This window comes from Glycine soja, chromosome 18 (genome assembly GCF_004193775.1).
Source record: "Glycine soja cultivar W05 chromosome 18, ASM419377v2, whole genome shotgun sequence".
Classification (NCBI taxonomy): Eukaryota; Viridiplantae; Streptophyta; class Magnoliopsida; order Fabales; family Fabaceae; genus Glycine; species Glycine soja.
Window position 1 is genome coordinate 20,994,850 of NC_041019.1, and position 127,345 is coordinate 21,122,194.

At 41.1% G+C, this 127,345-nt stretch overlaps 3 protein-coding genes across 3 annotated transcripts; all 3 read left to right on the forward strand.

Annotated features, from left to right (window-relative positions):
- The first annotated feature begins 21,209 nt into the window (after window positions 1–21,209).
- LOC114397082 lies at window positions 21,210–93,237 on the forward strand. The gene is made up of 3 exons (XM_028359206.1): window positions 21,210–21,491; window positions 92,305–92,601; window positions 92,692–93,237. The coding sequence occupies exons 1-3, from the start codon at window positions 21,210–21,212 to the stop codon at window positions 93,235–93,237; spliced, it is 1,125 nt and encodes a 374-aa protein (XP_028215007.1).
- A 12,421-nt stretch (window positions 93,238–105,658) lies between these two features.
- Window positions 105,659–106,625, forward strand: LOC114397083 (pentatricopeptide repeat-containing protein At2g33760-like). The gene is made up of 2 exons (XM_028359207.1): window positions 105,659–105,935; window positions 106,066–106,625. The coding sequence occupies exons 1-2, from the start codon at window positions 105,659–105,661 to the stop codon at window positions 106,623–106,625; spliced, it is 837 nt and encodes a 278-aa protein (XP_028215008.1).
- Window positions 106,626–107,230: 605 nt separating this feature from the next.
- LOC114395706 (probable polygalacturonase At1g80170) lies at window positions 107,231–111,978 on the forward strand. Its single transcript, XM_028357542.1, has 9 exons — window positions 107,231–107,535; window positions 107,743–107,871; window positions 107,944–108,114; window positions 108,205–108,225; window positions 108,346–108,553; window positions 108,792–108,873; window positions 109,229–109,337; window positions 110,210–110,326; window positions 111,388–111,978. Exons 1-9 carry the CDS (start codon window positions 107,284–107,286, stop codon window positions 111,679–111,681), a joined length of 1,383 nt encoding a protein of 460 aa, XP_028213343.1. The 5' UTR covers window positions 107,231–107,283; the 3' UTR covers window positions 111,682–111,978.
- The last annotated feature ends 15,367 nt before the right edge of the window (window positions 111,979–127,345 follow it).

The following is a 127,345-nucleotide window of genomic DNA, read 5'->3' on the forward strand; positions in this document are numbered from 1 at the left end:
CTTGCCCTTCAGTGGCATACCCGAGCCAAGGCTCGAAGTCGGCTAGATTGTGATAAGGAATTTCATGTGTCTCCCCCACGGTTTAAGAGACATGTGCATGATCAGTTTGGGGTTGTTGGCTCTCAATGGGTATAGGAGTGGAGTTATTGACATTCTTATTAGGAGTGTACGCCACATTGGGTGGCGTATAGTTGAGAGCCAAACCATATGGCGGGAAGGCGTGCTCGTTTTGAATTTGCACATCATGGGGGCCGCCCGTACTTCCCAAATCTTTGCCTACCATATCTGAGGTTGGATGATTCATTTGGTTGATGCCGGATGGGGACATAAGGTTCACCTTAGCAACAACACTGGTAGCGGCAATTGCAACCGCATTGGCTTCCATTATCTTCTTCACGCTCATCATGGCCTCCATCATTGCGGCAATTTGCTCTTTCATGGCCTCCATGTCGGCCTCCATCTACTCTTGTACCTTCTCTGCTTTACCCATTACTCTAACTCTAGCACAGGTTCGGTGAGGGCACCGTAAAGCATGCTTTTTTTTTTCTTTTTTATAATAATGATTAGGTTTTCTTTTTCTTTTCAAGGAAAGAATGCAATGAGCAATGCAACCAATGAACAAAATGGATGTATGCGAATGATGCACAATTGAAGTATTGCGAATTTTACACAGGATATGGGGTTGAATCAATTTAGATTTTCAACATGGTCCATGACATCTCCGTCAAGGTGAAACTAGAAGTAACAGGGACATCAGCAGCCCTAAATGTGTTTGGCAGTAGACGAAGCAGCGATGTAACACGATCTTTCTTTTGCCCCAATTTTTTGCAAGATGGTTACTTCCATGCTTCAACTTGACTCGATGAACCTTTTCGTAAAAGCACGAGCTTGGTTCAACCCCATAACCTAGGGAATGGCAATTTTGATCGCCAATACTTCATCAACAATTCATAGGGATGCAAGACTCGGGAATATGCATGCTATGCATGGAAAATGTAATTATGAGATTTGAGATGCCCGATGAAACATCCTTTCTTAGTTAACCATGCATTAGGTACCATGTTCAATCATTTTGTTTTTAAGTCTGTGTTTTTTTTTTAATTTTAGAAATGGGTTTATGATCCCAACATGGTTGGTTCATGGTACCTAACACATGCAACTAAGAATGCATCATGAATTTTCATGCTTTCTTTTTTTTGTTTTTGTCAGTTGAAGGGGAAAACGCAAGGGTCACGCATGAGCAAACATGAAAACAATTAGTATGCAATTTGTAGATCAAAAAGTTTGTTGAACACATATGCATGATGATGCAATGACTCATGCAAAATGTGATGTGATAACGGACAAATGCAGGAACGATATGTTCATTATGATGCTGAAGAGATGTTTATGCGGTGCATGATATGAATGCATTTACGGACACGAGAGCCCGGAAAATTATCTCTCCTTATTGCGCATTTGGGGGGCGCAGTGCCCCATGTGTGCAGTTAAGAAGACGATATGGATCTTCCGGCTTCCCATGACAAAAGACGAGACCCACATACAACGCATGTGTGACGGTATGATGCAGATGCGCATGCATGAAACGGAAAGAAAACAACATAAAGGGGTAATTCACACATACGAGACTGCAGAGATCCAACTTTAATGCTACGTTTTGGGCATGATGGCGCCTCAACGTAGTATTAAAAAGGTTACGTATTACTCTAAAGAAAACAAACATCACTAGCAAAAACTATAAACCAAAAATGCATGAGAACGAATGGCACAGGAGCGTGTTTGCTCTTTGCCCCTATTTGGGAACCTATTGGACAATATCTAGGGATCTCAAATAACTACCCCCAACAATTCATAACTCACACGGCTGTTTTCTAGAGGTATCATCACTCAAGATAATATTATTGTGGCGGTATGGAATACCAGCGACAACACATTATAAAGAGAGAAAGCTCTAGACGAGGTTTCACTATTATCAAGCAAGTCGGAGACCTAGCATGATGATAGATTCACCTCCACTCCTTAAATTCCCATGGACCCGGGTGTGGGGCCCCTTTTTTACTTAAACCCGTGGGTGCTTAGAATGCAGTGTAAAGAATGCGAAATAGACAACAATTATTTACATTTTAAACAGTTTCAACTAATGCACACACGAAGTTTCACAAATCCACAATTCCTTAAAATAGGCCTAACTCACAAAAAATATCCCCAGTGGAGTCGCCAACTGTCGCAACGTGCCCTTCGCGGGCGAGCGAGGGCCAGACTCACGGGTGCGCTTTCCAAAGGAGGAAAGATGCGCGGAGTCGCCACCAACATTTATTTTTGGGAAACGTCGGAAAAACCGAAGGAAACCGGTCAAAATGAAAATTCTAAGTTCGGGTTTTGTATTTACGCTTGAGGAAGGTATTAGCACCTCTCACGTTTGTCTCAAAGGACAACAGCCTATTTTCAGAATTGTGGAAATTGCGTCATCTTAACTTTTAGTTCTTTTTATTTTTTTGAGGTCGACAAAAGCGGGGCTTTTGCTCCTACGTACCCTCTATCAAAGAGGAAATCAGACCTACGTAGTTCTTTCTTAAGCGTGAATCAAGCGATTCTTTTTACTTGAGAGGTGATCATTTTAAGGCGTTGGACCCTAAAAATGATCCATTTTACTTGGTAAGAAACTGAAATGATAAACTTTCAAAACCCTATTTTTGTGGACGAGCTTGACTAGGCGAGTTGATTTTAGCCTTAGTTTCACTTTAGTTATTTAGTCAATTCAATTAAGAATGAGAAATCCCAAAGAGAAAACGTCCGATTGATCTTTCGCTTTTATTTTACTAAAAGGTATTTTTTGATTATTATATTATTATTTTACCTCTTTTCTGATTTCCAACCTGGTTACGGCACGACCGAACGGTCGGAATTCATTTTAACCAAAATTAACGGATGATACAATTCAAACAATCGGTGGAAATTTATTTTATTTTTAGATTAAACGAGAAATGACTTAAATAAATGGCTTAAGCACGTCAAAAGGGGGTATAAAAAGCAAATGAAAACGAGAATAAAAATACATGAAACAAAATGTGGACCACCACGGGTACATAGAATGAATTGAAAAGCTTGGTTTGAGGTACTTACCCGTTGAAGACTGAAGAAAACGAAGAACGAACGATGAATCTTGAAGAACGATCGAGAATCTTTGCGTAATTAATCACGGAAACGTTACGGAAGCGCCTCGGCTTGGATTTTCTTCACGGAACTAATTTTCCTCAGCAATTTCGAGAGAGAGAGAAGTGCCTAAGGGGCTGAACCCTGTTCTTCTTCACTTCTCCCCCTATTTATAGCAAAATAGGGGAGAAGCTTGCCGCCCAGCTCGCCCAGGCGAGCTCAGCTAGCCGAGGCGAGCAAGGTTGCTTCCTCCAGAAGCAACAACCTTCTGGAGGAAGGATCTGGAAGGCGTAAGTGGGCCAGATTGCTATTTGCACCCCCCTTTTTACTAAGTGCACCCCCTTCTATTTTTTTGGTAATTCTTTTTCCGTAACGTTATGAAACTTTACGAATTTCGTAACGATACTTATTTTCCTTCCGCAAGGTTATGAATCCTTATGGATTATCTATTTACTCTTTTTTTAGCTTTCGAAGAAGTTACGGAAACTTACGGATTGCGCAGAAACACCTCTTTTCAATTTCTGAGATGTCTCGGGACTTCATTTATTGTGCAACAAGGGACGCCAAGTATCTCAAAGCGGCTAACCAAAGGGTGCATGTTATCAAGTAATAATCCCCGGATGAAATTAGGGTATGACACAAATAAATAATGAAATCCTAATCTAATATGTACAAAGATAAGTGGACCCAACCTTGGCCCATGGGCTCAAAAATCTACCCTGAGGTTCATGAGAACCCTCAGGTCTTCTTCAACAGCTCTAGCCCAATCCTCTTGGAGCATCTTGCTCATGGCTCTTGTAACTAGTCCCTTCTTAGGGAGGATTGCATCATTCCCTCTCCCTTGAAGAGGATTTGACCTCAAATCTGTCGATTCATCCTCCTCAATATCAGCTCCACCTACAAAAGGAATTAAATCAGAAATATTAAAAGTTGTACTAACTCCATACTCTTCTGGGAGGTCCAACCTATAGGCATTGTTATTGATCCTCTTCAAGACTTGAAAAGGTCCATCCCCTCTAGGGCTAAGTTTGGATTTCCTTTTAGTAGGGAATCTATCCTTCCTAAGATGGAGCCAAACCCAATCCCCCTCATTAAGAACTAGCTCCTTTCTTCCTCTATTGCCTTTAGTTGAATACACCGTTGTTTGGTTCTCTATTTGGTTCTTAACCCCTTCATGCAACTTCTTTACAAACTCTGACCTAGATTCCCCTTCTTTATGTATAAAAGAAGTGTCAAGTGGGAGGGGAATGAGGTCTAAGGGTGTTAGGGGATTGAACCCATAGACAAGCTCAAAAGGGGATTGCTTGGTGGTTCTATGAACCCCCCTGTTGTAGGCAAATTCTACATGAGGAAGATACTCATCCCAAGACTTATGGTTGCCCTTCAGAAGAGCCCTTAAAAGGGTGGATAAAGACTTATTTCACTACCTCTGTTTGCCTGTCAATTTGTGGATGACAAGTGATAGAGAAAAGAAGTTTGGTTCCTAGCTTAGCCCATAAGGTTTTTTAGAAGTGGCTAAAGAACTTATCATCTCTATCTGACACAATGGTCCTAGGTAAACCATGGAGTCTCACAACTTCCCTGAAAAAGAGTTTTGAGATGTGGGAAGCATCATCCACCTTGTGGCATGGTATAAAGTGTGCCATCTTGCTAAATCTATCCACTACCACAAAGATAGAGTCTACACCTCTTTGGGTTCTAGGAAGGCCAAGGACAAAGTCCATACTAATGTCTACCCAAGGTGTAGATGGGATGGGTAAGGGTGTGTATAGCCCATGAGGCATCACCCTAGACTTGGCTTGTAAACAAGCCACACACCTAGTGCAATGCTTATGGACATCTTTCTTTATATGGGGCCAATAAAACTTTTCTTTGAGTAAGACAAGGGTCTTGTCTATCCCAAAGTGGCCCATGAGCCCACCCTCATGGCTCTCTTTCACAAGTAATTTCCTAATGGATCCTTGGGGTATGCAAAGCTTTCCCTCTTTGAACAAATACCCCTCAGCCAAATAGAATCCATCTTGGGCCTTTTTCCCACAACTCTTGTAAATGGGAGAGAAATATTCATCTAAAGCATACAAGTCCCTAATGTTATCAAATCCTAAAATTTGAGCTCATAGGGAGCAAAACAATGTGTGTCTCCTAGAGAGGGCATCAACTACCACATTTGTTTTTCCCTTTTTGTATTTGATAACATATGGAAATTGCTCTAGGTACTCTACCCATTTTGCATGCCTTTTGTTTAACTTGTTTTTCCCTCTAATGTACTTAAGTGATTGATGATCACTATGAATGACAAATTCCTTGGAAAGAAGTGATCGAGGCTGTACCCGAATCAAATAAACATTAAAAATACAGTATCTAGGAAGTGATCCTAGGTCGTCTCCCAACGAGCAATGGTCAACCAAACGTTCATAACAGATAGTAATAAAACAGTAACAAATTGGGGGGGGGGGTTGTTTGTTTTTGTAAATTAAACAGCAAGCAAATTTGAATTAGAAAATAACAGAATTAAAACATGTTGCTTCCCCTTGATTCACAAGTAAATCTCTTATCCTAGGTTACAAAATTTATCCTTAATCAGTTCAACCACTTAATCCAACCCTAAATTAAATTACTAAGCGAAAATTAACATAAGGTTGCCATTATGTGATTAAGAAACACATACACCAATTAATCATGAACGAAACTGATCATTAAGCATGAACGTAAATTAAGCGCAAAGACAATTAATCAAGCACTAAGCATGCATGGATTAATAGCAACAAATACAGAGTAATTGGTGAAGAGGAAAAACTGATCAGAATTCAATAGTAATAACAAAACCTCAAAGAGAGCTGTGCTTGATCCTCAAGTGAAAACAACGCTGGAGACTTATTCTTCCATTAATCAGTAGAAAACAAAATTGTAGATTGAAGCAGAAATGAAATTGCAGAAAATGAATTTTATTCTACGTGAACAGTGCGCATGAATTGTAAAAACTAGAATTCTAAAACCCTGAAATTATTCTCCTCTCCCAAAAACCTAAACTAAAACCCTGGTGCTGTTATATAGGTCCTCAGCCCCAAAGCTTACTAATCTATTTTCAGTCCAAGCCCATAAACGAAATAAAATAAAATCTGGACAAGATAAGATAAGATTGGATGAAATAAAATCTGGACAAAATAAAATCTAGATGAAATAAAATCTGGATAAGATAAGATTTGATAAAATAAAATTGTCTGCTCTCTTCAAGTCCAAGCCCAATTCTGGATTCAAGCTCAATTGCTTATAATTCTCCTAAAATTAAATTAAAAACACAAAATTAGTCAAGTACGCCCAAATGATAAAACTGCATAATTAATTTGACAATTAAGGCTAATCAGTAATTAAAATGGTGACAAAAAGGGTTAAGAAATATGAGAAAATAATGACACATCAACAAGGTAATGTTCCTAAGTTTGGAGGGCACTTATTAAGGCATAAAGCTCTTTATCATAGGTAGGGTAGTTGAGGGTGGCACTATGAAGTTTTTCAATAAAATAAGCAATGGGGTGCCCACCTTGTAACAATACAGCTCGAACTCTCACTCCAGAGGCATCACATTCTAGCTCAAAAGTTTTAGAAAAGTCAGGAAGAGCTAGAACAGGTGCCTTAGTAAGCTTTTCTTTGAGAAAAGCAAAGGCTTGCTCTTGTTTTTCACCCCAGGTAAACGCCATATTCTTCTTCACCAGCTCATTGAGAGGAGATGCAATTGTAGAGAAATTAGGAACGAACCTTCTATAGAAGCTTGCTAACCCATGGAAGCTCCTAACATCTCCCACACTTTTTGGGGTGGACCATTCTTGGATGGCCTTGATTTTCTCAGGGTCCACTTGGACCCCATTTCTACCAACTACAAACCCTAAGAAAACTATATTATCTACACAAAAGGTAACTTCTCTATATTTGCATAGAAGGTGTTTTTCCTAAGGACTGAAAGAACTTGCCTGAGATGTCCTAAGTGATCATCTAGGCTCCTATTGTACACTAAATTATCATCAATATAAGCAACTACAAATCTACCTATGAAATCCCTTAAGATATGATGCATAAGCCTCATAAAGGTGCTTGGTGCATTAGTGAGCCCAAAAGGCATCACTAGCCATTCATACAAACCAAACTTGGTCTTGAAAGCGGTTTTCCACTCATCACCCTTTTTCATCCTGATTTGGTGATAACCACTTTTAAGATCAATTTTTGAAAAGATATTGGCACCATGCAACTCATCAAGAAAACCATCAAGTCTAGGAATGGGGTGCCTATACTTTACAATGATGTTGTTGATGACCCTACAATCTGTACACATTCTCCACGTACCATCCTTTTTGGGCACTAACAACACTGGCACAACACATGGGCTTAGGCTCTCTTGGACCCAGCCCTTCTCCAACAATTCTTTAACCTGAGACTCTATCTCCTTAGTCTCCTGAGGGTTAGTCCTATAGGCTGGCCTATTAGGAAGGCTTGCTCCTGGGACTAAATCTATTTGGTTTTCTATTCCCCTTAAAGGAGGTAGCCCAGGGGGTATCTCTTTGGGAAATATATCACAAAATTCATGTAAGAGTTCTTGGACCTTTGGGGGTAAGGTCTCAAATGTAGGAATTGTGGAAGTGCTAAGGGATGTTTCCCTTGATAGGAGAATGTAGAAAGATTGTTTAAGAAGGAGTACTATTTTAATATCACCTTTTGTTGCAAAATGATTTTCCTTCTTAACAATCTTCTTGGAGGAATCCTTTTCCTCTTTTTCCTTCCCCTTGGCCTTTGAAGACAAGGCCTTGCTATCTTTCTTTTTCTTTTGTTTTTCTAGTTTTTCTTCTTCATCCCTCCTATCTTTCATAGTTAGTTGATCTTTGGTCACCTGTGAAGGTGTTTAAGGATGCAACACAAATTTAGTGCCAAGATGGGTGAAGGTAATCTCATTAGTTAGGCCATTGTAAATGATCTTCCCATCAAATTGCCACGACCTTCCTAAAAGAATATGTCTTGCCTTTATGGGAACTATATCACAATTAACTTCATCCTTATATGTCCCAATGGAGAAAGGTACCTTCACTTGTTGGTTAACTATCATTTCACCTTGCTCATTGAGCCATTGAATTTTATAAGGTTTTGGGTGGGGAATGATAGTGAGGTTCAATTTGGAAACTAATCTTGTGATACAACAATTGCAACAAGATCCACTATCCACAATGAGAGAACAAGTTTTATCTAAAATTTTGCATCTTGTATGAAAGATGTTCTCTCTTTGGGATTGAGATAGATCACAAGATTAACCTCCAATGAGCCTTCTAACCATTAAGAGGTCACCTTCTTCATGGGGGTAGACTTCCTGACTAGACTCTTCACCCCTTAATTCATCTTCACTTCCACTAGAGGAAGGGAACGAAGTAGTCTCCTCTTGACTACTATAAATGTCTTGACCCCTCATGATCATGGTTTTCTTTGTCGGGCATTGAGAGGCAATGTGACCTCTCCCAAGACATTTGAAGCATTTAATGTTGCTAGTCCTATCTTGGGAACTAGTCTTAAGGGTGTATTTCTCTATGGTCTTACCTTTATCTCCCTTGGGTTTTGAAGGTGCAGCCCCCAAAATTCCATGGGCTTGGTCCTTCCTTGGATAAGAGTGAAAGCCATAAGATTTCGAAGAAGGCTTTCTTTTCTCCACTCTTATACAAAGTTGGACTAGCTCATCTAGGTCTCTATATGGAAGGAGTTCAACCTTGTCCCTCACTTCCATATTAAGCCCACTAAGGAACCTAGCTATGCTTGTTCTTTCCTCCTTCCTAAGTCCAGCTCTTAAAAAGAGTAGTTTCATTTGTTGTCTATATTCTTCAACACTCATACTCCCTTGTCTAAGCCTTTGGAGGTTGTCCATAAGCTCCCTTTCATAGTAGGAGGGAATATGCCTCTTCCTAAGGGCACTCTTAAGATCATTCCAATACGCTACTGGAGGATCCCCATGAATCCTTCGTTCCCTAATAAGGGAAGTCCACCAATAGAGGGCATACCCTTGAAAGTTAAGGGTAGCCAATGGAACTTTTCTCTCTTCGCTAATATGATGGCAAGAAAAGAGTTGTTCAACCTTCATTTCCCAATCTAAGTAGGCCACAACATTATCTTTTCCATGGAAATATGGGAGGCTAATGTTAACCTCTAGAGGCCTTCTATCCTTTTCTCTTCTTTGGGAGTGATGTTTAGTATGTGAACTATGGCGCCCTCTATAATAGTCGTTAAGTTCTTCACTTAAACTCTTGCAAGAGTCATGACTACTATAGGAGGCATGTTTTTCTCTTTTCATTTCTTTCATTATTTTTCTTCTTTCTTCCTCTCTTATTTTCTCTCTTTCATCTTGACTTATTTCTTCCACTCTTTTTTTACCTTTTTCTTTTCTCTCTTGTTTTTCTTTCCACAACCTAAGGGATCTCAACTCATCTAATATCTTATACAAGGGGTCCTTAGGCGTAGAACCCTCACCATCAACACTAGATGAAGAATGAAGACTCATGTTGGTTCCTAAGTTATGGTTCTTTCTTGTTGGGGGTTTGAAAACAAAAGGTAAAAGAAACTATGGTTGAAACTAGCCAAAATAAACACTTAAAGAGGTGTGAAAGATAAGGTAAAAACTAATTGGTAAAAGGCAAACTATCTAGGTGGCTTGACAATATACGGTAAACTAGGCGAATACTAAGAGTGTTTGGATGACCACATTTAAGGTTCCCAACAAAACACTCACAATCCTAAGGAAAAATTTCCTAAAATTATTACACACAAATGGAAGTAGGGTGACCTATTGGAGGCTTCCAACTTACTTCCAATGAAAGGCCTTTTTGTTACAAAATTTGAAAACAATGAAAGTAAGTTTCTCAATTTCGGTGGTTGTTCTCTCTTTGGTGATTCACTCAATTTGGAGTGCTTCTTAGTCCAATAGCTCTTAAGGTGGTTTCCCCTTGCTTCTTGACTCAAATTCTTCAAGGGATGGCACCAATCCTCCTTTCTAATTCCCTATATGACAACTCACAAACAAGGAAACAAAGAGACAAACAATAACCAAAGACCAAAAAAATGAAATGAAAGCTATACCAACAGAGTTTTAACAAGACAAATTTTCAAGGATTATTCAACAATTAAAGCAATGAAAAACACATAAAAGCAAGCTAGGACTCAAAGAGAAACTTAGAATGGCTCTAGAGTAGAGTAAAAAAACTAAAAAAAAAAACTCAAGAGACCTCTAATTTTGGAACTTGTTTTCATAGTAATTTTCAAATGAAATTTCATAACTAAGATTGGTATAAAATAGGCACCAATTATAGAACAAATTTCGAGCTAAAACAACAAGCACACTTACCTTTCACTTTTTTGTCTTGGACACTGATTTTCCTGCCAACTTGTGTGATTTTTCTTATTTTTTCCTTTTATCCAAATAGCTTGTTTCTTTTTTTATTATTTTGGTCTAGATGTCTAGAAAATTCAGTAAAACCTTCAGCTTAAAACTCGTAGTGATCAATTCTCAGAAATTTATACAAGTTCGTATGTTCAAGCTGCCAGAACCAGCAATTTCAACCTAGAAATCAAGAGTAGTATTTATGGTTCTTAAGGCTTGGATAGTTACAATTTGTGTTTGCTTATTGTTAGTCGGTGAATATGACTAACTTTTTTTGTATAAAACTTGTGTAAATTGTATCAAACTCTTCCAATTTTATGGTTATTTTGTAGTGTTATAAGTATTTTATGTTAAGTATAGGTAATAAATACTTAGTACTTCCATTTTGTGTGTTTAATAATAATTTTCTCTCAATTTCAGATTAATTAGGCAAGCTTTTAAAAGTTTTGTTTTTCACCTTCTCGCCAAGCCAATCTGCTAGCTTAGCGAGCGTCCGTTAAGTGCAACACTCATGGGCTAAGCGCGAGGAAGACACTGGAAGAAGATGAGTTGTACATGTTCACTAAGCACACCGCTTCATCTCAGTAAGTGCACCACTTCAGTTCATCCGCTAAGCGAGAAAGGCACGTGCTAAGCTAAAATTCACTAATGTGCACTAAGCGGTCCATAATTGCGCTAAGCGCACGAGCACGAACAAGGCCACCTATTTAAGCCTGAAATCAGATTTTAGAGAGGGAGTTTGGATTGGGATTCAAAGCTTTGCATGTCTAGAGATTCTAGGGAGAGAAAGGTCCAAGTTCCAGAGTGTTTTGAGAGATTTTGTAGTGTGAAGATCTGCAGAGACTAGAGCTTGAAGCAGGAGCCGGTTTGAGAGCTTGAGATGAGTTTATGAGTGATTGTGAGATCCTAGAGGTGAAGGAGACATCCTCACCACTTGTATTTTTGCAATCTTTCATCTTGTTCTTCTCTTTGTTGTAAAGAAGGCTTCTTGGTTATGGAAAGCTAAATCCTCTGTTAGATCTTCCCTGTAGGTACCTAATGTAAATATATTTCTATCTATTTAATGATGTTTTGTGTGTTCTCTGTGCTATCTACTTTTCACTCCAGTATGCCTTTACCTTGATCACGTAGATGCATGCTTTGTTAGGTTCATTCAATAGTTGAAACTGGTCTGATTCTAAAGTCCTTGATAGTACAAGGCTAAGTTATTGTACTATCATGAGGAATTGGGGTGCAATAATTTAGTTGTGTATGTGTGTCTTAATGCGGTCCTGGTTGAGTTTAGTCCAACAAGATGAATCTACGGACGATGCTTGATCAGGATTAGGCTAAACTATCATGAGGAATTAGGGTTTAGTATCTCAGGAGACACCATAGAAACACATGAGCATTGTTAGATAGAGAATATCTTTTTAGCATCAGGCACCCATTAGGAAGGGCAATGTGTTTTCTACTTGTTTTTACACATCATTTCTCTCGCGCGATTTTCTTTCTTTTTGCACATATAGTTTACACACCTGTTCATATTCACACTTATCTTTACACACCAGACACCTACTTGCTAAAATAGCTTACCAAATAACACAAGTTCCCCGAGAGTTCGATACTCGGTTCTTATCGTTTTATACTACTTGTGCGATCCGGTGCACTTGCCGGAAGCCAAACACTTATACTCAATTATCTTGAATAACACAATTCAAGAGAGCTTAAGACTTATTTTAATTCATAAATCCAGCCACAACTCAGCACCACAACTCAACTTCATCATAGGCATCATGTAGGAAACTTAGAAAACAAAAAAAAAAGTTCAACAACAAGACTACTTTTGGGAATTGATTTAGAACATGTTATGAATTAAATAACATGCATGAATTAGACTCAAAATTCAAAAGATAGGCTAAGAATGACAAGAATACATGAACAAATGTATCTAGAATTCAATCAACAAAATAAAAATTCAACACAAACTTAGAACATAATGTGACAATTATTATCACTAAACATGACTCTAAGACAACATGGATTAAGTGATTTACACTTAGATTTTTGTTTTTTTCTCTAATCAATATTTTGGAAGAAAATTTAGATCTAAAGGTTCAACACAAGAAAATTATGACTGAAAAATGATAGAACCTAAAATCAACACAAAAACATGATTCAAGAGTAGATCTATAGAATTTGAACCATAGAGATGCAAGAACAATTGTAGATCTAAGATTTAATCGATTTTTTTTAATCTACTCTAAAAAGCACCAAACCACAAGAAAATGGAGGATATACATGGAGAATAAGATGAATAACAAGGAATTAAAGTGAATTGACCGAACAAAAAGATAGAGGAAGTAGAAAAACATTACCCAAATGAAGAGGCTCTTGATACCACATGTTGTAGCTCCATGTGGAGCTTGTAGGCCTTGGATCTTCTTCATCAATGGATTCCTTTGCTTCTTGAGGTCTGATTGCAGCGGAATGGAGAAGGAGAAAGATGAATGAAGACACCACTTCAAGTAGAAGATGAGTATAAAGAAGCTCACCACCATAGGAAGCCACGGATAAGAGCTCGAAGATAGAAGAAGATGAATGAAGGGAGAGGAAGAGAAGAGCACGAAATTTAGTGCCTCTAAAGAAGTCTGAACTTTGAAGTTTAATTTCAAATGATCAAATTTGAAAAAATGCACACACATGACCTCTATTTATAACCTAAGTGTCACACAAAATTGGAGGGAAATTTGAATTTCAATTCAAATTTCACTTGAATTTGAAATTGAATTTGTGGAGCCAAATTTTGGAGCCAAAATTTCACTAATTATGATTAGTGAATTTCAATTATGGTTCAGCTCACTAATCCAAGATCAATTCCAAGATTCTCCACTATGTGTGTTTAGATGTCATGAGGCATGTAAAACATGAAGGACATGCACAAAGTGTGACTATATGATGTGGCAATGGGGTGTAGTAAGCAAATGCTCACCTCCCCCTCTAAAATTTAATTGGGTTGGGCTTCTACCAATTCAATTAAATTTATTTCCAAACACACACATCAAATATTCACTTAGTGCATGTGAAATTACAAAACTACCCCTGTCATACCCTAATTTCGTCCAGGGACTATTGCTTGATGGCATGCAACCTTTGATTGACCGCTTCGAGGTACTTGACACCCTTTGTTGCATAATATGTGAAGTCCCGAGACGTGCCGGAAATCAAAAGGAAGCGTTGTTATGCAATCCGTGAAATTCCGTAACGTGCCGGAAATCAAAAGGAAGTATTGTTACGCAATCCGTGAGTTTTCGAAACTCTTTGAAAGCTAAAAAAGGAGTAATTATATGATCTGTAAGGTTCCATAACCTTACGAAAAGAAAACAAGGATCGTTACGAAATTCGTAAAGTTTCATAACGTTACGGAAAAAGAATCACCAAAAAGAGCAAAGGGGTGTGTATTTAGTAAAAAAAAGGGGTGCAAACAGTAACCAAGCCCACTTGGGCCTTCCAGATTCTTCCTCCAGAAGGCGGTTGCTTCTGGAGGAAGCAACTTGGCTTGCCTGGGCGAACTGAGCTCGCCTGGGCGAGCTGGGTGGCAAGCTCCTCCCCTATTTTGCTATAAATAGGGGGAGGAGTGAAGAAGAAAAGGGTTCAGCCTTCTTGGCACTTCGTATTCACTTGAAATTGCTAAGGAAAATTGTTTCCGTGAAGAAAATCCAAGCCGAGGCGCTTCCGTAACGTTTCCGTGGGTGATTTCGTGAAGATTTTCAACCGTTCTTCGTCATTCATCGTTCGTTCTTCATTGTTCTTCGGTCTTTAACCGGTAAGTACCCCAAATCGAACTTTTCAATTCATTCTATGTACCTGTGGTGGTCCCCATTTGTTTCGTGTACTTTTATTCTCGTTTCATTTACTTTCCGTACCCCCTTTTGACGTGCTTCAGTCATTTACTTAAGTTATTTTCTCGCCTAATCAAAAAATAAAATAAATTTCCACCGATCATTTGATTTGTAATATCCGTTAACTTCTGTTAAAATGAAATCCGACCGTTCGGTCATGCCGTAACCACATTGGAAATCAAAAAGGGGTAAAATAATAATATAATAATAAAAAAATATCTTTTAGCAAAATAAAGCGAAAAAAATCAATCGGACGTTTCTTTTTGTGATTTCTCTTTCTTAATTGAATTGACTAAAAACTAAAGTGAAACTAAGGCTAAAATCAACTCGCAAAGTCAAGCTCGTCCGCAAAAAAATCACTAAAAAGGATTTAAAAGTTCAATATCTCAGTTTTTCTTACCAAGTAAATGGATTATTTTTAAGGTCCAACGGCTTAAAATGATCACCTTCCAAATAAAAAGAATCGCTTGATTCACCCTTAAGAAAGAACTACGTAGGTCTGATTTCCTCTTCGATGGAGGGTACGTAGGAGCAAGAGCCCCACTTTTGTCGACCTCAAAAAATAAAAAGAAATAAAAGTTTAGATACACAATTTCACACAATTCTAATTTAAGGCTGTTGTCCTTTGGGACAAACGTGAGAGGTGCTAATACCTTCCTCAAACGTAAATACAACTCCCGAATCTAGAATATTCTTTATGACCGGTTTCCTTTGGTTTTTCCGACGTTTTCCACAAATAAAAGTTGGTGGCGAATCCGCGCATTTTCCTCCTTTGGAAAATGCACCCGCGAGCCTCGCCTCGCTCGCCCGCAAAAGGGTAGGTTGCGACAATTGGCGACTCCACTGGGGACTGTTTTTGTGAGTTAGGCCTATTTTAGGAAATTGTGGAATTGTGAAACTTTGTGTGTGCATTTTTGAACTGTGTAAATATAATAAATGCTGTCCTTTCCACATTTTTACACTGCATTCTAAGCACCCACGGGTTTGAGTAAAAAAAAAGGGGCCCTATACCCGGGTTCATGGGAATCTAAGGAGTGGAGGTGAATCTATGATCATGTTAGGTCTCCGACTTGCTTGATAATAGTGAAACCTCGTCTAGAGCTTTCTCTCTTTATAATGTGTTGTCGCTGATATTCCATACCGCCACAATATTATTATCTTGAGTGATGATACCTCTAGAAAACAGCCATGTGAGTTATGAATCGATGGGAGTAGTTATTAGAGACCCTTAGATATTATCCTATAGGTTCCCAAATAGGGGCATAGAGCAAACACGCTCCGTGCCATTTGTTCTCATGCATTCTTCTGCGAATAGCACATAAATTATAGTTTTGCTAGTGATATTTTGTTTCTCTAGAGTAATACGTCACTTTTTAATACATACGTTGAGGCGCCATAATGCCTAGAACGTGGTATTAAAAAGATGGATCTTTTTGGTCTCGTATATGTAAATTACCCCTTTGTTTTGTTTTCTTTCTGTTTCATGCATGCACATTGCATCATTCATATCGGAGTCTTGATCCACCCCTTTTTTAGGTAAATGATGGGGACAAATCAAAACGGAAAAATATTTTATCAAGTCAAGATTAAAGGCCTAGATGTCACCAGCCTTAAGGAGTTGGGACGGTTGATGGGACCCCTCCAAAGGCAAGCCTTCCGCAAAGTGTACGGAAAGATTTTAGATTTGACCGCAGTGAAGGTATTTACGGAAGTTGTTGTATCCCTCGCCCAATATTATGACCAGCCGTTGAGATGCTTCACGTTTGGGGACTTCCAAATAGTACTGACTGTTGAAGAATTTGAGGAGATATTAGGATGCCCTCTTGGGGGAAGGAAACCGTATCTTTTCTCTGGGTTTCTTTCCTCCTTGAGCAAGATTGTAGCTGTGGTCGGAGATTCGGCGAGAGAGTTGGATCATATGAAGCAAACTCGAAATGACGTAGTGGGCCTACCGTGGAAATACTTGGAAGGCAAGGCAAGGGATATGGCAAGTCAAGAAGAGTGGGTCTCGTTTGCGGATATACTAGCTTTGCCAATCTTTGGGGTTGTCCTCTTTCCGAACGTGGATGGTTTGGTGGACCTAGCCGCAATTGATGCTTTCCTTGCATATCACCATAGCAAGGAGAGCCCAGTGGTGGCTATCTTGGCGTACTTATTTGATACATTTGACCGAAGGTGAGAGAAGAACAGCGCGCGGATCGTCTGCTGCTTACCCGCTCTTTGTGTGTGGTTGGTTTCGCACCTATTCCAACAAGACATAAGACACCCGTGTCCGCTTCTAAGTTATCGCTCGTGAGTCGAAAAGAGAAGAGTCGATTGAGACCAATACTTGGCTGGGATAGGAGGCAGCACAATCAACTGGTTTCCTCGATGGAAGGAAGGAAAGGAGGGAGTTCTTTTCTCATGTGGGGACTACCCAAACGTTCCGTTGATAGGGACGAGGGTTTGTATTAACTATAATCCCGCACTTGCCATAAGACAGCTAGGGTACCCCATGAAGGGAGCACCAACGGAAGAGAGCCTCTCGCCTTTCCTTGTGAGAGATTTCGGCACGCAAAAGTCTCAAGGTTGTACAAAGAGTCCACAAGGCGTGGAAAAGTCCGTTGAGGAAAGATAAAGAACTTAGGGGCATCCGTAATGGCATCATCGGTGGTTATCATGAATGGCTAAGAGTTCATACACGAGGTTTAGATTGGCTCTCCAAGTTGAAAGTTATCAACGAGGAGAATTTCAAAGCTCCGGAAGAGGATGAAGAAGTCCGAGCTCTAAAATTAGAGCTAGGAGAGGCAAGACTCGCCAAAGAAGAATTCAAGTCAGCCGCTACAAACATCCGAAAAGAGTGTACCGAGTTACGAGAAGAAAACGCGGCCACTGCAAGAGCCCTTGAACAAGAAACCAAAAGGGCCCGCAAGGAGGAACATGGCCGAGATAAATTCTGAGCAGCTTTGTGGGGCAGCAACAATGAGCTCAAGCTCCGGAGAGAGGAAAGAGACCAGTCACGGGTGCATGGCATGATCTTAAAGGAAGAGTTAGCTGCTTGCTCAAGATCCAAGAGGAGTTTGGCTCAACACTTGGAAGCCACGGAGCAAAGCATGCTAGCTATCATAGGGCAGTACAAGGAAGAGTTAAACCAGTCGTTGACCCATGAACAAAAACTAGTAGAGGACTTCGCACAAGCGTACGCCGAGAAGGAAGCAAGAGGGAGGGTGATTGATGCATTGCATCAAGAAGCGACCATGTGGATGGATAGGTTTGCCTTGACCTTAAATGGAAGTCAAGACCTCCCGTGACTACTAGCCAAAGCAAAGGCCATCGCTGAAGTGTGTTCAGCCCCCGAGGAAATTCATGGGCTAATCAATTACGGTCAACACATGATAGATTTGATGGCCCATATAATTAGAAACCGTTAGGTTCTGTTGTAACACTTTTGTATGATCTTGGCTAGATAAAAGCTTTGTTCCTTTTTATAAAAAGAGAAGTTCTGAAACTCATCACATTATCTAAAAAAGGCCTTGAGGTGGATCCAAGTGTTCTGATCATTCATTAGCATATTCATGTTTTGGTGGTATACTCAGCATTGTTTGTTTCTTTAGGGAACTCACCATAACTAAAATAGCGCAAAGGCACCCCTATAACACTCGATCCAGAAAGATGGATAATGAAGAGGGAGTGCAAGAACAGATGAAGGCCGACCTATCGGCCTTAAAAGATCAAATGACTTCTATCACGGAGGCCATGCTAAAGCTTCAGAAAACTATAGAAGATAATGCTACGACGACCGCTTCCAATACAGATAGGGAAGTGGAATCGGTGCTACAGCCCGCAATAAATTTGGGTCGAGACAGAAACACGACGGTTTTCGGTCGGAGGTATAGTCCTCAAGCCTACCCTTATGGTTTGCCTCCGGACATCACTCCCCGTACCGCTCCAGACGATTTAAGCCAAGCCCCTACCTTCGAGGGGCAACTCCCTCCTTATGCTGACTATCCTCTGCAAGAAGATGATAAAGGAGATGCCCATCTAGGCCCTCTACTTCCCCTCAAGGATCCGGCCCCCCATGAATTGCCCCAACCAAACATAGTCCACCGTGTCCCGTCTCCACCCGCACCCGTTAAAGAATTCATTCCCTTTGCAAAAGATAAGGGAAAGATTGATTTACTTGAAGAGAGGCTGAGAGCGGTAGAAGGCCTCGACAACTACCCGTTCTTGGATTTAGTGGATCTGTGTCTGGTACCTGACATCGTCATCCCTCCCAAGTTTAAAGTACCAGATTTTGATAAATACAAAGGGACGACATGTCCAAAAGGTCATCTTCGGATGTATTGCCGAAGGATGGGGGCATATTCTACGGACGAAAAGATATTGATGCATTTCTTTCAAGACAGCTTAGCCAGAGCAGCAGTGGCATGGTATACCAATCTGGAAGCTTCTCAAATTCGGTCATGGAAAGACTTGGCAACTGCCTTCATTAGGCAGTACCAATACAACACGGATATGGCTCCTGATCGGAACCAGCTTCAGAGCATGACCAAGCGAGAACATGAGTCCATTAAAGAATATGCTCAAAGGTGGAGAGACCTAGCAGCCCAAGTCATCCCGCCCATGACTGAGAGGGAGATGATCACAATTATGGTAGATATGTTGCCTACGTTCTACTATGAGAAGCTGATAAGATACATGCCAGCTAACTTTGCAGACCTCGTCTTCGCCGGAGAAAGAATCGAGTCTGGACTGAGAAAAGGCAAGTTTGAATATGCCTCCAACGTTGCCCCCAACAACAATAGAAGAGCCCCAGTGGTGATACCCACGCGGTCACCACCGCCCCAACATGGATGAAAGCGCCCCAAAAGGCCCAAAACTCATACCAGCACAACCATCCGAACTTTTTGATCCGAGCCGAAAGTTCTGTCCCAACTCAAGTGGAAGGGCCTCCCACAACAGAAAAAACGTCTGCCCAACACACAGCTCCAGCCACTCCCCGGCCAGCCAATAATACAACTCCTGGCGCGAGCTATAACAATGCACGGCGCCCCCCGAAAGACGATTTCTCTCCTATTCCCATGGCATACTCTGAGTTGTGGCCCTCATTATTGGAAAATCATTTGGTGGTGGCCATACCCGGGAAGGTCTTTCAGCCACCATACCCCAAGTGGTACAACTCGAATGCCAAGTGTGCATACCATAGTGGAGCCCCCGGACACAACATTGACTCCTGCCTGTCGTTTAAGTATAAGGTGCAACACCTAATAAATGTCGGCTGACTATCATTCCAAGAGGAGGGCCCCAATGTTAAAACCAATCCACTAGCCAGTCATGGAGGGGCTAGCGTAAACGCCATTGAAAAGGATGGGCCGTCAGGGGCAAAGATATTAGACGATGTGGCTACATCTAGACGGTTCATCTACCAGTCGCTGCAAGCGGCATGCATGGTCTCTCGTGGCGGAGACGAAAGGGACGCATGTTTGTTTTATCTCGGGGAATCACACTACATGGAAACTTGTCCCGCGGTGGAAGAGTTACTTCAATAGCTCATGGATTGGGGGCAGCTCGAAGTGTCCAAGGGAGGTAGGGAAGAACCACAGATTTGCATGCAGTCGGAAGAAAAGAAGGTTCCCCCAACCCCCAAAGCCCTAGTAATATGTTTCACTAGGAATGTGACCGACTCCAGGCCCATGTACCCCCCAACAGCGCCCAATAAGGTCGTTCCGTGGAAGTATACCCCTCCCGCTTTTGGAGAAAGAGTTGCAACCGAAGTTGACTCCTTGTTAGCCAAGGTGTCCAACATCACCGGTCTTAGTGGCGTAACCCGCAGTGGCCGGGTGTTCGCTCCTCCTCACTCGGTGGAATATCCCTCTAAGGGGAAAGCACCCATGATCCAAGAGCCCACAAACGTGGCCACCCCCTCAAAAGAAGTGGATCCTCCGGTGGTAAAAGGAGCTGAAAAGAAAGAAGGTCTTCAAGGAAAGGCGGTGACTTTGGAAGAGGCTCATGAGTTCCTTCGTCTCATCAAACAAAGCGAGTTTAAAGTAGTTGAGCAACTGAATAAAACTCCGGCAAGGATCTCTTTGCTCGAACTGCTCATAAACTTCGAGCCTCATCATCCACTATTGGTAAAGGTCCTCAACGAAGCCCACGTAGCACACGACATCTTAGTTGAGGGTTTTGAAGGCATTGTTAATCATATAACTACCAATAACTATATCGCGTTTGCGGAAGAAGAGATTCCCGTTGAGGGGAGAGGGCACAACAAGGCTCTACATGTGTCTGTCAGATGTGTGGACCATGTCGTCGCTAAGGTACTCATTGACAATGGTTCAAGTTTAAATGTGATGCCAAAGACCACCTTGGAGAAACTTCCTTTTAATGCGTCACGTCTAAAACCAAGTTCGATGGTGGTACGAGCCTTTGACGGTAGTCGACGGGAAGTGATGGGGGAAATCGACATCTCCATTCAGATAGGCCCCCACACTTGCGATGTGGTTTTTCAAGTGATGGACATAAATCCCGCCTACAACTGCCTCTTGGGGAGGCCCTGGATTCATGCGCTAGGAGTGGTCCCTTAGACGCTTCACCAGAAATTGAAATTCGCGGTTGGTGGACTTTTGGTGATAGTGTCAGGCGAAGAGGATATGTTGGTGAGCTGCCCCTCCTCCGCACCCTACGTAGAAGCAGCGGAAGAATCATTGGAAACAGCTTTCCAATCCTTCGAGGTGGTGAGTTGTGCCTCTATGGAAACGAGTCCATTGCTACCTTCTCTCTCTAATGCAGCCATAATGGTGGCACGGGTGATGCTCAAGCACGGTTATGAGCCCGGAATGGGTCTGGGCAAGGACGACCTCGGGAATGCTGATGTGGTCGACATTAGGGGAAACCCGTACAAATATGGGTTGGGGTATGAACCAGGGATGCCGGGAAGGAGGAATGCGCCGTCAAGACTCCGGGCAGATAGGGCATGGCCCGGCCATGTTAGCCAATGTTTCACCTGTGCCGGGATAATGTTCGAGGAAGAGGTGGCGGCAATAAGAGAGGAGTCTCCACAAGACCCGCCAAGTCTCGTGCGACCATGCCATCCCGATTCCCAAGTGGGGAATGGCGCGTGATAAGCCAATTAGAGGTCTATACCGCTGACTCAATGTAATTAGAGGCTATAGATTCTTTTCTCTTTTGTTTTGTGAAACCTACCTTATTAAATAACAAAGAGATCTTGTTTCATCTGTTCTTGCAGTTCCACCTTTTCTCATATCATTTTGCATGTTTTTGTTTCTTTTGTCTTGATTGGTATAGATATGAGGGTCGATTCTTTGAGGATCCTAACAACGAGGGTTTGATAATCGATTTTGACCGAGAAGTAAGCCAAACAATAAACGAAGAAGAGGAAGAGGACGTCCTTTCACCAGAGTTGGAGAGGTTGATCGCTCAGGAAGAGCGCAAAATGAAGCCTCACCAAGAGGAAACCGAACTGATAAACTTAGGGACCAGGGAGGGAAAGAAAGAAGTGAGAGTAGGAACCGGTATGACCGCACTTATCCGTCAAGGCTTGATAACCCTTCTTGAAGAATATCAAGATGTCTTTGCGTGGTCGTACCAAGACATGCCAGGTCTGGACCTCGACATTGTGCAGCATAAGTTGCCATTGAATCCTGGGTCTTCCCCGGTTAAGCAAAAGCTACGAAGGATGAGACCCAAAATGTCTTTAAAAATCAAAGAAGAAGTGAGAAAGCAGTTCGATGCGGGTTTCTTAGCTGTAGCTCGATACCCGGAGTGGGTAGCCAACATTGTCCCGGTCCCAAAAAAGGACGGCAAAGTGCGAATGTGCGTAGACTATTGGGACTTAAACTGAGCCAGTCCTAAAGACAATTTTCCCCTGCCACACATTGATATACTGGTAGATAATACAGCCAAGTTCGCCCTTTTCTCTTTTATGGATGGTTTCTCAGGGTATAATCAGATAAAGATGGCACCCAAAGATGTGGAGAAGACTACTTTCGTCACCCTATGGGGAACGTTCTGCTACAAAGTGACGGCCTTCGGGCTAAAAAATGCTGGGGAAACCTATCAGCATGCCATGGTAGCGTTGTTCCATGACATGATGCATAAAGAGATAGAGGTCTATGTAGATGACATGATTGCCAAATCTCGGACTGAGGATGACCACCTCGTCAATCTGCGTAAGCTGTTTGGAAGGCTGCGGAAATACCAACTGAAACTAAACCCAACCAAGTGCACCTTCGGGGTAAAATCGGGGAAGTTGCTGGGATTTATCGTAAGCCAGAAAGGGATAGAGATAGATCCCGAGAAAGTAAAGGCCATTCTTGAAATGCCAGAGCCACGCACGGAGAAGCAGGTTCGAGGTTTCTTGGGCAGGTTGAATTACATCGCGAGATTTATCTCGCAATTCACCCCTACATGTGAGCCCATCTTCAAGCTGTTGCGTAAGAACTAGGCAGTCCTGTGGAACAGCGACTACCAAGAGGCCTTCGAGAAGATCAAACAGAGCCTCGCAAACCCCCTGGTACTCATGCCACCTGTAACAGGAAGACCTCTTTTCCTGTATATGACTGTGTTAGATGAGTCTATGGGGTGCGTGTTGGGTCAGCACGATGACTCTGGGAAAAAGGAACAAGCTATTTACTATCTAAGTAAGAAGTTTACCGCATGTGAGATGAATTACTCAATGCTAGAAAGGAAGTGTTGCGACTTGGTATGGGCGTCACATCGTCTTAGGCAGTACATGCTCAGTCATACCACATGGCTTATTTCCAAAATGGATCCCGTGAAATACATCTTTGAGAAATCGGCCCTCACGGGATGAATCGCTAGGTGGCAGGTACTACTATCTGAATTCGATATTGTGTACGTCACCCAAAAGGCGATAAAGGGAAGCGCCTTGGTAGATTATTTGGCCCAACAACCCCTCCAAGATTATCGGTCGATGCACCCTGAGTTCCCGGATGAAGACATCATGGCCCTATTCGAAGAGAAGCGGACGCACGAGGACATAGACAAATGGATTGTTTTCTTCGATGGGGCATCTAATGCTTTGGGCCATGGAGTAGGGGCAGTCCTTGTATCCCTGGCTGATCAGTGTATTCCTTTCACGGACAGGCTAGATTTCGATTGTACCAACAATATGGCCGAATATGAAGTGTGCGCCCTTGGGATTCAAGCGACCATTGATTTTGACGTAAAGCTACTCAAAGTGTATGGAGACTCGGCTTTGGTAATACGCCAGTTGAGAGGAGAATGGGAAACTAGGGATCCAAAGTTGATACTCTATCAAACTCATATCTTGAAGTTAGCCAAATTCTTTGACGACATTTCTTTCCACCACATACCTCGGGAAGAGAACCAAATGGCCGATGAATTGGCCACCTTGGCATCCATGTTTCAACTTGCCCCACACGGGGATCTACCGTAAATTGAATTCAGATCTCGGGGCAAGCCGGCACATTGTTGTGCGATAGAGGAAGAGCGAGATGGGAAATCGTGGTATTTCGACATCAAACAATATGTTGAGAACAAAGAATATCCACCAGGGATTTCCGACAATGACAAAAGAACGTTAAAGAGATTGGCTACTGGTTTCTTTGTGAGTGGTACCATCCTGTACAAACAAAACCACGACATGACCCTCCTACGATGCGTAGATGACAAAGAGGCGAACTACATGATTGAGGAAATCCATGGGGGTTCATTTGGGACACATGCCAATAGGCATGCTATGGCCTGGAAGATCCTTAGAGCCGGTTATTACTGGCTCACTATGGAAAGCGATTTTTGTGCCCATGTAAGGAAATGTCATAAATGTCAAGCATGCGCGGACAATGTCAATATTCCGCCACATCCTCTGAATGTCATGTCCGCCCCTTGGCCTTTTTCCATGTGGGAGATAGATGTCATTGAGGCCATCGAACCCAAAGCTTCGAATGTTCATCGCTTCATTCTTGTGGCGATACATTACTTCATCAAATGGGTCAAAGCGGCTTCTTATACCAATGTCACGAGGAGTGTGGTGGTCAGATTCATAAAGAAGGAACTGATTTGTCGATACGGACTCCCTAGGAAGATCATTACTGACAATGGCACCAATCTGAACAACAAAATGATGCAGGAAATGTGCGGGGATTTCAAAATCCAGCATCATAACTCCACCCCTTGTCGGCCAAAGATGAATGGGGCTGTAGAGGCTGCAAATAAAAATATTAAGAAGATTATTCAGAAGATGACGGTGTCATACAAAGATTGGCATGAGATGCTGCCTTTCGCCCTGCACGGGTATAGAACCTCGGTACGAACTTCTACTGGGGCAACGCCGTATTCCTTGGTTTATGGGATGGAAGCGGTACTCCCATTTGAGGTAGAGGTCCCTTCCCAGAAGATACTAGCGGAATCAGGCCTAGAAGAGTCAGAATGGGCTCAAGCACGCTACGACCAACTCAACCTTATTGAAGGTAAGCGTTTGACGGCCATGAGCCATGGGCGCCTGTATCAACAAAGGATAAAGAACGCATTCGACAAGAAGGTATGCCTGCGCAAGTTCAACGAGGGGGACCTTGTGCTGAAAAAGATATCCCACGCTGTTAAGGATAATCGAGGGAAGTGGGCCCCGAATTATGAAGGACCTTTCGTTGTGAAAAAGGCTTTTTTTGGGGGGGCTCTGGTACTCACCAACATGGATGGCGAGGAACTACCCTCGCCCATGAACTCCGATGTCGTTAAGCGATATTACGCTTGAAGTCTGGGGCAATTGAGGGAACCGCTGCATGTTCTTTTTATTTTTTGAGTTTTTTTGTTCTTTTTGGTTTCCTCCAGGGATTCCCATCCGTTGTAATTGTCTCGTTTCTTTAAAAGAAGAGAACATGGGTTGAGGCTTCAATCCTCACTTTAGTTTTAAACCTTGTGTTAGTTTGTAATAACCTGAGCCCTTTTCGCTCAGTTCACGGGGTGCCCCAAACGCTTAATTAAAACTGAACCTAACCAGCTTTCACTAAGAAGGTCATTGCATTGAAAACATTCATGCATGCACATACACATGCATATTTTGTAATAACAGGGGCAGAATCGTCTTAGGCCATGGTCAGAAGACGAGACAAAGTTAACGGCAGAAATCAACCAAGGTAAGACGACGACGTAGTCACGATTTGCCACGCATTGTTGTTTCCTACTTTCAGGTACATAGGGACGGATGCAAATAGAGGATAGGGTCACGACCGACAGATCGACGTCCCTTCCCAGTGCTGGACAAGCGGAAAATGTTGCTGCAAGGCAGCCCGATATCCTTTAAATTCACAGAAATTATTATTATCCTTTGTTTAAAATAAATAATGGATGCCTGATCTAACTTAAGTGGGTTCGAGTAAGCGAACGCCAACCTGTAGAGGGCCATGGTTATGTTTCCCCTAAAAAAAAATTGGCAGGTTAGCTCGCCTGGGCGAGCAACCCCTGCACCAAAATATAAAAAACGAGGGAGGGGAACGTTTTCTACACCCAAAAACTTCCCCCCCTCATTCAAAAAGAGAGAGCTCACGGGATTCATGATTTTTGCTCCCCCAAGCCACCTTTGGTTGCATTTTGCTTTCATTTTTGGTACTCCTACTCACTCCAACAAGTAAGTATTTAATCCTTGAGTTTTTTAGCTTTCCATTGGTGCATCTTGTTCATCTTTGGGTGCTCTAAATTGTGAGAATGTGCTCGAATTTGTGGGGCAGTTTTGGATTGTTTTCATGCTTGATTGGTTTGAGTTGAGGGGTTGTAGGGGATGGCCTTAGGCCTATGTTGTATTCTGAAGCAATGGGGCATGCCACATTGCCCCCATTCTCTTGCTATTCATGCCTAAACATGCACCCACCAAGTGCTCGGTGAAATGCCTCAATGACATATGAATATGGTTTTGTAAGATTGGGATTGTGGGACTGTTTTATATACATAGGGACAGCATAGAGGATTCGAAATGGGTGCCCAAATGCAATTCTAAGCTTAGGAACCCAAGCTCTTAGCTTCAATGCAAGGAAACATGACTTATGTCTAAGAATCTAAATTTTGGTTTTGAAAGTGGAAAGGCATGAAAATTAGGACATGCTTGAGAGGGTTTTTACTAGAATTTGGCTGCCCCATGAGGGATACTTTGCATCTAGGTAGCATGGAAAATACTTTTCAATGGTATGTATATATGTGTGTGAATATAGGTAGCATGGAAAATACCTTTCAATGGTGTTGTCATACCCTAATTTCGTCCGGGGACCTTTGCTTGATGACATGCAACTTTTGTTTGGTCCTTGTGAGGTGCTTGGCACCCATCATTAGGCAATTTGTGAAATTCCGGGACATGCCGGAAAACCAAAGAAAATATTGATGCACAATCCGTAAGGTTCCGTGACACACCGGAAATCAAATGGAAGCATCGTTGCACAATTAGTGAGGTTCCGTAACATTCCGTAAGTCAAAAAAGGGGATGATTATGTAATCCGTAGTGAGGTTCCGTAACATTCCGCAACTGTTGATTGACCGCTTCGAGGTACTTGGCACCCTTTGTTGCACAATATGTGAAGTCCCGAGATGTGCCGAAAATCAAAAGGAAGCGTTGTTACGCAATCCGTGAAATTTCGTAACGTGTCGGAAATCCAAAGGAAGTATTGTTACGCAATCCGTATGTTTCCGTAACTCTTTGAAAGCTAAAAAAGGAGTAATTATATGATCCGTAAGGTTCCGTAACCTTACTGTCATACCCTAATTTCGTCCGGGGACCTTTGCTTGATGACATACGACTTTTCTTTGGTCCTTGTGAGGTGCATGGCGCCCATCATTAGGCAATTTGTGAAATTCCAGGACATGCCGGAAAACCAAAAAAAATATATATGCACAATCTGTAAGTTTCCGTGACACACCGGAAATCAAATGGAAGCATCGTTGCATAATTAAGTGAGGTTCCGTAACATTCCGTAAGTCAAAAAGGGGATGATTATGTAATCCGCAAGGTTCCGTAACATTACGGAAAGAAAACAAGTATCGTTACGAAATTCGTAAGTTTCCGTAACTTTACGAAAAAAGAATCACCAAAAAAAGCAGAGGGGGTGTACTTAGTAAAAATGGGGGTGCAAATAGCACCCAGGCCCACTTGGGCCCTCCAGAAGATTCCTCCAGAAGGCTGTTGCTTCTGGAGGAAGCAACCCTGCTCGTCTGGGCGAGCTGGGTGGCAAGCTTCTCCCCCAGTTTTCTATAAATAGGGGGAGAAGTGAAGTAGAAAAGGGGTTCAGCCCCTTAGGCACTTCTCTCTCTTTCGAATTTGCTTGGAAAAATTGTTTCCGTGAAGAAAATCCAAGCCGAGGCGCTTCCGTAACGTTTCCGTAAGTGATTTCGCGAAGGTTTTCGACCGTTCTTCGACGTTCTTCATTCGTTCTTCATCGTTCTTCAGTCTTCAACGGGTAAGTACCTCAAACCAAGCTTTTTAATTCATTCTATGTACCCGTGGTGGTCCACATTTGGTTTCATGTATTTTTATTCTCGTTTTCATTTACTTTTTATACCCCCTTTTGACGTGCTTAAGCCATTTATTTAAGTCATTTCTCGCTTAATCTAAAAATAAAATAAATTTCCACCGATCGTTTGAATTGTATCATCCGTTAATTTCGGTTAAAATGAATTCCGACCGTTCGGTCGTGCCGTAACCACGTTGGAAATCAAAAAAGAGGTAGAATAATAATATAATAATAATAAAAAATATCTTTTAGTAAAGTAAAAGCGAAAAAATCAATCGGACGTTTGGAATTTCTCATTCTTAATTGAATTGACTAATAACTAAAGTGAAACTAAGGCTAAAATCAACTCGCCTAGTCAAGCTCGTCCACAAAAATAGGTTTTTTTGAAAGTTTATCATTTCAGTTTCTTACTAAGTAAAATGGATCATTTTTAAGGTCCAACGCCTTAAAATGATCACCTTTCAAGTAAAAGAATCACTTGATTCACGCATAAGAAAGAACTACGTAGGTCTGATTTCCTCATCGCAATTGAGGAATACGTAGGAGCAAAGGGAAACACCCTTGTCGACCACAAAAAGAAAAAAATATAAAAAGGGTATAAAGGATATAAAGACATAAAAAGGGAACGTAAAAATCAAAGTCATGTTTGCACATTCGATTAAAGGTTGCCGTCCCTTGGGACGGACGTGTGGGGTGCTAATACCTTCCCCGTGCGTAAATACAACTCCCGAGCCCTTTCACTTAAAAGTTCGTAGATCGCGTCTTTTCCGGTTTTTCCGACGTTTTCCTCAAATAAACGTTGGTGGCGACTCCGCGCATATTCTTTTCGTGGAACACGCATCCCGCGAGTCACGCGTCGCCCTCCCGCCGAAGGGTAGGTTGCGACAGTTGGCGACTCCACTGGGGACCTGTTTTTTTAGAGTTAGGCCATTTAATCTTGTGCAAATGTTTTATCATGACTTTCTCCTTTGTTGGTTTCCCTTTATTTTTTATGTTCTTGTGTATATAAACTCTTTGTTGCTTTTAGTGCGTTTTAAAATGTATGCATGAGGTAAATACTTATTCATTTGATGCACACAAACACCAACACTATTTGCACATACTGTGAGTTGAAAAAAAAAGGGGCCCTATACCCGGGTTCATGGGAACATAAGGAGCGGAGGTGAATCTGTGATCATGCTAGGTCTCCGACTTGCTTGATTACAGTGAACCCTCATCTAGAGCTTTTCTCTTTGAAAACTTATTGTTGCTAGTAGTCCCTACTACTGCAATATGTTCTTCAAAGGGGATGATACCTCTAGAGACCATCAAGAGAGATATGACCACCTTGGGGGTTATCACTAAAAGCCTAGTTAGCTCTCTCCCTTATAGGTCCCTTAAATAGGGGCACGGAGCAAACACGCTCCGTGCCATCTTTCACACTGCCATGCATAAGTATCATATACCCTTTTGCTTATATTTTGTGAATATTGTCATACTATGTTGCGCCTTTCACATGTGCATCACACGCGGGTTCCGTCTTGATCCCCTATGTAAACAAACCAATGGAGGTTCCGTGTCACCTTCTTAAAAACATACGTTGGGGCACTTTGCTACCCCTAGACGTTGTATCTAAGAAGGAGACAATTCCTCGGGCCCCCGCATTCCTAAATTGCATCTGTGTCATATGCATTCCTTCATGCATTCATCCATTCCACCCATGAGATATCGGAGTTTTGATTTGCACCAGCTTTTTGTCTCACTTTAGTAAGCATAGGGACAAATCCAACCGGCAAGAGGTTTTACCAAGTCAAGGTTAAAGGCCTAGATACCACCAGCATCAAGGAATTAGGACGGTTGATGGAACCTCTCCAAATGCAAGCCTTCCGCAAGACTTACGGAAAGATCTTAGATTTGACCATAGCAGAGGTATCCACAGAGGCCATTGCGTCACTCACCCAATACTACGACCAGCCTTTGAGATGCTTCACGTTCGGAGACTTCCAATTGGTACCAACCATTGAAGAATTTGAGGAGATTCTAGGATGTCCTCTTGAGGGAAGAAAACCATATCTTTTCTCCGGGTGTCTCCCCTCTTTGAGCAGAATTGCAACTGTGGTCAAGGATTCAGCAAGAGGTTTGGACCGTGTAAAACAGACTCGAAACGGCATAGCGGGCCTACCACGGAAGTACCTAGAAGACAAGGCGAGGGGTATGGCCAGTCAAGGAGATTGGGTCCCGTTTATGGATGTGTTAGCATTGCTAATTTTTGGGGTCGTCCTCTTTCCAAACGTAGATGGTTTGGTGGACCTACCAGCAATCGACGCTTTCCTTGCATACCACCATAGCAAGGAAAGTCCGGTGGTAGCTGTCTTGGCAGATTTATTTGACACATTTGACCAAAGGTGCGAGAAGAGTAGCGCACGGATCATCTGTTGCTTGCCCGCTCTCTGTGTTTGGTTGGTTTCGCACCTGTTCCTGCAAGACACTAGGCATCCATGTCCGCTCCAAAACCATCGCTCGTGTGCTGAAAAGAGAAGAATAGATTGGGACCAACTTTTGGCTGGTGTAGGAGGTAGAACAATCAATTGGTTCCCCCGATGGAAGGAAGGAAAGGAGGGAGTCCTTTTCTCATGTAAAGGGTACCCAAACATTCCGCTAATAGGGACGAGGGGTTGTATTAACTACAATCCCGCGCTCGCTATAAGACAACTAGGGTACCCCATGAGGGGAGCACCGGTGGAAGAAAGCATGTCTCCTTTCCTTGTGAGGGATTTCGGCGCGCAAAATTTCAAGGCTATACAAAGAATCCATAAGGCATGGGAAACCCCGTTAAGGAAAGATCATGAACTTAGGGGCATTCGTAACGGCATCATTGGTGGTTATCATGAATGGCTGAAAGTTCATATACGAGGTTTAGATTGGCTCGCCAAGTTAAAAGTCGTCAGCGAAGACAGTTTCGAAGCACCGGAAGAAGACGAAGAAGTCCAAGCTCTCAAAAACGAGTTAGGAAAGGCGAAACTTGCCAAGGAGAAGTTCAAGTTAGCCGCTACACACATCCGGAAGGAATGTGCCGGATTACGGGAAGAGAATGCAACTACCGCAAAAGCCCTTGAACAAGAGACCAAGAGGGCTCGCAAGGAAGAGTATGGCCGTAACAAATTTCGCGGAGCTCTGTGGGGTAGCAACAGTGAACTCAAGCTGCGAAGGGAAGAGAGGGACCAGTCGCGAGCACATAGCATGGTTTTGAAAGAGGAGTTAGTTGCCTGTTCAAGGTCCAAAAGGAGCTTGTCTTAGCGTTTATGCGAGACGGAGACCAACATGCTAGCTATCATCGCCAAGTACCAAGAAGAGTTAGGTCTAGCCACGGCCCACGAGCATAGGGTCGCGGACGAGTATGCCCAAGTATACGCGGAAAAAGAGGCTAGAGGAAGGGTGATCGACTCTTTACACCAAGAGGCAACCATGTGGATGGATCGGTTTGCTCTTACCTTGAACGGGAGTCAAGAACTTCCCCGATTGTTAGCCAAGGCCAAGGCAATGGCGGACACCTACTCCGCCCCCGAAGAAATTCATGGGCTTCTCGACTATTGTCAGCATATGATAGACTTAATGGCCCATATAATTAGAAATCGCTAGAAAACTTGTATGGTCTCTCAGACCTTGACTAGATACAACTTTCTGAAATAAAATGAGTTGGTCCCATGTTTCTACTCCAAAAAGCTTGTGCGAATCAAATCACTCTTGCATTTTATCTCTAGCATGCATTCTTTCTTTCTTTACCCACTCATCACGTTTGGTTTTTTCGGGAAAAACACCATAACTAAACGCGCCACAAGGCATCCCTATCGCACCAGATTCAAATCTAGAACGATGGGTGATCAAGAGGAGACACAAGAACAGATGAAAGCCGACATGTCGGCTCTGAAAGAACAGATGGCTTCCATGATGGAGGCCATGTTAGGAATGAGGCAGCTCATGGAGAAAAACGTGGCCACCGCTGCCGCTGTCAGTTCGGCTGCCGAAGCAGACCCAACTCTCTTGGCAACCGCGTGCCATCCTCCCTCAAACATAGTAGGACGGGGAAGGAACACGTTGGGGCACGACGGCAACCCTCATCTGGGATACAACCGAGCGGCTTACCCTTATGGATTGCTGCCCAACTACTCACCACCCGTTCTGCAAGACGATGCGTGCCACATTGCTTCTCCCGTCCTTGAAAGAGAGCCTCCTCAACAGCCCGACGAGGTCCACGAAGACCCTCAAGACTATGCTCGAAGGGATGTCGAGTTTTATCCCCCGATCCCCGAAGGGCCGGAACCCAGCACGTTGCCTCAACCCAACATCACGACACAACCAATAGTTTTGTCCATGGAAGGACCGCCCCCGGCAACTGAAGAAAGGAGGAAGCTTGATCTCCTCGAGGAGAGATTGAGAGCCGTGGAAGGATTTGGGGACTATCCGTTCGCAGACATGACAGATCTTTGCTTAGTACCCGATGTTGTTATCCCTCCGAAGTTCAAAGTACCGGACTTCGAAAAGTATAAAGGGACGACTTGTCCCAAGAACCATCTCAAGATGTACTATCGCAAGATGGGCGCACACTCTAAAGATGAGAAGCTATTAATACACTTTTTTCAAGATAGCTTGGCCGGAGCCGCGGTAGTTTGGTACACTAACTTGGAAGCTTCCCGTATCCGTACTTGGAAGGATCTGATTACTGCCTTCCTAAGGCAATATCAGTATAATTCCGATATGGCTCCCGATCGCACTCAGCTGTAGAATATGTTCAAGAAAGAGGGCGAAACCTTTAAAGAATACGCACAGCGGTGGAGAGACCTGGCAGCACAAGTGGCTCCTCCCATGGTTGAGAGGGAGATGATCACCATGATGGTAGACACTCTGCCAGTGTTCTACTATGAGAAGCTAGTAGGTTACATGCCGTCCAGCTTCGCGGACCTAGTGTTCGCCGGGGAAAGAATCGAGGTAGGGTTGAAAAGAGGAAAGTTCGATTACGTTTCCTCCACGAGTGCGAATGCCAAAAGAATCGGGACAACGGGGGCAAAAAGGAAGGAAGGAGATGCCCATGCTGTCTCTTCAACGCCCGCGTGGGTCAAACCCCCTCAGACACCTCATGGTGCCCATCAGTATGCGCAACATCACCCGAGCTTCTTGGCTCATACCGGGAACGCCTCTAGCTCAGCACCTGTGCAGCCTAAGGCACCCACCCAGAGGGAAGCTCCCCAAGTTCCAACTCCGAACACAACTCGCCCGGCCGGTAATTCCAACGCAACAAGGAACTTCCCTCCGAGGCCATTTCAAGAATTCACCCCACTCCCAATGACGTACGAAGACCTCTTGCCGTCCCTCATCGCCAACCATTTGGCCGTGGTAACTCCCGGAAAGGTCCTCCAACCCCCTTTCCCAAAGTGGTATGACCCTAACGCAACTTGCAAGTACCATGGGGGTGTCCCGGGGCATTCCATTGAAAAATGCTTGGCCTTTAAATACAAGGTCCAACATTTGATAGATGCTGGATGGCTGACTTTCCAAGAGGATCGGCCCAATGTGAAAACCAACCCACTCGCCAATCATGGAGGGGGAGCGGTTAACGCCGTTGAGTCCGATAGGCCGCGCAGGTCTAAACCTTTAAGGGATGTGGCAACCCCTAGGAGGTTTATCTTTGAGACCCTACAAAAGGGAGGTGTGATTCCTCATAGTGGGCGTAAAGAGGATTCCTGTTTGCTGCATTCCGGCGAGCGGCATGACATGGAAACGTGTTTGGGAGTAGAGGAATTGTTACAGCGAATGATAGATCAAGGTCGACTAGAAGTTAGTAGTGAAGGAAGAGAGGAGCAGCATATATGCATGCAGTCCACGGATGGGAGCAGTGTTGCGAAACCTGTTCCTTTCCCATACCAAAATAGCCACACAGTCCCATGGAGATATACACCTCCGAGGGGGAAGGAAGAAGAAGCCACCGACGTCAGCTCGTTGTCGGCTAAGGTAACAAATATCACGGGACTGAGTGGTGTGACCCGTAGCGGTCGTGTGTTTGCGCCTCCGGACCTACCAGTCCAACCCGCGAACGTCAAGGGGAAAGGAAAAGTGGTGGAGGAACAAGATGGCGAAGCACCCCACGCTTCGAATAAAGATATTCCGGCGAAAGGTCTTCCGGAGAAAAAGGATGGTAAAAAGGAGGTGTCGCTAGAGGAAGCCAGCGAGTTCCTTCGTATAATTCAGCAGAGCAAATTCAAGGTTATCGAACAGCTCAACAAAACCCCGGCCAGGGTCTCGCTGTTGGAGTTACTCATGAGCTTCGAGCCTCATCGGGCTCTGCTAGTAAAAGTTCTGAACGAGGCCCACGTGGCCCAAGACATCTCGGTAGAAGGTTTCGGAGGGCTGGTCAATAATATCACTGCCAACAACTATCTCGCCTTCGCCGAAGAAGAAATCCCCGCCGAGGGGATAGGACATAATAAAGCTTTGCACGTGTCAGTCAAGTGTATGGACCATATCGTTGCCAAAGTGCTCATCGATAATGGTTCTAGTTTAAACGTGATGCCTAAGAGCACTTTGGAGAAATTACCATTCAATGCTTCCCACCTAAAGCCAAGTTCAATGGTGGTTCGTGCCTTCGACGGCACCCGTCGAGAGGTTAGGGGGGAGATCGATCTCCTGGTACAGATAGGCCCTCACACCTGTCAAGTTACCTTCCAAATAATGGATATTAACCCCCCCTACAGCTGTCTGTTGGGGCGGCTGTGGATCCACTCAGTGGGAGTTGTTCCCTCTACACTCCACCAAAAGTTGAAATTCGTAGTGGAAGGGCATCTGGTCATCGTATAAGGCGAGGAAGACCTCTTGGTGAGCTGCCCATCCTCTATGCCTTATGTGGAGGCTGCAGAGGAGTCATTAGAAACCGCTTTCCAATCTTTTGAGGTGGTAAGCATTTCCTCCGTGGACTCCTTCTCTGGGCAAGCTTTCCTATCCGATGCAGCAGTAATGATGACCCGAGTTATGTTGGGGAACGGTTACGAACCCGGAATGGGTTTAGGCAAAGACAACGGCGGCATAACTGGCCTGATAAATGCCAAAGGAAATCGTGGGAAGTATGGGTTAGACTATAAGCCCACTCAGGCAGATATAAAGAGAAGCATCGCGAGAAGGAAGAACGGTAGTCAAAGCTCGCGGTTGAGACAAGAAGGTGAAGGAAGCCCGCCCTGCCACATAAGTAAAAGCTTTAAAAGCGCGGGTCTGGGGGACGAAGGTCAAGTGGTCGCGATATACGAAGATGATGTTCCGAGTACATTGGATTTGGTACGACCATGCCCTCCTGATTTCCAGCTGGGAAATTGGCGAGTGGAGGAACGCCCCGACATTTACGCAACGAGCATAATGTAAACCTTTACGGTTTTGAAAGCTCTATAGTTGGGCCTAGGCTTTAGAGTTTTTCTTTTGTTAAGGCTTTGTGTCTTTTGTTTTTTGAATTTATAATACAAGGATCTTTCTTCATCTGTTCCTACGTCTCTACCCATTCTCATCCATTTGCATGTTTACTTCTTTTCTGAAACGGCAGATCCGATGACGAGTCCCCCGAAGGTACTAATACCTGGGACCCGCCTATCAACTTCGAGCAAGAAGTGAATCAAATGGAAGATGAAGGGAATGAGGATGTGAGACTTCCCCCAGAATTAGAAAGGATAGTTGCCCATGAGGACCGAGAAATGGGGCCTCATCAAGAAGAAACAGAACTAGTAGACTTGGGAGTTGGCAGTGGAAAAAGGGAAGTAAAGATAGGCACAGGTATTACCGCACCTATCCGTGAAGAATTAATAATCCTGCTAAGAGACTACCAAGACATCTTTGCTTGGTCATACCAAGATATGCCCGGTTTGAGTTCTGACATTGTACAGCACCGATTACCTCTAAATCCCGAGTGTTCCCCGGTAAAGCAGAAACTGAGAAGGATGAAGCCTGAAACATCCTTGAAGATAAAAGAAGAAGTGAAGAAGCAATTTGACGTTGGTTTTATGGCCGTCGCTCGGTACCCAGAATGGGTTGCCAACATTGTACCAGTCCCTAAGAAGGATGGGAAAGTACGAATGTGTGTGGATTATCGGGACCTGAATCGGGCCAGTCCCAAGGACAATTTTCCTTTGCCACACATCGATATCCTCGTAGATAATACGGCCAATTTCGCTTTATTTTCCTTCATGGACGGTTTCTCCGGTTACAATCAGATAAAGATGGCACCAGAGGATATGGAAAAGACTACCTTCGTCACCCTGTGGGGGACATTTTGTTACAAGGTGATGTCCTTTGGACTCAAGAATGCCGGGGCAACTTATCAACGGGCCATGGTAGCTTTGTTCCATGATATGATGCATCAAGAGATCGAGGTCTACGTGGACGACATAATTGCTAAATCTAAATCCAAGGAAGAACACCTTGTCAACTTGCGGAAGTTGTTCGAAAGGCTTAAGAAATATCAATTAAGGTTGAACCCCGCCAAGTGTACCTTTGGGGTCAAATCAGGGAAATTCATTGGTTTCATTGTAAGCCAGAAAGGGATAGAGGTAGACCCCGAAAAGGTGAAGGCCATCCTTGAGATGCCGGAACCCCGTACTGAGAGGCAAGTCCGAGGTTTCCTGGGATGCTTGAATTATATTGCTAGATTCATATCGCAGCTCACCGCCATTTGTGAGCCATTGTTCAAACTCTTACACAAAAACCAAACTGACCGCTGGAATGAGGGTTGCCAAGAGGCTTTCGGAAGGATCAAGAAGTGCCTCATGAATCCCCCTGTGCTTATGCCACCAGTACCTGGAAGGCCTCTCGTCTTGTACATAACAATCTTGGACGAGTCAATGGGGTGTATGCTGGGGCAACATGACGAATCCGGAAAGAAAGAGCGCGCTGTTTACTACCTAAGTAAAAAGTTCACGACCTGTGAAATGAATTACTCCTTGCTCGAAAGAACGTGTTGTGCTTTAGTATGGGCATCCCATCGCCTAAGGCAGTACATGCTGAGCCATACTACCTGGTTGATATCCAACATGGACCCGGTTAAGTACATCTTTGAGAAGCCAGCTCTCACGGGACGAATCGCCCGGTGGCAAGTCCTGCTATCCAAGTTTGATATAGTTTACGTGACCCAAAAGGCGATAAAAGGAAGCGCCTTAGCAGATTATTTGGCTCAGCAGCCTCTTAACGACTATCAACCCATGCATCCCGAATTCCCGGATGAGGACATCATGGCCTTGTTTGAGGAAAAATTGGACGAAGATCGGGACAAATGGACCGTAGGGTTTGACGAAGCGTCGAATGTTCTAGGCCATGGCGTTGGAGCAGTATTGGTCTCTCCGGACAATCAATGTGTGCCTTTCACAGCCAGGTTAGGATTCGACTGCACCAACAACATGGCCGAATATGAAGCATGTGCCCTGGCCGTCCAGGCAGCGATTGACTCCAATGTCAAACTACTCAAGGTATACGACGACTCAACGTTGGTAATCCATCAGCTGAGAGGGGAATGGGAAACTAGAGATCCCAAGCTAATACCCTACAAAGCCTATATCAAGGAATTGGCTAAAACCTTTGATGAGATCTCTTTCCATCATGTTCCCCGCGAGGAAAATCAAATGGCGGATGCGCTTGCTACTTTGGCATCTATGTTCCAGCTAACGTCGTATGGGGATCTACCATACATTGAATTTTGGTGTCGTGGCAAACCCGTGCATTGTTGCCAAGTAGAAGAGGAACAGGATGGTAAGCCTTGGTATTTCGACATCAAGCGATATGTCGTAAGCAAAGAATACCCGCCAGAGATTGCCGACAATGATAAGAGGACATTGAGAAGATTGGCGGTCGGCTTCTTCATGAGCGGAAGCATACTGTATAAGAGAAACCACGACATGACACTCTTGCGGTGCGTGGATGCCAAGGAGGCGAATCACATGATCGAGGAAGTCCATGAGGGCTCGTTTGGAACGCACGCCAACGGGCATGCTATGGCCAGAAAGATCCTAAGAGCAGGTTATTACTGGCTTACCATGGAAAGTGATTGTTGTGTCCATGTAAGGAAATGCCACAAATGTCAAGCATTCACAGACAATGTCAATGCTCCACCGCATCCTCTGAATGTCATGTCCGCCCCTTGGCCTTTCTCCATGTGGGGGATAGATGTCATTGGGGCCATTGAGCCGAAGGCCTCGAATGGTCATCGCTTCATCCTCGTAGCGATAGATTATTTTACCAAGTAGGTTGAGGCGGCCTCCTACACCAATGTCACGAGGGGTGTGGTGGTCAGGTTCATTAAGAAAGAGATCATCTGCCGATATGGTTTGCCAAGGAAGATTATCACGGACAACGACACCAACCTGAATAATAAGATGATGGGGGAAATGTGCGAGGAGTTTAAAATCCAGCATCACAATTCCACGCCCTACCGGCCAAAGATGAATGGAGCCGTGGAAGTGGCCAATAAAAATATCAAAAAGATTATCCAAAAGATGACCGTGTCGTACAGAGATTGGCACGAGATGCTCCCATTCGCGTTACACGGTTACCGAACTTCAGTACGAACGTCAACTGGGGCAACGCCGTTCTCATTGGTATATGGGATGAAGGCTGTATTACCGTTTGAGGTAGAAGTCCCGTCATTAAGGATCTTGGCAGAATCCAGATTAAAGGAATTAGAGTGGGCTCAAATGCGCTATGACCAGCTCAACCTCATTGAGGGTAAGCGCTTAACGGCCATGAGTCATGGGCGCTTGTACCAGCAAAGGATGAAGAGTGCGTTCGACAAGAAGGTACGCTTGCGCAAGTTCCATGAAGGAGACCTTGTGCTAAAGAAAATGTCCCATGCTGTCAAGGACAATCGAGGAAAATGGGCCCCAAACTACGAAGGGCCTTTTGTTGTGAAGAGGGCTTTTTCCGGAGGAGCCCTGGTGCTTACCAACATGGATGGCGAAGAGCTACCTTCACCCGTGAATTCTGATGTCGTCAAGCGATATTATGCTTAGAATCTGGGGCAATTAAGGATGTCGCTGCATGTTCTTTATCTTTATGTGTTTTCTGGATTTCCCCCAGGGATTCCCCGTCTACTGTATCTCTCGTTACAATCTTTTAAAGAAATGAATGTGGATTCGAGGTTTTAGTCCTCACGTTGGTTTCAAACCTTGCGTTAATTTGTGATCACCTGAGCCCTTCCGCTCAGTTCATGGGATGCCCCAAGCGCTTAATTTAAATTGAACCTAAACCAACTTTCACTAAAATTTGCTACGTGTGAAAACATTCATACATACGCATATGCATGCATATTGTTGTGGTAAAACAGGGGCAGGATCATCTTGAGCTACCTTCTGGGGTAGAGACAAAGCTAGAACAGCAGAAACCAATCAAGGTAAGACAACGACGCGGTCAAGATTTGCCACACCTTGTTGTTTCTTACTTGCAGGTACATAGGGACGGATGCAAGTGGGGATGGGGTCACGACCGACCGATCGTTGCCCCTTCTCTGCGCTAAACAAGCAGAGAACGTCGCGCAAGGCAGCCCAGTATCCTTTGAATTCGCAATATTTTACTACCATTGTTTGTTTTTTTTTTAAGTAATTAACGCCTAATTCTAACTTAAGTAGGCTCAAATAGGCAAAACGCTAACCCATAAGGAAGGAGGGGACATGGTTAATGTTCCTCTCAAAAAAAAAAAAGTGCAGGTTAGCTCGCCTGGGCGAGCAACCCCTGCACCAAAATATAAAAAACGAAGAAAGGGGGACGTTTTTGCATTCAAAAACTTCTTTTCCCCCCATTCAAAAGCCATACCCACGGAATTTAAGAGTTTGCAGCCCTAGGATCTCTACTTTTCGCATTTTTCGATTCCGTTTTGCGCTTTTATTCATCACCAACAAGTAAGTATTCCATCCCTAAGCTTTCTAGCTTTTCATTGGTGTAGTTTGATCTCCTTTTGGTGCTCTAAATTGTGGGAATGTGCTCAAATATGTGGGGCAATTTTGGTTTGTTTTCTTGCTTGATTGGGTTGAATTGGGGGTTTGTATGAGATGGCCCTAGGCCTATAATGCATTTTGAAGCAATGGGACATGCCACATTGTCCCCGTTCTCTTGCTATTGATGCCTAAACGCGCGCCCGCCAAGTGTTCGGTGAAATGCCTCAATGGCATTAGCGCGTGATTTTTGTAGGGAAACAACCTATGGGACAATTAGGTCTGCACATGTTTTCTATTTTTTGGGGGCATGTATTCGGTTTCGTAAGGGCTAGAGTAATTGCCCCCCCATATATACTAGGCCTAGGAACCAAAGTTTTTTATGCAAGAGAACACAAGAGTGGGTGCATATTGGGTAAAGTTACCCTTTTTGGCCAGCAATCAGCTATGAGCCACGCTACAATAATTTCCCTACGCCTAGATGTTTAGGAATTTTGTTCATCATAAATGTGTAGGTTTAGAATAGGTAGCAAAATACCATTGGCAATTTACACTTTGGGGCGTGGTAGCAAAATACTTGGATGTGTGTACATGTAATTTTTGGTAGTCAAAATGTCTCACAAAAAATATATATATGTTGCATTTTTATGTAAAGAAAATACCTTACAGAGATACTTTTTAATTTGAATGCCATTTTAGTCGACAAAAGAAAATATACTTGAATTTGCATGCGGCTTTAGGTAGCAAAAACACTTGAATAAAGCCTGAAATGTAGCACCTTATTGTGTAGGTAGCCAAGATTCATCATGAAGTTTGTGTATGTATAGGTATTAGAAATACCAGAATGTGCACGTATGCAATTTTTGATAGCCAAAGTGCTTTGAGTATGCATGTATGTAAATTTAGCAAAGGAAATGCATGTGATGTAGGTAGCAAATATGCCTTGGAAGTACATATAAGTGATCTAGGTAACGAAGGTGCCTTGATTGTGCATGGGTGCATTTTTCTTAGTCAGAAGAATATCTTGTGCAAGTGAATGTTCGTAAGGAAGTATGTGCATGAGTTTGCTCTAAATTTAGATTGATGTTTGTGTTTATTGGAGGAGGTTGTATGCCATTTTTGTTTTAAGAGTAGCATTTCTCGGTAAAACTAACTTTCCAAATGTTTTCCTTCGCAGGAAATGGCCCCGAGGAAGCTTGCCTCAAAGAGGTCCAGGAAGGATAAGGCGGCCGAAGGAACTAGTTCCGCTCCTGAGTATGACAGTCACCGCTTTAGGAGCGCTGTACACCAGCAGCGCTTCGAGGCCATCAAGGGATGGTCATTTCTCTGGGAGCGACGCGTCCAGCTCAGGGACGATGAGTATACCGATTTCCAGGAAGAAATAGGTCGCCGGCGGTGGGCATCACTGGTTACCCCCATGACCAAGTTCGATCCAGAAATAGTCCTCGAATTTTATGCCAATGCTTGGCCAACAGAGGAGGGCGTGCGTGACATGAGGTCCTGGGTGAGGGGTCAGTGGATTCTGTTTGATGCATATGCTATCGGCCAGCTCCTGGGATATCCGTTAGTGTTGGAAGAGGACCAGGAGTGCGAGTATGGCCAGAGGAGGAACCGGTCTGATGGGTTCGATGAGGAGGCCATCGCCCAGCTGCTATGTATACCGGGGCAAGATTTTGCCCGGACTGCTGCCGGAAGACAGGTGCCGATCATGCGCACCAACATGACCACCCTGACTCAGATATGGATGACTTTGCTGCTCAGCAACATCCTGCCCACCGATCGTAATTCCGACCTCCCCCTGCTGAAGTGTCAGCTGGTGTACGCCATCCTGACGCGGATGAGCATCCATGTGGCTCAGTTAATCGCTGATGCCATCTATATTTTTGCAGTGACCCATGAATTGATTGCCTAGCGTTGTTCATGTGTCCTCCACCATCAAGGCTGAAGCCCCGCGAATTGATTGCCTAACGCTGTTCGCCTATCCTTCATCCTCCAATCTTTTGGAGACCCATAAATTGATTGCCTAGCGTTGTTCATGTGTCCTCCACCATCAGGTCTGGAGCCTAGCGAATTGATTGCCTAGCGCTGTTCGCCTATCCTCCATTCTCCAATCTTATTCGGAGACCCATCAATTGATTGCCTAGCGCTGTTCATGTGTCCTCCACCATCAAGGCTGGAGCCCCGCGAATTCATTGCCCAGCGCTGTTCGCCTATCCTCCATCCCCCAATCTTATTTGGAGACCCATGAATTGATTGCCTAGCGCTGTTCATGTGTACTCCATCATCGAGGTTGGAACCCCGCCAATTGATTGCCTAGCGTTGTTCACCTATCCTCCATCCTCCAATCTTTCGGAGACCCATGAATTGATTGCCTAGTGCTGTTCATGTGTCATCCACCATCGAGGCTAGAGCCCCGCGAATTGATTGCCTCATGCTCTTTTCCTATCCTCCATCCACCAATCTTATTCGGAGACCCATGAATTGATTGCCTAGCGCTTTTCATGTGTCCTCCACCATCGAGGCTGGAGCCTCGCGAATTGATTGCCTAACGCTGTTCGCCTATCCTCCATCCTCCAATCTTTCGGAGACCCATGAATTGATTGCCTAGCGTTGTTCATGTGTCCTCCACCATCGAGTCTGAAGCCCCGGGAATTGATTGCCTAGCGCTGTTCCCCTATCCTCCACCTTTAAATCTTGTTCGGAGACCCATGAATTGATTGCTTAGCGCTATTCATGTGTCCTCCACCATCGAGTCTGGAGCCCCGCGAATTGATTGCCTAGCGCTGTTCCCCTATCCTCCACCTTTAAATCTTGTTCAGAGACCCATGAATTGATTGCCTAGCGCTGTTCATGTGTCCTCCACCATCGAGGCTAGAGCCCCGCGAATTGATTGCCTAACGCTGTTCGCCTATCCTCCATCCTCCAATCTATCGGAGACCCATGAATTGATTGCCTAGCGTTGTTCATGTGTCCTCCACCATCGAGTCTGGAGCCCCGGGAATTGATTGCCTAGAGCTGTTCCCCTATCCTCCACCTTTAAATCTTGTTCGGAGACCGATGAATTGATTGCTTAGCGCTATTCATGTGTCCTCCACCATCGAGTCTGGAGCCCCGCGAATTGATTGCCTAGCGCTGTTCGCCTATCCTCCATTCTCCAATCTTATTCGGAGACCCATGAATTGATTGCTTAGCGTTGTTCATGTGTCCTTCACCATCGAGTCTGGAGCCCCAGGAATTGATTGCCTAACGCTGTTCGCCTATCCTCCATCCTCCAATCTTATGGAGACCCATAAATTGATTGCCTAGCGTTGTTCATGTGTCCTCCACCATCGAGTCTGGAGCCTAGCGAATTGATTGCCTGGCGCTGTTCGCCTATCCTCCATTCTCTAATCTTATTCGGAGACCCATCAATTGATTGCCTAGCGCTGTTCATGTGTCCTCCACCATCAAGGCTGGAGCCCCGCGAATTCATTGCCCAGCGCTGTTCGCCTATCCTTCATCCCCTAATCTTATTTGGAGACCCATGAATTGATTGCCTAGCGCTGTTCATGTGTCCTCCATCATCGAGGTTGGAGCCCCGCCAATTGATTGCCTAGCGTTGTTCACCTATCCTCCATCCTCCAATCTTTCGGAGACCCATGAATTGATTGCCTAGCACTGTTCATGTGTCCTCCACCATCAAGGCTGGAGCCCCGCGAATTGATTGCCTAGCGCTGTTCATGTGTCCTCCACCATCGAGGTTGGAGCCCCGCCAATTGATTGCCTAGCGTTGTTCACCTATCCTCCATCCTCCAAAATTCGAAGACCCATGAATTGATTTCCTAGCGCTGTTCATGTGTCCTCCACCATCGAGGCTGGAGCCCCGCGAATTGATTGTCTCATGCTGTTCGCCTATCCTCCATCCTCCAATCTTATTCGGAGACCCATGAATTGATTGCCTAGCGTTGTTCATGTGTCCTCCACCATCAAGGCTGAAGCCCCGCGAATTGATTGCCTAACGCTATTCGCCTATCCTCCATCCTCCAATCTTTTGGAGACCCATAAATTGATTGCCTAGTATTGTTCATGTGTCCTCCACCATCGAGTCTGAAGCCTAGCGAATTGATTGCCTAGCGCTGTTCGCCTATCCTCCATTCTCCAATCTTATTCGGAAAACCCATCAATTGATTGCCTAGCGCTGTTCATGTGTCCCCCACCATCAAGGCTGGAGGCCCGCGAATTCATTGCCCAGCGCTGTTCGCCTATCCTCCATCCCCCAATCTTATTTGGAGACCAATGAATTGATTCCCTAGCGCTGTTCATGTGTCCTCCATCATCGAGGTTGGAGCCCCGCCAATTGATTGCCTAGCATTGTTCACCTATCCTCCATCCTCCAATCTTTCGGAGACCCATGAATTGATTGCATAGTGTTGTTCATGTGTCCTCCACCATCGAGGCTGGAGCCCCGCGAATTGATTGCCTCATGCTCTTCGCCTATCCTTCATCCGCCAATCTTATTCGGAGACCCATGAATTGATTGCCTAGCGCTTTTCATGTGTCCTCCACCATCGAGGCTGGAGCCCCGCGAATTGATTGCCTAACGCTGTTCGCCTATCCTCCATCCTCCAATCTTTCGGAGACCCATGAATTGATTGCCTAGCGTTGTTCATGTGTCCTCCACCATCGAGTCTGGAGCCCCGGGAATTGATTGCCTAGCGTTGTTCCCCTAACCTCCACCTTTAAATCTTGTTCGGAGACCCATGAATTGGTTGCATAGCGCTATTCATGTGTCCTCCACCATCGAGTCTGGAGCCCCGCGAATTGATTGCCTAGCGTTGTTCCCCTATCCTCCACCTTTAAATCTTGTTCGGAGACCCATGAATTGATTGCCTAGCGTTGTTCATGTGTCCTCCACCATCGAGGCTGGAGCCCCAAGAATTGATTGCCTAACGCTGTTCGCCTATCCTCCATCCTCCAATCTTTCGGAGACCCATGAATTGATTGCCAAGCGTTGTTCATGTGTCCTCCACCATCTAGTCTGGAGCCCCGGGAATTGATTGCCTAGCGCTGTTCCCCTATCCTCCACCTTTAAATCTTGTTCGGAGACCCATGAATTGATTGCCTAGCGCTGTTCATGTGTCCTTCACCATCGAGTCTAGAGCCCCGCGAGTTGATTGCCTAGCGTTGTTCGCCTATCCTCCATCCTCCAATCTTTCGGAGACCCATGAATTGATTGCCTAGCGTTGTTCATGTGTCCTCCACCATCGAGTCTGGAGCCCAGCGAATTGATTGCCTAGCGCTGTTCGCCTATCCTCCATTCTCCAATCTTATTCGGAGACCCATGAATTGATTGCTTAGCGTTGTTCATGTGTCCTTCACCATCGAGTCTGGAGCCCCGGGAATTGATTGCCTAGCGATGTTCCCCTATCCTCCACCTTTAAATCTTGTTCGGAGACCCATGAATTGATTGCCTAGCGCTTTTCATGTGTCCTCCACCATCGAGGCTGGAGCCCCGCGAATTGATTGCCTAGCGCTGTTCCCTTATCCTCCACCCTTAAATCTTGTTCGGAGACCCATGAATTGATTGCCTAGCGCTGTTCATGTGTCCTCCACCATCATGGCTGGAGCCCCGCGAATTCATTGCCCTGTGTTGTTCGCCTATTCTCCATCCTCCAATCTTATTCGGAGACCCATGAATTGATTGCTTAGCGCTATTCATGTGTCCTCCACCATCGAGTCTGGAGCCCCGTGAATTGATTGCCTAGCGCTGTTCCCCTATCCTCCACCTTTAAATCTTTTTCGGAGACCCATGAATTGATTGCCTAGCGCTGTTCATGTGTCCTCAACCATCGAGGCTGGAGCCCCACGAATTGATTGCCTAACGCTGTTCGCCTATCCTCCATCCTCCAATCTTTCGGAGACCCATGAATTGATTGCCTAGCGTATTTCATGTGTCCTCCACCATCGAGTCGGGAGCCCCGGGAATTGATTGCCTAACGCTGTTCCCCTATCCTCCACCTTTAAATCTTGTTCGGAGACCCATGAATTGATTGCTTAGCGCTATTCATGTGTCCTCCACCATCGAGTCTGGAGCCCTGCGAATTGATTGCCTAGCGTTGTTCCCCTATCCTCCACCTTTAAATCTTGTTCGGAGACCCATCAATTGATTGCCTAGCGCTGTTCATGTGTCCCCCACCATCAAGGCTGGAGCCCCGCGAATTCATTGCCCAGCGCTGTTCGCCTATCCTCCATCCCCCAATCTTATTTGGAGACCAATGAATTGATTCCCTAGCGCTGTTCATGTGTCCTCCATCATCGAGGTTGGAGCCCCGCCAATTGATTGCCTAGCATTGTTCACCTATCCTCCATCCTCCAATCTTTCGGAGACCCATGAATTGATTGCATAGTGTTGTTCATGTGTCCTCCACCATCGAGGCTGGAGCCCCGCGAATTGATTGCCTCATGCTCTTCGCCTATCCTTCATCCGCCAATCTTATTCGGAGACCCATGAATTGATTGCCTAGCGCTTTTCATGTGTCCTCCACCATCGAGGCTGGAGCCCCGCGAATTGATTGCCTAACGCTGTTCGCCTATCCTCCATCCTCCAATCTTTCGGAGACCCATGAATTGATTGCCAAGCGTTGTTCATGTGTCCTCCACCATCTAGTCTGGAGCCCGGGAATTGATTGCCTAGCGCTGTTCCCCTATCCTCCACCTTTAAATCTTGTTCGGAGACCCATGAATTGATTGCTTAGCGCTATTCATGTGTCCTCCACCATCGAGTCTGGAGCCCTGCGAATTGATTGCCTAGCGCTGTTCCCTTATCCTCCACCCTTAAATCTTGTTCGGAGACCCATAAATTGATTGCCTAGCGTTGTTCATGTGTCCTCCACCATCGAGTCTGGAGCCTAGCGAATTGATTGCCTGGCGCTGTTCGCCTATCCTCCATTCTCTAATCTTATTCGGAGACCCATCAATTGATTGCCTAGCGCTGTTCATGTGTCCTCCACCATCAAGGCTGGAGCCCCGCGAATTCATTGCCCAGCGCTGTTCGCCTATCCTTCATCCCCTAATCTTATTTGGAGACCCATGAATTGATTGCCTAGCGCTGTTCATGTGTCCTCCATCATCGAGGTTGGAGCCCCGCCAATTGATTGCCTAGCGTTGTTCACCTATCCTCCATCCTCCAATCTTTCGGAGACCCATGAATTGATTGCCTAGCACTGTTCATGTGTCCTCCACCATCAAGGCTGGAGCCCCGCGAATTGATTGCCTAGCGCTGTTCATGTGTCCTCCACTATCGAGGTTGGAGCCCCGCCAATTGATTGCCTAGCGTTGTTCACCTATCCTCCATCCTCCAAAATTCGAAGACCCATCAATTGATTTCCTAGCGCTGTTCATGTGTCCTCCACCATCGAGGCTGGAGCCCCGCGAATTGATTGTCTCATGCTGTTCGCCTATCCTCCATCCTCCAATCTTATTCGGAGACAAATGAATTGATTGCCTAGCGTTGTTCATGTGTCCTCCACCATCAAGGCTGAAGCCCCGCGAATTGATTGCCTAACGCTGTTCGCCTATCCTCCATCCTCCAATCTTTTGGAGACCCATAAATTGATTGCCTAGTATTGTTCATGTTGTCTCCACCATCGAGTCTGAAGCCTAGCGAATTGATTGCCTAGCGCTGTTCGCCTATCCTCCATTCTCCAATCTTATTCGGAAAACCCATCAATTGATTGCCTAGCGCTGTTCATGTGTCCCCCACCATCAAGGCTGGAGCCCCGCGAATTCATTGCCCAGCGCTGTTCGCCTATCCTCCATCCCCCAATCTTATTTGGAGACCAATGAATTGATTCCCTAGCGCTGTTCATGTGTCCTCCATCATCGAGGTTGGAGCCCCGCCAATTGATTGCCTAGCATTGTTCACCTATCCTCCATCCTCCAATCTTTCGGAGACCCATGAATTGATTGCATAGTGTTGTTCATGTGTCCTCCACCATCGAGGCTGGAGCCCCGCGAATTGATTGCCTCATGCTCTTCGCCTATCCTTCATCCGCCAATCTTATTCGGAGACCCATGAATTGATTGCCTAGCGCTTTTCATGTGTCCTCCACCATCGAGGCTGGAGCCCCGCGAATTGATTGCCTAACGCTGTTCGCCTATCCTCCATCCTCCAATCTTTCGGAGACCCATGAATTGATTGCCAAGCGTTGTTCATGTGTCCTCCACCATCTAGTCTGGAGCCCGGGAATTGATTGCCTAGCGCTGTTCCCCTATCCTCCACCTTTAAATCTTGTTCGGAGACCCATGAATTGATTGCCTAGCGCTGTTCATGTGTCCTTCACCATCGAGTCTAGAGCCCCGCGAGTTGATTGCCTAGCGTTGTTCGCCTATCCTCCATCCTCCAATCTTTCGGAGACCCATGAATTGATTGCCTAGCGTTGTTCATGTGTCCTCCACCATCGAGTCTGGAGCCCAGCGAATTGATTGCCTAGCGCTGTTCGCCTATCCTCCATTCTCCAATCTTATTCGGAGACCCATGAATTGATTGCTTAGCGTTGTTCATGTGTCCTTCACCATCGAGTCTGGAGCCCCGGGAATTGATTGCCTAGCGATGTTCCCCTATCCTCCACCTTTAAATCTTGTTCGGAGACCCATGAATTGATTGCCTAGCGCTTTTTATGTGTCCTCAACCATCGAGGCTGGAGCCCCGCGAATTGATTGCCTAGCGCTGTTCCCTTATCCTCCACCCTTAAATCTTGTTCGGAGACCCATGAATTGATTGCCTAGCGCTGTTCATGTGTCCTCCACCATCATGGCTGGAGCCCCGCGAATTGATTGCCTAGCGCTGTTCATGTGTCCTCCACCATCGAGGCTGGAGCCCCGCGAATAGATTGCCTAACGCTGTTCGCCTATCCTCCATCCTCCAATCTTTCGGAGACCCATGAATTGATTGCCTAGCGTATTTCATGTGTCCTCCACCATCGAGTCTGGAGCCCCGGGAATTGATTGCCTAACGCTGTTCCCCTATCCTCCACCTTTAAATCTTGTTCGGAGACCCATGAATTGATTGCTTAGCGCTATTCATGTGTCTTCCACCATCGAGTCTGGAGCCCCGCGAATTGATTGCCTAGCGTTGTTCCCCTATCCTCCACCTTTAAATCTTGTTCGGAGACCCATGAATTGATTGCCTAGCGCTGTTCATGTGTCCTCCACCATCGAGGCTGGAGCCCCGCGAATTGATTGCCTAACGCTGTTCGCCTATCCTCCATCCTCCAATCTTTCGGAGACCCATGAATTGATTGCATAGTGTTGTTCATGTGTCCTCCACCATCGAGGCTGGAGCCCCGCGAATTGATTGCCTCATGCTCTTCGCCTATCCTTCATCCGCCAATCCTATTCGGAGACCCATGAATTGATTGCCTAGCGCTGTTCATGTGTCCTCCACCATCGAGGCTGGAGCCCCGCGAATTGATTGCCTTACGCTGTTCGCCTATCCTCCATCCTCCAATCTTTCGGAGACCCATGAATTGATTGCCTAGCGTTGTTCATGTGTCCTCCACCATCGAGTCTGGAGCCCCGGGAATTGATTGCCTAACGCTGTTCGCCTATCCTCCATCCTCCAATCTTTTGGAGACCCATAAATTGATTGCCTAGTATTGTTCATGTGTCCTCCACCATCGAGTCTGAAGCCTAGCGAATTGATTGCCTAGCGCTGTTCGCCTATCCTCCATTCTCCAATCTTATTCGGAAAACCCATCAATTGATTGCCTAGCGCTGTTCATGTGTCCCCCACCATCAAGGCTGGAGCCCCGCGAATTCATTGCCCAGCGCTGTTCGCCTATCCTCCATCCCCCAATCTTATTTGGAGACCAATGAATTGATTCCCTAGCGCTGTTCATGTGTCCTCCATCATCGAGGTTGGAGCCCCGCCAATTGATTGCCTAGCATTGTTCACCTATCCTCCATCCTCCAATCTTTCGGAGACCCATGAATTGATTGCATAGTGTTGTTCATGTGTCCTCCACCATCGAGGCTGGAGCCCCGCGAATTGATTGCCTCATGCTCTTCCCCTATCCTTCATCCGCCAATCTTATTCGGAGACCCATGAATTGATTGCCTAGCGCTTTTCATGTGTCCTCCACCATCGAGGCTGGAGCCCCGCGAATTGATTGCCTAACGTTGTTCACCTATCCTCCATCCTCCAATCTTTCGGAGACCCATGAATTGATTGCCTAGCGTTGTTCATGTGTCCTCCACCATCGAGTCTGGAGCCCTGGGAATTGATTGCCTAGCGCTGTTCCCCTAACCTCCACCTTTAAATCTTGTTCGGAGACCCATGAATTGGTTGCATAGCGCTACTCATGTGTCCTCCACCATCGAGTCTGGAGCCCCGCGAATTGATTGCCTAGCGTTGTTCCCCTATCCTCCACCTTTAAATCTTGTTCGGAGACCCATGAATTGATTGCCTAGCGTTGTTCATGTGTCCTCCACCATCGAGGCTGGAGCCCCACGAATTGATTGCCTAACGCTGTTCGCCTATCCTCCATCCTCCAATCTTTCGGAGACCCATGAATTGATTGCCAAGCGTTGTTCATGTGTCCTCCACCATCGAGTCTGGAGCCCCGGGAATTGATTGCCTAGCGCTGTTCCCCTATCCTCCACCTTTAAATCTTGTTCGGAGACCCATGAATTGATTGCTTAGCGCTATTCATGTGTCCTCCACCATCGAGTCTGGAGCCCCGGGAATTGATTGCCTAGCGCTGTTCCCCTATCCTCCACCTTTAAATCTTGTTCGGAGACCCATGAATTGATTGCCTAGCGCTGTTCATGTGTCCTTCACCATCGAGTCTAGAGCCCCGCGAGTTGATTGCCTAGCGTTGTTCGCCTATCCTCCATCCTCCAATCTTTCGGAGACCCATGAATTGATTGCCTAGCGTTGTTCATGTGTCCTCCACCATCGAGTCTGGAGCCCAGCGAATTGATTGCCTAGCGCTGTTCGCCTATCCTCCATTCTCCAATCTTATTCGGAGACCCATGAATTGATTGCTTAGCGGTTTTCATGTGTCCTTCACCATCGAGTCTGGAGCCCCGGGAATTGATTGCCTAGCGATGTTCCCCTATCCTCCACCTTTAAATCTTGTTCGGAGACCCATGAATTGATTGCCTAGCGCTTTTCATGTGTCCTCCACCATCGAGGCTGGAGCCCCGCGAATTGATTGCCTAGCGCTGTTCCCTTATCCTCCACCCTTAAATCTTGTTCGGAGACCCATGAATTGATTGCCTAGCGTTGTTCATGTGTCCTCCACCATCGAGGCTGGAGCCCCACGAATTGATTGCCTAACGCTGTTCGCCTATCCTCCATCCTCCAATCTTTCGGAGACCCATGAATTGATTGCCAAGCGTTGTCAATGTGTCCTCCACCATCGAGTCTGGAGCCCCGGGAATTGATTGCCTAGCGCTGTTTCCCTATCCTCCACCTTTAAATCTTGTTCGGAGACCCATGAATTGATTGCTTAGCGCTATTCATGTGTCCTCCACCATCGAGTCTGGAGCCCCGGGAATTGATTGCCTAGCGCTGTTCCCCTATCCTCCACCTTTAAATCTTGTTCGGAGACCCATGAATTGATTGCTTAGCGCTATTCATGTGTCCTCCACCATCGAGTCTGGAGCCCCGTGAATTGATTGCCTAGCGTTGTTCCCCTATCCTCCACCTTTAAATTTTTTTCGGAGACCCATGAATTGATTGCCTAGCGCTGTTCATGTGTCCTCAACCATCGAGGCTGGAGCCCCACGAATTGATTGCCTAACGCTGTTCGCCTATCCTCCATCCTCCAATCTTTCGGAGACTCATGAATTGATTGCCTAGCGTATTTCATGTGTCCTCCACCATCGAGTCGGGAGCCCCGGGAATTGATTGCCTAACGCTGTTCCCCTATCCTCCACCTTTAAATCTTGTTCGGAGACCCATGAATTGATTGCTTAGCGCTATTCATGTGTCCTCCACCATCGAGTCTGGAGCCCCGCGAATTGATTGCCTAGCGTTGTTCCCCTATCCTCCACCTTTAAATCTTGTTCGGAGACCCATGAATTGATTGCCCAGCGCTGTTCATGTGTCCTCCACCATCGAGGCTGGAGCCCCGCGAATTGATTGCCTAGCGCTGTTCCCTTATCCTCCACCCTTAAATCTTGTTCGGAGACCCATGAATTAATTGCCTAGCGCTGTTCATGTGTCCTCCACCATCATGGCTGGAGCCCCGCGAATTCATTGCCATGTGTTGTTCGCCTATCCTCCATCCTCCAATCTTATTCGGAGACCCATGAATTAATTGCTTAGCGCTATTCATGTGTCCTCCACCATCGAGTCTGGAGCCCCGTGAATTGATTGCCTAGCGCTGTTCCCCTATCCTCCACCTTTAAATCTTTTTCGGAGACCCATGAATTGATTGCCTAGCGCTGTTCATGTGTCCTCCACCATCGAGGCTGGAGCCCCGCGAATTGATTGCCTAACGCTGTTCGCCTATCCTCCATCCTCCATTCTTTTGGAGACCCATAAATTGATTGCCTAGTATTTTTCATGTGTCCTCCACCATCGAGTCTGAAGCCTAGCGAATTGATTGCCTAGCGCTGTTCATGTGTCCTCCACCATCGAGGCTGGAGCCCCGCGAATTGATTGCCTAACGCTGTTCGCCTATCCTCCATCCTCCAATCTTTCGGAGACCCATGAATTGATTGCCTAGCGTATTTCATGTGTCCTCCACCATCGAGTCTGGAGCCCCGGGAATTGATTGCCTAACGCTGTTCCCCTATCCTCCACCTTTAAATCTTGTTCGGAGACCCATGAATTGATTGCTTAGCGCTATTCATGTGTCCTCCACCATCGACTCTGGAGCCCCGCGAATTGATTGCCTAGCGTTGTTCCCCTATCCTCCACCTTTAAATCTTGTTCGGAGACCCATGAATTGATTGCCTAGCGCTGTTCATGTGTCCTCCACCATCGAGGCTGGAGCCCCGCGAATTGATTGCCTAACGCTGTTCGCCTATCCTCCATCCTCCAATCTTTCGGAGACCCATGAATTGATTGCCTAGCGTTGTTCATGTGTCCTCCACCATCGAGTCTGGAGCCCCGGGAATTGATTGCCTAACGCTGTTCGCCTATCCTCCATCCTCCAATCTTTTGGAGACCCATAAATTGATTGCCTAGTATTGTTCATGTGTCCTCCACCATCGAGTCTGAAGCCTAGCGAATTGATTGCCTAGCGTTGTTCGCCTATCCTCCATTCTCCAATCTTATTCGGAAAACCCATCAATTGATTGCCTAGCGCTGTTCATGTGTCCCCCACCATCAAGGCTGGAGCCCCGCGAATTCATTGCCCAGCGTTGTTCGCCTATCCTCCATCCCCCAATCTTATTTGGAGACCAATGAATTGATTCCCTAGCGCTGTTCATGTGTCCTCCATCATCGAGGTTGGAGCCCCGCCAATTGATTGCCTAGCATTGTTCACCTATCCTCCATCCTCCAATCTTTCGGAGACCCATGAATTGATTGCATAGTGTTGTTCATGTGTCCTCCACCATCGAGGCTGGAGCCCCGGGAATTGATTGCCTAGCGCTGTTCCCCTAACCTCCACCTTTAAATCTTGTTCGGAGACCCATGAATTGGTTGCATAGCGCTATTCATGTGTCCTCCACCATCAAGTCTGGAGCCCCGCGAATTGATTGCCTAGCGTTGTTCCCCTATCCTCCACCTTTAAATCTTGTTCGGAGACCCATGAATTGATTGCCTAGCGTTGTTCATGTGTCCTCCACCATCGAGGCCGGAGCCCCACGAATTGATTGCCTAACGCTGTTCGCCTATCCTCCATCCTCCAATCTTTCGGAGACCCATGAATTGATTGCCAAGCGTTGTTCATGTGTCCTCCACCATCTAGTCTGGAGCCCCGGGAATTGATTGCCTAGCGCTGTTCCCCTATCCTCCACCTTTAAATCTTGTTCGGAGACCCATGAATTGATTGCCTAGCGCTGTTCATGTGTCCTTCACCATCGAGTCTAGAGCCCCGCGAGTTGATTGCCTAGCGTTGTTCGCCTATCCTCCATCCTCCAATCTTTCGGAGACCCATGAATTGATTGCCTAGCGTTGTTCATGTGTCCTCCACCATCGAGTCTGGAGCCCAGCGAATTGATTGCCTAGCGCTGTTCGCCTATCCTCCATTCTCCAATCTTATTCGGAGACCCATGAATTGATTGCTTAGCGTTGTTCATGTGTCCTTCACCATCGAGTCTGGATTCCCGGGAATTGATTGCCTAGCGATGTTCCCCTATCCTCCACCTTTAAATCTTGTTCGGAGACCCATGAATTGATTGCCTAGCGCTTTTCATGTGTCCTCCACCATCGAGGCTGGAGCCCCGCGAATTGATCTCCTAGCGCTGTTCCCTTATCCTCCACCCTTAAATCTTGTTCGGAGGCCCATGAATTGATTGCCTAGCGCTGTTCATGTGTCCTCCACCATCATGGCTGGAGCCCCGCGAATTCATTGCCCTGTGTTGTTCGCCTATCCTCCATCCTCCAATCTTATTCGGAGACCCATGAATTGATTGCTTAGCGCTATTCATGTGTCCTCCACCATCGAGTCTGGAGCCCCGTGAATTGATTGCCTAGCGCTGTTCCCTTATCCTCCACCTTTAAATCTTTTTCGGAGACCCATGAATTGATTGCCTAGCGCTGTTCATGTGTCCTCCACCATCGAGGCTGGAGCCCCGCGAATTGATTGCCTAACGCTGTTCGCCTATCCTCCATCCTCCAATCTTTCGGAGACCCATGAATTGATTGCCTAGCGTATTTCATGTGTCCTCCACCATCGAGTCTGGAGCCCCGGGAATTGATTGCCTAACGCTGTTCCCCTATCCTCCACCTTTAAATCTTGTTCGGAGACCCATGAATTGATTGCTTAGCGCTATTCATGTGTCCTCCACCATCGAGTCTGGAGCCCCGCGAATTGATTGCCTAGCGTTGTTCCCCTATCCTCCACCTTTAAATCTTGTTCGGAGACCCATGAATTGATTGCCTAGCGCTGTTCATGTGTCCTCCACCATCGAGACTGGAGCCCCGCGAATTGATTGCCTAACGCTGTTCGCCTATCCTCCATCCTCCAATCTTTCGGAGACCCATGAATTGATTGCCTAGCGTTGTTCATGTGTCCTCCACCATCGAGTCTGGAGCCCCGGGAATTGATTGCCTAGCGCTGTTCCCCTATCCTCTACCTTTAAATCTTGTTCGGAGACCCATGAATTGATTGCCTAGCGCTGTTCCCCTATCCTCTACCTTTAAATCTTGTTCGGAGACCCATGAATTGATTGCCTAGCGCTGTTCATGTGTCCTCCACCATCGAGGCTGGAGCCCCGCGAATTGATTGCCTAACGTTGTTCGCCTATCCTCCATCCTCCAATCTTTCGGAGACCCATGAATTGATTGCCTAGCGTTGTTCATGTGTCCTCCACCATCAAGTCTGGAGCCCCGGGAATTGCTTGCCTAGCGTTGTTCCCCTATCCTCCACCTTTAAATCTTGTTCGGAGACCCATGAATTGATTGCCTAGCGCTGTTCATGTGTCCTCCACCATCGAGGCTGGAGCCCCGCGAATTGATTGCCTAACGTTGTTCGCCTATCCTCCATCCTCCAATCTTTCGGAGACCCATGAATTGATTGCCTAGCGTATTTCATGTGTCCTCCACCATCGAGTCTGGAGCCCCGGGAATTGATTGCCTAACGCTGTTCCCCTATCCTCCACCTTTAAATCTTGTTCGGAGACCCATGAATTGATTGCTTAGCGCTATTCATGTGTCCTCCACCATCGAGTCTGGAGCCCCGCGAATTGATTGCCTAGCGTTGTTCCCCTATGCTCCACCTTTAAATCTTGTTCGGAGACCCATGAATTGATTGCCTAGCGCTGTTCATGTGTCCTCCACCATCGAGGCTGGAGCCCCGCGAATTGATTGCCTAACGCTGTTCGCCTATCCTCCATCTTCCAATCTTTCGGAGACCCATGAATTGATTGCCTAGCGTTGTTCATGTGTCCTCCACCATCGAGTCTGGAGCCCCGGGAATTGATTGCCTAGCGCTGTTCCCCTATCCTCTACCTTTAAATCTTGTTCGGAGACCCATGAATTGATTGCCTAGCGCTGTTCATGTGTCCTCCACCATCGAGGCTGGAGCCCCGCGAATTGATTGCCTAACGTTGTTCGCCTATCCTCCATCCTCCAATCTTTCGGAGACCCATGAATTGATTGCCTAGCGTTGTTCATGTGTCCTCCACCATCGAGTCTGGAGCCCCGGGAATTGCTTGCCTAGCGTTGTTCCCCTATCCTCCACCTTTAAATCTTGTTCGGAGACCCATGAATTGATTGCCTAGCGCTGTTCATGTGTCCTCCACCATCGAGGCTGGAGCCCCGCGAATTGATTGCCTAACGTTGTTCGCCTATCCTCCATCCTCCAATCTTTCGGAGACCCATGAATTGATTGCCTAGCGTATTTCATGTGTCCTCCACCATCGAGTCTGGAGCCCCGGGAATTGATTGCCTAACGCTGTTCCCCTATCCTCCACCTTTTAATCTTGTTCGGAGACCCATGAATTGATTGCTTAGCGCTATTCATGTGTCCTCCACCATCGAGTCTGGAGCCCCGCGAATTGATTGCCAAGCGCTGTTCCCCTATCCTCCACCTTTAAATCCTGTTCGGAGACCCATGAATTGATTGCCTAGCGCTGTTCATGTGTCCTTCACCATCGAGTCTAGAGCCCCGCGAGTTGATTGCCTAGCGTTGTTCGCCTATCCTCCATCCTCCAATCTTTCGGAGACCCATGAATTGATTGCCTAGCGTTGTTCATGTGTTCTCCACCATCGAGTCTGGAGCCCAGCGAATTGATTGCCTAGCGCTATTCGCCTATCCTCCATTCTCCAATCTTATTCGGAGACCCATGAATTGATTGCTTAGCGTTGTTCATGTGTCCTTCACCATCGAGTCTGGAGCCCCGGGAATTGATTGCCTAGCGATGTTCCCCTATCCTCCACCTTTAAATCTTGTTCGGAGACCCATGAATTGATTGCCTAGCGCTTTTCATGTGTCCTCCACCATCGAGGCTGGAGCCCCGCGAATTGATTGCCTAGCGCTGTTCCCTTATCCTCCACCCTTAAATCTTGTTCGGAGACCCATGAATTGATTGCCTAGCACTGTTCATGTGTCCTCCACCATCATGGCTGGAGCCCCGCGAATTCATTGCCCTGTGTTGTTCGCCTATCCTCCATCCTCCAATCTTATTCGGAGACCCATGAATTGATTACTTAGCGCTATTCATGTGTCCTCCACCATCGAGTCTGGAGCCCCGTGAATTGATTCCCTAGCGCTGTTCCCCTATCCTCCACCTTTAAATCTTTTTCGGAGACCCATGAATTGATTGCCTAGCCTTGTTCATGTGTCCTCCACCATCGAGTCTGGAGCCCAGCGAATTGATTGCCTAGCGCTATTCGCCTATCCTCCATTCTCCAATCTTATTCGGAGACCCATGAATTGATTGCTTAGCGTTGTTCATGTGTCCTTCACCATCGAGTCTGGAGCCCCGGGAATTGATTGCCTAGCGATGTTCCCCTATCCTCCACCGTTAAATCTTGTTCGGAGACCCATGAATTGATTGCCTAGCGCTGTTCATGTGTCCTCCACCATCATGTCTGGAGCCCCGCGAATTCATTGCCCTGTGTTGTTCGCCTATCCTCCATCCTCCAATCTTATTCGGAGACCCATGAATTGATTACTTAGCGCTATTCATGTGTCCTCCACCATCGAGTCTGGAGCCCCGTGAATTGATTCCCTAGCGCTGTTCCCCTATCCTCCACCTTTAAATCTTTTTCGGAGACCCATGAATTGATTGCCTAGCCTTGTTCATGTGTCCTCCACCATCGAGTCTGGAGCCCAGCGAATTGATTGCCTAGCGCTATTCGCCTATCCTCCATTCTCCAATCTTATTCGGAGACCCATGAATTGATTGCTTGGCGTTGTTCATGTGTCCTTCACCATCGAGTCTGGAGCCCCGGGAATTGATTGCCTAGCGATGTTCCCCTATCCTCCACCTTTAAATCTTGTTCGGAGACCCATGAATTGATTGCCTAGCGCTTTTCATGTGTCCTCCACCATCGAGGCTGGAGCCCCGCGAATTGATTGCCTAGCGCTGTTCCCTTATCCTCCACCCTTAAATCTTGTTCGGAGACCCATGAATTGATTGCCTAGCGCTGTTCATGTGTCCTCCACCATCATGGCTGGAGCCCCGCGAATTCATTGCCCTGTGTTGTTCGCCTATCCTCCATCCTCCAATCTTATTCGGAGACCCATGAATTGATTGCTTAGCGCTATTCATGTGTCCTCCACCATCGAGTCTGGAGCCCCGTGAATTGATTGCCTAGCGCTGTTCCCCTATCCTCCACCTTTAAATCTTTTTCGGAGACCCATGAATTGATTGCCTAACGCTGTTCGCCTATCCTCCATCCTCCAATCTTTCGGAGACCCATGAATTGATTGCCTAGCGTATTTCATGTGTCCTCCACCATCGAGTCTGGAGACCCGGGAATTGATTGCCTAACGCTGTTCCCCTATCCTCCACCTTTAAATCTTGTTCGGAGACCCATGAATTGATTGCTTAGAGCTATTCATGTGTCCTCCACCATCGAGTCTGGAGCCCCGCGAATTGATTGCCTAACGCTGTTCCCCTATCCTCCACCCTTAAATCTTGTTCGGAGACCCATGAATTGATTGCCTAGCGCTGTTCATGTGTCCTTCACCATCGAGTCTGGAGCCCCGCGAGTTGATTGCCTGGCGCTGTTCGCCTATCCTCCACCCTCGAAATCTTGTTCGGAGACCCACGAATTGATTGCCTAGCGGCATTCATGCGTCATCCACCATAAAGTGCGAAGCCTCTGGTGACTGGGAAATGTGGTTTTTGTTATTTTCCCGATCGGTTCTTTCGCCAAACATGTGTATATATGTATATTATGTTATTGGTGTTTTTGTTGTTTGTATTTGTTTTGTGTTGTGCAGAGAAGGAAGAAGGAGAGACGGGAGTCGTCATAGACTAATCACGGAAAGGGCGAAGACGGACGAAATCATTGTTTTATCTTTGCTTTCCTCTTATCTCCAATAAAAGGTAAGTAAAGAGGGGCAACTGTCATACCTTAATTTCGTCCGGGGACTATTGCTTAATGACATGCAACTGTTGATTGACCGCTTCGAGGTACTTGGCACCCTTTGTTGCACAATATGTGAAGTCCCGAGATGTGCCGAAAATCAAAAGGAAGCGTTGTTACGCAATCCGTGAAATTTCGTAACGTGTCGGAAATCCAAAGGAAGTATTGTTACGCAATCCGTATGTTTCCGTAACTCTTTGAAAGCTAAAAAAGGAGTAATTATATGATCCGTAAGGTTCCGTAACCTTACTGTCATACCCTAATTTCGTCCGGGGACCTTTGCTTGATGACATACGACTTTTCTTTGGTCCTTGTGAGGTGCATGGCGCCCATCATTAGGCAATTTGTGAAATTCCAGGACATGCCGGAAAACCAAAAAAAATATATATGCACAATCTGTAAGTTTCCGTGACACACCGGAAATCAAATGGAAGCATCGTTGCATAATTAAGTGAGGTTCCGTAACATTCCGTAAGTCAAAAAGGGGATGATTATGTAATCCGCAAGGTTCCGTAACATTACGGAAAGAAAACAAGTATCGTTACGAAATTCGTAAGTTTCCGTAACTTTACGAAAAAAGAATCACCAAAAAAAGCAGAGGGGGTGTACTTAGTAAAAATGGGGGTGCAAATAGCACCCAGGCCCACTTGGGCCCTCCAGAAGATTCCTCCAGAAGGCTGTTGCTTCTGGAGGAAGCAACCCTGCTCGTCTGGGCGAGCTGGGTGGCAAGCTTCTCCCCCAGTTTTCTATAAATAGGGGGAGAAGTGAAGTAGAAAAGGGGTTCAGCCCCTTAGGCACTTCTCTCTCTTTCGAATTTGCTTGGAAAAATTGTTTCCGTGAAGAAAATCCAAGCCGAGGCGCTTCCGTAACGTTTCCGTAAGTGATTTCGCGAAGGTTTTCGACCGTTCTTCGACGTTCTTCATCCGTTCTTCATCGTTCTTCAGTCTTCAACGGGTAAGTACCTCAAACCAAGCTTTTTAATTCATTCTATGTACCCGTGGTGGTCCACATTTGGTTTCATGTATTTTTATTCTCGTTTCATTTACTTTTTATACCCCCTTTTGACGTGCTTAAGCCATTTTACTTAAGTCATTTCTCGCTTAACTTAAAAATTAAATAAATTTCCACCGATCGTTTGAATTGTATTATCCGTTAACTTCGGTTAAAATAAATTCCGACCGTTCGGTCGTGCCGTAACCACGTTGGAAATAAAAAAGAGGTAAAAAATAATATAATAATCAAAAAACATCTTTTTTTAGTAAAATAAAGCGGAAAATCAATCGGACGTTTTCTCTTTGGGATTTCTCATTCTTAATCGAATTGACTAACAACTAAAGTGAAATTAAGGCTAAAACCAACTCGCCTAGTCAAGCTCGTCCACAAAAATAGGGTTTTTTAAGTTTGTCATTTCAATTTCTTACTAAGTAAATGGATCGTTTTCAAGGTCCAACGCCTTAAAATGATCACCTTTTAAGTAAAAAAGAATCACTTGATAAGAAAGAACTACGTAGGTCTGATTTCCTCATCGCAATTGAGGATACGTAGGAGCAAAAGCCCCGCTTTTTTCGACCACCCCAAGAGATCGTTAATGGTCCAATGCCTTAACGTTTCTCTCCTTTCAAAAACAAGAGATTGTTAATGGTCCAATGCCTTAACGTTTCTCTCCTTTCAAAAACAAGAGATCGTTAATGGTCCAACGCCTTAACGTTTCTCTCCTTTCAAAATCAAAAGACCGTTTAATGGTCCAACACCTTAAATGACCTTTTGTTCAATAAAAACATATTTTGCAAAAAAGACAAAAAAAACTTAACCAAACACTTTGTTCCGAAAGAACTACGTAGGTCTGATTTCCTCATCGCAAATTGAGGAATACGTAGGAGCAAAGGAAAACACCCTTGTCGACCACAAAAAAGGAAAAATATAAAAAGGGTATAAAGGATATAAGGACATAAAAGGGAACATAAAAATCAAAGTCATGTTTGCACATTCGATTAAAGGCTGCCGTCCCTTGGGACGGACGTGTGGGGTGCTAATACCTTCCCCGTGCGTAAATACAACTCCCGAACCTTTTCACTTAAAAGTTCGTAGATCGCGTCTTTTCCGGTTTTTCCGACGTTTTCCTCAAATAAACGTTGGTGGCGACTCCGCGCGTATTCCTTTCATGGAACACGCATCCCACGAGTCTCGCGTCGCCCTCCCGCCGAAGGGTAGGTTGCGACAGTTGGCGACTCCACTGGGGAGTGTTTTTAGAGAGTTAGGCCATTTAAATCATGTGCAATGTTTTACCGTGACTTACCCCTTTGTTGGTTTCCCTTCATTATGTTCTTGTGTATATAAACTCTTTGTTGCTTTTAGTGCGTTTAAAATGTATGCATGAAGTAAATATTTATTCATTTGATGCACACAAACACCAACACTATTTGCACACACTGTGAGTGAAAAAGGGCCTTATACCCGGGTTCATGGGAACATAAGGAGTGGAGGTGAATCTGTGATCATGCTAGGTCTCCGACTTGCTTGATTACAGTGAACCCTCATCTAGAGCTTTTCTCTTTGAAAACTTATTGTTGCTAGTAGTTCCTACTGCTGCAATATGTTCTTCGAAGAGAATGATACCTCTAGAAACTATAAAAAGAGATATGACTACCTTGGGGGTTATCACTAAATGCCTAGTTAGTTCTCTCCCTTATAGGTCCCTTAAATAGGGGCACGGAGCAAACACGCTGCATGCCATTTTTCACACTGCCATGCATGAATATCATATACCCTTTTGCTTATGTTCAGTGGATATTGTCATGCTAGTGCGCCTTTTGCATATGCATCGCATAGGGGTTCTGTCTTGATCCCCTCTATAGACAAATCAATGGAAGGTCCGGGTCACCGTTTTAAATACATACGTTGGGGCACTTTGCTACCCCTAGACGTTGTGTCTAAAGAGGAGAAAATGTCCCGGGCCCCCGCATTCTTAAATTACAGCTGTGTCATATGCATTCCTTCATGCATTCATCCATTCCACCCATGATAGATGTCGGAGTTTTGATTCGCACTAGATTTTATTTCACTTTAGTAAAACATGGGATCAAGTCAAAAGCCTTCGCTTAAAAAGAGGTTCTATCAAGTCAAAATCAAGAGCTTAGAGGTCACTAGTTTACGAGAGTTGGGGCAATTAATGGGTCAACGTCAACGGCAAGCCTTCCGCAAAGCCTATGGTAAGATTTGGGACCTAGCTAGGGTAGAAGTCTCCATGGAACCGATTGCATCCCTTTCCCAGTATTATGACCAGCCCCTAAGGTGCTTCACATTTGAGGACTTCCAGCTATCACCAATGGTGGAAGAATTTGAAGAGATCCTAGGATGTCCTCTAGGGGGAAGGAAACCATACCTCTTCTCAGGGTTCTACCCCTCATTGGCCAGAATTTCTAAAAAAGTCCAAATCTCGGCGCAGGAATTAGACCGCCAAAGGCAAGTCGAAAATGGGGTGGTCGGAATACCGAGAAAATATTTGGAGGTAAAAGCAAGAATCTTGGCAGATAAAGGCGAGTGGACCCCATCCTTAGATATTCTCACACTGTTGATTTTCGAGGGGGGGGGTCCTCTTTCCGAACGTGGATGGGTTGGTGGACCTAGCAGCGATCGACGCTTTTCTCGCCTATCATAACCACAAGGAAAGCCCGGTTGTCGCTATGCTAGCCGACCTATATGACACCTTCGATCGAAGATGTGAAGAGAGCAATGCAAGGATTGTTTGTTGTACTCCAGCTCTTTATGTATGGTTAGTTTCACACCTTTTTCGCCAAGAGGTGAGGCATGCTTGCCCGCTAGAAAGTCACCGTTCATGCACTGAGAAAGGAGGGGCAAATTGGGACCAACTCTTAGCAAGCAAAGAATGAGCATCTGTCAACTGGTTCCCTTGATGGAAGGAAGGAAGAACCGGAGTTCTTATTTCATGCGGAGGATTTCCAAATGTTCCCTTGATGGTGACGAGGGGTTGCATCAGCTACAATCCCATTCTTGCAATAAGACAACTTGGCTACCCTATGAGAGGGGCGCCACTAGAGGATGGGCTCGCGCCTGTCATTTCATGTGGCTTCAATAAGACCAACGTGGAGACACTTCAGAAGGTCCGCAAGGCATGGGGGGTGGTACAAAAGAAGGACAAAGAGCTTAGGGGAAGCAGTAATGGGATCATCGACGGCTATCATAAGTGGCTGAGAGTCCGAACACAAGGATTGGATTGGCTCCCAAATCTAAAGACTGTGAGAGACGATGAGGTTAAAGCTTCGGAAGAAAGTGATGAGGTACAAGCCCTAAAGGCAGAGCTTGAAAGAGCCCGGGTAGTCGAAGAGAAGTTCAAGTCCATAGCCATCAAAGTCTGAAGAGAGTATGATGAACTAAGGGACGTCAATATGGCCACCGCTGAAGCCTTGGAACGAGAAGCCAAGAAGGCCCGAAAGTAAGAACACGACCAAAACAAAGTTTTGAGGGGCTTTATAGGGCAGCAATAGTGAGCTCAAGCTCCGAAGAGGTGAAAGGAATCATCACGGGTCAAAGGCATGATCTTGAAGGACGAGCTAAAGGCTTGCCTTAGGTCGGAAAGAAATTTGTCCCAACAGTTAAGCGAGACTGAAGGGAATATGTGGGCCATCATCGATGAGTGCAAAGAGAAGCTAAATCTAGCAGCGACTCACGAGCAAAGGCTAGAGGATGAGTACGCCAAGATGTCAGCAGAAAGGGAAGCAAGGGAAAGGGTAATTGATTCATTGCGCCAAGAGGCAACAATGTGGATGGACCGATTTGCTCTTACTTTGAACAGGAGTCATGAACTTCCCCGATTGCTAACCAAGGCCAAAGCAATGGCAGACACCTACTCTGCCCCCGAGGAGATCCACGGACTTCTCAGCTATTGTCAGCATATGATAGACTTAATGGACCATATGATTAGAAACCGCTAGGAAGTTTGTATTGTCGCTCAGATCTTGACTAGTTATAGCTTTTTGAATAAAACGAGTTTATCCCACGTTTTTACTCCAAAAATCAGTGCGAATCAAGTCACTCCCGCATATTATCTCTAGCATGCATTGTATGTTGGTCTCGTCCTTTGTCACGGGAAGCCGGAAGGTCCATATCACCTTCTTGATTGTACACATGGGGCACTGCGCCCCCAAATGCGCAAGTAAGAAGAGATAATTTTCCGGACTCTCGTGTCCGTAAAATGCGTTCATATCATGCATCACATAAGCATCTCTTCATAATGAACATATCGTTCCTGCATTTGTCCGTTATCATATTCCAGCCTCACATTTTGCATGAGTCATGGCATCATCATATGCGTTCAACAAACTTTTGATCTGCAAAATTGCATACCATTTGTTTTCATGTTTGCTCATCCTTGCGTTTTCCTCTACAAAACAAAAACAAAAAAGAGGAAGCGTGAAACTTCATGCTACATTCTTAGTTGCATGTGTTAGGCACCATGAGCCAACCATGTTGGGATCATAAACCCATTTCTAAAAAAAAAAAAAACACAACAACAAAACAAAATAATTGAACATGGTACCTAATGCATGGTTAACTAAGAAAAGATGTTTCTTCGGGCATCTCAATTTGATAATTACATTCTCCATGCATAGTATGCGTATTCTCGAGTCTTTCATCCCTATGAAATGTTGTTGAAGTGTTGGCGATCAAAATTGCCATTCCCTGGGTTATGGGGTTGAACCAAGCTCATGCTTTTTCAAAAAAAGTTCATCAAGTCAAGTTGAAGTATGGAAGTAACTATCTTGCAAAAATTGGGGCAAAAGATGAATCGAGTCACATCACTGCTTCGTCTACTGCTAAACATATTTAGGATTGTTGATGTCCTTGTTACTTCCAGTTTCACCTTGACAAAGATGTCATGGACCATGTTGAAAATCTAAATTGATTCAACCCCATATCCTGCGTAAAAATTCGCAATACTTCAACTATGCATCATTCGCATACATCCATACTTTTCATTGGTTGCATTGCTCATTACATTCTTTCCTTGAAAAAAAAAAGAGAACTTAATCATTGTTATAAAAAAGAAAAAAAACACATGCTTTACGGTGCCCTCACCGAACTTGTGCTAGAGCTAGAGTAATGGGTGAAGTAGAGGAGATACAAGAGAAGATGAAGGCCGACATGGAGGCCATTAAAGAGAAAATGGCCACAATGATGGAGGCCATGATGAGCGTGAAGAAGATAATGGAAGCCAATGCGGTTGCAATTGCCGCTACCAGCGTTGTTGCTAAGGTGAACCCGACGTCCCCATCCGGCATCAACCAAATGAGTCATCCAACCTCAGATATGGTAGGCAAAGATTTGGGAAGTACGGGCGGCCCCCATGATGTGCAAATTCAAAACGAGCACACCTTCCCGCCATATGGCTTGCCTCTCAACTATACGCCACCCAATATGGCGTACAGTCCCAATAAGAATGTCAATAACTCCACTCCTATACCCATTGAGAGCCAACAACCCCGAACTGATCATGCACATGTCCCTTAAACCGTGGGGGAGACACATGAAATTCCCCATCACAATTTAGCCGACTTCGAGCCTTGGCTCGAATATGCCACTGAAGGGCAAGCAGTTGGTGGTATACCCCTTGAAAACACTTCGGAAGGCCCTCAGTATCACCCCCAACCACAACCCTCATGTTCCACAGCGGTTTAAAACCCTCATGACTATGGCAGGAATGGGAAAGTTGGATCATCTAGAGGAAAGGCTTAGGGCCATTAAAGGAGGTGAAGATTATGCCTTTGCTAACCTAGAAGAGTTGTTCCTCGTACCTAATATCATCACCCCTCCCAAGTTCAAGGTGCTGGACTTTGACAAGTACAAGGGAACTACTTGTCCCAAGAACCATCTAAAGATGTATTGTCAGAAGATGGGGGAATACGCAAAAGATGAGGAATTGCTGATACATTCCTTCCAAGAAAGTCTTACTGGGGTAGCTGTTACCTGGTACACTAACCTGAAACCTTCTCGAGTCCACTCTTGGAAGGACCTAATGGTTTCCTTCATTAGGCAGTGTCAGTACAATTCTGATGTGGCTCCGAATAGGATGCAACTACAGAACATGTGCAAAAAGGGGGGCACGAATCTGGAATATTCTTTATGACCGGTTTCCTTCGGTTTTTCCAACGTTTTCCACAAATAAACGTTGGTGGCGACTCCGTGCATTTTCCTCCTTTGGAAAACGCACCCACGAGCCTCGCCTCGCTCGCCCGCAAAAGGGTAGGTTGCGACAACCCCTAATACAAAAACTAGTCTAGGTGCCTTAAAATACAAGGGCTAAAAAATCCTATATTTATAGGATACCCTACCTATATTATGGAGCCCTAAATAAAAAGACAAAAAAATAATGAAATCCTAATCTAATATGTACAAAGAAAAGTGAACCCAACCTTGGCCCATGGGCTCAAAAATCTACCCTGAGGTTCATGAGAATCATCAGGCCTTCTTCAATAGCTCTAGCCCAGTCCTCTTGGAGCCTATTGCTCATGGCTCTTATAACTGTTCCCTTCCTAGTGACGATTGCATCATTTTAGAATTTTAATAAAAGCGCCGGGTGTAAAAGAAGTTTTCACATGCAGGAAGAAAATGCCTTATATTGTATGCCAGGTCAGCCCAATCTATTTTTAGGCTAAACCAAATCTTAAAGTGATGCTTTCTTAAAATTAAAAATAATATCTTTTATAGAAAAAATAGTTTAATGAAAATAATTAGTTTTTAATTAAAATTTAATAAACACAGCAAAACAAGAGAATCTTAAAAAAATAAAGAAAAAAACACCTGAAAGAAAAAGAAAAACAAACATTTTAGCAAGCGTTGCGAACACCTCAAAACTACCCCAAAAAGGCTATTCTATGTCGGTTAAAAAGTGAATTCTATGTTAGTTATTAACCGTCGTTGTAGGCAACATCGTAAAAAGTCTTCACTTTGTACGACACACTATTAGAAAATACACTTTCAACATCGGTTATTTAGAACATTCTACATCGGTTCTAAAACCGATGTTGAAAGTGACGATGTTCAATGTATGAATGTTAACATCGGTTTTGGAGAACCGATGTTAACATACATATGACAACATCGGTTCTCCAAATACCCGATGTTAAACACAATGAACAACAACAAAAAAAAGTGTAGGCATGATGAACGTTGACATCGGTTTTCCAGTAAAACCGATATTAATATGTTAGTTTAACATCGGTTTTCTAGAATAACCGATGTTAATGTATGCCCTTAACATCCGTTTTTCTAGAAAACCGATGTCAACGTTGATGATGCTTACACTTATTTGGTGTAGTTCTTTGTGTATAACATCGGCTAATTATAAATAACCGATGTTACTATTCAAATATTCACATCGGTTATTTATAATTAACTGATGTTAATGTACAATAGTTGACATCGGTTATCCACAGATAACCGATGTTAAAATACAAACGCTGACATCGGTTATACACAAAAACCCGATGTTAATATACAAATGTTAACATCGGTTTTCTATTATAACCGATGTTGGTTATGATATTAACATCGGTTTTTGTTAATAACCGATGTTGTTTTCAAATTTTTTTATATATATACTTTCTGTTTTTACAATAAACCCAAAATTGTACCTGTCAAATGCAATTTCAGGAGGCCCAATTCACAGCAAATAAACATTTTATTCTGCTTTCAAGCAGTTTTAATGATAATAAACATCAAATAATTGATTTATATATTATAAAGAACAATCAACAAATGAATTCAATGTTCGTGTTACATAGAAAATGTCAAAAATGTCAAAAATGTTAAAAAATGTCCCTAAATCCTAGGCTTGATCTCTAACTCGGAGATAAAACTGTGCCCACTGAATCCGCAATGCTTTTAATCTCTCGGGCTCCAATGGTCTAGGGTCGTTAAAATACTGCATGATTAAATAAATCATATTAAGTTAATAATGTAATACAAATTATAAATAAATCGATTTTCTTTGAAATAAACTTACCGCTTCCCAATTATTTCTAAAACTTCCTAAAATGATGGTGGACATCCAGTGCATGACATAGTAGCCGCACTCAGTAGTTCCTTTTTGTCTATTACACTAAATACATAATGAAATTTGGATATTAATTAAACAACTAGTGTATAGACACATAAAGAAATATATATAAGTGGAAGTTTTATGTAAATGACGTACCTTGACGACAATCCACCTAGCAGGAGCCTTTGATTTAGGCTGTGGAGCATCATCAAGACCCTTGATAGCACTGTTCCATATGAGTAACAATTAAAAACTGGTGTTGTACGTTGAGGTATTACAATGCAAATGTATTGAAAAGAACACTAACCTATTAATAATCCCCTTAAGGTAGTTGTCTGGCCTGTTATGCAATGAACAAAACCAGACAACTAAGTGTTCCTTGGGCAGGATGACACCATCTGCCAATGTCCGCTGCAGTGGAACCTAAAATGGGTTAGTACATTAGTAAACATTAATTAAATTTTGTTATTTTGTGACTTACCCATTTAGGTAGGCTCCAAGATACACATCGCGTAGTGAACTCTGCATCCAACTCTTTATGTAACTTTCAGATTCAAACTGCGATTGCCCAGACCTCTGAATGGACTGAGGCTCGAGGAATCCATAGATATCAGAATTCCCCACTCGCATACATGTTTCAGTGAGATGCCTGTTTATGTTAAGTCAAAGTTAAATATTTATGAATTGAAAGCCATAACTTAGGTAAATAAAAGCCTTTTATATAAAGACTTACAGAATCCACAACTGTAACACTGATATGCTGAGACATTGACCACCGTGTGCGATTTCGGAGAGGTCTTTGTGCTTTATGTACAGGGGGAAATCTGGATTAACGACCCCGAACACGGTGGCATCCCATATAACCTAATAAGGCCTCAAGAAAAGCTCTGGGATGGTCAATGTCATCAGATAAAGCGGATCATCGACCTCCGGATCGGGCTTCGGAGGTGGTTTTGGCGGAGACACAGCTACCTGTTCATGAAACAAAGTTAAATAGCCTAATTTGAAAAGAAGAAACATATAGTAAGGACAATAAGTATCTGCTGTGATAAAGACTTGACCAGATGTGTCGGCCAAGCAAGGAAGGTGTGAAGTGCCTGCCCCACTAAGGAAACCTCATCAGTGGGTACAGGAACTGGAGCATCTGCATCTCTAACCTCCTCCACACTCACCTTTACTTGGCCAAGCAACAAAGGAGTGTTATGAACAACAGTGGATCCCTCATAAACTCTCCCGATGGCAACCAGGCGGGCAGGATCTGCTTCTATGTACAAGCCGATCCAAAGTATTGCTTGATGGTGACACCGGCTCCAATACCACGGACACGTCCAGGGTGCTCTGGACGTCCAATAGCAGCGGCCAGAACATCCTGACGTCCATGGGGGACGAACGATCCCTGTGTGGCCTGCTCCTCAAACGAATCCTGCACAGAAAACACACAGTGGTACATGGCATTCTCAAAATATTCAAACATAATTTTAATGGTTAGTTGAACATGACTTACAATCTTCTCAGCGATTTCCTTTGCGGCCTCAGTCGTCATCTCCCCTGTCTTCTTCGTGCGGGCCATCTTCTACTTCACGTGGCGTCTGACCGGGGATGGAGGGTCGATGACGCCATCAACGCTTCCTGACTGTGCAGCTTCCTGCATCTTCTTCTTGGTCTTCTCAGCCAGGAGCTTCTGCTCCAAATAATCATAACCCCTATGAGACAAAACGTGGGGGGCAGTATTCTGCTTCTGGATGGCCAGTGCCTTCATGCGCACATCCTGAAAAAATTAAACAATAATGTTTGAAATAGGTAGAATGAAGTATAACAACATCATGTTTAATATGAAAAATAACTTAAATGGCAAAGGAACATACCTCCCAAGAAGGGTCTCTGCGAGTCTGGCAAAACTGGGCCCACTTTTCCTTGCTGATGTCGTATTTGTCACAGACAGTGTCCTCGACACCGTCCTAATCGGCTGCAAGGGCCCATTTCCTCGTGAGGTCTGATTTAAACTGCCTCCATCTCTCCCCCACGGTCTATAGTAACTTCCTTTTCGTCCTACTGTCAGAAGCCTCTGGGATATCAAATTCCGCCTGACAACATGAAACAAAGTTTATTTGTTACAATAATGAAATTTTTTGGCTATTAATTACACACAATCAAATAAGAAAAGAGAAATACCTGAATATCCTCCCAAATCAGGTCCTTCTGAGCAGTAGGGACCTCCTTCCAGTTCTCGTAGGTGATGTCCACCTTATCACGTGCCACAATCCCCAAATATGTTCTTAATTTCTTCTTGTGGGGACCGTCGACCTTCCCTGTAGCAGGATCAACATGCACCACTGGTCTCTCAACACCAGGTGGTCTAGTGGACAATGATCGTAGGCGTGAGGCTTTGCGTGTCCGCTTCATGGCAGACGTCGAAGCCGATGCGTCCGAAGTAGGAGGAGGAGGAGGAGGAGGAGAAGGAGGAGAAGGAGGAGAAGGAGGAGGAGGAGGAGTAGTGGAGGCAGGTGGAGAACCCATGATCTTTTATACAATAACATACAAAATTGGATTAATGAAAAGAGGATTAGTGATAAGTTTTTTTTGGAAGGCAAAAGTATAAGATTATTAAACAAAACCCCACCACATAAGGAGACAAGACAAATTAACCAAAGGACTCTGAAAGATAGGTAGTTGTGCTTTTTAATTGTGATTTCATCCATGTTTTCTTTGATATTGATTTTCTTAGGACTTCATCCATGTTTTGACAGCATTTGATTTTCTTTTTTGCAGAAAAGAAAGAGGGGAACGAGCAACAATTTGAAGGTTGTACATTCAGGAACTAAAGAATTCAAAATAGCTAGTAATAAGAGGGATTTGTTTTTGGGATTTTCTGAGCACCAAGAGCGGCTACGCAAGAAGCTTGCACTTGAGGAGGGAAGGATATTTGCAGCTAATGAACAACTTTCTTAACTATTTGTCCTTCAAATTTTACTGTTTTTTTATCTTATATGTAAATATAAATAATATAAGGTTATGCCATAGGGACATGGTCATTTTTACCCCTAACAATCTTAGAAGTAAATATAGACCATGTTTTTACGCCATACCCTTATACCATTTATATTTACATATTAGCAAAAAGAAACAGTAAAATCAAAATAATAATAATAACCTGAAATGCACTCAGAGAACAACTTTAAATGCATTCAACCGAAATTTCATCAAATTAATCAAAATAACAATAACCTGACTGAATGAGTCTAACATAAAAATACAAGTCTCCCCAAACTGTCCAAACGGACAATTCAAGACTAAATACAATGACTAATGCAAACTGTCCGCAATAGTCATTGCATTCAGTCTCAAACGGGAATCTAAGGTTCATTCACCATGAACAACAGTTATTTATATAGCAAATTACACTAATCACATACAAGAACATACAAAAGGTAAAATTCAATGACAGACAAATACAGACATCAACAGTTGTTTATGTAACTAATTTCAAATGCTGGGTTTCAAGGGTGCTTATGCTTTATTATTGTAGTTGGGCATACGTGTGTGTGTGTGTGTATCATGAGGGTCTGTGCCATCCAAAGGCAATTCCTTTGTGAGCTCTAATATTGAGACAAGTGTGGAGAGTAGGCAGAAAATTGTTGAGTGTGGAGACTAGTGGGTGTGTGTGTGTTTCTGTGTGTGTGTGTGTGTGCGTGTGTGTGTGTCTGTGTGTGTTTCTGTGTGTGTGTGTGTGTGTGTGTGTGTGTGTGTTTCAGTGTGTGTGTGTGTGTTTCTGTGTGTATGTGTGTGGTTGTTTGGTTGTGTATGTGTGTGTGTGTGTGTTTCAGTGTGTGTGTGTGTGTGTGTTTCTATGTGTGTGTGTGTGTGGGTGTGTGGCTGTGTATGTGTGTGTGTGTGTGTGTGTGTTTCTGTGTGTGTGTGTGTGTGTGTGTTTCTGTGTGTCTGTGTGTGTCTGTGTGTGTGTGTGTGGCTGTGTATGTGTGTGTGTGTGTGTGTTTCTATCAGTGTGTGTGTTTCTGTCAGTGTGTGTGTTTCTGTGTGTGTGTGTGTGTGTGTGTGTTTCTGTCACTGTGTGTGTGTGTGTGTTTCTGTCTGTGTGTGTGTGTTTCTGTGTGTGTGTGTGTGTGTGTGTGTTTCTGTGTGTGTGTGTGTGTGTGTGTGTGTGTGTGTGTGTGTGTGTGTGTTGAAGATGCACACAAAGCGATGCAGTGTTAAAAGGGTCCAAAAGTTAGAAGCTGAGCTTAACAAGCTTGAATCTGAAGCTGAACTATCGGGTCTAAAAATCAATTTTGCTAAGAGTAGATTCGGAGCTTTCAGGATTTCTGATCAATGGAAGCATGATGCAGCAAAGTACTTGAACTACAGCTGCTTAACTCTTCTTTTTGTGTATCTTGGCATACCTATAGGGGCTATTAATGCAACAAAATGGTGAGCTGTGGACCAGAGTTTTGAATTCCAAATATGGTGGATGGAGGAACCTTGAAGAAACAGGAAATTCAGCAAAACAATGTGTTTGGTGGAGGGATGTAAAACAAGCTTTCAATCAATCTCAACAGGGACTGGTTATTCAAAATAACATGAGGTGGAAGGTGGGGGATGGAGAGAAAGTTAGATTCTGGACAGATAAGTGGATTAATCAAGAGGAGTCGCTAGCAGAAAGGTACCCCAGGCTGTTTATTATATCCTCACAACAGAATCACACCATTAGGCAGATGGGAACTCAAAATGACACGGGCAGGGAATGGAATTTTTCATGGAGAAGACTGCTTTTTGACAATGAAATTGATACTGCCATCAGTTTCCTTAGGGAGGTACAAGGACAAAGTGTCGCAACCTACCCTTCGGCGGGAGGGCGACGCGTGACTCGCGGGATGCGTGTTCCACGAAAGGAATACGCGCGGAGTCGCCACCAACGTTTATTTGAGGAAAACGTCGGAAAAACCGGAAAAGACGCGATCTACGAACTTTTAAGTGAAAGGTTCGGGAGTTGTATTTACGCACGGGGAAGGTATTAGCACCCCACACGTCCGCCCCAAGGGACGGCAGCCTTTAATCGAATGTGCAAACATGACTTTGATTTTTTATGTTCCCTTTTTATGTCTCTATATCCTTTATACCCTTTTTATATTTTCTCTTTTTGTGGTCGACAAGGGTGTTTCCCTTTGCTCCTACGTATTCCTCAATTTGGGATGAGAAAATCAGACCTACGTAGTTCTTTTTTATCAAGTGATTCTTTTTTACTTTAAGAGGTGATCATTTTAAGGCGTTGGACCTTAAAAATGATCCATTTTACTTAGTGAGAAAATGAAATGACAAACTTCAAAAGCCTATTTTTATGGACGAGCTTGACTAGGCGAATTGATTTTAGCCTTTAGTTTCACTTTAGTTATTAATCAATTCGATTAAGAATGAGAAATCCCAAAGAGAAAACGTCCGATTGATTTTCCGCTTTATTTTGCTAAAAGATGTTTTTTTATTATTATATTATTTTTTTACCTCTTTTTGATTTCCAACGTGGTTACGGCACGACCGAACGGTCGGAATTTATTTTAACCGAAGTTAACGGATAATACAATTCAAACGTTCGGTGGAAATTTATTTTATTTTTAAGTTAAGCGAGAAATGACTTAAGTAAAATGGCTTAAGCACGTCAACAGGGGGTATAAAAAGTAAACAAAACGAGAATAAAAATGCACGAAACACAATGTGGACCACTACGGGTACATAGAATGAATCGAAAAGCTTGGTTCGAGGTACTTACCCGTTGAAGATCGAAGAACGATGAAGAACGAATGAAGAACGTCGAAGAACGGTTGAAACCTTTGCGAAATTCTTCACGGAAAACGTTACGGAAACGTTTCGGAAGCGCCTCGGCTTAGATTTTCTTCACGGAAACGATTTTTCCAAGCAAATTCGAAAGAGAGAGAAGTGCCAAAGGGGCTGAACCCTTTTCTTCTTCACTTCCTCCCCTATTTATAGCAAAATAGGGGAGGTGGTTGCCGCCCAGCTCGCCCAGGCGAGCCAGGTTGCTTCCTCCAGAAGCAACAGCCTTCTGGAGGAATATTCTAGAGGGCCCAAGTGGGCCTGGGTGCTATTTGCACCCCCATTTTTACTAAGTACACCCCCCCTGCTATTTTTTTGGTGATTCTTTTTTCGTAAAGTTACGGAAACTTACGAATTTCGTAACGATACTTGTTTTCTTTTCGTAATGTTACGGAACCTTGCGGATTACATAATCATCCCCTTTTTGACTTACGGAATGTTACGGAACCTCACTTAATTATGCAACGATGCTTCCATTTGATTTCCGGTGTGTCACGGAAACTTACGGATTGTGCATCAATATTTTTTTGGTTTTCCGGCATGTCTTGGAATTTCACAAATTGCCTAATGATGGGTGCCAAGCACCTCACAAGGACCAAAGAAAGGTCGCATGTCACCAAGCAAAGGTCCCCGGACGAAATTAGGGTATGACAGTTGCCCCTCTTTACTTGTCTTTTATTGGAGATAAAAGGAAAGTAAAGATAAGACACTAATTTCGTTCCTCTCGATTTGACGAGAGTCGCTGGTGACCATAAAATCTCCACATGCAAATGACTTGTTGTTCCCAGAATTTCACAAATTGCCTAATGATGGGTGCCAAGCACCTCACAAGGACCAAAGAAAGGTCGCATGTCATCAAGCAAAGGTACCCGGACGAAAATTAGTGTATGACACTAATTTCGCTCCTCTCGGTTGACGAGAGTCGCGGGTGACCATGACTTGTCGTTCCCGGATTTTCACAAATTGCCTAATGATGGGTGCCAAGCACCTCACAAGGACCAAAGAAAGGTCGCATGTCATCAAGCAAAGGTACCCGGACGAAAATTAGTGTACGACACTAATTTCGCTCCTCTCGGTTGACGATAGTCGCGGGTGACCATGACTTGTCGTTCCCGGATTTTCACAAATTGCCTAATGATGGGTGCCAAGCACCTCACAAGGACCAAAGAAAGGTCGCATGTCATCAAGCAAAGGTACCCGGACGAAAATTAGTGTATGACACTAATTTCGCTCCTCTCGGTTGACGAGAGTCGCGGGTGACCATGACTTGTCGTTCCCGGATTTTCACAAATTGCCTAACGATGGGTGCCAAGCACCTCACAAGGACCAAAGAAAGGTCGCATGTCATCAAGCAAAGGTACCCGGACGAAAATTAGTGTATGACACTAATTTCGCTCCTCTCGGTTGACGAGAGTCGCGGGTGACCATGACTTGTCGTTCCCGGATTTTCACAAATTGCCTAATGATGGGTGCCAAGCACCTCACAAGGACCAAAGAAAGGTCGCATGTCATCAAGCAAAGGTACCCGGACGAAAATTAGTGTACGACACTAATTTCGCTCCTCTCGGTTGACGAGAGTCGCAGGTGACCATGACTTGTCGTTCCCGGATTTTCACAAATTGCCTAATGATGGGTGCCAAGCACCTCACAAGGACCAAAGAAAGGTCGCATGTCATCAAGCAAAGGTACCCGGACGAAAATTAGTGTATGACACTAATTTCGCTCCTCTCGGTTGACGAGAGTCGCGGGTGACCATGACTTGTCGTTCCCGGATTTTCACAAATTGCCTAACGATGGGTGCCAAGCACCTCACAAGGACCAAAGAAAGGTCGCATGTCATCAAGCAAAGGTACCCGGACGAAAATTAGTGTATGACACTAATTTCGCTCCTCTCGGTTGACGAGAGTCGCGGGTGACCATGAAATTTCCGCATGTAAATGACTTGTTGTTCCCGGAGGAACAAAAGGTGCAGAAGACTATGTCAGCCTCTGCATGCTATCAAGTGTTCTGTCTTACAGATAGCAAAAGAATGTTTATACGGATAACCACTCGGGTATTTCCGCGTATCATCGGGCCCGCCGCCTCTGGATGATACAAGGGTGCAGAATGACCAAATTTGGTCTCTGCTTGTCATCGGGCCCGCCGCCTCTGGATGACAAAAGGGTGCGGATAACCGTAAGGTATCTCCGCGTATCATCGGGCCCGCCGCCTCTGGATGATACAAGGGTGCAGAATGACCAAACTTGGTCTCTGCTTGTCATCGGGCCCGCCGCCTCTGGATGACAAAAGGGTGTGGATAACCGTAAGGTATCTCCGCGTATCATCGGGCCCGCCGCCTCTGGATGATACAAGGGTGCAGAATGACCAAATTTGATCTCTGCTTGTCATCGGGCCCGCCGCCTCTGAATGATACAAGGGTGCAGAATGACCAAATTTTGTCTCTGCTTGTCATCGGGCCCGCCGCCTCTGGATGACAAAAGGGTGCGGATAACCGTAAGGTATCTCCGCGTATCATCGGGCCCGCCGCCTCTGGATGATACAAGGGTGCAGAATGACCAAACTTGGTCTCTGCTTGTCATCGGGCCCGCCGCCTCTGGATGACAAAAGGGTGCGGATAACCGTAAGGTATCTCCGCGTATCATCGGGCCCGCCGCCTCTGGATGATACAAGGGTGCAGAATGACCAAACTTGGTCTCTGCTTGTCATCGGGCCCGCCGCCTCTGGATGACAAAAGGGTGCGGATAACCGTAAGGTATCTCTGCGTATCATCGGGCCCGCCGCCTCTGGATGATACAAGGGTGCAGAATGACCAAACTTGGTCTCTGCTTGTCATCGGGCCCGCCGCCTCTGGATGACAAAAGGGTGCGGATAACCGTAAGGTATCTCCGCGTATCATCAGGCCCGCCGCCTCTGGATGATACAAGGGTGCAGAATGACCAAACTTGGTCTCTGCTTGTCATCGGGCCCGCCGCCTCTGGATGACAAAAGGGTGCGGATAACCGTAAGGTATCTCCGCGTATCATCGGGCCCGCCGCCTCTGGATGATACAAGGGTGCAGAATGACCAAATTTTGTCTCTGCTTGTCATCGGGCCCGCCGCCTCTGGATGACAAAAGGGTGCGGATAACCGTAAGGTATCTCCGCGTATCATCGGGCCCGCCGCCTCTGGATGATACAAGGGTGCAGAATGACCAAACTTGGTCTCTGCTTGTCATCGGGCCCGCCGCCTCTGGATGACAAAAGGGTGCGGATAACCGTAAGGTATCTCCGCGTATCATCGGGCCCGCCGCCTCTGGATGATACAAGGGTGCAGAATGACCAAACTTGGTCTCTGCTTGTCATCGGGCCCGCCGCCTCTGGATGACAAAAGGGTGCGGATAACCGTAAGGTATCTCCGCGTATCATCGGGCCCGCCGCCTCTGGATGATACAAGGGTGCAGAATGACCAAATTTTGTCTCTGCTTGTCATCGGGCCCGCCGCCTCTGGATGACAAAAGGGTGCGGATAACCGTAAGGTACCTCCGCGTATCATCGGGCCCGCCGCCTCTGGATGATACAAGGGTGCATGTCACATGACCTCAGGGTCAGTATGACAAAGATTATGGGGCGGCCGACAAAAGCAAGGCTCTTGCTCCTACGTATCCTCCAATGAGGAACTCAGACCTACGTAGTTCTAGATAACTTGTGAGACTTGAAAAAGTCTCCACCAGAAGATGCCTACATCTCTGGAAAGGGTGCAGATGACCATATTGGCCTCCGCTTATCAATCACACTCGAGGTGCGGATAACCGTAAGGTGTCTCCGCAGGCTACCAGCTCTTGGGTCATGGTAACAGAAAGCAGTGTGGTCGACAAAAGCGAGGCTTTTGCTCCTACGTATCCTCCAATGAGGAACTCAGACCTACGTAGTTCTGGATAACTTGTGAGACTTGAAAAAGTCTCGGTGTTTTCTCCACTAAAATGCAAACATGCTTTAGCAAAGAGACAAATATTCCAACCGATTTAGAGCAGCATATGCTTTTTTGAGTGAAAAACAATGCGTCTACCGGGGAAGGAGAGTCTGCTGATGAAATCTCCCATAACCATAAATGAGATTTTGGATGTTAGCATTTCGTTTCTAAATGACCATTTAGAGGAAACACTGGGTTCGACAAAAATAGAAGAAATCCACTCAAAGTGTATCAATCTCGCACAGGTAAGTGTTTCACCCTAATTCCGAACCATAGATATGTCATGACTTGACTTTGCAAATTATTTCCTATCAAATCAAAAATTACATGCGTGATCATGGATCAAATAGGACTTCCCTTGGGAATGGGTTCTTTTGGGGAGTTTTTCGGCTTTTATGTGTTTTTGGCTTTTGATTTTTTTTTTTTGTTGGCTTTTTCTTTTTCTGTTTTTGTTTAGTGCGGGGCGAAAAAGTCGCTAGCGCACGGGATTTTGGTTGGTAATCAAAGGGAGAAGACCATTTTAGGTCGTGGTTTCCTTTCCTTCTTCTTGTTCATTTGGTGACAATTCTGTACTGTTCAGATATTGTCTGGTCCAAAGACCTCTCTGCACATTTCTTCTGGTTTCTTTGACCAGGAGCTTCCTTCTTTTTTACTTTCTCCCATTCTTTGGTTGGGAATTTTCTTTCTTTTCTTTTTTCTTTCTCCCACTCTTTGATTGGGAATTTCCTTTCCTTCCTTTTTTGCTTTCTCTTTGATTGGGAATTTCCTTTCCTTCCCTTTTTGCTTTCTCTTTGATTGGAAATTCCCTTTCCTTCTTTTTTTTTTTTTTTTGCTTCCGAGGGTAAGGTTTATGGTGAGTCAGGATTTTGGCTCAAGGCTTGTAGAATGGCTAGACATGATACATGTCAGGGTTTGGTTTGGTTCAAGGATAAAAAGGGATGCCCCACATTATTTCCATGACACAAATGCAAAAATGATGATTTGGAAATTTTATGCAAAACTGGTCATGCATGCACCTATGCGGACACTCAAGTGTCAAATTTTTATGGTCATGTGATGCTAGGGCTCAGGATTTATTTCCTCTATTTTAAATCAACCCAATGTTTCCAAAATATGTTCTTTTATCAATTTGTGCATTCATTCGAGTCCATTTTGGGCGTCCGGGAAAATCTTCACAGCATTCACCCTTCAGGTGTATACACATTTTTTTTTTAAAAAAAAAAAACTAGTTATGATCAGCGAATTTTTTCAAAGAAAAGTTGGAAGTGATCTCTTTCAAAAGCATGTTGGTTTTTTAGCTAGATAACTTATTTTTTTCTTTTTTCTCCTTTTTTTTATCATTATCATTTGTTTATTTCTTTTTCTTGTTTGTTTTTTTTTCTTCTTTTTTTTCATGAGGTATTTTGCTACCTAAACATGTGCATATTTTGTGAGGTATTTTTGCTATATACATGCATATCCAAGGTATCTTGCCACCTAAACATACATATATATGTTTTGTGAGGTATTTTTTTGCTACATACACGCACATCTAAGGTATCTCTCTACCTAAACATACAAATATATATTTTGTGAAGTATTTTTTTTGTTTACATACACGCACATCTAAGGTATCTCTCTACCTAAACATACATATATATATTTTGTGAGGTATGACTACCTTCTGAGCTTGTGCTTGTTTTATTTAAATCCCCAGGATCATGAGCAACTAGGTGCATCCTACTATAAAAAGTGATCAAATAACAAGCATAGATTCAAAAGGTACTAGGTTGCCTCCTAGTAGCGCTTCTTTAACGTCTTTAGCTGGACGCCTTATGACTTGTCGGTCACTGACCTAGTACTTTGCTTACCTTTGGCTTTGGACTTGGTCGCCTATGGGTCGGCCATGTGTCGTAGGCAACGCTCTAACTTTTTTGTGGATGAGCAGAGGTGAACTCTAAAGGTGGTGGCGGTGCGTCTATTTCCCGCTGCCGACCATCCCAATGCTGCTGTGGTGTTTCGCCCTGCACCTGTCTGGGGCGCAGTACTTCTTGATGAAAGCTCGATTAGTAGGGGGCCTGATGCCCTTGCTGGAGGTGACAGGTACTCCGTAGAACTGACAGAGACCCGTAATTAGAGCTTGACAATTCCAAGACCCTGTTGGACTTCTTCGGGTCCACTAGGTGTCTTGCAGTCGCGATTCCTGCAAACAATAGATGAAATCAGAAATCAGTTGAGCGATGTGCATACTTACCTATGTTGACGTGACCTTGCCGGGGGGGTACGGGCACCCTGTAGGACTGATAGAGGCCCGTAACCAGAGCTGGAAACCCCAGGGCCCTGTTGGACTTCTTCAGGTTCACTGGGTGTCTTTGTGGGTGCGATCCCTGCAAACAAATAAATGGTATCAGAAATCAGTTGAACCATATGCATACTTACCCATGTCGGGACGGCACAGACCAACTGATACTTCCGCAGGGGGAGATTGGCATTGCGGTCGCTGGGCAGAATGTTGCTAAGTAGCAATGTCATCTATATCTGTGTAAGAGTGGTCATGTTGGTGCGCATGGTCCGCACTCTTCTCTTTGCAGTGGCACGGGTGAAATCTTGCCCCAGTATGCATAGTAGCCGTGTGATAGCCTCCCTCTCTGGTTGTGCTCGCACAGCTGGCCCTCCTCCAATATCAGGGGGTGGCCCAGGAACCGTTAAAAGGAAACTACTGGTCCCTTAACCGGGAGTGCAAGTCTCGGTTAAGCATTTAAGGACAGAGGACCTTAAATTATCTTAAGGTGTGGATATGGAGCCCACTGAAAGTGAGGACGCGTAGTCCTCTAAAGGCGAGGGCGTGTAGCCCTCTGAAGTTCAGGACGTGTCGCCTTTTGAAGGCGAGGGAGTGTAGTCCTATGATGGCAAGGACGTGCAATCCTCTAAAGGTGAGGGCATGCCCCCCTTTGAAAATGGGGAACATGTAGTCCTCTGATGGCGAGGACGTGTAGTCCTCTAAAGGTGAGGACGTGTAGTCCTCTGAAGGTGAGGGTGTGTAGCCCTACAAAGGTGAAGGCACATGACCCTTTGACGGTGAGGACGTGTAGTCCTCTGAAGTTGAAGGTACATGACCCTTTGAAGGCGAGGACGTGTAGTCCTCTGAAGGTGAAGGTAACTAGTACCCAAGGTGAGGGCGTGTAGCCCTCTCAAGGCGAGGACTTATAGTCCTCTGGAGGTGAGGGCGTGCAGCCCTCTGGTGGTGAGGACGTGTAGTCCTCTCAAGGCGAGGACGTGTAGTCCTCTGACGGTGAGGGTAACTAGTACCTAAGGTGAGGGCGTGTAGCCCTCTCAAGGCGAGGACATGTAGTCCTCTGGAGGTAAGGGCGTGCAGCCCTCTGATGGTGAGGACGTGTAGTCCTCTCAAGGCGAGGACGTGTAGTCCTCTCAACGGTGAGGGTAACTAGTACCCAAGGTGAGGGCGTGTAGCCCTCTCAAGGCGAGGACATGTAGTCCTCTGAAGGTGAGGGTGTGCAGCCCTCTGTTGGCGAGGACGTGTAGTCCTCTAAAAGCGAGGACGTGTAGTCCCCTCAACGGTGAGGGTAACTAGTACCCAAGGGTCCACCCTTATGAGAAAGCAAGAGATCGACTCATCGAGAGAGCCGGTCATCCCAAATTCAAAAGATTTGGACATTTAGATGTAGGGAATCTATGTAGTCAACATGATTTTTAGGGATGCAGATGCATGCAACCTTTGTTGTGAAATTTGGTAAATGCGGACTTCATATGAAATAATGCAATGAAATGGAAAGTTTGTACAATGTTCATGTCATTCTTTCCTTGTTTTGTGATTTTGATTTTGATTTAATTTTTTTGGAAAACACAGATTGACTGTCCTTTTGAAAGAGGTGATAATTCATGCAACCTTATCCTATCTTTTGCAAATCTCTCCGGGAACCCCCTCAAAGTGTATGTTCTGTTTGATTTAGTCACTTGACCATTTTGGAGTGATGGCAATAGAGCTGTTTGATGTTTGATCAATCCATTGAAATCCTAGGGTTTGTCCCCCTTTTTTTTGTTAAAAACATCGATGGGTGAGAACTTTTGATCGGCCCCTATGTTCACTTGAGGCTCATGCACGGTGCCCCTCATTGCCCCAGTGTAAGGCTTTGAGGTACCAATCGTTGTCTTTCGTCATGACCTTGTAGTTGGGAACCTATTGAGTGAGAACTTCTAATCTGCCCCTAGGTTCGTTTGAGGTTTATGCATGGGGCCTTTCATTGCCCCAGTGTAGGGCTTAGAGGTACCAATTGTTGTCTTGTTTTCACAACCTCGTAGTGAGGAAGAATGAAAGACGCAATTGATTCTTGCAAAAAGAATTTTCCAAGGACGAGAAATAGTTGAAGGATTTTTCAGTTGATGGATTAAGTCAAATGACTCCTATGTAGAAGCAAGATGTTTTGATGTCTTGATGATGCTAAAGGATCAAGTGCTTCTAAGTTTTATTCAAGACTAGAATCCAAGAAAATCAAGACATATGATCAAGTTTGATCTCTTAGAATCTCTAGGAAGGTTTCCAAATTGAAACAAACAAAAGGTTTGACCAAAGAATTCTATCATTTCAAATTGAGATTTGCTCTCTGGTAATCGATTATCAGTAGTTGAAAATGTTTTAATTCAAATTTTTAAAACCTGTAATCGATTACATAAGTCTTGTAATTGATTACCAGAGGGGATTTTCAGAAAATAATTTCCAAGAGACACATCTATTCAAATGTTTTATGAACGGCCATTCAAATGTTTTAAAGAGAGTTTTCATTGCCCAAACAGTTTTATCCTCTCGAAAGATCAAGACTTTTTCTGAACTGAAATGTCTCATCCTCTCAAAAAGATTCCTTGGTCAACCACTTGCATATTCAATAATGAATTTTGATTGGTCTTCATTGTACAATCTATCCCTTTTAAGAGAGATTTCTTCTTCTTGTTTCTGAAAAGGGATTAAGAGACTGTGGGTCTCTTGTAGTAGAGGATTCTTGAACACAAGGGAAGGGTTGTCCCTATGTGCATTGTTAATCCGAAAAGAGAGAGTGAAAGTTTAATTGGGGAATAATATTCGTATCTTAATTCAATCCCCTCTTCTTCTCAAGGTAACTGAGGCCATTTGTCCAACATCCTATTCTTGATAACTCACTTCTCTCTAAAAAGACAAAATGAGGTCACATGAACGTCTATATTTTTACTTGAAAACACAGTCAATCAAATGCCTTTTTATTTTTTATTTTGAAACTTATTTTTTATTTTGAAACTTATTTGTTTTGAACTTTGCTCGTTGTTTTACGGCACCCCCACCAACGTGCAAGATGAGTAATCTCTGATTGAACGGTCTTGGAAGTCAACACTCAGGAGCGCAGGTTGCTTGAGCAAACAGACCAATGGCTTACACTCACATTCCGGTGGAAGTTGAATAAGCAAAGATGTGTTCGTGAGAGGATGTCCATTTTATCCATATCATTTAACATTGTAACTGTGGTTTATGGCATAAACTTGAAAATCCTGATGAGTCATAACAACAGCTTCCAGAATTGCCCCATGTATGGTGTTGCTTGTTAATGTTAGGATTCAACAAGCGATTCTCCTCAAATTTCAGCCAGCCCGTATCAATTAGACCTTGCACCTTACGCTTCAGAGCCCTACAATGCTCAATGGAACGCCCCGGGGCTTCTCCGTGACAAGCACACGTTGCGTTCGAGTCGTATTCTCGGAGAAATGGAGGTTGATGAACCTTGGCTAGGGTTATGGCTACCATTGAATTATCAAGTAGATATGGGATCAAGTTTAGCATATGACAACGGAATTTGGGGTGAACCCTACAGGCTTTTTGCTGCAAAATTCCTTTTTGTTGGTGTTTTTTTTTTTTTTTTTTTTTGTGCTAAAAGTGGTCTTCGTCATTGGAAGTGCGGTAGACAGACTTTGTGGTTGATTTAGGGATGGCCTTTGTGGATAATTGGGTGGTGGGGTAAGGAGGAGGTTTGTTATTGGCTGAGTAATGACATTGTTGGGTTGGTGGGAAACTTGGCCGTATAGGAATGGTACTCACAGCATGGGTTTCTCCCTCTTTCTCACCCTCTTCATTTGCCCCAGTTTTCTCAGTCGTCCTAGTAGGATGATCAAATTTGCCTCTTTTCGGATCCACTTCGATCTTTTTGCTGGCGAAGACCAAATCTGTAAAACTTGAAGGTGTGTAACCCACCATTTTTTTCATAGTAGAACACCGGTCACGTGTCTACTATCATTGTGATAATCTCTTTCTCTGTTTTTGGGGGTGCTACTTGAGTTGCCAAGTCTCTCCATCTTTGGGCGTATTCTTTGAAAGATTCGTGCCCCCTTTTTGCACACTTTTTGTAGTTGCATCCTATCCGGAGCCATATCAGAATTGTACTGACACTGCTTAATGAAGGCAACCATTAGGTCCTTCCAATAATGGACTCAAGAAGGTTCCTAAGTTAGTATACCAGGCGACAGTTGTCCTAGTAAGACTTTCTCAGGAAAAATGTATCAGCAGTTTCTCATCTTTTGCGTATGCCCCCATCTTCCGACAGTACATCTTTAGACGGTTCTTGGAGCAAGTAGTCCCCTTGTACTTGCCAAAGTCCGGCACCTTGAACTTGGGAATGACCATGTTTGGGTATTAGGAACAACTCTTCTAGGTTAGCAAAGGCATAATCTTCACCTCCTTCAATGGCCCTGAGCCTTTCCTCTAGATGATCCAACTTTCCCATTCCTGCCATAGTCATGAGGGTTTTTAACCGCTGTGGAATGCAAGAGGTGCAGTTATGGGTGATACTGAGGGCCCTCCAAAGGGTTTTGTAGGGGTATACCACCAAATGCTTGCCCTTCAGTGGTATATCCGAGCCAAGGCTCGAAGTCGGCTAGATTGTGATGGGGAATTTCATGGGTCTCTTCCACGGTTTAAGAGACATGTGCATGATCAGTTTGGGGTTGTTGGCTTTCAATGGGTATAGGAGTGGAGTTATTGACATTCTTATTGGGAGTGTACGCCCCATTGGGTGGCGTATAGTTGAGAGGCAAGCCATATGACGGGAAGGCGTGCTCGTTTTGAATTTGCACATCATGGGGGCCGCCCGTACTTCCTAAATCTTTGCCTACCATATTTGAGGTTGGATGATTCATTTGCTTGAGGCCGGATGGGGACGTCGGGTTCACCTTAGCAACAACGCTGGTAGCGGCAATTGCAACCGCATTGGCTTCCATTATCTTCTTCACGCTCATCATGGCCTCCATCATTGTGGCCATTTTCTCTTTAATGGCCTCCATGTCGGCCTTCATCTTCTCTTGTATCTCCTCTACTTCACCCATTACTCTAGCTCTAGCACAAGTTCGGTAAGGGGGTCGTAAAGCGTGTCCCTTTCTTTTTTATAACAATGATTAAGTTCATTTTATTTTATTTTTCAAGGAAAGAATGCAACGAGCAATGCAACCAATGAAAAGCATGGATGCATGCGAATGATGTACAGTTGAAGTATTGCGAATTTTTACGCAAGATATGGGGTTGAATCAATTTAGATTTTCAACATGGTCCATGACATCTTTGTCAAGGTGAAACTGGAAGTAACAAGGACATCAATAATCCTAAATGTGTTTGGCAGTAGACGAAGCAGTGATGTGACTCGATTCATCTTTTGCCCCAATTTTGCAAGACGGTTACTTCCATATTTCAACTTGACTTGATGAACCTTTTTGTAAAAGCATGAGCTTGGTTCAACCCTATAATCCAACGAATGGCAATTCTGATCGCCAATACTTCAACAACATCTCATAGGGATGAATGACTTGGGCGTACTTTAAGCTTATGCACGGAAAATGTAATTATGAAATTGAGATGCCCGAAGAAACACCATTTCCTAGTTAACCATGCATTAGGTACCATGTTCAATTATTTTGTTTTTAAGTGAAACGGGTTTATGATCCCAACATGGTTGGCTCGTGGTGCCTAACACATGAAACTAAGAATGTAGTGTGAAGTTTCACGCTTCCCCTTTTTTGTTTTTGTTTTGTAGAGGAAAACGCAAGGATGAGCAAACATGAAAACAAATGGTATGCAATTTTGCAGATCAAAAAGTTTGTTGAACGCATATGCATGATGATGCCATGACTCATGCAAAATGTGAGGCTGGAATATGATAACGGAAAAATGCAGGATATGTCCATTATGATGTTATGAAGAGATGCTTATGCGATGCATGATATGAATGCATTTTACGGACACGAGAGCCCGGAAAATTATCTCTTCTTACTTGCGCATTTGGGGGCGCAGTGCCCCATGTGTACAATTAAGAAGGTGATATGGACCTTCCGGCTTCCCGTGACAAAGGACGAGACCAACATACAATGCATGCTAGAGATAAAATGCGGGAGTGACTTGATTCGCACTGATTTTTGGAGTAAAAACGTGGGATAAACTCATTTTATTCAAAAAGTTATAACTAGTCAAGATCTGAGCGACAATACAAACTTCCTAGCGGTTTCTAATCATATGATCCATTAAGTCTATCATATGTTGACAATAGCTGAGAAGTCCGTGGATCTTCTTGGGGGCGGAGTAGGTGTCCGCCATTGCTTTGGCCTTGGCTAGCAATCGGGGAAGTTCTTGACTCCTGTTCAAAGTAAGAGCAAATCGGTCCATCCTCATTGTTGCCTCTTGGTGCAATGAATCAATTACCCTTTCCCTTGCTTCCCTTTCTGCTGATATCTTGGCGTACTCATCCTCTAGCCTTTGCTCGTGAGTCGCCGCTAGATTTAGCTTCTCTTTGCACTTATCGATGATGGCCCACATATTCCCTTCAGTCTCGCTTAACTGTTGGGACAAATTTCTTTTCGACCTAAGGCAAACCTTTAGCTCGTCCTTCAAGATCATGCCTTTGACCCGTGATGATTCCTTTCACCTCTTCGGAGCTTGAGCTCACTATTGCTGCCCTATAAAGCCCCTCAAAACTTTGCTTTGGTCGTGTTCTTCCTTTCGGGCCTTCTTGGTTTCTCATTCCAAGGCTTCATCGGTGGCCATATTGACATCCCTTAGTTCATCATACTCTTTTCAGACTTTGATGGCTATGGACTTGAACTTCTCTTCGACTACCCAGGCTCTTTCAAGCTCTGCCTTTAGGGCTTGTACCTCATCACTTTCTTCCGAAGCTTTAACCTCATCGTCTCTCACAGTCTTTAGATTTGGGAGCCAATCCAGTCCTTGTGTTCGGACTCTCAGCCACTTATGATAGCCGCCGATGATCCCATTACTGCTTCCCCTAAGCTCTCTGTCCTTTCTTCACGCCGCATCCCATGCCTTGCGAACTCCTTGGAGTACCCTCGCGTTGTGGTCACTAAAACCCCGTGCGATGAAAGGCGTGATGCTTTCGTCTAATGGCGCTCCTCTCATGGGGTAGCCAAGCTGTCTTATGGTGAGAACGGGATTATAATTAATACAACCCCTTGTTCCCATCAAGGGAACATTTGGACATCCTTCGCATGAAGATAGAATCCTGATTCTTCCTTCCTTCTAGCGAGGGAACCAATTAACAGACGCCCCCCCATGCTAGCCAAGAGTTGGTCCCAATTCGCCTTTCCTTTTTCGACGCACGAGCGGTAACCTTGTAGCGGATAGACGGGCCTACCTTCTTGGAGAAAAAGGTGTGAAACCAGCCCCACATAGAGAGCTGGAGTACAACAAACAATCCTTGCATTGCTTTCTTCACATCTTCGGTCGAAGGTGTCATATAGGTCGGCTAGCATAGCGACAACCGGACTTTCCTTGTGGTTATGATAGGCGAGAAAAACGTCGATCGCTGCCAGGTCCACCAACCCATCCACATTTGGAAAGAGGACTCCCTCGAAAATCAACAGTGTGAGAATATCTATGAATGGGGTCCACTCGCCTTTATCTGCCAAGATTCTTGCTTTTACCTCCAAATATTTTCTCGGTATTCCGACCACCCCATTTTCGACTTGCCTTTGGCGGTCTAATTCCTACGCCGAGATTTGGACTTTTTTAGAAATTCTGGCCAATGAGGGGTAGAACCCTGAGAAGAGGTATGGTTTCCTTCCCCCTAGAGGACATCCTAGGATCTCTTCAAATTCTTCCACCATTGGTGATAGCTGGAAGTCCCCAAAGATGAAGCACCTCAACGGCTGATCATAATACTGGGCGAGGGAGGCAATTGGTTCCATGGAGACTTCTACCCTAGCTAGGTCCCAAATCTTACCATAGGCTTTGCGGAAGGCTTGCCGTTGAAGTTGACCCATTAATTGCCCCAACTTTCATAAACTGGTGACCTCTAAGCTCTTGATTTTGACTTGATAGAACCTCTTTTTAAGCGAAGGCTTTTGACTTGATCCCATGTTTTACTAAAGTGAAATAAAATCTAGTGCGAAACAAAACTCCTACATCTATCATGGGTGGAATGGATGAATGCATGAAGAAATGCATATAACACAGATGCAATTTATGAATACGGGAGCCCGAGAAATTGTTTCCTTCTTGGATACAACGTTTGGGCAGCATGGCACCCAACGTATGTTTTTTAAGAAGGCGACACGGACCCTCCGTTGGTTTGCTAAAGTGAGGGGATCAAAGACGAAACCCACGCATGATGCATATGCGAAAGGCACAACAAGGGGATGTACATAGTACGACAATATTCACAAAAAATATAAGCAAAAGGGTATATGATACTTATGCATGGCAGTGTGAAAAATGGCACGCAGCGTGTTTGCTCCGTGCCCCTATTTAAGGGACCTATAAGGGAGAGAGCTAACTAGGCTTTTAGTGATAACCCCCAAGGTAGTCATATCTCTCTTGATGGTTTCTAGAGGTATCATCCCCTTCGAAGAACATACTGCAGCAGTAGGGACTACTAGCAACAATATGTCTTCAAAGAGAAAAACTCTAGATGAGGGTTCACTGTAATCAAGCAAGTCGGAGACCTAGCATGATCACGGATTCACCTCCACTCCTTATGTTCCCACGAACCCGGGTATAGGGCCCTTTTTCAACTCACCGTGTGTGCAAATAGTGTTAGTGTTTGTGTGCATCAAATGAATAAATATTTACCTCATGCATACAAAAAAAAATGCACTAAAAGCATCAAAGAGTTATATATACAAGAACATAATAAGGGGAAGCCAACAAAGGAGTAAGTCATGGCAAAATTTGCACAAGATTAAATGGCCTAACTCTCTAAAAATAGTCCCCAGTGGAGTCCCCAACTGTCGCAACCTACCCTTCGGCGGGAGGGCGACGCGTGACTCGCGGGATGCGTGTTCCACGAAAGGAATACGCGCGGAGTCGCCACCAACGTTTATTTGAGGAAAACGTCGGAAAAACCGGAAAAGACGCGATCTACGAACTTTTAAGTGAAAGGTTCGGGAGTTGTATTTACGCACGGGGAAGGTATTAGCACCCCACACGTCCGCCCCAAGGGACGGCAGCCTTTAATCGAATGTGCAAACATGACTTTGATTTTTTATGTTCCCTTTTTATGTCTCTATATCCTTTATACCCTTTTTATATTTTCTCTTTTTGTGGTCGACAAGGGTGTTTCCCTTTGCTCCTACGTATTCCTCAATTTGGGATGAGAAAATCAGACCTACGTAGTTCTTTTTTATCAAGTGATTCTTTTTTACTTTAAGAGGTGATCATTTTAAGGCGTTGGACCTTAAAAATGATCCATTTTACTTAGTGAGAAAATGAAATGACAAACTTCAAAAGCCTATTTTTATGGACGAGCTTGACTAGGCGAATTGATTTTAGCCTTTAGTTTCACTTTAGTTATTAATCAATTCGATTAAGAATGAGAAATCCCAAAGAGAAAACGTCCGATTGATTTTCCGCTTTATTTTGCTAAAAGATGTTTTTTTATTATTATATTATTTTTTTACCTCTTTTTGATTTCCAACGTGGTTACGGCACGACCGAACGGTCGGAATTTATTTTAACCGAAGTTAACGGATAATACAATTCAAACGTTCGGTGGAAATTTATTTTATTTTTAAGTTAAGCGAGAAATGACTTAAGTAAAATGGCTTAAGCACGTCAACAGGGGGTATAAAAAGTAAACAAAACGAGAATAAAAATGCACGAAACACAATGTGGACCACTACGGGTACATAGAATGAATCGAAAAGCTTGGTTCAAGGTACTTACCCGTTGAAGATCGAAGAACGATGAAGAACGAATGAAGAACGTCGAAGAACGGTTGAAACCTTTGCGAAATTCTTCACGGAAAACGTTACGGAAACGTTTCGGAAGCGCCTCGGCTTAGATTTTCTTCACGGAAACGATTTTTCCAAGCAAATTCGAAAGAGAGAGAAGTGCCAAAGGGGCTGAACCCTTTTCTTCTTCACTTCCTCCCCTATTTATAGCAAAATAGGGGAGGTGGTTGCCGCCCAGCTCGCCCAGGCGAGCTTAGCTCGCCCAGGCGAGCCAGGTTGCTTCCTCCAGAAGCAACAGCCTTCTGGAGGAATATTCTAGAGGGCCCAAGTGGGCCTGGGTGCTATTTGCACCCCCATTTTTACTAAGTACACCCCCCTGCTGTTTTTTTGGTGATTCTTTTTTCGTAAAGTTACGGAAACTTACGAATTTCGTAACGATACTTGTTTTCTTTCCGTAATGTTACGGAACCTTGCGGATTACATAATCATCCCCTTTTTGACTTACGGAATGTTACGGAACCTCACTTAATTATGCAACGATGCTTCCATTTGATTTCTGGTGTGTCACGGAAACTTACGGATTGTGCATCAATATTTTTTTGGTTTTCCGGCATGTCTTCGAATTTCACAAATTGCCTAATGATGGGTGCCAAGCACCTCACAAGGACCAAAGAAAGGTCGCATGTCACCAAGCAAAGGTCCCCGGACGAAATTAGGGTATGACACAAAGCATACAGCAACAGCAAATTGACATTTGGGAGTGGATAGGAGATTCATCAGGGATTTACACAACTCGCAGCGCCTACAATCTGATATGGGAGGAAATTGCTGGTGGCCAGAAGGAGGATTGGAGTATGGAACTATGGAAGACAAAGATACCAAGCAAAATTGCGATATTCGCTTGGAGATTATGCAGGGGCAGACTGCCCACAAAGGAGAATCTGCGAAAAAGGAACATACAGATCAACAATATGCTTTGCCCTTTCTGCAGTAGAGCTATGGAAGATGAATCTCACCTATTTATTCATTGCATCAAAATCCAACCAATTTGGTAGGAATCGATGTCATGGATGAATATCAAAGGCGCTTTCCCCTTCAGCCCGAAACAGCACTTCATGCAGCACATTTCTATCCACATCGAAGGATTAAGGGCTAAGCGATGGAGGTATTGGTGGCTGGCAGTAACATGGTCTATATGGAAGCTCAAAAACAGAATTTTGTTTGCAAATGCAGAATTTGATACTAATCGGCTTTTTGAAGATGCTATCTTTATAATTTGGACTTGGCTTAGACAATTTGAGAAGGACTTCACAGTCCACTATAATCAGTGGTCAAGTAATATTAGACAAGGCTTTTTGTTTTTGTAGAGGGAGTGCACATAGTTTCAGAAATACTTGTACACTACACAAGTAGACCTATTAGACTACTTATGTACTACATATAATAGTCCATACCTTTGTAATTAGTACCTCTGGTACTTTATTTCAATATAATATATTTATCTTTGCTGATAAAAAAAAACATTTGCTTGCCGATTGATCAAAGATAGAATCCCAACTAAAGGGAATTTACGGAGAAGACAGCTAGAGAAAGGCTTTGCCCAGCCCTACAACTATTGGTCTAGTAATTTATCAACAGCATTTTTTGATTAGGGTAGCAGTGCAGGGTTATTGTATTCTATTTAGATTGGCACCTGGTTCGTAGGACCTATGGTTCTGCTAGTCTGCTGGTTTCTAACTTGTATATTTAGTACCTTTGGTACTCACAGTTATTAATACAAATTATAATTTTGCTTATAAAAAAAACATAATAGAAGACAGAGAGAACGGCAATGGCAGTCACAACATATATATACAGAAGGCATGAACATATCAGTCCAATGAAAGAAAGGTCATGTAGACAGGCATAGCATAAGTTACAAATATACCAGTAATGCATACAACAACAATTTCAAATTAGTTTTCGAATCAAACATATAAATACCTGAGTTCGAGGCTTCAAAGATATAATCAAAGCGCTTCCACAGAACGCCAATTAGCAGTAGTAAATGATAACCCTAAAAAAACCATACAGAAATTAGCCACAGTGTATTTAAAGCCTTTTATCAACAATATGAGGGCTGTCCAGTATTCAAATAGAGAAGAACCATAATAATGATAATGAGTTTATCTTTTTCCGTGAGTAATGGAGAAGGAAACTTGTCTACAATAGTACTAGTAGTTGTTTCATTTGCACACTGCACAATTCATAAATGATAAGGGGATCCACAAAATTCAGAAGAAGCTCAATGAAGTGGAGGATTTAGCATCTAATAGAAGCCTATCTGATGATGAGATAAAGGCTAAGAGAGAATTACAACAAGAATTGTGGGAGGCCTCAATAGCTTATGAATCTTTATTAAGGCAGAAATCTAGAGCTAAATGGCTAAAAGAAGGGGACAGCAACTCAGCTTATTTCCATAAAGTCATCAATTTCAGAAGACATTATAATGGTCTTCAAGGAATTCTCATTCAGGGTGAATGGATTCAGAACCCCAATGATGTTAAGAAGGAGGCTGTGAATTTTTCCCTCAACAGATTTACTGAGCAGTAGTTTTGTAGACCCACTCTTGATAGAGTGCAATTCTTTTCAATAAACCAAGAGCAGAGGGAGTTTTTGGCTGTTCCTTTTTCGGATTTGGAGATCAAAGAAGCAGTGTGGAGTTGTGATGGGGACAAATGTCCTGGACCTGATGGCTTCAACTTCAAATCCATTAAAGAATTTTGGGAAATGATGAAAACTGACTTCAGAAAATTTGTAGATGAATTCCATGTGCATGGCAGCTTCCCTAGAGGCAGTAATGCTTCTTTCATAGCTCTAATTCCCAAAACCAAACACCCCCAGTCATTTGATGACTACAAACCAATCTCCTTGATTGGATGTATGTACAAGGTGATAGCTAAGTTATTAGCAAATAGATTGAGACAAGTGATATTTGGTCTTATTGATGAGAGGCAGACAGCTTTCATAAAAAACAGACACATCCTGCATGGCATACTAGTTCTTAATGAGGTGATTGAGGAAGCTTGTAGAAGCAAAAGGCCAGCTATGGTTTTCAAGGTGGATTTTGAAAAGGCCTATGACTCAGTCTCATGGGTTTTTTTGGATTATATGCTGCAAAGAATAGGTTTTTGTCCCAAATGGAGACACTAGATTTCTGCCTGTCTTAATTCAGCAAGCATTTCTAAAAGATGTCCAGGTTTAATTCTCTGATTTGATGCTAGTCAACAAATTTTTTCTGACAAGTCATCAAGCTAACAAGCTTGTAAGGATTCTACCGAAATCATTGTGATTGAAAGGAAAAGATAATAGAAAGTAAATATGATGCTAGGACAACAAATGGTTGTCATTTTGAGATGATTAATACACTGGCTTAGTACTTCAATTTATTCTTTAGAACCAATAAGGAGACTGAGTATTTTAAAGTAAAAATACAGAGGACTTCCATATTTTGGAAACATGAATGTTGAAACACCGTGGACATAGCATGGTCATGATGAATGGCATTGCTTTTTGTAACATGTTGAAATTATAGGTACTGGGTGGAAAACTGAAAAGAGACAATATACTTTATTTTACCAATAGGACTCTATATAATTGTTATATTGCAATAATAAATCACTAATGTTATTTTCCTATTTATACTAATATTCTAGATCAATTACTAGTGTGATACTATGAATTAATGCACACTGAAGCCCAATATCACTCCTAACATAACACTACTATCTTGGATGCCAAATTATTTTGGAAACTGGAAATGAACAATAAACTGGATGACAATTTTTCTTTCAAAGGGCTTGCATGCTCAAGGATCATGATCAAGCTAGATCCTGGATTTGAACATTCATAGTTCATCCTAATCTCCTTTAAATTTTGATCTGATGTACTAAGCTTTTACTATTACTATTGTCTATGTATTTAAACTTTTAGAAATTTTTGGGTCTGTCATTATCTACGGTCATTAAATGTTTGCGAATAAAATGGTAAATTAGACCTGATAAATTCCAACTGGTAACTGAACCTGCACAAAAAGTTATTATGCCTTGAAAAATTCTCAGATTGATGTATGCAATATTTTGCTTTCCTCTAGGACTTGGTTCAAAGTGACAGGGATGATCCTAGCCTACCACTGGTTACTGCACCTTAAAGAAAATTCCCTGGGTAAAATGGAAAGCTATTTGCTTACCTAAGGAGGAAGGTGGTTTGGGGATTAAAGAAATATCTAAATTTAATGAAGCTTTGCTGGATAAATAGAGGCAGCACTAGAGGTGCTTTGTATTATCTTTTCATTCAGTACCACTTGTACTGTTTTTGTTTATCTCAATAATATATTATACATTATGCCTTCCAAAAAAAAGTACAAAAAAAAATAAAAAAGTAAATACAGTAAGGAGGCAGAGATATAAAGGTTGCCAACCTGACTGTCTGATCTGTGTGTATTCCAACAAGTAGAAAATCTCCAAGCTCCCTAGCAAGCCTCAAGATCTATATAACATAAAGGTCAGTTAATACAATATCAAGCCACACATCCATTTAAACAATCTAAATGGTAGTAGCAGCATAGAAGTAAATTATTGCAAGAGCCTAGTATAATTTATCATGTCTCACCCTCCCAGAATAACCCTCATCTAATAACCCAACATTTATTTTCTATAGCCAGATATAACAGGCAAATGGCAATAGATTATTGAATAAAAACAACATAAGCAGAAATCAAGATGCAAATGGATCAAAGAGGGGGACAGCAACACATCCTATTTTCATAGAGTTATTAATTTGAGGACGAGGAGAAATGCTTTGAGGGGGTTGCAGATTCGTGACACCTGGGTGGAAAATCCTAACATTATAAAGGCTGAAACCCTTCATCATTTTCAGATAAGCAGTTCACTTCAGGATATGTTATTGTAAAACAGTTACAAGCATAATAACTAAATGCAATACAAGAATATGAGAACTGACGAACCCAGTTACTTTGAATAGGTAACTGTTTTTAATATCAACAGTTACCTATTTTAATCCCACATCATAACATAACTAAATGCAATAACCTATTTTAATATCAACAGTTAACTATTTAAAACAGTTACAAGCATAATTTGCAATAACAGGATATGAGAACTTATAGAAACTGCCAATACGAGGCAAGTGAATAGTTTATAAACAGTCTGGAAGCATTCAACAATTAAGCGAATAAAATAGAAAACAGAGCAAGCAACCCAGTTCCTTAAATCCACTTGGGTAAAAACATTATCTATACTTAAGCATTACTTGCTCAAGAAACAAAAAATATGTTAAAACAACAATAGTGAAGCCCACTCTGTTGGACAGTAAAATGTTAAAGCAATTGCAGGCAATTTCAACAACCCTGTGGATCCATCTACAGAAATCATGGTTGATTCTCTGTTATAGTGCAAACAGAATAACACCTTACTAAAAATCATGCAACATTACTTATTACTACCCAGAAAAAATAAAATAGGTCAAATGAAGTATAGAAGTTAGTGTTACCTTGATGAAGAGAACCCAGCAACACACGCACGTTAGCGGAGCTTGTACAATCGCAAACAAAATGTTATCCGATGCACTCCCAATTCGGGTCAAACCACTCACAACGAAACTTAGCATACACGAATTTGACCTACGTACCTCGCGGAGAAAGCTTTGACCTTTGAGCACCGATGACTATTTCAGCACCCTAGTAGCACCTCTGTATCTAGGGTTTTCTTCGACCCAGGACAATGTGGGTTCTGTGGGGTTCGAGCGACGACAATATGGGTTTTCCGGCAGCGTAGGGGGTTCTGTGGGTTCCAGCGACGACAATGTGGGTTTTCCGGCAGTGTAGGGGGTTCTGTGGGTTCGACCAATGACAATGTGGGTGTCGACGGAGCGGTTTCCGACAGATTTCGGGTGGAAGGAGAAAGAGAACAACAATTTCAGGCAGGAGGATGACAAAGAGAAGAGGTAAGGCAAGGTTTTCGAACACGCGTGGCTTCTGAAATCTCTATTTTTTTTAACTTATAAACACAATAACATCGGTTTTTTATGGATAACCGATGTTAACTAAATATACTTAACATCGGTTTTGTAAAAACCGATGTTAAGATCAAATACATTACATCGGTTTTTTAACAAACCGATGTTAAAATCAACTCCTTAACATCGGCTCCCTCAAAACCGATGTTAACTCTATGAAGTTAACATCGGTTTTGCCCAAACCGATGTTACCATATTCATCTTAACATCATGTTAACATCGATTTTTTAAATAACCGATGTTAACATGAAGTAGTTAACATCGGTTTTGCTAAAACCAATGTTAAGTAACTCCATTTAATTACAAAAATGCCACCGCGCTTTCGTTAACATCGGTTTTAGCTATAACCGATGTTAATTGGGCGATGTAGAAAGCTTTTTTTTTAGTAGTGACAATTCTATAAAAAACCATCTTAGAAAAAGCTATCATTCTAAGACGGTTCTTAACTAAAAACTGTCCAAGAAGGGTATCTTTCTAAGACGGTTCTTAACTAAAAACCGTCTTAGAAGGATAGACATTCTAAGACGGTTGAATTTTTTTAAAAAAAATATTATTTTAAAAAATTAAAGATTCTAAGATGATTTTTGGCCTAAAAATCGTCTTAGAATGTATTTTTTCTAAAAAAAATAAAAAATAATTTTTTATTTTTAAAATTAAGATGATATTTGTAATTATAAACAAAGTCTTACACATAATAAAAAAAAAGAACATAACCATGTAACCATTAGAATTAAAATTGATGAAAAGGAGAAAGAAAAAAAAAACCTTTCTAGCACACAAATTAGCTAAAATAGAACCCCAACCATCGTTGTCGAAACTCAACTGAACTGAAAAAGGTTACAAATATTGCATGAACATTACCCATGTGAAGCAACAATTGGAAGATCCACATCGGCAACCTACATATGAATTCCATCATCTTATTAGCTCTAGAAATTGTGAAATATACATTATTATAAAATATCAGCTTGCTGCATAAACTAATTTATTACCCAATGCCTTACCTTTTGGTATCCACGGTATATATAACCCCTTGCAAAAGCAACTTTTAGATTGATTTGCATCTAGAACATTAAGTGCGGGGCCAGGTTGACAAGATCATATACATAAATCTTGCACATGGTCCTTGGTTGATAGGCCAAAAAATGGAAGCATAGATTATCACCTATATATATCCAATCAAACAATTGATCAAATGGTAAGAAAAAGGAATTAGAAACTGTTCATTTGCATTCCATTATTATTATTATTATTATTGATGTAGAAACAAAAATACATTATTTGTGAAATTAATATCATTATTATTATTATTATTATTATTATTATTATTATCAATAATATATATTTTAAAAATTATAAAATTAATAACAGTTTTTAAAAATAAAATAATTAAAACTAAAACATTAACGTAAAATCTGGTTATAATTTTCAAAAAAAAAAAACACCCAAGCGGGCCATAAATCATATATGGCCACATATTTTTGTAGTGTAGGTACAAAAGTTTTCAAACCTATCATGTCAAATTGTTAGTATTATTTGATGATTTGATGATAAACAATTAAAAGTAATATTCAATAAATTTTGTGATATTCAATAAATTTTAATCAATAAAAAATGTGTTTAAAAGAGTATCTCAAATTTCTTTTATTTTTTTCCCTTCACATTGACCGCCTCTAACATAACCAAACACATCCTATGTTTTCTAAAAACACAACATGGCCAATAATTGTTGGAGGAAATTTTGTGTATATATAATTCTGAATCAGACATCATCACTTTTAATTCTCTATATGTCAATTCTTAAACTAAAAAGAAAAAGGTAATTTAATGGTATAAAAGTGAATTAAAAGAGATAGATACCTTCGGGGAGAGTAAGAAGGGGTTGAAGAGAGCAATCACACTGGCAAGGAGGACAAGGATAAGAGGTGGCAACAATGGCCTGAAAATGTTTGTTCAGGTAACTGGCAACATTTAAATCTAGCTCACAAAGAAATTTCATAAGGATGCTCAACCCATGTTATCAATCAGCAATAGTTATTTGTACATATTACAATAGCTCACAAACTCCTCTAATAATCTATCTTCTCAATCTTACACTACCAGTACATATAAAATTGACCATGTAAGCAGGGAGGTACTATCAGGAGTTTTGGATACAGTTTAATAAACTTCAAGTATTTAATAAGATTAAGGAGAAAACACATGAAAAAAGTTATATACCTAGAACTTGAGTAGAGGAAATGTGTTTCTTTGGATCCTGTATAAGCATCTTACGAACAAGATCCTTGGCACTATTTGAAATGTTAGGCCATGGTTGACTTTTAAAATCAATGTGACCTTCCAATATGGCATCAACTATTCCCTTCTTAGTCTCTACAGAACATATTTGATAAAAAAAAAAAAATTAGACAAGTCTAACAAGTAAAAGGGAATAGTAAACAAAAAGAAAATGTATGTTTTAAGTTTTCAATATAAGTTGATAATTCCTCTATTCTATTATGAACATCAAAGTCTCTGTTCACCATCCCAAAATGGAGGGACTCCAGTAAGTAAGATATACAATATGACTCATGCACTCCTTATATCTATTTCCTTTCCACATCTGCACTACAAAACTTTAGGAGCAACATAGTAAGCACTACCAACTATATCCTGATATACCTTTCCCGGAAAGAATTAATCAGAGAAATTTAAGTACACATTCCAAAAGGAAGATAATCTTGCTTCTATTTAATTTCAATAAATCATCTGATTGAATGATAAGTAGTTTCTATAGATATTTAAGTGTATATATTGCCTGTGAATGATGTGATTACAAATGTGTGAATCACTTCAAAGCTAATTATGGAAGTAAAATTGATTTTTAGAAATAATATCATTATTATTTCCAAAAATGTTGTTGAATATCAACATGCACAATTATAGGCCTTCTATATTTTGCCAACACAGACAATCCTGCTTGACAAATTGTAAAACAATTGAACAAGGCCATAATGGAAAGCTACTCCTTAATATAAAACATTACCCTAGAAGCTCTTTTATGAGTGAAAAGTAATGCTAGCAAACCACAGTATATCAAGCAAAGCAACAATCCCATTCCATGTTGTAATGTAAGCAGCATTGGGTATGCAAAGAAATATAAAGAAGTGCAATGAATTGATTAGAAAAAAATATAAGCTATAATTTTACAACTCATAGTTTGGAAGGAAAGTACCTTGATATAGTCAATAGTAGTCATAGGGAAGTCATTTATTCCTCAAGGACACATAAAAGACTACAAATGCAAAGGGTGAAAAAGACTCAAACCAAAAGGCAATAGATATTATCCTACAGATATACGATGGCTTGCATTGTGAAGAGACAACTCATGTCAAGACATATTTTGAAGAAATCATGTTTAATTCCAAGATGATGAAATGATAAATGAACAAAAAAAAATTAGGAAGATAAAGCCAAACTACTTCAAAGATATATATACTAACAAGAGACAGAGCCCGAAAATGTCCAGCATCTATATATATTCTCAACACTAAAGTAAATAAATAAAATTAATGCCAGATGAAGTGTCTAATGTAATAATTAACTTCTTTAAGTTGACCCCACTTAATATGTCATTGACCTCTAACCAAAGAACACAAGCACTCCCAAACCAACCCAATACCAATAATCATCAGCTGGTATATCGAATCCATAATTACTTCCACATAAATTTCTATAAACCACTAGCAATAAGGATAGAAAAGCAAGAATAAATTTAATTAACATGTATGAAATACCTGCATCCATCTTGTGGCAGTAAATTCATTGACTAAAATTGCTCTTTGTCCGTAGGTAAGAGGTGACAACCAGTAACCCTAAATCCACCATGGCTTAATCATACTTATATGAGTAAGAATCAAATAATTAATAAAAAAAACTCCATTATATCTGCACTTTATGCAGTAGTTCTTGGTGTAGCCTACCTTTTGGGATAATAAATTCTCCTAGCAAGAAGATAATCATCATCAATGCAACTGATCCAAATGTATTAGCAATGACCATATCACGTGCAAGAGCAACCATAAATCAGAAGAGACCTATTTCCATTTGGTGAAGCATAAGTAGCAAAAGCATGTAGCGAATTAATCTGAAATATTAATCGGAATGCAAAGATTATTAGTCTTGACCGAAATTGAATAATATTCAATATGGTGCAAGTAATTACTACCTGTATATGGTCAAAGACAAACCTTGTTTGTGACATATTCGAAATTGAATAATATTCAATAATGTGCAAGTAGTTTAGCCAGAAAAACCTGGTCATATTGAAACTTTGATGCAACATGTACATTGGAATGAAGAAAAAATTTGACCAAAAACTTTGGTAGCTCTTTAGCCTGATTGTCTGCAACATGTAAAGCCAGATAAACACCGAAAGATCACCATTTGATACCTTGAAACCAAAACAAACTTCATTAAGCAAATAAAAAGTTTCACAGGCCATTGAGCATAAGCAATGGTGGAGAAACAAATTATAAGAAAAGGATAGAATCACTAGTATATGGAAATATATTATTATAAACATATATGTTTATAATTTTGAAAAACTAATTGCAATAGCAGTAAGATACAATTTATGAACTCTAGTAATTGAGGTGCATATGCTTCCCTATCTTATCCCAAGCTAATCCTCTAAAATTTTATTTGGTAGAAACATACATAACTACATAGCCTACGATGACATCAATTTTAATGAAGATAATTTTCTATAGAATGGCCCGAACAAGTTCACATTCCACAGGGTAATGCATTGTAGTTCTGGAAGTATAGGTCATATTTGTAATTAATAATAATGATAATATCTAATTAGTCTTAGTTGCCATCAACAAAGAGATTACAGGTTTAGTTCAACTATTAGGAGAAATAACGAAAAGAAAAGAAATTTACCCAAAAAGAATGAAAAAAAATAATTAAGATTATACAAGACAAATTTGCAGGTAGGTTAGTTTGACTCCACCCCACAAATGTCATTCTTATATAGGCATGAATCAAAAGCAATGCCAATAATAGCTTCTTATATAATTTAGATAAAAAATGCTTTATGGAAGAAGGACCAAATTGGGTAAATGGAATGCAAAATCTAATATATAGACATCTCTGAATCTCGTACATGTGCATTGTTCACATTCCCTTACCAATTAATTTAACCAAATGCCAATATTACATTACTTAAATAAATAAAAGAAACTATCACTCCTACAGTAAAAATAATATTAGAATAAAAATTGAACATGTTTGCAAAGGATAATCCTTAAAAAGCTTGTCATAATAACGCTTCACTAGCCTTTGTTCCCATAATGGATTCATATGATCTTCCTCTGACCGGATGAATATTGCAATATTTGGATTAACAACATAAAAATTCTGACAAAGAAATAAACAAATTGAGAAATGAGATGATAAGGCAGGAAGGCAAAACCTTTTTCCTAATAATAATAAAGAAATTCATATTCACAACAGAAGCTTAAAAAACATCTCATAGGTAGGGTAAAAATTTTACTCATATTCACAATACTTTCAATAGAGTTAAACATGCAACAAATGATAATAGAAGCTCATTTGCTATTGCTAGGAAAAGGCTGATTTCATTATGGCAAGGAAACAAGCTCCAGGAATATAAGAAAAGGAAATAAACTCTCACCAGTTTTAGCCTACATAATGTAATATAACAAGCTTACATGTATCCTTTTCTTAGTATATCTTCATCTGTCTTAATAGTCAGATACTACCTGTGATTGAGGCCTCGAATATCTACGAGCATTTACAACCGAAAAAAAAAATTAGTAAATTGTGAGTTAATAACATTGAGTCGTTTGTCTTTTTTGTCGTAGGGTGAGATAATTGCATAATTTTTAAACAAATTCAGTTTCCAACTGTCAAGTTCACACTTGCCATGGTTTACATGATGGAGTTATGCAAAGAATGCACTTAGAAATTGAAACATGTTTGCAAGCATGATAGGTATTAAAGAAGATCAACCATGCTTCACTCCTCACAAGGCTAGTGTTTCTCTCAAGGGCACAAGTGTTTTCAGTTATATGTAATTCATTCAAATTGACTGAAGTTACGAATCTCAAATTCACACATCATCTAAACAATGCAATCACACATACACAATATGGATCACTAAGGACTTTATTAGGCTTCTAACTTGGTTGGGCTAACAAGGAATAATGGTTTTTCTTAGAATTCAAATACTTAGGTTCTAGGGGAGCATTCTCCATTCCCTATCTACTTGAAGAACCACTTTTTCTAATGACCACCAAACCTTTGTATCATGCCATATATATATATATATATATATATATATATATATATATATATATATATATATATATATATATATATCAGGTACTACAAAAGACTATAGTTTTGGTTCTCTATGTGCCTGTTACTCACATCCCTGCAACAGAATTCACCCAAGATACTCCCCCAAATTTGGAACAAATTTGTCTTGATCCATAACAATGTTCTCCTACAACCAAAGGTAGGGTGTACAACAATAGCATATGCATTTTTAGCTCAGGGTTCAATGACAAAATTCATTCACATTTAGGCTCAAGAGGGTGCAAGGGATTCAATTATTTATTTACCACAGGATTAGCTATTTGGCCAAGTGATTGAAATTAAAATAACAAGGCCTTGATCATATCCATATCATGTATGCACTCAAGCAATTTCAAGAATCATGCAAAATAAATAAAATCAATTGTTCTCTTGTAATTAAGGTGCACACCAACTCACACGGTAATGTGAAGCATTTAGTTTTTCATTTGCAATTTCCTGTCATGCAAGCTAACCGACCCACTCACGTGCATTTAATTCACAAAACCATCACTCAACAACAACCTATGCTCACTCACAAATAGGAAACTTCAGAACATTACTAATCAGACCCAATTTATCCTAGTCATGCAATCAGTTCAACTAAGCATGCCTCCCAAAAATTGCCAATTAAATCAATCCAAAACAAGTCATTAATTGTCTCTCATTCAAAAAATAATTTAAAAGTAAACTAAAAGTATTGTAGCAAAAGAAATACCATAAATGCAGTAAAATAAAATAAAGTTCAGAATTAGATGGCCTCAATCCTGTGTAGGCCATGGGTCCTAAGTTGTTTGGGCAGCTGAGACGTCTGCGATGTAGTCCTCATCATCTCCTTGCTCTACAACATTACCCTCACCAGCTCTAGAAGGTCTTGTAGCAACATCATCTTTAGCGCTCTCACCCCTCAAACAAAGGGAGGTCGATCCTCGGGTCAAGCTACTTGTTAAAGGAAGTCCTCCAACATCATGATAGGCTGGTGGAGCACGATAGTGATTTGTTGGAGGCTTTGCATAATTAGAAATTGGGTGTGGTGGATGCTCTACAACATGGGAGTTGTCGGCTCTTGAGAAGTGAAGGTTGATGGAGGAGGAATGAGGGCCTGAGGAATGGGTGCTGGCTAAGGTGCCTGAGGAGCCTTCTAAACAGCACACCCCCAAGCCTTCTTGGGCCCAAGAAAAACTACAGAAGGATTTGTTGGGTACCAGTAGTTCTTCCGTATGTATGTCAAGTTAATGACGAGGCTCAAGGACACAAACGTGAGTGTGTTGGAGTGGACTCCCTTGGCGTCGGAGAGGGCGATGATTAGCGTAGGGAACTCAAGCTTGGAAGAGTTGGACTGGGCGATCTGGGATGATATTATGCTGCCCAAGTCCATGTCCATCTTCATCACAATCCCATATATCAAGTGGGCTTGGTCCATATTCAAGTCTGAGGTATGGGATGTGAGAGCAAGGTTGGAGTAAGAAAGAACACTCCAAATCTGAGCTAAAGTGGTCAAGTCCTTCCTTAGAATCTTCCAAGGGGCCCCCTCGATGTTCAACATAAAATGGCCTCCTAGCAAGCAAAGTTTGGCTTCAATAGCCTGGTGGTCTGAGTATGTATATATGGAGGAATCAAGAAAAGGTAGTGTAGCGGTCGTCCCTCTATAGAACCACCGTAAATAGAGAAATTAAGCAAAACTCAAAAGGGTCTTCAAACAATAGAAAACATAAAATCACAAGGAAAAAATGAAAAAGGATCTTCGAAATTACCTATGACAGTGAATTTGCAAACGAAGACAAATGTGAATGAAGCCAAGAGAGCGTGAGTATGCAAAATGCGAGTCTACAAGAGATTGAGTCGAGAGTTGAGACTACGAGAGCAAGGTTGAGAGGAGAGGAGATTCAGACGACGACAACAGGTTAGGGCACACGAGTGAGTGCAGTTCAGGTCCCTTGTTGCCTATGGAGAAATAGGGCGGGTCAAACCTAAATTGTTTTTAAAATGTGATAGGCAATTGTTGCAACCCGATTTGGACACAAAATTGGATCGGATCGGATCGGATCGGTTCTATTCATCCGAACCCCCCCTTTTTTCCGATCCGTGGGATCTCCTTCTAATAAATATTTTCACTTTTAATTCCTTAATGAATGTCTTTAATACACTTATCAAGACCATGATCCTATTGCATAATATTGTGCGAGATTCATGGTCTTGTCCTTAATTCAAACTCGAAAACTTGCACGCCTCTTCACAAAATTCCACAAGTCTCAGTCCCAATGCCGTCTTCAACGCTGAAACATGGTGTTGTTGGATGCAAAAGCCTCAACTCCACACCTTCATTAAAGCCATAACAACTCTTAGACCAATCCCAACAACGCCTCCACACACTTTTCTTCCCCTTCGCAACCCTAGTGAAAGTGTTATCTACCTCAAGAACCGCGAAATCGACGCTTTCATAAAACGCAGGAACCCGAACGTTGCACTCGCAGTGTTCCACAACACGCCACTGCGGGACACTGTCACCTACGACCTGATCATTTCCGCGTTCCGCCAGCAAATCATGCTATTCGTTTCTACGCGGAAATGGGTTTGTGTGGAATAAGAGAAAGCCCATCCACCTTCACCTCTGTTATAGCGGTTTGCACCAACGCTTTGTTTTTCAAAGAGGGTGTTCAGGTGCATTGCGGAGTGATCAAGTTCGGGTTTTCATGCAACGTGTTCGTGGGTGGTGCACTTGTCGGGTTCTACACACAGGTGGGGCAATGTGGGGTGACACTGCAGTTGTTTGATGTGCCAGAGCGAAACTTGGCTGTGTGGAACGTGATGCTGCGTGGGTTGTGTGAACTGGGCCGTGTGAAAGTTGAAGACTTGTTGGGGTTTTACCTCTCTCGAATGCGTTTTGAAGGTGTGTAGCCAAATGGGTTGCGTTTTGTTATTTGCTTAGAAAGTGTGGCAATCTGAGACGGTTTCATGAAGGGAAAAAGATTAAAGGGTGCGTTTTGAAGGCGGGTTTGGTGGAATCGAATGTTTTTATTATGTGGAGAATGATTTGTTGTGTGAGGCTTTGGAGGTGTTTAGTGTTATTTAAGTGTGGGGGAAAAAGTCATCAATTCGTTCTTGGGTGGGTTTGTTGAATTTGTGCAGTAGAAGTGGAGAGCTTTGTTTGGGGAAGCAGGTTCATTGTCGTGTGATGAAGTTGGGTTTTAATGAATGGAGTGTGCATGTTCAATCTGCTTTGATTGATATGTATGGAAAGTGCATGGACATTGAGAGTTCTATGGCTGTATTTGAATGTCTTCCCGAGAGAACATTGGATTGTTTCAACTCATTGATGACCTCTTTGTCTTATTGTGATGCGGTTGATGATGTGGCTGAATTGTTTGGTTTGATGGTCGACGAAGGTCTTGTGCCGGATGGAGTTACCTTATCAACCACACTGAAGGCATTGTCAGTGTCTGCTTTAGCAAGTTTTACGAGTTCTCAGTTAATGCATTGTTATGCATTGAAATCTGGACTTGGAGAAGATGCTGTAGTTGCATGTTCCCTCATGGATACATATTCAAGAAGCAGGTGGAACTTTCTCATCGAATTTTTTAGATTCTTCCTTCTCCAAACGCTTCACATCCATGATCAATGCATATGCCCGAAATGGAATGGGGAAAGAAGGAATTGCAATGCTTCAAGCAATGACTGAGAGGGGAATAAAGCCAGATGATGTTACCTTCTTATGTGCACTAAATGGTTGTAACCACACAGGATTAGTTGAGGAAGGAAGAATAGTCTTCGAATCGATGAAATCTCTTCATGGGGTCGATCCAGATCGCCGCCATTTTTCATGCACGATGGATCTCTTTTGTCGTGCAGGACTTCTACATGAAGCTGAAGAGTTTCTGCTACAGTCACAGGGAAAAGGAGAATATTTTATGTGGAGCTCTTTGTTAAGAAGTTGCAGGGTCCACAAGAATGAAGAGGTTGGAACAAAAGCAGCACAAGTGTTAGTTGAGCTAGATCCAGATGACCCTGCAGTGTGGTTGCAAGCTTCAAATTTTTATGCTGAAATAGGGAAATTTGATGCATCAAGGCAAATCAGAGAGGTTTCTCTAGCAAGGAAGATGACTAGGGAAATTGGTCATAGTTTAATTGAGATAAGACAATAACTGGGGAAAATAGAGTTCCTGAATTGGTGAAACATTTTAGCCCATTATTCACACAAGATAAAACAATCATGTCATTTTGATGAGCTGATGAAGATGTTTCCTAAGATGATAAGGTCTTGTCTATTTGGGCAATCCTACAATCTAAGGGAAAGATTTCTTTTGTAAGGAGTTTTTGGTGAGCATGCCCAGAAAATGAGGGTCGGCATTTGTATTCCCATGTTTGGTGTAACTAACTGACATCTTCTAAAAATAGAAAAAAAAAAAAAAAAACTCCCTTTTATGTATCACATGGTATTATGCCTCTATACTAGTGCAATTTGAGATATAGAGTGGAATATGCAAAGAGACTCTTAGATTATACATCATTCACTTCTCTTTCAGGGCGGCAAAGTGGAGATAGTGCAACGGTGACTATTACTTGTGACTTTTGTAATTGGTTGATGAGTAAAGCAAAATACTACAAAAATATTTTTCCTTGTACTTTAAGTGTGGGCATGTAGAAAATGTTACACGTTCATCCACTTTCAAGCCAAGCCATAAAGCCCCCCCAAATCCTTCATTTTTCACAGCTAATCTACGCATATAAATTATAACCAAAGTATTCATTGGCATTAATCAAATCAACCAATCCTTACAATACAGACAACAGGGGCAAAACATGGACAAGTTCTTCTTGGTTTCCTTGCTTGCTTTGCTCATAACAGCTTATGGAGTTGCAGGAAGCATAATGTGCGACAACATTGGCATGCTCGAAGAACTTAAAAGCCTAGAGGCCCTGGACATAGAAGAAGAAGAAAATGAGGTAGAACTTTCTGACATCCCTTCATGGAGAAGCAAGCGCGGTGGAAAAGTTCTTGTGAATATTGATAGCTTTGGTGCTGCTGGAGATGGAGAATCTGATGATACTGAGGTAAGTTCTTTCGTTATTGTTGTTGGGATATATATTTTTTGTACTCTTCTGTTTTGCTCAAGATGCACTTCATTCATTTGCCAATGTTCAGCATAGGCAAATGTTTTTGCTGCACTAATCGATCGGGTCAGGCATCATTGATTGACCAGACTAATCATTGTGTAATAATGTTTTGTCCATTCTCTTTTCTGCTTGTGTGATTATCAGGCTTTACAAAAAGCATGGGGAGTTGCATGCTCTACACCAAAATCTGTTTTGTTAATTCCTCAAGGACGCCGTTACCTTGTTAATGCAACAAGATTCAAAGGGCCTTGTGCAGACAAGCTCATCATCCAGGTGATCAAAACACACAAATACATAGATTTAATAGTTTTCCTATGATTATTGACATAGTATCTGCATTTCCAGATTGACGGTACATTGGTGGCACCAGATGAGCCTAAGAACTGGGATCCAAAACTGCCACGGGTTTGGCTTGATTTTTCCAAATTGAATAAAACTGTTTTCCAAGGTTCTGGAGTTATTGATGGCTCAGGCAGCAAATGGTGGGCAGCATCTTGTAAAAAGAACAAGTCCAATGTAATTTTTGCAAAACTTGGTCTAAGTTATTTTGCAAGTTAATGAAAACTTGATAATAATTTCTGATTTTCCTGTTATTCTTTGTCACAGCCTTGCAAAGGTGCACCAACAGTAAGAACCACTTTCTTAACCTTTTCTTGTCTTCTAAATTTCAAGCAGAAGGTTTCGCAAGATGTGAAATCAAGATTACCAAATAATAATGTAGTTTAACTTTGAGGGGGGTCATTGCAGGCATTTACGATTGATACAAGTTCATCCATAAGGGTGAAAGGACTAACAATCCAGAATAGCCAACAGATGCATTTTACCATATCACGATGCGATTCTGTTAGAATTACTAGCGTGAAAGTGTCAGCTCCTGGAGACAGCCCAAACACTGATGGAATTCATATTAGTGAATCAACAAATGTCATAATCCAAGACAGCAAAATTGGAACAGGTTCTGAACTTGGTGTTCTTCCTTAACTCATGTTCCATTTTGCTAAACAACAGAAACAATTATATGGGTTACACTTCTAAACTTTGATACAAAGAAACACAGAATAACTAAAAAAAAGAATAAAGAAATAAAAAAAGATGAACTATTGTGCTAAGATTTCTGCAACTGAAATAGACTAAAAGGACACTAACCATTTGTGTTTTTGCCGTTTCATCATAATCGTGTGTGCCATATTCAGGGGATGATTGCATATCAATTGTCAATGCTAGCTCTAATATCAAAATGAAGAGAATTTATTGTGGACCAGGACATGGAATCAGGTATCATCTATTTTTCATGCCTCCATTTAGTTTAAAATTACACGTCACTCTTTGTTTGGTACATTAAAATTTGCGTATTATGGTTGTGCCATAACTTCCTACACAGAATAGTCACAAACTTTAAATGAACAGATGAAATTGTTTACCCCAACATTTTGCTTTTCTTTTCTCTTGGACAAGCGTTAGTTGCATGAACCACACATGTTGACTCATTAATTATTGGGTTTACGTTAATTTTTTTCCTTTTCTTTCTTAGATAAACTCAAAGCAAAAAAGAAAATTTTATCTGTTTCTGGAACACCCTTTTTTGAGTAAAGTTGTTTCTACCTTTTTCTAACTCCACTTTATTTTTCAGCATTGGAAGTCTAGGGAAAGACAACTCAACAGGCATAGTCACGAAAGTGATTTTGGATACAGCAGTTCTTAGGGAGACTACCAACGGTGTCAGAATTAAGACTTGGCAGGTAGTATTCTCACATCTCAATCTTGATGAAATTATTTTAATCATTCAATAAATTTATAATTTCATTATTTTTGTTTTTATTATTATTATCCCTTGTTGAAAGATTATTTCACACCCACTGTATCCTTAGTGTGCCACTTTAGCATTGTTAGAATGCTTTTTCGTAATATAGGATGATATATATAATATCAAATTAACATATAAGGCTTTTAAAAATAAAACTTTTAAAGCTATTATTATTATTATTATTATTATTATTATTATTATTATTATTATTATTATTTTCGTGTATTCGTAATTTTAAAATAAACAAATGCCAATGTCTTACTAAGAGATTTAATTTAGTTGATTAAATAAGATATGTAAATTATTATAAATTTTTTAACTTTTATTTTTAATTCTTACGGAAAAAAAATAGAAATATAAAAATGCCTCTTATGTCCTAACGGCTTTCGGAATAAAACGAGGTAAGGGAATATATGGACTGCCATATCTGTGAGAATTACCAGCCAAGCTATCTTTATATTTTTATATAGGAGACCTTAATATCTGGTAACCGGTAAGGGAAGAAAAGGAAAGTTATGACTTGTGACTGACACATACATTGACAGAGCCATGCCTACGAATATTTGTGCATTTGTATTTAGATATGTAGGAGAATGAAAACAAAATAATTGCCTTGTAAGCGCTACCATATATTTTTAGTATAAACGTAGTATGCAAATATATATTTAATAAATGTAGTATGCGAAATTCTCTACATTGGAGATTTTATCATTCTTGAATCATTTTTAACCTGTATTTAAAAGTTATGGAATTTAATATATTTGAAATTCGCTTACATATGTTTTCTTTTATTTTTCTGTCACATAGGGAGGTTCTGGATATGTTCGAGGGGTGCGTTTTCAGAATGTGAGGGTGGAAAATGTATCCAACCCCATTATCATAGACCAATTTTACTGTGATTCGCCAACCAGTTGTGAAAACCAGGTACAGTCTACCAGTTCCAAGATAATCTCTTTCCAACTTTTTAGACTAATTATATCATTAACGTGATAATTAATTATTAACTAATTCATGATAGATTAATTTAACATATATTATAAATAGGATAGTCCTTAGTTCATTTGTTAAGAAATTAAAAGAAAACAAATATTTATTATAAAATCATGATAAAACATTAAAAAATCACAAATAATATAATTTTACGTATTTTAATAAAAATATTTATTTTTTTAATTTTTTAATGAATGTACTTATAACATTATAACACTAGATAACATTTTCTTATAAATATATTAAATTTATGTGAACATTTATCATCTATTAAGTTACTATCATTGCACGATGGAGGAAAAAATCATAAATAAATAAAAAGTGATATGATTGACATATTAACTCCTACACGTGTAGATTTTGCAGTTCAAATCAGATCATTTTTTTTTCCTTCTCTAATCCTTTCTTTCCTGTCTGATTCTCTTGTAACAAAAGATGAACATGATAGTTTTCAAAATCAAAGCACACCAAAAATAGCATTGGGTTTGTCAAATCAATATCTTAGCATGAACTATTGTTATAGCGACTAAGAGTGAGAGAACTTATTATTTTGCGAAACTAAAAACAACACAAAACTCTTGCACTTTTCCCAAAACACTTTGGTCTTATTTTATTTAAAATTTAAAACATACTACGATTTTTAACATTATGCAATGAGAGTATTGTGCTTGGTATAAGATGTATTTTGAACAAGACAAAAAAAAATGAAAATGAAGGAGCTGATTTTTGCATTTAAACATTAACCAGAGAACCAATAACTATGATAATTACATAGTACTTTAATGTCTCGACTTTGTTTTGTTTCTTGAAACAACTTTAATGTCACTACTTAATAAACTACTAATAGAAGATTTTAAAGATTTAATGAATAAAATGCCATAGACCCATAATGTTTTAATTTTAAAACCATTAATCATTGATAAGTATCTTAAGTCTAAAATATTGCTTGGGGTGACAGAGCAACCGCTTCTAACATTGATCTCATGAACTCTCAGACAACAGCAGTGGAGATAAGCGAGGTGATGTACCAGAACATAAGTGGCACTACAATGAGTGCTAAGGCCATTAAATTTGACTGCAGTGACTCAGTCCCATGCAACAAACTAGTCCTTAGCAATGTGGACTTAGAGAAACAAGATGGCTCTGTTGAAACATATTGCCACTCAGCACAAGGCTTTCCCTATGGAGTGGTGCACCCTTCTGCTGATTGCCTTAGTTCCAGCGACAAAACCTCTCAAATTGAAGAATCAACTACAGAGGAAGAAGATATTCGTCACATTGAACTATAAATTTGATTTCTAAAGATGCATTATACAATTAATAACCTTTTTCTTAATATAATTTTATATCAAATGGGGTAAGAGTAAGAGGCTTGTTTTCTGTCACACTTAGCAGTTGTAGTGATATACGTTGGAGGGGGCTTGAGGCGAGATCAGAGAGAAATCAAGGGATGTATTGGTTATTAAATAATTAGACATTACAACAAAATTGATACAAGAGAATTGACAATTCTAGTTGATACCATCAGCATCGATGAAACAAAAGAGACATCGATTTTATAATATTGATTGAGATTTTATTTAAAAGTGTTATGTTCGCATGGTGATGTAAATATCACTCATATGTTTTGGAATTTGTGTACTTGTGTTTGAAATTTATGCCACTACTCGTTATTAATATGTTTCGGATTTGATTTTTGTTGGCAATTCTTTGTTGGCAGTAAATATCACTAATATTCTTGGAGGCATGCATGTCTCGTGTTGGAATTGAAACTATATTCCCTTCCTTGATTTTCAAAAGAAAAATAAATAATAAACGAGTAAAATGGTGCCAATCAGAGCAGCATCCTGATATTATTAGTCCAAAACAAACAACGATTTGACTTCAAGTTGGATAGTTTTTTTAGTCAACTTATACAAAAAGTTAAATTATTTGAAAATAGAATATAAAATAAATCAAATTATTTAGTAAGTCCAAATCAACTTATACAAAAAGTTAAATTAGAAATTTTTTACAAAAATTGAAGTTTAAAAAATAAATTTAACTAATTTTTTTCTATCTTATAAGCATTTATTAAGAATCAGATCCAAAATTAGATCTTCTGCCAAACAAATGTTATTTTCATAATTTTTTAGATTAAATTATAATTTTGGTTCCCATTTAATTATTGATCATTCTATTTTTCTTTTTTACGATTGTAGTTTTCTTATTTTAAAAAATCTGCAATTTTGGTCTCATCTTCATTTTTTTCATATGTTTATTTCTTTTAATTTTTATATTTAATTAAATTATTTTTTATGATATCTAAATATGTTACATTTAGGATTCAATTGGAGTAAAATAAATGAAATAAAACACATTAAACCAAAATTATAAATTTTCAAAAATAAAATAATCAAAATTGCCAAAAAAAAAATAGGAGACCAAAATAACATATAAAAAATTAAAAGAGGATTAAAATTGTAATTTTGCATAACTTTTATCTTGACGTTGGCAGTAAGATTCACTGGGCCTTTGATTTTCACCCAATTATATTGGATTATATTGTGCCTATGTAGGAGTAGGTCCAATTATAGAAAACTTTGTCCTTTCTCACGGTTAAATATGCAAAAGCTAGTTTATTTTTAGTATTTACAATTATCATTAATTCATTATATGAATTTTGCTTCAATTGAACTTTGGTCGGGTATGATTGGTATAGGCTATTAGTTAGAGAAGCAGACAAGGTATAGGACCCGTGAGATGATGCTCTACGCTTCATAATTAGCCTTTATATCTATTACTTAATGGCTACATACATGAGTAAATAAGAAACTCGATGAACACTGACACCAACTAATTAATAATGTTCTTATTCGATTTTCCAGTCACTGCAAAGCGACAAACACATGAATTCCACAGAACAGTTTTACATGCCTGCAAGTGTAAGGCATTGACAGTGTGGTCCAAAGGCCATGCATGTATTCAATTGGGACCAAAAGACCGGCCAATTTAATGCACAGATCTGCTTGCATGCATTGAAACGAGAAAAGAACAAAGACGAAAGTATTTCTTCAGTGGTCTCTGTTGTATGGCTTTATTGGCATGTATGCTAACACTAAATGCAAATAGGCCAAGAGTTGGAGCTTGTGGCGTCCTGGAAAAAGTTGATTCTTTCAGTTGGTTGTTCTTGTAACACAATCACATCTATGATAACAAAATGATGATACTAATAGAATATGTTGGTAGTGTTTCAAAAGTTCAACTTTTCTAAGTCCCACATTGTCTGAAAGAAGATCCATTTTTCTTTGTTTGATTACAAAAGAAGAGTATTTTGGCATTCATTTGGAACTTATAAAAAGATCTCAAGGAATTGCCTTGTGTATAAACTAGCTTATTGTGATAAAAAAAAAATAGCTTAATTTACTAATTTATATATAGTATGATTTATAATAATAACACATGTTCACACAAGTGATTAAGGATTCGGAGTGGATTTTCACCGTTTCCATAAGTGTGGCTGCAAATCTTCCTTGTGCCATTTTTCCTACTTGAGACACAATCACCCATTGGCAATAATACTCTAGGTGGGCATCTACTGGCAGCCCCAACATACCATTGGTGTCCTACTTGATAATATTAGGAGTGTATTTTTGTTTTATCATAATTTTTTTTTGCATTGAGTCCTTAATAAATTAATAGTTTTATTTTTTATCATTAACACTTTTTTTAGTCTTAGATAAATTAATAAATATTGTGTTTGTTCTCTGATAAAAAAATTCTTTTTTTATTAGTCATTTTTAAAGGAACTAATTAATGACAAATGAAAAAAAAATTAGGTAACAAAACCTAAGATTCGTTAATTTATCCGTGACTAAAAAAGTATCATAAACATAATTTGGCAAAACAATTATAATTTATAATTTTTATTATACTTATCCTTGACATTTTAATACAATTTCACTCTCATTTTCCATTTTTTTTACATTAAGGTTAAATATTTTTCACGTTCTTACCCAGAAAGACTCTTGACATTGTATTTTGTATCCAAGCATATTGAATGATGTTAGTGTGACTCCGTTCAAGTTTTCTTTAATAGTGTGACTCCGTTCAAGTTTTTCTATTCATTAGATCAATCATTGAATTTTACAATAGTCACGGAATTTAATTAAATTTAATGTTCCTAACTACATTTAATGAAGAAATAAGTTATTTACAATAATATTATTTATATATATAATTTTGATAATTTTAATATTAGGCAGTAATGTTCTATTTATGATACAATTTTCTTTTAAATTAATAATTAAGGATCGAAATTAATTAATAATAATAATAATGTACTATTAGTTTTTTCTTACCAATAATTAGTTTTCAAATTAAAATATATTTAATTTTTATTATATTATTTTATTAAAATCCTAAATATTTTAAAGATATATAAATATTATAGTAATAACATTGTACATTATACTAATACTTTTTATTGGCATTCTCATCTTTATTATATTTTTAAAAATAGTTACTTCAAAATATATTTTATGAAAAATAATAATTAAAAGTACTAACTTAATAAAAATGAACTTTATTATATATATATATTATAATTCAAAATTAATATTTAAAAAAAAGTATATATATATATATATAGATATATACATAACACTTCACTTTAGATTTATTTTTTTTATAGAGAATTACATCACCTACATTAATAATAATAATTATGTATGTTTTGTAATCATAAATTAATTACAATAATAATAAATAGAGTTCTTTTGAATTCATATATAAAAATTAATTTTAATATTGTATATTTTATTTAATAAATTCATAGTGTTTTTTGTTACAATATAAATTCAAAGTATGAAGTACGTACTAAATATTCATTAAGTATAATAAATATAAAATAGTTGTAAAGTATGTATTAATAGTATAGTTATTATTATAATTAATAATGTTGTCTTGTTGAATTTAATGAAAAAAATATTAACTTATGAAAACCAACATGTAAAAATATTATAAAAAAAAAGTTGTTTGGTGTTTCTCTTTGAAAATTAGGGAATTTTCATAAAATTATTATTTTTTATTATAATGTGGTGTTTTTTTTCTTCCAGAATCTTTTGACTTTACACTAATGTCCAATAATTTTATGGTGATTGTGGTAATCATTTTCTTTTTATTACATCATAAATTTTCTTCACACTCTTTGAGGTGGTGGATGATTATATATATGTAACAATGTGTTTGTTTTGCATGATGAATTTCTCAAAAAGAATGTCGATGGATTAGATTGTGTCCTTGTATATTTGTATGAGTTGGTTTACAAAAGATGACAAGTTTTAGTTGCATGCATAGTAAAATCAAAGGAAATAATCAACAATGTCAAATTTATACTTGAAATATTTTTTTACGAAAGAGATTGATATGTTGAACAAAAATATTATAGAGAATATTAACTAATGTTTTAAATACTATGGTTTTAGAAAGTGAATATTAGTAAAAATACAAATTAGTAATTTATATGTGACCAATTGATTAATAATTATTTGTAAAAGCTATATAACTTTCAATAAAGTTCTTGTTTTTTAAGGCAATCAATAAAGTTCTTGTAATCACCTAAAATTTGTGAAGAAACTAAAATCATAATTATCTAAAATGATTTTTTTGTTTGAGAAAATAGAATTTATATAAATAATAAATATGTCTTTTTTTTTGTCATCTTACATTTTCTGGCAGTTCATTACCATACACTTATAAATAAAATGATTTACCAACTTTTAACTTGCTTATTAACTAATTGTATCAAAGACGCAAATTCTAAATATACAAAACATAGGTAATATGTACAAATTAAATACAAGACACGTGACTGATTTTTATTAGTTTAAAAACTACTTAAAAAATAAAGGTAACTAAAGTGGGTGTAAAATTGAAATCATGTTACTTTTTTATCACTTCTTGGAATAATTTTTGTATAATATATCACTTTTTATTTGATTTTTTATCTTATTTTAAAAAAAATGGCTTATCAAGAAGCATTTTGTCTATAATAAACCTTAAGAGAAGCTTCTTATTTAGGATAAACCTTAAGAAACTTATCATTTTAACATACACGTGTTTAACATGTGAGTGACTTATACTACTGAAATACATTTAGCCTATACACATATCAATAGTGTCACCATCTAGGTACCATGACCAAAATTGACCACACATAAGCTCGTTCGAAGGCTTTTGAGGAAACTCAACCCAAATACAAAGTGTGTTAAATCATTTAGATTCAATTAATAATCTTTTCAAGTGAAGGACAATTAGAATGATAGTTTAATCACCCATCAAGAGGTTAATGTACCCTCAAGAAGCTAGGAATATCAAAATGTGTTAACTCAACCCAATCAATGTTATTAAACCTGGACCAGACCAATCAGTTCGATTGAAAATAAGACACTTGTTTGATTCAATTCATGCATCAAATCAAATATGTTATTAGCCTAGATTTGACGTCGTTAATTCGCTGTTAAACTAGATTCAACCTATGTAAAACCTAGTTGAGCAAATCGCTCGATTGAGGAAACTGCACACATGTCATCTCAAGCTTTTCAACTTCCAAGGACTATTTCCAATCTTGTTTCATGCTTTCCAAGTTTCCTTTTGTTTTTCTTTTTTTGCAAGCAAGTTTTAAGCTTTGGTTTTGTCTCATGCGTTTCCTTGTGTGTCTCTTGTTTGCGTTGCACACGCCAATAAACTTCAAGAATATTTTGCTACAAAAAGAAATATATCAAAGAAAAAAATGCATGAACTAGGAATCAAATTTAGCCTATTTACCTTCACGGATTGCACTAAACCATCCTTTTAGTAAACAATATCTAACCAAAAAAATCTATCAAAACATCTAAATAAAAAGCAAACTCAACCCAATGATCAACTTAATCCACCCCGCCCGTTGACCCTTTAGGTTTATAGATTATGAGTTTGGTTATGTGGGTTGAAAGACTTTTTCACACAACCCATTCCAACTTGATTTGATAGATTAAATAAGTTGACTTGAAGTTCAACCAATTTTGATATCCCTACAAAAGACGTCACAACACATCACTTGTCATGTCTTTTATTTTCGTGTCACATAATGAACCCTAAAAAGTGACAAGATCAACCTAAACAGTAGATTTCAGGTCATACTCACAAAAATCCTAATTATGTTTAACTAGTTTTCATCTCAATGAGATAAAATACTTGCTTCTTAATTTGGTACATTAGGATGTGTGTTTTTTCGTTTAACAAACTTAAGTACAATCTAAACACACGCTTACTAGTAACCACCTTACAACTTGTCAACATCTCACACCTATAAATATCATAACTACGCTCACAATCTATAAATATCATAACTACGCTCGCAATCAAGTATGTTCTTTATTCTTGTATGATGATACTTTACTTAATCTATTACTAACTTGAGCTATAGAATCATTTCAAGTGGCACCACCTCCAATCCTCTATAATAAGTGTGATTTGGGCCTTACATTTGGATCCACCTTGAGGCAAATTGACCCATTTGGGTTCCTTTTACAAACTTATTCTCAATATGGGTCTCTTTTCAAAGTAATTCCCAGGGGGGTTTGTTTTGGACGTAGGGCTAAAGGGATCCCGTAAGCATGCATGACAAGATAGCAGAGGTGGAGACGTGTGGTGGATGATGAAATCACTGGTTTGATTGGCGGGTTGAAGATGACATGGCATGGGTGTAGCCATTACCACTGGCGAAATAGCCAGTGGTTTTGCCACCACTGTTGGCGACACAACCATGCATGGTTCAGACGCGCCAGACTAGGGCAGGCTAGGGCAGGGTGTAGGGCACAGCTAGGCACAGTGGCTCTCGCCACTTTCCCTGGCGGGACAACATGCTGGTCACACAGCTGGGACTGGCGAGTTTGGTCTTGAAAAATTCCTTTAAATGGCACCCTGCTGCCATACTTTAGTCTGCCTTTCAAAAAATTTGAAGCTTAGAAATTTTCTCTCCCTTCAACTTTGAACTTCGAATTTTTTCTCAACTCTGTCAGCCTTCAAATTTCAAATTTTTCACCCTTTAACTCTGAAATTTCTCACCCTTCAACTTTCAAATTTTTCAACCTTCAACAAATTTCTCAGCCTTCAACTTTTAAATGTGAGCTTTCAACTTTCAAATTATTTGAAGTAATTATTTAGAGTGTTGAATAAATTTTGAATCTGAGAATGTTGTAATATTTGTTGTCTTAAATTAATTTGGTGTTGATCATTTCTTTTAGTGGCTTTAAAATTTCCGAGCTTTAATAACTTAATTAACGTACCTTAAAAAATTAATAACTTAATTAACTTACCATATAAAAATAAGACTTAAAACTAAAAGCATTCAAAAGTAATAACTAAAACTAATAACTTAATATCATTTATTATTTCATTACATATAAACTTTATAATGTCTAAAGTAATTAACTTAATTATTAAAATAGAAACAATTAAATAAATAAAATACAACAACTATTAACTAACTTACCAACTTTCAAAGAACTAAAGAAAAGATGAAGAATACAAGAAAGCTTGCAAGCACCAGCGTAAAAGGCACACACACGAGGAAGATGAATGCGTGCCTTCTCTCCTTAACACAACCTTTTTATTCACCAAGCTGATCTCGCCAGGGGTAATGGCGATACCAAGCTAACCCCATATCCCGCCCTAGCCTGAACTGCAGCAGTTTGGTCTCATTGATGAGACTTGCCATGTCAGCCTTAAATCACTGGTTTGACTGGCGATTTCCTCATGCATGTATCTCGCCAAAGCTACTGGCAATTTCCTCCCTCCATGTGTCGCTGCATGGTTAAATCGCCAATGATGTTGGCGGTTTCTTTGCAAGTTACATGCATCCTACGTAGAAAACAGATCCATGCCAGAAATTGTTTAAAAAGAGTCCCATTTGGGAAATTACTTTGTAAAAGGAGTCCCTTGGGGGCAATTTGCCTCCACCTTGATTCATTTTAACTTTTGGAAAATAAGTTTTGTCCCTACTTTACCCATTTGCTGACATGTGTACCTGCACACCTCTAAGACTTTAATAAAACCCTGCTATTGGCTGCACATTTTCCCAACAAAACGTTGTTGGTCTTATGGCTAAGTGTTCAACTTATAACTGACCTGTAGAAAACTCAAAAGCAATTGACTGATCAGGCTTGCAATATCCATGATGGTCCATATACCACAAGGTTTTTAATCAGATCCTCATCTAGTTGGGATCTTAGCATCTTCACTTAGGATCAGATTGGAAAATTGGATAGATATGGCTGCAGAGACAAAAAATCAATATTATTCCATATGTAAATTCAAGGGCCCAGTTTTGTGTTTCTGTTATCTAACAGGTGGCTGTTATTCAGTTTTCTGAACACATTAGGGCACTCCTCTCTTGCTTTTTTGGACCACTTTATTGTTCCATACACCTAAGCATAGGTTTGTCCAGGTGGTAGGAAAGCAAAAACTCATGAGCTAAAATGCAATGTTATGGAAATCTAAATGCTTTGGGTTCCGAATGTTTGAACATAGATCAGTAATTCCTCCTAAAGCCAAACAATGAAAAAATAAAACCTACTTTGTTTTTTCTTTTTTTATATAAACTTCGGTTATCATTAATATGCCAGTAATAAGTGTCCAAAACTCATGGTCCCCTGCATTTTTCTTTTATAAGCACAGCTCATTATAACAAGATTTAATTATATATGTGATGTACACATATACGGTCATGAACAACTTTGTATTGAAAATGATACACCAAACAAATTAAACTGAAATGGTAGGTAAGTGTTATATCTATGATTATGTAAGAAATGCCATTCAACAGGACAAAAATCAATATTGATTCTCCATGAGAAACGAATTTATATACATTGATTAAACAATGACACTATTTTTTGGTTTAAAATTTTCTTATTAAAACATGCCATTGTTGTGCAGATTCTTCAGAAACGTACGGCACTTCCCTTTGTGCTGCATAAACTAGAACACCTTTATGTTACATATTACTTATTGTGGAAGCTCTGATCTAAATGAATGACACAATGAACATTCCACGGAAGCAAAAACCAAAAGGGGCACATGGGATGTGCATAGTGCACACTAATCATAGCCAAAATGAAGTTTTGTCTGTATGAATGTGTCACATTTTCAGCCGTGGGATAAGGGTCATGTGCCTGCATTACAGGCCAATAATTTAACATATAAAGGGTTTTTTTTCTTATTACTGAGATTACGGGTGTATTTCAATCCATTAGATCAAAAATTAATATCATTTAGGATGTATGATTGTTATTAATTCAAGAAATTTTTTTACATAATAAAAATTGAATATGAATTATTTCACTAAATAAATCATTCTTTACATATGAACGTAACAAAGATCTTACACTATTGCGCCATCTCTTTGGGTTATAGATAAAGGGTCTTTGAGATTTTATTCAATGAAATTATTGACGAAGCAAAAAAGCTTTTGGGATTCAAAGTGTGATCCGTGAATATATATTGCTAAAATAGCTTTTTGTATTCGATGATGAGCACAAGGAAATGGCAAGGCCTATTGGGATACAAACAAATTGATGGGGACAAAACACTTTTGTTTTTAGTTTTCTTTATTAATTTAATAATACAAAAATTAAGATCACTCACATGGAGAAGCGGGGCTTTCTTCCAACTAAAAACTCACATGCACCACAAACTATAAATCAGCAACAACAATGAGAAATCTCCAATTGGATAATTTCAACTCGGATTGCATCTGAAATTCATAATCTGAAATCATATCTAATTTTTCAAAATTAAAATGATTTAATTTGATTATGCTCGTCTTCAGATTCTAGAAAGATCCGTGAACCAAAAGTTGTGTGTCCAGCTGGCTAGAAATGGAACTACCTCCACTGTAGCACATTTTACACAAACTTTTGCATTAGTTGTTCAGGATGGGGAATCAGATTATTATAATGAACTAATATGTCATTGGTTTGAATGATGGTGTTCGAGTATCAAGAAAGATATTGAGTCTAAATTATGTAAATAAAAAAATATTATTAGAATGAAAAATTACACTAAAGTGAATACTTAAGTATTTTTTTTTATAAAATTTATTTATCAATAAAATTAATAGATTTTTTTACCAATAAGATAATGGCAAAAAAATTGGACGAGTTTCCAAAATCATAATGTCTTTTTATTTTTATTTTTTTAAAAATCTCTTATAGTTTATGTTCTTTCATAAATACAGACCTCATAATTCAATTCTTAATTACATGCTTTAAGTACATAATTATTCGCAACTGTACCGCATCGGTTAAATATGATGACTTTCACATTTGTATGTACTTTTTTTAACTAAGCAGACTCTCGTGCACCCAAAGATTAGGGAAATGCAATGCTTATTATTTTTTTCTTTTTTAATTATAAAGATATTCACATGATGTTCTTATAATGATCATAAATCTTAAGAAATCGAAGAAAAAAAGAAGCTTTAGTTTTTTTTTAAGATAAAAGAAGCTTTAGTTAAACAATAATTATATAATGTACTTAAAATTATATTAATTAGCAACCAAAAAGAAAGGAGCTTTTATATTAAAGTTATAAATTTGATTAAAGCCGCCACAATTTGTCACATCATAGATCTTTTCTATCTCAGAATTATGTCTTTGGATTACGCACCAAATATTAAAATAAAAAAGTTGGTACATGTATATATGTGTGTAGCCACTTAATTTTCTCTGTTAAAAATGATTGTGCATTAATTAGGATCAGAAAACGACAACGTGGCTCCACAATTAACGAGTTGCACAGTATCTAATGTGTATTACTATACTCTTAATCAGAGATGTATAATTAAACCAATTTGTATTCAGGGAAACAATAAGAGACAAAACGTGTATTGCAATATGTATGCATTATATCAATTAATAGATAAATTGCATATAAACATTTTGTTAGTAGGAGAATATGAACAAGTTGTACTTTCAGGAATATTTTAACAAAATTAAGTTATAACTTCCTTAAAATATTTAAAAATAAAAAATAAAAAATTGTTGGGATTCATGATATTTTTTTGTTAATAAAAAAAATTAGATTAAGAGAGGACACGGCCTCTAGTAGTAAGGTCAGAAAAGACTATCAACTTAAGATAAATTTTACATTTTTTCTATCAATAGAAAATATCTAATAATCAAATCCAAATCACAGCTAGTCTAAGTGTGTGTCTGGCATTGTGTGTTTTCTACGCACATTTAAGTTGATTTTCACATCAATTATGCGGTTGTTACTCTTATGTTACACACTCATTTGGTGACAAAATATCACAAATTTTTTGGAGTTATAAAATTAATTTGATGATTTAAGAGAGAAGAAAAGAGGAATAGGACATAGGTTAAAATTTTTAACACTAACAAATTAACAACTAATATTAAAAGATAAAAAAATATACCAATATATCATTCATGAATGTTAATGTATTATTTTTATTTATTTTTAAAAGATGTATTTAGCAGATCATAAATATATTAATGAATTTGAAATTATAAAATAGTACTAACATAGTACTTCCAAAAATTAAGTGAATATATATTAACAGTCAAAAACATTAATATACATACATATATATATATATATAGAAGGTTGCATAGGAATCAAATACAACTATTTGTTTGGGCCGTATTTTGCTTGATAAAGGGATGACCATGCATCCTTGAAAGCATGAATTTGTTTATCCCTTAGTTGGTCATCACTAAAATAATATTCACAAATAATTGATCAGAAGCAAAACTAATCATCGTTGTGTGCGTGAAGATGAAGTTCACGAGAAGACTTCATAGTTCACGAGCACATAAACACAAAAAGACGGCTAAGAAGGTTGTGTGGCTTTCCTTTTACCTCTCTCTCATGCTCCTCGCTCCTTCGTTGTCACATAAATTATACCATGTTTTCTGACTTTTGTCACCATAGATGGAGGTAAAAAGAATTGCAAAATCAGGAAAATTGGAAATATAAAGTAACAATAAAAATAAATAGAATTAATAAGTGGACATGTTGGTGGGTTTTTCATGTGGTCAGCTATAGAAACTACATATACTTTAAAATAATTGTTGTACTCACGTTACACATTTCTGGAACACTTGAATATTTTTAGGGAATTCTTGTAAATTTTATACTAATACAAATAAAAGTATAATAATGAGATAAATTATAGTATTTTTAAGTAATGTTAAATTTTAATATAATAATTTTCTGTTTCAGTTACATACTAATGCTCTTGTTTTAATTTTACATAGTTGTATATGGGCTATATTCTTGTCCTGTTTTGTCATTTTAAATTTACCGCATTTCTTTATAGCCTTATTAAATCTGAGTTACAGGTCGTATCTCTGCATCCTAGATGTCCTCAGGTTTAGGAACATGTTACAATTGCATATGTAGGCATAAGCAAGTTGAGCATAGTGGGTATTATACTAAAAACAATTGCGGAAAAAGTTGAAAGAAAAAAGAAAAATAGATGTGAATTCATGATAACATGCCCTTTTTCTACCAAAAGTATATAAGGAATATTTTCGAAAGCAGCAAAACTTGTCACCAATGTGAAAAACAGACTTGTAACAAAAAAGAAGAAGAAAAAAACAGAGTTACATACAGGTATAGAAGGCACCATAATAGGTGATGGTTGAATATTATAATATGGTTGAACTCAAGCTCATTATTAGTTATGTTGGATGGTACAGAGTACAAACTCCCTTAAAAAATGACTAATTTTTCTTTGCTTTTAGTTTTAGTTATTCTTTGGATGATATTATTTGATAGAATTCAATTAGAATATACATTTTTTGCATTGTCATTTAGTTACATGAATAGTCATGAATGATAAGATTGTTAATTTTTATAATAATTAATTTAAAAATTATATCAAAATATTTTAATTAGTTGATTGTGTAACATTTTTATATTAATAATTAATAATATATATAAAAATAATAATCTCTACTTTATATGCAGTCAATAGTGAATTATTCAAATTGGAACTAGTGGTGCTATGTTATGAACCATAACATGAGAAAAGACAATATCAAGCAACATTGATTGGCAAAAAAATTAAAAGAAAATTAATGGTCATGCATGTGAGGATGAAAGTTATGATCATTGTCGGGAAGAATAAAAGATCCAAAGAATGGAATGGGACTTGTGTGAAAGGTCAAGGGGGAGTCACAGATAAACACTATTGATGAGTACGGGGAGTGACTATCAAGTAGTGGCATTTGTGTAAATATGTCACTGGCAGTTGATGTTTGTTTCAACCAGCACCTCATGTACTGTAGAGAGAAAACTCACAGAGAACGAAGCGAACACATGGAAATAACAGAAACCCATATTTGATGTTTGATGATTGCATATGATAGTCCAATGCACCTCGTGTCTATCACTGTCACCCCCAAAAGAAAATAGTGTTTATTCATGTATTTTATCATAATTATTTGGAAAGAATTTTTTTATTTTTTATACTTTTTTTGCTGAATCAAAATGGTAGAACAAAAAACACTTCCAATACTATTGGATAAGGTGTGAATGCCATGCTGGAACCGACAGCAATGACCTACCTAAAAAATTACTGCACAAATTCGAATCGCAAGCAGTGTCACCCAGTTTTACAGCTAATTTTTTTATACATCAAACAATTCAAAAAAAGATTATATCCCATGTGTAGCCAAATGGTAATGATATACACGGCCGCGTCTAGAAAATTTGGGGTCTTGCACAAATTTTATATATTTCAATAATTTTTTATATTAATATTCTAATTTTACAAACTTTGCAGGAATATTAGTATATTCAATATTATTTAGATGTAATTGATTTATCATTTTTTTCATTTTCATTGATTGAACTAATTTTTGTATCCTTTTTACAAATAATAACAAATCTATTAAGATGGAATCAATTTTTTAAAAACTTTTTCTTTATTTGTTAAAACAAAATTCATAATTTTTATTTGACATTTTCTATCACTACAATATAATCAAATAAAATAAAAGGAAACAATAAACTATTTAAATAAAATAACTTTTCAAAGTAAAAAAAAAAAAGCTTTTGATTTTATAGGTACATTAAAATAGCTTTTGATTTTCTAAATTAATTTTGGCATTGAAATAATCACAATACTATCTTATACGAATAAGTAGTAACCAATCATGATAGTTAATTTAATTGAATTTACAATTATGTATATGATAATAAGGCTAAATTCTTTTAAAAAATGATACTAAGACTAAATCTACTGCCAATATTAACTAATGCCAAAAACAATAATTATTATGAGTCATATAAAATATATACTAACAATTGAAAAAAAAAATATGAGACCTGAGGATTAAGACTACTGTCTCACTTGCCTAGCAGTCAACACGGCCATGATGATATAAATACACTACATAATATTTCAGTCCACTTATTGTCTACAATTTTGCCTCCTACATTTTCAGTACTTTACTTCAATCTCACTTTCACGTGACTTGTATCGTTTACATTAATCAAAATTTTGGCATATACCTAATGAAGGGCGTGTATAAGAGATATTTTAAATGCAATGTGACACTTGTTGATTAAGTAAAAGTGAAAGATTTGCAATAGTTAGTGATTCATTACAAATTAAAATTGTATGTTTGACATATAAATGAAGAAATAAGGCACCAAAAGAAAAGGAGAAATAATTGCTTCCATGGTAATATATGGAAAGCTAAATTGTGCAGAAGAGATACACATGGAGGATGTGACACAATGGGAAATAAAAGAAACTCAAAGTGAGCAACAATATTTAAACCGTCAATAATTTGTTTTTACTTAATGATCCATTAAACTAATGTGATCCCCACTCACATTGGGATTTTGACATATGATCTAATGAAAGTGAATTTTCTTGTTTACTTGTCTGATTTTAGTGAACCTTTTCTCTGTGCAATATATTTCACTTTTTTCTGTTTTGGGGGCCTCAATAGATTTGAGAACCTCATGCACAGAAATTCGTGCAGGAAGAGAATTATATATCGTACTTTTTCTTTTGTTTTTATTCATGTGTGTGTACAGAAAACGTTGTCTAGCATAAACATGCAGCAAATCAGTGGGCGAGAAGATGGTTTTCCTTCTCACAAAATTCATCTTTGCTGGTACAAATAAAATTGCTTTATTTTTTTATTCATTCAATTCAATTCATTCACTTCAGTTCTCTCAAAATCTTGTGAGGTTCAGCAGCAATTGTTTCGCCTTCCAGTTAAATAAGGAAAAAAGAGGAACAAAAAAAACAGAAGGCTTAATTAGAGGGTCTTTCTGACCACATAGGTGTGGCTCAATGCTTAAGAAGACAAAGTGACAGAACTCTTGGCCCGTGAAGGTTGCACGTGATCATAAAAGACCTGTGAACAATTAGTGTGCCGTTGACACCTTATAGACCCACTCACGTGTATTTATTTTGTTTTGGATTTTGCACAAAATCTTGATTTGTTACATTAATAGAGTTAATTAATTTATGTTTTTTAATGCACAATTTATATGGAGGAATAGCAAACAGGTGAAATGTGATTAATGCACAATTGTAAAAAAAAAATGAGAAGGGGATAGGGATATATAATAAAATCCACATCCTGTTGTGAACTTTTTCTTTGGTTGATTAGTCCTACATGATTAATATTTGTGTCTAGCTCCTATCTATCTACCCTTTAACTTGTCTTTGACAATTTGAACTAATCAAGGAACAATAACGGTATTATTATTATGGGTTTAAGCTATAAAAGCAAAAGAAAATTGGACAAGACTGCTGGAAGATTTGGCTTGAGGCTTCAGTTCAGCCATAGAGTAGTAATTATGAAGGACATGCACAAGCCATGGTTAAAATACAATGGTAGCCACCCTTTAACTGTCGCTTTGTTTGGTCACATGCAA

Coding starts and splice junctions, on each gene's coding strand:
- LOC114397082 (XM_028359206.1), top strand. CDS start 21,210: ATGGTGGCACGGGTGATGCTCAAGCACGGTTATGAGCCCGGAATGGGT. Junction 21,492..92,304: donor CACAAGACCCGCCAAGTCTC/GTGCGACCATGC, acceptor ATAAATGATAAG/GGGATCCACAAAATTCAGAA. Junction 92,602..92,691: donor ATGATGTTAAGAAGGAGGCT/GTGAATTTTTCC, acceptor AACCAAGAGCAG/AGGGAGTTTTTGGCTGTTCC.
- LOC114397083 (XM_028359207.1), top strand. CDS start 105,659: ATGAAGTTGGGTTTTAATGAATGGAGTGTGCATGTTCAATCTGCTTTG. Junction 105,936..106,065: donor GTCAGTGTCTGCTTTAGCAA/GTTTTACGAGTT, acceptor CGAATTTTTTAG/ATTCTTCCTTCTCCAAACGC.
- LOC114395706 (XM_028357542.1), top strand. CDS start 107,284: ATGGACAAGTTCTTCTTGGTTTCCTTGCTTGCTTTGCTCATAACAGCT. Junction 108,115..108,204: donor GTAAAAAGAACAAGTCCAAT/GTAATTTTTGCA, acceptor TCTTTGTCACAG/CCTTGCAAAGGTGCACCAAC. Junction 108,226..108,345: donor CTTGCAAAGGTGCACCAACA/GTAAGAACCACT, acceptor GGGTCATTGCAG/GCATTTACGATTGATACAAG.